The sequence below is a fragment of the Malus domestica genome, chromosome 15, assembly GCF_042453785.1.
Source record: "Malus domestica chromosome 15, GDT2T_hap1".
Taxonomy (NCBI): Eukaryota; Viridiplantae; Streptophyta; class Magnoliopsida; order Rosales; family Rosaceae; genus Malus; species Malus domestica.
The window spans coordinates 14,904,327-15,046,902 of record NC_091675.1 but is presented as its reverse complement, the minus strand read 5'-3'; the positions used below and the strand labels follow the sequence as shown (position 1 = coordinate 15,046,902).

The window sequence follows — 142,576 nt, the reverse complement described above, 5'->3', positions numbered from 1 at the left end:
TAAAATATTGTGCATTAATAGAACAAGAAACTACCTTGCCACGCGCTGTAGACGAGTTGCATATGTCAATAGCTAGTTCATGCTGTCTGCAAATTTTATTATAAATTTTTTGTTTTTGATGATAAATTAACAATTAACATTTTGCTTCCCGAACATTTTATTATTATAATATCCTATAATTTTAATGGTGGCTGCCATACTTATGACAGAATTTTTACAGTAGCATCTTTAGGATATATCGAAATCGGATTATATTTAGAGAGTTTGGAGTACAAAATGAGATTTTTGGAGTGCCAATAACAATTCCCATATTTAATTGGTAATAAAAGATATTGGAAATTTAGAAAAATGCTTTTATTTGGTCAAAGGAATGCAAAAAAAGTATATATTTTTTTTTAATTTTATTACAAACGATATTATATATTATGAAAATTGTTATTGTCATTCTAAAAATTTCATTTTAACTTCGCACAAGTGTATTTTTATTTCTAAATATAAAAAATTTGGTGTAAAAATAAAAATTTTAAAGTGTCATTAACAATTCTCTATATTGTTTTAAATTATATTACAAATATGAGATTAAAGTGAATTTAGAAGGCGATGAGTTAAAAACGAAGACTCTGTCCGTTAAACAATCCATCACTAGCATATCATTTCTTCTGATTTTGCAGGTCTTAAACTTAATTGGGTTCCACATTTGCATGTGGTTTCCAGTTCCATGATCATATTGTATATCAGCTTACGGTGCCCTAAAAGCCCCAGCTGTTAACATTTCTTTAAGCAACTTATTAAGAAAGGAAAAAGCATTATAAAATCTATTATATAGCACATTATGGAAGCTAGACCAAATCACATTTAAATTATAGATTCTAGAAATCTTTTTTGCAGCTTCATAGGGATTGTCTATTACTGATGAGGATTAAATGAAAAAATATTGGCTTCTCAAGCAGCTAACTAGCTGTACGTGTGGGTCGATCTTATATATTTAATTAATTAAAATTTACCTTAATCTTTTCCCTATATAAGATAATAGAGATCAATGTAAAATATGTATAGTGTTAAAAATTCTCAAATTTAAGTAGTTTCTCAAAAAGAATGGTAAAATATGGAGAATTGACTAATATATGGTGGGAAATTCGATTAGATATGTTTGTTTGTGAATGGCTAAGGAACCAAATCTAATTTGAGCTGTTCCACGCATGATCTGTGGGTCATATTTTATGAGTTGTTGTGTGGTGGAAAGTGAGAATGCTCCATTTTCTTAAACATACATGTGAACTCATGCAATTACCAAAAAAACCTCGTTTATTGAGGTTTTCTCAAATTAAACATTGAGCATGTCATGCTAAGTTGCTAACTGTAAGATAGAGATTTCATATTCAAATATCATGAACAGAGTTCGATATAATTTATAGGTGATGTTATTCACACATTTTTACTTTTCACATATACCCTGTTAATTCTTATTATGTTATTTATAAGTTAACTAAGTAAAAAAAAGTGTAGGAAATAAATGACATAAAACAAAAGTTCGTCAAATTATGAGTTAATAAAATAATACTAGCATATGGGCACACACAAAGTGTGTGAGAAAATTTTTTATTTTTGTTTTTGAAATGGAAGGAGAGAGGAAGAGAGTGATAGAGAATGTGGGAGTGGGAAGTTTTTTTTTCTTTGTTTTTTTTTAATTAGAGATATATTAGGATTACATGTAGGTGAGGCTTTGAAGAAAAAAAAAGCAAAATTTGGTTGTGTGAAATTACATTTCTGCCTCATATTTCTTATTCATGTTCTGTTTAATTAGAGGGTTAAACTGGTAATTTCATATAATTTTGGTTGACAATTAGTGTTTTATTAATTAGTAGAGATAAAACAAAACCTCAAAAGGTAAAGGTTATAAAACAAAAGGGAAAGGTTATATTTACTTAAGAGGTAAAAATGTTAATTTCTGTCACAACTGTCTCTTTATAATAGCGACAATTGTACAAAGTTGGCATTAGAAGGAGGCAAATTCCATTTTCTACAGTAATTGAAAACGTGAAATAAGTGTACCTATATAGTTTAAACACCAAAAAATTATTCTTAACTGTTTATAATGAAGTAAATAAAATCACTATATGGCATAAGACTTATATAGCCCTATTTAAGTACAGTGTTTCCTTAAACATCAGTCTTATGGCTTGTGTTCAAAGTATATATCTCGAAGTAATTTCTTAAAGTTAGAAAATTTCATGAAATACGTTACTAAAGATTTCAAAGTATAAGAGCATGAAGCTAAAAGTATGTAGTCGATACCAATACATTGTACACTAGATAAGTTTGGTATAAATTACCTCATTGCATACTCTTGTTAGTTTGAACTGAATTTATATTGTTGCAACATCATCCATAATTATATACTTGTACTACTACTGAAAGTCCTATGGGGCTAGTTGTATACATGGCTTATATTCGCCAAGAACTTTAGTAAAGTGCTTTTTTCAGCTTGTAAATTTTGAAGTATATTTTTCTTTTGGTATTTCTCTAACCTTTATAGGAATACAAAAAACAATTGTCGATTCCTAATAAACTTCCACACTTTTCAAAGTCAAATTCTACTCGAGTTCAATTTCTTGAAGACTGAAGTCACATTATTTCAAACTTGGCAAAGATGACTTGTCAAATGATCAAGACTTACTATCATCAATGGCGGAGCCAGAATTTCATATGCAGAGAGACCTTACACAACTATAGAAAAAGAAAAAACGAATAGTGGTTATAAAATTACTAATGCAAAACGTCATAAAATATCTACAAATTATTCAGTAGTCAAAATTAACATATGCATAGATAATTTTATCTACTTATAGTCATCATAATTATTCTCCACGAATTTTATATTTTGAAACCATTGTATAATGTCATCTATACTATTGAAGGAATTACTAAACACAGTAGAGAGAATTATTACAAAATTTGTAAACCCTAAATCTCAAGAGGTAAGATAGAGTAGAAACAAATATTTTATAGAGAATAATAGAGTTTTACAAACCTTATTGTTCTTTATTCAATAAATTTGAGATTTGGAATGGCTAAATACATGAAAGTCAAAAAGAATAGGGAGAATAGGTATGCCAGTGTTGAATTTTTAAATTAAAAGTAGATGATGGGTTTTAATTTAAAAGTTATTGATTTGTGATAATGATCATTTAAAATATTAACTTAAATTTGGGATGGATATGCTGGATGAAAAAAAAGAGATATCAATTGGATTTGTCTTAAGGGTTGAGAAGGGTTGCAAAGCAATAAAAATAGGTGTAATAGTACTAATCTTATTTTTTGAAGTCAGGGTAGGCCTAGGACTACTCAAGTTCTTATGTGCCTTTGTCAGTGACTATCATCATGGGAAGTTTTTGACAATATGTTGTAATGAACATATATATATATACACACACACATATATATAAGTGTGATGTGCTCTTTTTTCTTCGACTAGGTTTTTATCCCACTAAATTTTTCCTGACAACTTTTTGATGAGGCAAAATTATGCGCATCCAACATCTTATCAATGTTTTTTTGTGCTTGATTTTTTTCTCCTTCGCTTTGGTTTTGTCCCATTGGGTTTTCCAAATAAGATTTTATCGGGACAACTATCATTGATTGGTGAACATCCAATGAAGAGTTTTGTAAATAATATTTGTTATGTGGCTATTCACTTCCGGATCAATATGTAATATGTAATTAGTTAATTAAACCTTTTTATGTAAATCCTAAGCCTATAAGTAGGCGCTCTAATGAAAACGAAACGACACTTCAATTTCTCCTCACAATCTCTCGTATCTCTCAATTGTCTTACTTTTATACTTTATTTCTACTACATATTTGGTTTTGAAACAAAGAAGCGAATGATTAATTAAAACTGAAAGATAATGAAAAATTAAGAACACGTCTACCGTCAAATCCAATTAATACCTCATTCTTTCTTATGGTGTACATGCAACGATTTCAAACGTATCCATTTAATATAAATTATATTCGTTAACCGATTCTTGAAGCCACCTGTGCAAAATGCATTTCAAATTAGAAGCACATTATTATTATAAAATTATATAATAGCATTACTAAGTAGACTGCCTATAATCTACATTATATCATTCAACTGCATGAAAAAATTATAAAATCCATGTCGTGAATCATATGATTAATTAAAAACAATTATAAAGAAATGTGAAGATGGTGTGGTTTCCTTGGTGCCCTATTAATACCATGCCATGTGTATCGTTATCATAAGGCACTGACGTACCACAATTCTTACTTAACAATAATGTTAAACATATTTTAGTAAATTCACATATAGTATCACATATTTCCATTGACAATTTTACAGGAAATAAGTAGTTTTATTCATTATTCACAAAGAAAAACAAGAAACTTTGATTTTAAATTATGTAAAAAAACCCTATCGTGTCATTTGCGAATTGTGTATGTATAATGTACCTTATAAAATTATGGCTTGTTTTGAAATAGTTTTATATGAGGCATTTCATTCAAGCGCATTTTCTATGATTATGTTCATTGATGAATATCTAAGAGCTTGTTTGGATGTGCTTTTAAAATAACTAAAAGCGTTTTTAGAGAAAATGTTTTTGGGTTCTAAAAACACTTAAATGTTTTCTGCAAGAAGCACCAGTTATGTGCTTCTTGCAGGAAATACTTTAACTGCTTTTCCAGGATTTACTTTCATCTTTACTAAATATTGGTTCTAAAAACATTTTCACCAAAAACGTTTTCAATCATTTTAAAAGCACATCCAAACGAGCGCTAAGTTGTTTGATGCAAACAAAAATAATGCCCCTTTAGATTTGAGGTCTATTACAATCTCATACAACATCTTTAAAACATTTCACTTTCATACCTCACGTACTAGTTTATTTCAAAATAATACATCTGTTACATTTTCCATCCAATAATCCTTTAAGTGCTGACATGGCTGCCAAATATGTGCCACATGGAAAAAAAAATTAAAACCTTGAATCTTCTAAAAAAATAAAAAAACCTGAAAAACCCAGAACCCATCTTCTCACCCCCCCCCCCAACGACTCACCTCCCTCTCCCGCACCCCACCCACCCTCCCTCCCTTCTCTCTCCACAGCTGATGCCCAGAAGAACTCACACCCATAAAAATGGCGCCCTCCTCCTCACATCCCATAGAGCCGGCGGCTACCTCACTTCCATTGGCTCCCACCCCTCCATGTGTTCCCTCCATCCATCAGCAAAACCTCATCTTCCCCCTCCGTTCGTCCCCCCTCCCTTCACCACCAAAACCACATATGCACCCTAATTCCTTCACCCTTCATCTGTCCCCCTTGCCTTCACCACCAAAACCACATCCACACCCTCGAAACCCTCGAAATCACACCACCATGTCCTATCCTCTCTCCCTCTTATATCCTTCCTCTACTTTACCATCAGTCCACTGCACGGAAAGACACAAAAACATAGCAGCCCTCCGACAAGATTTCTTGGCTTTTCGATCTGGGTAAGTGTTGTTCTTCCTTCCATTGGACCTTAGCAATGATCTGTTGCTGCTCAAAACCCTGAATATATGTTTGGTAGTGTTTAGGTGCAGATATGCCTCGAGGGAGATTCCCCAGAAATTTTGGAAGTTTAGAACCGTGGTCGTTGGGCCACTTTGAAAGGATTTTTCCGGGCATGTCTGGTGGTGTATGGCCCTTGAAACTGTTATGGTCTTGTCCCCTACATTCCTAACTTCAAATTGACTTTTGAATCATCGAATTTGGTTGAGAATCAAGCTCGGAATGAGCTTTGAAAGTTGAAAGGACAATCTGCCAAAATATGGGAAGGGAGGCGAGTCGAGGGGGAGATGGTTCTGGATTTTTCAGTTTTTTTTTTTTTAGAAGATTCAGGCACTTAACAGATCAATGGATAAAAAATGTAACGGATGTATTATTTTGAAATAAAATAGTACGTGAGGTATGAAAGTGAAATGTTTTAAAAATATTGTATGGGGTTGTAATAGACCTCAAATCTGATGGGGTTGTAATAGACCTCAAATCTGAGGGACTACTATGTAATTTACCCATAGTTATGTGTTTTTTAAATTCAAAAACAATTTTGCTTATTTAATCAATATAAACAAAAGAAAAGCGGTTTTCAATTAGTTATGTGAAATCAATTCTAGAATTTGTCTGAAACACTCAGAAAGAAAGAAGGAAACGAACCTTAAATTGGCTATAACTTGCGGTGCCTTTAACCTAATTAGCTAGGGTTAGAAAACAACAACACCAAAAAAAGGCATAAGCAACTTTTTACAAGGTGAATAAAAGGATTTTAATAGTAGTAGGAAAAACGGGGAATATTTATGTTAACTGGAATTGATTTGATGAGTGATGGGGTTAGTATAGTAATAGAATAATAAGGAGAAGACAAAGACAAAGGGAAGTGGAGTGGAGAGAGATGCAGGGAATATATGATATCTACTGTAGATTTGTAGGCACATGCAAACTTACAGAGTAGATTACTCCATACGATTTGCAAAGCAAAAAGAAAAAAGAAAAGAAAAGAAAAGGAGAGGTGAACAATCTGGAGAACGCTGTGTTTGTTTTGTGTCTTTAGGGTGCGTTTGGTACGCAGACGGAACGGAACGGAACGGGACGGGACGGGACGGGACGGGACGGGACGGGACGGAACGGGACGGGACGGAACGGAACGAATGTGTAATTTTTGAAAAAGACATGGGGTATATTTGTCTTAAAATGGTAAAACATTGCGTTCCACAAACGTGGAACAAACCCGTTCCAGGGGGGAGGTGGAACGCAAAAACACTCAAAATCTGTCCCGTGGAACAGCCCGTTCCACCCATTTTTGACGCACCAAACGCGGGACGGAACGCCTCGTCCCGTTCCGTCCCGTCCCGTCCCACGTACCAAACGCACATGATTGAAAATTGAAAAGCCAACTCCACGAGAGATTTTATGTTTATTCGGAATAATAGGTCGACGACTGAATTGATATATTTCATTTTTGAAGTAAAAATATGTGTCAGTATTCTGAATGTATTGTAAAATCTCGCCAAATCCACCCTCCACAATTTCCATATCCTTTCAAATCTGCCTCAAATCCCATATTATATAGGATTTCCCAGAATTAAATATTATTCGAATACAGCACACGGGGAGTTGCACCAAACTTCACAACTGGTTAAGGTTATTAAGAGAAACTGATGACGGATTGATGGTCGGGTTGGTGTGCGTACGTGTGTATGTGTGGGATTGATAATTGTATACACATTCAACTCTGTCTCTACAGAAACTTTTGTTGGATCAGTTAAAAATTGAAAAGAATCATCAAAGATTTCTTGATAAAGGTTTGATCCGTATCACACTAGCTAGCTTTGCTACCACTCCTCCCCTCATGCCATATTTTTTTTTGTCAAAAAAAAAAAAATATATATATATATATATATATATCTTTTATAAATATTTTGTTGACCGTAAAAACGATCTTCAAAGCAAAATAACTTATGTATAATATATGAACTCACATTTTATTATCTGAAAAGAATAGATGATCTCATTAATAGAGTTCGGTTGCGGTCTTTTTTGGTTGGGTTCTAGAGCTACTTCTGGACCGTGTTTATCGCCTTTAGACTTGTTTACGTAAAACTATTAGATTGATTAAGTTGGCCTTTTTTTTTTTTTCAAATCTTTTTGGTTTGGAGACTTTCATATTTAGTTCAAGATACACTCTTTAAAAATTGTATATGTTTTTTACATTATAATAAAATTGCTATCATTTTTCTCCAAGAAAAAAAAAATGCAAAACTCTAATCGTATTTCCAGATCAATTAAAGATGAATAGGTCCAAGATATTGCATGTTGTTGGAAATTTTGATAGAAATTTCATTGTCTCACATTGATTACTACCAAAAAGTTCCCTCACTTTGTAATGCTTTGTTCCTTATAGAAAGTAATTGAAGTAATGGACCATAGAGAATAAAATTGGGCTCAACCTTGGGGTTAGACTTTAGGGTGTACTAATTAATTGATTAATTATCAAAAGATGGGCCTTGGGAGATGTCTCCCAACAAATACATTCCATTCTCATACATGTTGCGAACAAGCATAAACCTATTATATATACATCCATCTGCATGATATTTAGAATACAGAAACACAAAATTCTTCTTCTACAATCCACAAAATACAAAATTTCTTCATCTACAATCCCAAACATTCTTACTGAGAGAACCACAAAGAAATTCGCCAGAAGTCAAGTTTTTCCGGTGCTGGAATTCTGACTTAGATCGTTGAATCCTGGTGAAGCAAACGTCTGTAGAACTACAAGCACTAAGTAGGGACGAAATTTCTGTTTCAAGGACATTGTGGTACGCAAGCCTTGATCTTCAATTTGTCTGTTTAATATTACTTCATTTTGTTCATACTCTGTTAATTTATTTATTCACATTTATTATTTATTAGCATATATAAATTTATCATTAATTGTTGATATTTATCCAACACATGTATATGGATCGAAAACTACTCACATATAGGCCATTCTAACAACTTGTTTTATTGGTGGATTATGCAGGGTTGTGCATTTATATATAATGCTTTAATTTGCTGGTGACCCCATCCTTAAATTAAGCTGCATGATTGAGTAGTTAAAGAAAACCTTGCAGGTACCTAGATCTCTTATGTATGCTAGCAATAATTTAATTTGTAGCCAAATGGTGAGCTAATTGATTTATAAAATACCCCATGAATCAATGTTTAAGCCTGGGTGGGAGATTCTCTTATATCTTTATATGCAATACAAAAGTGCAAGAGGGTCTAAAGGATTTGTGTAATTAGGGTTAATTATGAATTTATAGGGCAAAAATGGAATATTGGAATATGGGGAGGATGCATTTTTGCTCATCATTTTTAAGTGGTGGTAATGCTCATCATCTTACTTAATTATTAATAAGTTTAAATTTTGAGATTTGTGTTTGTATACAAATCTTGAAATTTAAACTCATTCAACGATGATAAATAGAGTAGTGAGCATCATTATTGACTTATTATTATTTAGTGCGTTTAAATTTTGAGATTTATGTTTATCCACTATTCAAATCTTGAAATTTAAACTCATTCAACGATGATAAATAAGGTAGTAAACATTACCATCACTTGAAAGTTGTGAGAAAAATATTCACGACCTTGGAAGCTACAAAGAGAGCTCCGGAGTCCTGACCCACGTGGAATGCTAGAGAATTCAACACTTGGCCTCTCACCTCTATTTAGATCTGCAAGCTTGTAAGAAATTCTATTAAGGTCCTACTCATGACTTGGAAATGAAGCACAATATTAATGCAATTGTCCTCATTGTCTCCTCCTCAATCACAAAACCAACATACCCAGTGCTCTTATGATCTATCTTGGATATCATTTCTGATTTGTTTTCATTTAATATTACATCATTGTTATTCCCTAATCTTCAATACTTAAATTATAATAATGCACTCTACCATATGATCATTGTTTGGTGTGCTTTGATTGTGTTTATATTTAGTGGGGATTTCTCATTAATTTTAATTGGGATTAAAGATGTCCAAGTTAGAAACAATCAATCTATATATGTTCAAAACATGCAACAAATATTCTCCATATCAACGAAAAGTTATTGGGTGATAATGGAATACATTTATGAGAAAAGTATAGTACTATACTGCTATATACATGTTTGCAGTTAGCTAGTTACTAAGCCTAGCATTAAGCTTTCCTATGAAAACTCGAATATAAACCCGGTCCAACCTATTTAATCTTTCATGATTTGATTTTAAATGTGTTCAAGCTAAAACAAACTTATTCTCAAAAGATGCAATAGTATTTTCTCGTATTGCGAAAATTATTCTGTGATATTGAAATTACAAGAAGTTCTAGTACTATATATACTCACCTATATATGCCCACATTCACAATTAATTGGCTAACTAGCCTAGCAACAAATATTGAAGCTGAAACTCGAGTCTAAACCCGATCCAACCCAGTGATAAACAAGGACACTTGCACTATAGAAAAGCCTAAACCTCATAATATTGTTTCCATATATATATCTTTCCTTTCCACGTGTTGGAAACTTTGTTTAATTGGCATGTGACATTGAGCATATATTTTGTCCATAAAGTTTTTTGTTTAACAAATTCAGAACTACACTAGTGATGATGTCATCTTCATGTTTATAAAATAAAATATGTAAATCATCCATGCTCACATGTTTATTTATTCGCTATACTCTGGTGTTGATGAATCTATTGAATTTGCTTTTTTAACTCAACAATGCCTACTTGTTTTGTAAAGTTCATAACTTTATGTTTTGCTTGCATGCATGCATGTGGTCATATTGACATTTTATGCACGTTATACTCGTTGGCAGTATCCCCGGCCCACCATTAGAGATATGCTAGTCGGGAGTCTTGATCTAGTTGTTTATCATAGTGACTTTGTTTCTTTCTTTTGATTTTCTGAAAGTTAAAAAGGTTTATCATGATTCGGTTTCTTATTTTCATTAAACTTAGATTTGAATTTAGAATTTTCTCTAACATAATGCAGACTGAATGCTACACAATGACATGATTAGGTTTTAGACTTAACTGTGTTGATGTACAAAACCGAAGGTCTTAGAACAACGTAAATCCGACCGTGAATCTACAAGAAATGTAAATAACACAAGATGTATCGTGGTTCACCCCCAAGGTTTGTGCTACGTCCACACTGATTATGTATTTATCTGAGGGAGAGATGTTAACGTATACAGAAATCCTAATCTACAATGAATACTTGAACAAGAAAAGGAGAAGAAAGAAGAGTTCTAGAGAGAGAATGAATGTTTTAGAGAAAGAAACTTTTGTATTGATCTGAATTAAAGATTACAGTAATGCTATCTCATCTTATATAGATTGCAAGATTTACATCAGTAACTTCAGTAACTATATCAGTTAGTTATAACATTTCTAACCAACATAACCACCAATAGTCTATTAGTTAAGCTGATGTGGCATTGCCAGCTGTTGCTACTGTCAACATCCCCCCTCAATCTAAGCTTGGGGTCCCAAGCTTCAGATTGTAGCAATGTCTGATAAATGCAGGACTGTGAAGACCCTTTGTTAGAACATCGGCAGTTTGCTCATCAGTAGGAACATATGCCACAGCAAGATCGCCTTGTTGTACCCTCTCCCTTACAAAATGATAATCGGTATCCAAGTGTTTGATTCTGGAGTGGAACACTGGATTCGAACTTAATGCAATAGCTGACATGTTATCACAATTAATAACAGGTGGTTGAAGTAAAACACACTTCAAATCTCTCAAAATGTGTCTAACCCAAGCTAGATCAGCAGCTGTATGAGCAAGGGCTTTGTATTCAGCTTCTGTAGAACTTCTGGATACTGAAGTTTGTTTCTTTGATTGCCACGAAATAGGATTGTCTCCAAGAAAAACAATATATCCAGTTACTGATCTTCTGGTATTAAGATCTGCAGCCCAATCAGAATCAGAAAAAGCCGTGAGATTCATCTGTGACTGTGAAGAATAGACTATGCCATGTTGCATTGTACCATGAAGGTATCGAAGAATCCGTTTTACAGCACCAAAATGAACTTCAGTTGGTGAATGCATGTGTTGACAAACTGTATTCACAGCAAACGCAATATCCGGTCTAGTAAACGTAAGATACTGCAAGGAACCAACAATGCTTCTGTATGAACTCGGATCTGAAAGTAACTCTCCTTCTGTCATTATCATTTGATTGTGTGGTTTACATGGTGTATTAGCAGGCTTGCAAGAATCCATACCTGCCTTATGAAGTAAATCCTTTATGTATTTGGACTGATTTACAAAAATATCTCCATTTGGTTTATATTGAATCTGTAAACCAAGGAAATATGTCAGCTTCCCCAAATCCTTCAAGTCAAACACAGAGGAGAGTTCTTGAACTACGAGTTGTACTTTAGTCACACATGATCCAGTCAATATTATATCATCAACATAGAGCAATAGTATGATGATATCATTGTTATCAGTTTTAATAAACAAACTGGTATCAGATACTGATGCAGTAAACCCCATTGTCACCAAGTAGCTTGTAAATTTTGAATTCCAAGCCCTTGGGGCTTGTTTGAGTCCATATAGTGACTTAAGAAGTTTGCATACATAATCGGGATGACTTGAATCAACAAAACCTTGTGGCTGTTTCATATAAACTTCTTCTTGTAACTCACCATGCAGAAATGCATTCTTGACATCAAGTTGTTTCAATTCCCATTTATTCATTGCAGCCAAAGCAAGAATGAGTGTTACAGTTGTATGTCTCACAACTGGACTAAAAGTATCTGAATAATCTACACCATGCTCTTGAGAAAACCCTTGAGCAACTAGTCTTGCTTTATACCTTGATACAGTGCCATCAGGATTTCTTTTCACCTTATACACCCATTTGCTTCCTATTATTGATCTGTGATTTGGTGCAGGTACTAAAGTCCAAGTACCTTGAAGTCGAAGTGAATCATACTCCTCTTGCATTGCATGTTGCCAATGTGAAAAAGATGCTGCTTGTCTAAAGCATGTAGGTTCTAATGAATCTGCAATCTCTGAAATAAAGGAGAAACCTCCCACAAAAGGATCATCATTTGTTATCTGCAAAGTGTTTAACTCTGGAAATGTTGCAGTTAAAGCTGCATAATTTTTTCTTAGGATAGCACCAGACTTCAACCTTGTCACCATTGAATGTTCATTACCATTCTGTGCTTGAATATCACGTGAGACAATTGCTTGAGAAAGTGGTAACCTTGAATCTGGTGGACTTGAAACATGATGGTGAGAAGATGTAACCGGATTATCAGAAGGCGGACTGACTGCAGACTTTGAAGATGGAGATACTACCATATCAGAATTTACTGAAGCTACTAGATCTGAGCCTTGAACATGTGAAATGACTTCTATAGCTTGTGCAGATCCTCTATGTTGATGTACTGAAGATGGAGTAATCGTATCCCTTGGTAATTGAATCGCAATAGGCCTTGAATTCTGGAAAGATGAAGAACTAGACTGTGATATCTTTGACACTTGTATATTCTGATAAGGAAATATCTCTTCATCATGTACAACATGTCTAGAAAGAATTAATTTCCCTGAACCAATGTTATAACACACTACTCCCTTATATCCCATCATATATCCCAGAAATACACATTGAGTTGTTCTTGGTTCAAGTTTATTTGCATTATAAGGCCTCATGAATGGATACACTGCAGACCCAAAAATCTTCAGAGTTTGAACATCAGGTTCTTGTCCAACTAACACCTGATATGGTGATTTCATATGCAATATTCTACATGGCATTCTGTTTATTAGAAATGCAGCATGTGAACAGGCATGAAACCAAAATTGAGCTGGTAACTTTGCTTCTGTCATGAGTGTCACTGCAGTCTCAACCACATGTCTGTGTTTCCTCTCAGCAAGTCCATTTTGCTGAGGGGTATAAGGACACGAAATCATGTGTTTTATACCCTTTGTATCCAAAAAATCAACAAACATTCTACTTGTATACTCTCCACCTCCATCAGATTGTAAGCACTTAAGTGAAGCACTGAATTGAGTTTGTATAAAAGCACAGAACTTAACAAATACAGAAAACACTTCAGACTTGTTATTCATTGGAAAAATCCACAAAAATCGTGAATATTCATCTACAAAACTCACATAGTATCTATAACCCTGTACAGACACCTTTAGAGATGGCCCCCATACATCAGTATGAACTTTCTCAAACAAACATGTAGCAGTATTTTGTCTTACTGGAAATGACTGTCTTCTCATTTTACCACTCATACAAGAAGAACATATGGACTCACAACTATCTACTTTGACACTATTATTAAACTTCTGCAGCATTACAGCAAGCACCTCCTCTGATGGATGTCCTAACCGCTTATGCCACCTTGACACTTGAATCTTCTTTCCAACAAAACCAGCACAGTGCTCCAACTTTGCAGCAAAAAACTGCGCAAAGACATTGACTGGAATTGAAAACAGCTCCCCATCATCACTTGTCCCTGTGTACAGTATCTTCCTTGTTGTCTTGTCCTGTATGAAGAAGACAACATCATCACATATAAACCAACATCCATTATCTCTGCATAACTTCTTAACAGAAAGTAAATTCACAGTGATTTTAGGTACACAAAGCACATTTCTTAACATCAAAGATTGTTTAGAAAGAGGAATGCTTGTGGAACCAATATGTGTTACTTTCAATCCTGTACCATTCCCAATTGTAATAGTTCCATCACCAGTATAAGGAATAACATGATTAAGATGATGTAAATTTGCAGTCATGTGATGAGTTGCACCTGAATCCAATATCCAGTTTTCTTCAGCAGTAAAACCAACACCAGATCCTTCAGTTTGAGTGACATTTGCTTGTGCTGTCATAGCTGCAATCGATGGTGGTGGTGGAGGATTTCCCTGATATGCAAAGTTGTTCATGTGAAAACATTCAAGAGCTATGTGCCCCCGCTTTCCACATATCTGACAGATTACAGAACCAGAAGACTGTGAACCTCCACTCTCAGCTCTATAGTAGCAGTTTGGTGCAGTGTGTCCCCTTCTCGAACATATCTGACATTCAGGTGATACCGAGTACTTAGAGTTGGTATTCCCATTCCAATTAGACTTAGAATTGCCATGGCCAGCAGATGAATTAGTCGAGATGAACCCATTACTTGCAGATTCATATCCTGCAACACTCTTACCACTTCTAGAGTAGCCATTAGTCCCAGAGTAACCATTATTCCCATTTCTGTTATGAAACCCTGATGCAAACCTGGAATTGTGATTCCCACCTCCAAACTTTCTATTATTAAAATTTCCTCTCTGTGAAGACTGAAACCCTCTACCACCATTACCATTTCCAATTCCTAAAAAACCATTTCCTCCCTGAAAATTACTACCAGACTGATCATTAAAACCATTTCCTCTCTGAAAGTTGTTACCGAATATAGCATTGCTGAGACTACCCTGAGACCTCTGAGAATTAGAGCTCTCACCATGTTCATACCCTTGAAAGCCTTGTAGTCCTTCACCTTGAACAACCATAGCAGACATAGAACTAGATAAAGAATGCATTCTAGATTCAATACTACCTTCGGCTACAAGCAATTGTGCTCGAAAATCTTTGATAGACATAGGAGAATCTCTTGCCAATATAACTGTCTTAATCATCTCAAAGTCAGCAGGCAAACCAGAAAGAACAGCAATGATAAAATCATTATCAGTAACCTTTTCTCCTGCAGATACTAATTGATCCCTTATCCCTTTTAATCTCATTAAGAATTTATCAACCGAATCACCACCTTTCTGAGCAGTATGCAATTCAGTTTTAAGCTGATTCACACGAACCATTGAAACAGAGGCAAATCTTTCTTGCAAACATTTCCAAGCTTCATAAGATGTTTTACACCCAATTACATGTTCCATAGCATCATCCGAAAGAGTTGCAATTAACAAACTTAACAAAGCTAGATCCTTTTTCACCCAATCTTTATAAGCAGCATTAATTTCATTAGTAACCCCAGATGCTGTATCAATCACATACTTAGGCGGACATGGTGCTTCTCCAGTAAAGAAGTCAAACAAATCATACCCCCTCAACACCGATGAAAATTGATAACTCCATTTCACAAAATTATCATCTTGCAACTTTACTGTCAACATCCCTAACAAATTCTCAATTCTAACATTAGATTCAGCCATCTTCACACACGAAAGATTATCACAAATACAACCTAAGATTTCAAACAACAAGATATAGACCCACAGATACTCAAAAAAAAAATACAACTTTCTTCGGCAATAGGCCTTGAATGAAGAAAGAGAACAGAATCGCACAAGAACTACACTCCGGTAATCGGCCTTATGGAGTTTACACCGAGATAATGGCTTCGGCCTTATATCTCAAATCAAGATTGCAGAAAGATGGCATCGGCCTTTGTTTCTTTCACACAAAAAATCAACAAACCCAGAAGAAAAGACCTTGAGACATTTTCACAAACAGATAGAGTGCAGAAAACATATTGTACTTGCAAGAAAAACCAAGCCTCCGACTGAACGCACAACACTGACGAAACTACACGAAGTTACCAAGAATGATCTCCGGCAACAACTACCATGAGCGGAAGACGATAGCCACGAAGGAACGTACACGGCGATGATACCATGTTAACGTATACAGAAATCCTAATCTACAATGAATACTCGAACAAGAAAATGAGAAGAAAGAAGAGTTCTAGAGAGAGAATGAATGTTTTAGAGAAAGAAACTTTTGTATTGATCTGAATTAAAGATTACAGTAATGTTATCTCATCTTATATAGATTGCAAGATTTACATCAGTAACTTCAGTAACTATATCAGTTAGTTATAACATTTCTAACCAACATAACCACCAATAGTCTATTAGTTAAGCTGATGTGGCATTGCCAGCTGTTGCTACTGTCAACAAGAGAGAGCTCTGAGAGTGAGAGCTTTGAGAGGGGGTGAAGAGCCTTAGGAATTGGCCTCTGAAGGTGAGAATGAGGCCCTTTTATAGAATAATGACTGCTCACTTATTACATATTTGCCCCTTCCTTTATCACATAATTATATTTAAGTCCCCTGAGTATTTGTACGAGATCTAAATATGAGGCCCTAAATATGATATAAACAGTAATCTCCCAAGTCTTCAGTCAAGAGAGTCTTTTGGCTGGAGACTTGAAATTCAGTCCATGTGTGGGCCGAAGTAATTAGATGTTGTCTTGAATTGATGTTCGATATGAGACGGTGCTCAATCTGAAATGATGCTCAACTAGAAGTAGCACATGCTGCGAGGCTACTCGGCTCGTGGCTTATGTTGCCTTGGTTGGCTCGGCTTGTGGTGTTGAAGGTGAGGGAGTCCCTTTTATAGAATAAGGGCTCGCTCCTCAATACATGAATGATGGGTTAGAAGTGATGCTGGCGGCGAGGTGGTTGCTCAACTGGCGGCGAGGCGGTTGCTCAACTGGCGACGATGCTCTCTAATGAAGGTGAGGGAGTTCCTTTTATAAAATAAGGGCTCGCTCCTCAATACATAAGTGATGGGCTAAGTCCCCCAAGTATTTTTCATGAGTGCTCTCTAATGAAAGTAAGGGAGTCCCTTTTATAGAATAAGGGCTCGCTCTTCAGTACATAGATAATGGGCTAAGTCCCCCAAGTATTTTTCATGAGGCCCAGTTGAGGCCCAATATATGGTACATAATGTAGTCCCCCAAGTCTTCGGTCAATAGAGTCTGTTGGCTGGAGACTGCAAATTGAATCCATGTATGGGCCGAAGTGGCGGTTGTTCGGATGCAGTATTAGTATACCCTACACTGAAGCTTTGTAGGTGAAGCTTTGCAAGTGAAGCTTCGAAGCTAGATCTCTGTAAATGAAGCTTTCGAAGCTGGAGCTTTTGTAAATGAAGCTTTCGAAGCTAGAGCTCTGTAAATGAAGTTTTTGAAGCTAGAGCTCTGTAAATGAAGCTTTTGAAGCTGTTTGACATAAGTGATACTCATGAATGTTTATGTTGATTGACATGAGTGATGCTCATGGATGTTGTCATGAGTGATGCTCATGAATGTTGTCATGAGTGATGCTCATGAATATTAACATGAGTGATGCTCATGAATGTTGACATGAATGATAGTCATGAATGTTTATGTATGATTGTCATGAGTGATGCTGATGAATGTTTATGTATGAATGACATGAGTAATGCTCATGTATAATATGGAGTACTGGGCGTACTTTTGATCACCTGGTTGGTGGCATGAAGGAGAGTACGGGTTGTACATTTCATCACCTGGTTGGTGGCATGAATGGCTAGTTGCCAAATGATATTAGAGTACCGGTTGTACATTTCATCACCTGGTTGGTGGTAATAGCGGCAAGTTGCCGAATGATTTTGGAGTACTGGCCGTACTTTTGGTCACCTAGTTGGGCATATGGGCCTTCGCCCTCTACATGACATTGCAGCCCATTATTTTGGGCTTGCCGTTTTTTTTTTTTTACCCTCTGATGGGGTTTATACAGATGTCTCCGAAAGATAAGAAAAATAAATTACATCATACAAAAACAAAGGTTTCGACACAAAAGCTTCGACATTTGCAGATCGTTGGTGCATTGCTTTTGCTTTTGTTTTCTGCTTTGCTTTTTCTTTTGTTTTCTATTTTGCTTTTGCTTTTCCACCACTCTCTCTGTCTCTTTACCTGGCAAACAAAATGAATCGTTATAGAATTAATAATAGTAAGCTTTTCTTGATCTCCCTACTCCTTGCTTTTGCTTTCATTTTCTCTTTGCACTGCACCTCTTTGTCTCTGTCTCTGTCTCTGCTTTTGCTTTTTCTTTTGGCAGACTCATTGCATCTCTTAACTCATTTGCATCAATGAACCCACTTTTGTCCCGGTCGAACCTCTCAAATATTCCCCTCCAACATTTCCAAAGATGGAATCTCACTCGGTTTCCAACCTCTCTAATAAAGAGCTGATCCACTGCACCACCGTCTGAAATGGGTTGTTTTGAATTGGGTTCTGGGTCTTCTCCATTTTATGTGCTCTGCTCCTTCTTGCTCTGCAATAGTTACTTTTCCAGTCAATCTAAGCTTCCTTGGCAGTGTAGGGAAAGAAACCTGCAGTTCGTTCTTGCCTTATTTGTTGGATGGTCGAAGTTGAGTTTGCAGAGAAGTAAATCCGGGTGTAATTAGCAAAACAGAGAGGATTAGAAAGCAAAGCAAAGTGAAGAATGGAATCTCCATAATATTATCTACGATGTGTTTCTCTACACGAGAACCAAGGTGGTATCCAAGCCATGCTCTTCTCTCAGATCCAAATTGGCTGGCCACTCCAAAGATATTACTCCCCTGTCGTTCGTACGTATACACAGTCTCTGATACTCGAATTTCTTTCCACTAAACTTGTCGTTTCTCTTCCCAAATCAAATCGGATTATGCCACTACTCAGCCGCACGAAGTGCCTGTCCTCCTTCACCAGCTTCTCGTTTAAGTCTTCTAGCATTTCGCTGCATTGAAACAACACTGTCGGACAATGTAGCAGCACGAACCGATTAAACAGCGTCGGACTGGTGAACAGAACCCACTCCCCGATATCCGAGTCGAATTTTCGCTCGACCGAGTTCGGGTTCGGGTTCGAGTTCGAGTCCAGATTGTTGGAGAGGAAAAGGGCGGCGCGAGAGATGAATCCGAGAGCCGGAGCAATGACTTCGAAGGAATTAGGGGACGGGAATCGGGAAATGAATTCGTGGAATGGGATTCCGATTCCGAGTCGGCTTCTCCAGAGAACTCGCTAGCATGTGTACGGATTTTTTTTTCTTTCTTTCCCTCACTAGAAAATGGAAAACGAAGTGGGTTTTTGGGTAGTTGGAGAGTTAAGAGCTACCAATAACAGTGGGAATAGGAGTGGGAGTGTCTCTGAGTGTGGGTGTTGGGCTTCTGCAAACTCACGGCGAACAGTGTGAGATTTGATAAAAAAATGAAAGAGAACTGACATAGCTTTTCGTGTCGTTTCCCACTGACGGCACTAAATGTTGATGCACAAAATCGAAAGTCTTGGAACAACGTAAATCCGACTGTGAATCTGCAAGAAATGTAAATAACACAAGATGTATCATGGTTCACCCAAAGGTTTGGGCTACGTCCACACTGATTATGTATTTATCTGAGGGAGAGAGAGCTCTGAGAGTGAGAGCTTTGAGAGGGGGTGAGGAACCTTAGGAATTGGCCTCTGAGGGTGAGAATGAGGCCCTTTTATAGAATAAGGACTCCTCACTTATTACATATTTGCCCATTCCTTTATCACATAATTACATTTAAGTCTCCTGAGTATTTGTACGAGATCTAAATACGAGGCCCTAAATATGATATAAACAAACTGAAACTGCAAATATGCTAGAATTGACAATTTGTTAGCATATACCCTTAAGTTACAAAGAAAAAAGAGGTAAATAATTCTTCATTTGTAACGGATTAGACATGAATGAAACATAGCTTTTCTAATCCAATCATTTTGAGAGGGATTTAAATAGATAAATTTCCTCAACAAGTTATTCACTTCCTACCTTCATGATTTCTTCATTTTTTATCCTTCAACATACCTTTAATACAATGAATTATTCATTCCAATCACATACACCAAAGCAAATCATTTTTTCATATGCTAGAAAATTTACTTTTATCTTGTTGTCATAGATAATGCTATTTTAGTGTTCAACAAATTTCTCTCTTAGGATAGGATAAAAAAAAAAATGGACCAACTACCCTAGCATGGAGAGATTTTTCAGTGTGACTGACACACGAGGTGATACACCACGTGTCACTATATAAATGGTGGGATATGTGTGTTAAAAAGTTAATAACTTAAAAAATAAATTTTCTCACAGCTTACATAAAAACACATGGTATATCACTCATGTTTCCATCATAATAAAAAATTTCTCCCTAGCATGCATGTCTCAAGTTTTTTTTACCCAATTAGCCTTCGGCCCTATTGAGTCCATCCCATTACTGATTGAGTGAGTCACTGTACATCAAAGTTTTTTTTAAACACCCATCAATTTTATTTAACAGAAAAAGATTTTTATATTTATATATAAGTTTTTTTTATGAAGCCCATATATAAAACTACCACAAAGGACTTGGAGATTTCTCAAGAAAAACAATTATTTTTTTTAACATCCATAGGGTTTTGAAACAAACAACGTAGTAATCAAACGACTGATAAATTTGACTACTATTGAATTTCACTTTACCGTACTTATCCAAATTTTACTTTGTCGTGCTTCTCTAAAACTCTACTCAAATAACAGAATGGAAGAGCATAGTGATAACTATGATAATCCTGAAAACGAAAAAAAACAAGTTTTTTGCAACTTTTTATCCAATTCTTAAGTACATATTCTTTGTAATGGTGTTGGATTTGGAAACACCATATTTTACAACAAACTTGTTGGATTAATACACCAAATCCAGATGGTACATCCATATATTTTTTTTCCAAAATTGATTTTGAGTATCCTATCATTTCCAAATTTATTGTGATAGATCCCAGATTACATGGATTGAAGATCTAGTTTTTTTTAATGGTATTGTAGTTCTTAGTACTCTCATTGTTCCTCATATAGCATCCGGTTATAGTGCAAATTTTGCTTCATGAAATTAAAAAAAAAAAAACCATGTAATCACATGTAGAATAAAAAATTATGCTATCGGTGAAATTTTTCAAATTGAACAGAAAGCCTTAAAAAATAATACGAGGAAATGAGTGTCCAAAAAAAATAAAAAATGAGCAGCCGGAAAAAAAAATGCTTAAAAGGTAAAAGAAGAATATTTTTGAAAGTTTAGTGAATTATTTTCAGTCCAAAGAAAATGTGTGAAAGTAAATTGAATATTCAAAAAAACAAAAGCATCCAGAGACGACGAAACTGTACATAGAACCACTCTTATTGAGTTCGGTTCCGGTTTAACTGGCCCAACACAGCAGATTGAAAGCGGGCCGGCCAGAGCTTTGCCTCATCCTTGAGCAATGCAGACAGACACACTGCCACCACAGAAAGGATAAGGATTTAAAGCCCCCACCTTTTTCAGTATGCTCATTCGCCTGCAGTATAGATAAGCTTCACAGACTTGGAAGCTTCAGTTTGCTAAATTTTTTCTCAAAGGTACAAAATTTAGCTGCATTGACTAATTGGGTTGTTGAAATTCTCCTCCTTTCTGTGTTTCGATGAGTTTGCAGTATTGGGTTGTTGATTATTTTTGTGATTTTTTTGGTTTTGCTTTAGGATATTGTAATTTCTCTGTTTTTTCGTCAGTCTTTTGCTGGTTTTGTTCTGTTTGTAAATACTGGATTATTGTAATGTTTGCTTAGTGTTCTTATTTTACTTCAATGTGTCATTGAAATGGAAGGGAAAGTTTGGTTCTTATTTTTCAGTGAGAGTGTACAGTTGTTATGAATGGACTCTGCACACAGGATTGGGGTTGATTGTTTGTGTCTGTTCAGTGTTTCGGTTTGATATGCGTATAAATTAGGTTCGAAATCGGAATGTTAATTTTGTTGAATAATTGAATTTTTGGGGTGTTGGTGTCAGCTTCATTGGTAAGTAATAGGAATTTGGGTGGTGATATCTATGTTTTGTTTTCGTTGCTCGACCAAAAGTAATTAGGTAATCCACATTTGATAATTTTGATGGAAGTTATCAAGTTTTTATCTTTTAGCACTTGTAATGTGCTTTTGATGGATCTATATGTACTCTCGGTGGAACCATGAGAGGATGTATTCTCGTGTTAGCAATTGTATATCGCACTTTGGATGAATCTTTTCGTTTTGTTCATCATTTTGATATTCTGTGCAGGTGAGTAAGGAATGGAAGTCTTTTGTTAGCAGCAGACTCAACTTCTATTTTTCAAGTCAACATGACGCCTGTAATTCCGTATTCTATAAGCAATGTCTCGCATATTCCTGGAACTGCCTTTACTGCAAGAAAGAACAATTGTTTAACAAAATTCAGTTTTTCAAGGAATTCTGCAAAACATGCTCTATCCCCACGGAGTTTTCTTTTACCTTTTTCGACCTCTATCAAATCATTTGCATTGTACCACAGCAGATGCCCCGTATATCATAGATCTAGAATCCATGTATCTGCCACAGGAACTGATGTGGCAGTTGAGGAAGCAGACTCACCAGTTGCAGATGCAGCTTCTAGTGAAGCCAAATCCTCTGATGATAGTCCTGGCCCATCTCAAGATTCTCAACCAAAGCGTTCAAAACCTGTTAGGAAAAGTGAGATGCCACCTGTGAAGAATGAAGAGCTGGTTGTCGGTGCAACTTTTACGGGGAAAGTAAGATCAATCCAGCCATTTGGTGCTTTTATTGACTTTGGAGCTTTCACAGATGGCCTCATACATGTTTCACAATTGAGTGATAGTTACGTTAAGGATGTTGGAAGCATTGTTTCTGTTGGGCAAGAGGTGAAGGTGACATTAGTTGAAGCCAATCCAGAGACTGGGCGGATCTCTCTCACTATGCGTGAACGTGACAATGGCAGTAAGCTGCAGCAAAGGAAAGATGCTTCTGCTGGTAGTGATAGGGGTGGACCTGGTAGAAGGAGTGGCCCAAAGAAAGGCGAAGGGAAAAAAGAGGTGAGGAAAACTACAAAGTTTGAAAAAGGGCAGGACCTAGTGGGCACAGTAAAGAATTTTGCCAGGGCTGGTGCTTTTATATCTCTTCCTGAGGGAGAGGAAGGATTCCTGCCTACATCGGAGGAACCTGATGATGGATTTGCAAACGTCATGGGGGAGACCTCCTTGCAGCTTGGCCAAGAAATAAATGTCCGTGTCCTGCGTACTACAAGAGGACAAGTAACCTTGACAATGAAGAAAGAAGAAGATATTCTAAAGTCGGACTCACAGGTCAGTCAAGGAGTAATCCACACTGCAACAAACCCATTCCTTCTGGCTTTTCGCCAAAACAAGGATATTGCTTCATTTTTGGACGAAAGAGAGAAAATAGAAAAAGCAGCTAAAGCCATTGCAAGCAGTGAGTCCAGTATTCCTGAAGTGTTGGATGAACATACAACCAGTGACGAGGGAACTCTTGGTGTCCTTTCAGCGGTGGATGAAACAGTTGAAAATGGTGCTCCTTCAGAGGACCAGGAAAGCCCAGTTTCTAGTACAATTGAAACTCTAGAAACCACAGAACAACCCATTGAAAGAGAAGAGGTGAGTTCTGATATCTTGGCTCCTGAAGGGAGTACATTTACCATGGATGGAGTGGAAAATGCAATTGCTGGTTCGTCTAGTGAAATAGCTAATTACACGTCGACTTCAGAAGTTCCAACAGGCGAAGAGGTTATAGAGCCTCAAGCGGATGATACCATAGAAAAAGGTGAACTGCAACCACCTACTTCAGAGAGAGAAATTCCTTCTGCTGCACTAACTGAAGAACCAAAAGGTTCATAACTAGATTTTTTTCCCTTCAAGTGTAGTATTTACATTTCATTCAATTGAATTCAAAACTTTGCTCTAAGTCTGAGATAGTAAAGACAAACATAAGATGCCTATAATGTGCAAAATAATATGCTATTTTGTGATCCAATATGCTGAAACTTTGCATCGTTTAACAGTTAACGTTAAAACACTTATGCTATAGAGACATCAGACATGTTCTCTTTTTTAAAACAAAATTAAAATGTAAAATCACAGATGGAACATAAAGTGATAGAACTTCTGATCCGTCTGGAGAATTAGCTGATGATGACGTCCTTTTGACAGAAAGTGAGGCCACCAAAGTTGTAGAAGACCTAGCTGACAACATTACAGAGGAAGCTCAGATTCAAACATCTGCTGCTGAGAGTGAATTGCCTTCTATCTCACAAGTGGAAGGTGACAAAGTGGAAAGTGCCCCCAAGAAGAATGGCAGTGCTTCTGATTCAAATCGACAATCTGACAATCCTTCCCCGAAGGAAAGAGAAATTAAAGGTTATTTCATCTTGCTCATTTTAATCATAAATCTCTACATTAAACCAGGTAAACAAACAAATACTAATGACCTGAAAACTGATGGGATATGGTTCGTGGAATATCTGTACACGGTGACCTGAATACTTGTTGCTTTCAAGATGGAAATCAAACCATTGAAAACTATGAGGATCTGAACTAAATTCTAAGAAGAATGTGAGTATGATAGGGGAAATGAATGAATGGTTGTATTGATTTGCTGGGTTGAATTTATCTGCCTACCACACAAACGCACACACAAAACACTTGGGAAGTTTCATGCTACAAACAATTGTTGCAATGTGAAATTGCTGCTCCTTAAATATTTAGTGATCTTAAAAGGATTACACAGATTTTACTGTGCAACACCATGTTCCATCTGATGCTGAATAATGTTGCTAGTGGGCGAGTGAAGATGAATAAAATCCTCTTAAATATGTTGAAGGATTCTTTTAAGTGATTGATTGTCCGGTTCACATTGCAATAGCAATCTTCTATTACGAGATATATCTACCTCTAACGGCTTGTTTTTACATGTGGATTACAGCAATTATATCACCAGCCCTTGTAAAGCAGCTGCGTGAAGAAACAGGAGCTGGGATGATGGATTGCAAAAATGCTTTGTCAGAGACTGGCGGGGACATTGTTAAAGCTACGGAGTTCCTTAGAAAGAAAGGTTTAGCTAGTGCAGAAAAGAAAGCCAGCAGAGCCACTGCTGAAGGAAGAATAGGTTCATACATTCATGATAGCAGGATAGGTATCTTGCTAGAGGTAAACTGTGAGACAGATTTTGTTTCTCGGGGTGACATTTTCAAGGAGCTGGTTGATGATTTAGCCATGCAAGTGGCTGCATGCCCTCAAGTACAGTACCTTGCTACAGAAGATGTTCCTGAAGAGCTTGTGAACAAGGAAAGAGCGATTGAGATGCAGAAAGAAGATCTTTTGTCAAAGCCGGAGCAGATTAGGTCAAAGATTGTTGACGGGAGGATAAGGAAGAGGCTTGAGGAGCTGGCATTGCTTGAGCAGCCTTTCATCAAGAATGATAAGGTGGTGGTGAAGGACTTGGTCAAACAAACCATTTCAACTATTGGAGAAAACATAAAAGTGAAGAGGTTTGTCCGCTACAATCTTGGAGAGGGCTTGGAGAAGAAGAGTCAGGATTTTGCTGCTGAGGTGGCTGCCCAAACTGCAGCAAAACCAGTGCCCGCGGAAGTAAAAGAGCAGCCTGCTGCAGTGGAAGTCAAGGAAACTGTTGAGAAGTAAGCAACTGCCTTTCACATATCATGTCTTGCTTTTATATAAGATTCTATAATACTGGGTCATTAATATAATAGATTGGATTTTTATTATGTTTCTGTGATAAAAACAAGAGTTCCAACACTCAGTTTCTGTGATAACATACGTGCTTGTTGATGCCAATATGGATGTATATTTTGTGTACGTCACTGATGTAGATTCAACACCATATTGCAGGGCACCAACTGTAGCCGTCTCTGCCGCTTTGGTTAAACAACTACGTGATGAAACTGGAGCAGGGATGATGGACTGCAAGAAAGCTCTCTCCGAAACTGGAGGGGACCTTGAGAAGGCACAAGAGTACCTGCGGAAGAAGGGTCTTTCTTCTGCTGAAAAGAAATCCAGCAGGCTTGCTGCTGAAGGCAGGATTGGGTCCTACATTCATGACGCTCGCATTGGAGTTCTGATTGAAGTCAACTGCGAGACTGACTTTGTTGGTAGAAGTGAAAATTTCAAGGGGTTGGTTGATGATCTGGCAATGCAAGTCGTGGCCTGCCCTCAGGTGCAATATGTATCCATCGAAGACATTCCAGAGAGCATTGTAAACAAGGAAAAAGAGCTTGAGAGGCAGAGGGAGGACCTTCTGTCCAAACCCGAGAACATTAGGGAGAGAATTGTGGAGGGGAGGATCTCAAAGAGGCTTGGGGAGCTGGCTCTTTTAGAGCAACCTTTCATTAAAGATGATAGTCTTTTGGTGAAAGACCTAGTGAAGCAGACTGTTGCTGCTCTGGGTGAGAACATAAAAGTTCGCAGGTTTGTTCGGTTCACTCTTGGGGAGTCAGTTGAGACAGTTGAAGATGCAGGAGCTGAAGCATGAATAAAAGATAAAACTCGGAGTTAGCATGGAGCCGAAGAAAGGATAGAAAGGTCACGAAACTAATTTTACATGCAAGTTACATGATTCTTTTTTGTTCTGGTTTTAGTTTTACTATCTGCAGCTTAGGCTGATCAATCTGTTATTTGGTCGGACAAGAGGTGTACTTTTTTGTCATCTACATTGCAGAGAGAAGATGGAAATACAATTCTGTTGAGGCATTTTTGAAAAAATGCATGGAGCTTCTAGTGGTTCGTCAAGAACATTTACCGCCCGAGTTACCTCTCGAGTAACCTCCCGAGTCGCCTCCCGAGTTCTCGAGTTTGATTTTCCATTCTCAATAACGTTTGAAATCTAGAATTGATGTTCGCATAATACTTGTTGCTTCCGATCTTATCTTGTGGAGAATGAGATTTTGGATCTAATTATGTCATGGAAAATATAAATCTCATCGCCGGATTTCGACGTGCCATGAAACATGGAAGATTAAAATCCAATAAAATTTGAAGAAAACAAATCAAATTCCTACATCCACTTTTACATGTGTATTTGTTCACCTACCGTACACCCTGCATGATCTTTGGCCAGAAAAACATACACCACATGTGCTAGTTACTCTTGGGAACGAATCGCCACAAGTCACACGGCAATATCTACCTCCCTTTTCTCGTGAAATTTGTACAGCTGTGGTACATCGTTTCGAAGCTGACGAACAAAGACAACGATAAAATAAGCTTTAATATCATGTCAACAACAAAAGCATGCTCACTCATCTCATAAAACATAACTACGCAGTGTCTTTAACCACTGCGAAAAATCGAAATAAGCTTATTTTGACCCACCTCACATATAACTTCAGCACTGCTAGCATTGAAGCTCTGCAAGGCTGCCCTTTTCACGAGCTGCAATTGACCAAAAGGGAAGTGATCTCATCATGTGGTCACAGTAAAAAACCATCTAAACCAATGGTGAGGACCGGTGTTTAAGTGTAAATTGTTTCTGCTACAAATACACGCGTATATAGGCCGCTGCAGAGAAGGGTTCTCTTACCTCTCCATCCTAAGTTCTTAATGCTGCACTGAATAAATTACATATCCAACTGCAGGATTACCAGCAGAACAATATATTAGCCGATCAGCACCAATGCACAAAATGATTCAAGACAGCAAATTATCGGAGCTTTTTTCATCCATGAAATGCCTATTTCTATGAGAGACAAATGTACAATTACTAGCCAAAGCCATATTACGAATTTTACGGCTTAATTTTCATGTATTCCATATTCTGAATAAATAGCACATACAATCCTTGTTACAAAAGGAAACAAAGTAAAGGACACAATATCCTTCCTAAAACATGACTCTAATAATTACAAGATATTTACATTTTTTTTCTTCTAAATATTGACTTATTCCAATACTCCCCTTCAAGTTGGAGCATAGATATTACTCATGCCCAACTTGACAAGTGAATTACCAAATCTTCTACTACACACGGCATGGGTAAGGATATTTGCAAGTTGTTCTTCTGAGTTCACAAACGGTATTGACACAATCTTTTTCTCTAACTTTTCTTTGATAAAATGTCTATCAACCTCAACATGCTTAGTCATGTCATGCTGTAATGAATTCTCAGCTATTTCCCTAGCAGACTTATTATCACAATACAACTTCATTGCCTCCTTCTACTTAAAACCAAGACTCCAAAGTAAATTTCGTAGCCAAAGTATCTCACACACACCATGTGCCATACCCCTATACTCAGCTTCGGCAGAAGATCGTGATACCACATTCTGTTTCTTACTTCGCCACATAACCAAATTACCCCCAACAAAAGTAAAATACCCAGATGTAGATCGTCTATCAGTCGCATCACCTGCCGAATCAGCATCAGTAAATCCCTCAATCCTCATATGTCCATGACATTCATACAAAATTCATTTACCAAGGGCAGACTTCAAATATGCCAAGATTCTCATTACTGCTGCCATATGATCCACACTTGGTGACTGCATAAACTGACTAACCACACTTACAACATAGGCAATATCTGGACGAGTGTGAGAAAGATAAATCAGCCTCCCCACTAGTCTTTGATATCTACCTCTGTCAACCGGTTTTTGATCTGGATAAATCCCCAAATAATGTTTCTCCACGATAGGAGTGTCCACAGACTTACATCCCAGCATTCCTGTTTCCTTTAATAAATCCAGAACATAATTACGTTGAGACAAGAAAATACCTCTAGATGACCGAGCAACTTCCACACCAAGAAAATATTTCAAATCTCCCAAATTCTTCATCTCGAACTCGGCGGCAAGGTTTTGTTCTAGCTTCATCATCTCTTCCGAATTATCACCTATTATTATCATGTCATCCACATAAATAATTAAGGTTGTCACTTTACCACTTTCCCGTTTCACAAATAATGTATGATCCGAGTGACTTTGATAATACCCAATCCGCCTCATAACTTGGGTAAATATACCAAACCACGCATGAGGCGATTGTTTAAGTCCGTAGAGTGACTTTCGCAACCTACATACTCCGGTTTTCCCTCCGGCATTGTACCCTAGAGGAAAAACCATATATACCTCTTCTTCCAAGTGCCCATGAAGAAAAGCATTTTTCACATCAAACTGTTTTAGTGGCCAATTCAAATTTGCAGCTAAAGAAATCAGAACTCGTATTGTATTCATCTTCGCTATTGGAAGAAAAGTCTCCTGATAATCAACACCATAAGTTTGAGTATAGCCTTTTGCTACTAACCTTGCTTTATACCTGTCTACCGATCCGTCTGCCTTGTATTTGATCGTAAAGACCCATCTACACCCAACTGGTTTCTTCCCTTTAGGTAGCTCAGTTACCTCCCATGTATCATTCTTATGTAGTGCCATCATTTCCTCATCCATCGCAGTAGCCTATTTAGGATCCTTCAAGGCCTCCTCAACTCGGGTTGGTGCTTGGATTGCTTCCACATTATTTATCCAGGCTTGACGTTCTGGTGCAAGGTTTGAGCATGACACATAATTAGCTATTGGATACTTCACTTTTCCTTCAGGAGAAAATCTGTCAGGAGGAACACCACGATTTTGCCTTGGCGGCAACTTATATGTACTCATAACATTATATGGATTAGTTACATGAGCATCAGTAGTACTTACCTCAGGAATATTCAGAGAAGACATATTGGATGGCACTATTAAGCTTGAGAGAGAGGGGGTTGCGGGTTCGGTAGCTAATAGTTACTGGAGCGGTGAAACTGGTTCGGGAACTCCCTGCTGACACTCTGCATCTCACTTGGCAGCACATTGCCGAGAAGACTCAACTGGTTCAGTGCTACTTGGCTAAATGATACTCACATTCTCGGCAAGACATTGCCGAGATTTACTGTCTCCATTCTCAGCAGTGTCTTGCCGAGAGCTTTCACGGCTTTTTTTGTCAATAAATACTCCCCTTGAGCTACATATTTCCAACCACCCAAGATCACCACTCATATTCTCCCCCGGGTGATCGGAAGATAATGGAGTCGAAGCATAAAAGAACTCGGATTCGAAAAAAGGTAACATCTATAGTTACATACATATAACGAGTTTCAGGGTGGTAGCACTTATACCCTTTTTGTTGAGGAGCAAATCCCAGAAAAACACACCGGTGAGCACATGGATCGAGCTTACTACGATGAATCTTGTGAATATGAACATAGGCTACACACCCAAATACACGAGGAGAAAGAGTATTTCTAAAGAAACGTGATATTGCAGAATGGTTTTTCACTATATTACCGAAAGCTAGGGTTACAGTATATATATAGGAAACATACACAATCCCAATCCTAAACTAATACCTACAAGTAAGGAAGTCAAACCTTATCAGGTAAGTAAAAGATTAATTACAGATTTACAATATTCACTATACTAATCCGAGATATCTTCTTTAACATTCCCCCTCAAGTTGGAGTGTATGTTAATAACACCCAACTTGCTGAGCAATGTTTCAAACTGTGTAGAATTCAACGGTTTGGTGAAGATGTCTGCTGGTTGATCATTTGTTCGTATGTATGCCGTACGAATCAGTCCTTCTTGAATCTTCTCTCTCACCAAATGACAATCAATCTCGATGTGCTTTGTCCTTTCATGAAATACCGGGTTTGAAGCAATGTATATGGCTGCTTGGTTATCACAAAACAACATGGCTGGTTGTGAATGACTCACCTTTAAATCTCTTAAAATGTTCTTTAACCATGTGATCTCACAACATGTGGCTGCCATGGAACGGTACTCGGCTTCCGCACTGGAACAAGAGACAGTGGTTTGCTTCTTTGTTTTCCAGGATATCGGTGCTTGACCAAGTTGAATGTAATAACCTGTTATTGATCTTCTCGTGTCTTTGCATCTGGCCCAGTCAGCGTCACAGAATGCCCTTAACTGCAAGGATCCCTTGGATGGCAGCAATAAACCTTGTCCCGGTGAACTCTTAATGTATCTGAGAACTTTGTGTGCTGCCTCAAGGTGTGGTTGTCTAGGCTTGTCCATAAACTGGCTTAACATGTGCACAGCGTAAGCTAAGTCCGGCCTTGTTATGGTTAGGTAGATCAGCCTACCCACAAGTCTTCTATAGGATGAAGCATCAACAAGAAGTTCTCATTCCATCTGTGTAAGAGAAATATTTGATTCTACAGGAAACCGTGAAGGTTTAGCACCCAAAAATCCCGCATCATCTAATATATCCAATGCATATTTCCGTTGACATAAGGTGATGCCATTTGTAGATCGCGCAACCTCTAACCCCAAGAAATACTTAAGTTGTCCCAAATCCTTCAATTTGAATTGTTGTGAGAGGGACTGCTTCGTGGCTTCAATTTCTTGCAGGTTATTTCCTGCTAAAATGACATCATCAACATATACCAATAAAGCAATGAAGTTACCGTGCTGACTTCGGACGAACAATGAATAATCAGAACACGATTGATGAAATCCAGCCGCCTTGAGAGCAGTGGAAAGTTTAATGAACCATTGTCTTGAGGCTTGCTTTAAACCATATAAGGATTTGTGTAGCTTGCATACACGAGTCTCCCCCTTTCGTCCAAAGCCAGGAGGTAAGTTCATGTATACTTCCTCTTCGAGATCACCATGCAAGAAGGCGTTGTTGACATCGAGTTGATGTACATGCCACTGACGCACAGCAGCAACACTAAGGAGCACACGGACAGTGGTTAACTTGGCAACCGGAGCAAATGTTTCATGATAGTCAACCCCTTCGATTTGGCTATAGCCCTTGGCAACCAACCGAGCTTTGTAACGCTCGATGGTCCCATCAGGTTTAAGCTTAACCTTGTACACCCATTTGCAGCCAATCGGCTTTTTGTGAGGAGGAAGTGGAACAAGGAACCAAGTATGGTTGGCCTGAAGTGCAGCAAGTTCGTGGTGCATGGCATCACGCCATTGTGGATGTTGGACAGCCTGCATGAAAGTGGTAGGTTCTCGGATGGTGGTGACGTTAGTAACGAAATGCTTATGCATGGGAGAAAGGCGATGGTAAGATAGGTAATGAGACAAAGGGTGAGTAGTACCTGATACCTGAACCAGATTCGAGGAAGGAGCAGGTCGGGACGGGAGAAAGGCCTCAATATGGAAATCCTGCAAGAAAGATGAGGGTTTGGTAGGATGTGTGCCACGACGGGGTGGCGGTGGTGCAGCAGAGGGGGAGGGCGGAGGGGATGGTGATGGAGAGGGCGGAGGGGATGGTGATGGAGAAGGTAAGGAAGGTGAAGTAGGCTCAACAGGGAGAGCTATGTCAGGAGAGGATTCGGTAGGAGGTAGTATAGGGAATGGATCAAAGGATGGCGAGTAGGGTTCGATAGGGAGTAGAGGAGGATTGGGAATGGGAGTGGGAGCAGCAGAAGGATGGGATAATTTGTAGGGAAAGTGGTCTTCGAAAAAGATGACATCCCTTGACACAAAGACCTTGTTAAGTGTAAGATCAAACAAGCGGTAACCCTTCTGACCATAAGGGTACCCAACAAAAAGACACCGTCGTGCACGAGGATCAAATTTAGAGGGTTTTTGTGCATGGGTTGATGCAAAACATAAGCATCCAAAAACACGTAAATGCATGTAATGTGGTGCCTTGTGAAACAACTTGTGATATAGTGTTTGCCCTTGAAGGAGAGGTGTGGGTGTACGATTGATAAGATATGCCGAAGTGAGAATGGCATCCCCCCAAAATTGTTTAGGAAGATTGGCTTGAAAAATGAGGGCTCGAGCAACATTCAACAAGTGTCGGTGTTTGCGTTCAGCCACACCATTTTGTTGTGGTGTGTTGACACAACTGGTTTAGTGAATAATCCCTTTGAGTTTGTAAAATGTGGCAAGTTTGAATTCGGGACCGTTATCACTTCGAATCACCTTAACTGTTGTGTTGAATTGATTCTCAACCATGTGTATAAATTGAACAAGAAGATCTTGTGTGTCAGATTTTTGTTTCATCAAATAAACCCAGGTGCACCGTGTGTAATCATCAACAATGGTAAGAAAATATTTGGCACCTGAGAGGGAAGGAACTTGATAACCACCCCAAATGTCAATATGTATTAATTCAAAACATGAATGAGTAGATATAGAACTCAAGGGAAAAGACAATCTAGTTTGTTTAGCCAATGGGCAAATTAAACATTTATTGGAATCACACGACTTATGGTGCACAAAGGGAAGTAACGAGGACACTTTAGGTGATGGGTGCCCAAGGCGTTGGTGCCAAAAATGAGAGCTTATGATGGTGGTAGTGTTGCAGGATCCCTTCCTTGGTGGTTCGAGATGGTAGAGTCCCTCCCGTTCAATTCCCGTCCCAATCATCTTCCCCGAATGTAGGTCCTGTATGACATAAGATTGTTTGAGAAAAATGGTGATGTAAAGGGAATCGTAGGCTAACTTGCTAATAGATATTAGATTTAACCTAAACAATGGTACACATAAAACATTGTCAAGGATAAAGTTGGGAGAGAAAACCACTTGGCCGACATGGGTTACGGTAGCAAGGGAACCATTTGGTAATTCAACACTATGATTTTCAACACGTTTTGAGGATGTGAGAAACTCAGGACTGCATACGATGTGGTCGGTGGCGCCACTGTCCAAAATCCAAATGACTTGCTTTCCATTACGCATGAAAGAAAATGCTTTACCTGAGAGTTCTTCATGATTCGAGGAATTACCCACTTGATTAGCAAAGGAGGATTTGCTTTTGTTCAAAAGCTGAAGAATCTGCTTGCAATCCTCCGGAGAAAAAGGGAAGTTGGGCATTGCGTCCTTCTTGTCACGGGCCGTGACTTGGTTGCCCTTGAAAGTCCGATTTTGTTCAGTCTCAGCCGCTGTTTTTCTTTTGCGGCAAAAGTCAAAAGTGTGTCCTTTCCAACCACAAAATGTGCACTTGAGATGAGCACGACAATTCTTGGTGCTATGGTTGGTCTTGTTACATTTGGCGCATCGTTGACTACCATCTTCTGTCTCGTGTTCTCGACCAGCACCATTCACCGCAAACACAGCAGCTTCAGGTTGCACGATGCTGCCCTTTCCGTTTGACACTTCAACTTGCTTCTCATGGCGAAGAACAAGTGCATAAGCTTTGTTAACAGTGGGCAATGGATCCAGCAATAGGGTGTTGCTACGAACCGTAGCATATGAGTCACTTAAACCCATAAGGAATTTCATTGTTTTCTGAGTCTCAACATATGATGTTATCTCATGCCTTGCTTCACAATGGCATGTCGGGATTGAACATAAGGCATCACGTTCATCCCAAAAGCCTTTGAGTTTGGTGAAGTAAGAACTCACCGTCATGTTGCTTTGCACACAATTATGGATTTCGTTTTCTATGTGAAACAGTTGAACGATGTTCACATGAGAAAACCTTTCTTGCAGGTCAAGCCACATCTGCCGCGCGTCCTTGCAGTGTATGACACTTCCTGAGATTTCTTTTGACATGGAGCCGAGTAACCATGTTTTCACCAGATTATTACACCGGTTCCATTGCTGTAATTCTTCAACCTGCGCATCAGTTGGCTTCGTGATTGTTCCATCAACCAGCCCTAATTTGTTTTTAACCATCAAGGCCATGGTCATGGATTGCGCCCATGTGCCATAGTTGTCTTCTACGAGTGGCTGCGGTACAAGAATGGCGCCAGGCTGATCCGAGTGATGAAGGTAAAGTGGATGGTTAGGGTTTTCCCACTTCTGATGCAAAGTCATGCCTGAAGAGGTTGACTTTTCTGGTTTATCACCCATGGCTATGGTTGCTAGGGTTTAAATATCTGTCGAGGTTTTCCTAGATCGATCACTCTGGTACCATCTAAAGAAACGTGATATTGCAGAATGGTTTTTCACTATATTACCGAAAGCTAGGGTTACAGTATATATATAGGAAACATACACAATCCCAATCCTAAACTAATACCTACAAGTAAGGAAGTCAAACCTTATCAGGTAAGTAAAAGATTAATTACAGATTTACAATATTCACTATACTAATCCGAGATATCTTCTTTAACAGTATTAGTTAACACTACTGGAACAAACTCTGTCAATACTTGGAGAGGTGTACAAAAATCCATAACCCGAGATGGCATACGGTTAATCACATACATGGCATAGGTGACAGCTTCAGACCAGAACTGTTTAGGTACAGATGCACCAATGAGCAAGGCACAAGCAATTTTCAAGATATGATGGTTCTTTCTTTCAGCAACCCTATTTTGTTATGGGGTATGAGGACAAGTAGTCTCATGTAGAATTCCTTGATCCCGAAGGAAGCCGGACAACTCGGAATCAATATACTCACCTCCATTATCAGAGCGGAGAACCTTAATAACAGAGGAATATTGCGTTGCAACCATTTGAGAGAATGATCGAAACACCATACCCACATCACTTTTATTCTTCATCACATAAATCCAAGTCATACGAGTGCAATCATCAACGAAGGTAACAAACCATTTAATTCCAGACAAAGTACTAACAGGAGGAGGACCCCAAACATCAGAGTGCACAAGTTCAAAAAGAAACAATCTTTTATTCATACTAGGAGGAAACGAAATGTGATGACTCTTCGCGAGAATACATACCTCACAATGTAAGTCTGATTCTTTAATTTCATGAAATAAACTAGGCAACATACGCCTTAAATAACCAAACGAAGCATGTCCTAACCGACGATGCAATAACCAAACTTCCTGTAAATTATTGGTATGAGATGCTCGAACTGCATTAGCTCTGCAAGAAACAACGTCATCCACATAATATAACCCTTCTCTCTTAGTGCCACGCGCAATGATCTCCTTTGTCTGAATATCCTGAAGTAAGCAAAATGAAGGATATATTAATACAACACAATCCAATTGTTCAGTGACTTGAGGTACAAATAATAAGTGATGGGACAGTGATGGAACCAATAAACAATTATGTAAGGGAAGATATGGTGTAAGAGATAACTGTTCCTGCTCCAACAACAACAGTAGTAGAACCATTGGCAGCTACCACACACTTTCTATGAGGGTCTTTCATGGACTGAAACAAAGTTCTATCATACGTCATATGATCCGTAGCACCAGAATCTAAAATCCAACCTGTATTCATCATAGTAATAGTACACGAGAACTACTTGCAATAAAATAATCTCACGGCAATCACACCAATATCCAATTATTGCAGTAGACTCCACAAATAAAACTAGTAGATACTCAGCAAAAACAATATAATAACATACGGACAGTAGCAGCACGCCACTGAGAGCTTCTGTGATTGTTGATGAACGATAACTAGAAAAACAGAAAGCAGAGCACACGGCAACAAATATATAAAACTGGCAGCAGCATAGCTGCAATTCAGACAGCAGCCAATTCCATTTTTCCCCTTTTTTATTATCAACACTAGCAGCAAATCCTTTTGTCCCTTTTATTTCTCTTTTGATCAACACGGCACTATATATAATGCTAAATAGCACAATTAACCACGCTGCAATAAGCAGCAGAGCACGACTTTCCACGTTGCATAGATTTCACACGGTGCAACAAGGGGACAATTCACACATTGATTAAGGTAGCAAGGCACCGCAGCAATTACAGGCAACAATTGCTGATTGCAACAGCAGCAGAGCACGATACGATGATACCAATAGTTATCCTTCTCGGCACAGCACAATACACACACGGTGCAGCCTAACTTATTGTTGCAAGAACCCGGAAATATGTCGAGACCACGCACAGCACCCACGTGGCAGCAAGATCACACTGCTGCAAATCCACTATGCATGCCCTAACCGATTTCTGCAACAAGCAGTGCAGGAACAAGTCGACCGAACACAGCAGCAGAAGAAAATATTGTTTTACAGTTTCTAGGGTTACGGCAAACTTGGCTTTGATGCCAAATAGAATTTTACGGCTTAATTTTCATGTATTCCATATTCTGAATAAATAGCACATACAATCCTTGTTACAAAAGGAAACAAATTAAAAGACACAATATCCTTCCTAAAACATGACTCTAATAATTACAAGATATTTACATTCTTTATCTTCTAAATATTGACTTATTCCAATAATTACTGGATGAAAAGAATCGATTACATCTTCGAAGCAGAGCAAACCATAAAGAGCTATAAACAAGAGTACCGTAGAAATCAAGAAAGTAACAGTACCTCAAGATCCACGGCATTTTCCGCTGCTATTTCAAGTGATTGAGCATCAATGTCAATGCCAATCACCTGTCTGTTCAAAGCAAGAACACATTAACCCGACACCAAAACGAAGAAAGTATTCATTCGAGATTCACAAACTTGATCCGTAATAACCTTCAATTTCGACTAACAAAGTAAAAGGGTTATCGAATTTCCAACTAATACTCAAGTTAAAACCACACTGGGAAAGATGAAACTCACTCTGCACCCAAGAGTGCAGCTGCAACACCCAATGCACCACAGCCACAACCAAAATCAGTCACCACCCTCTCACTCACGTCCCCGAATGAATTCTCTGCCTAATCAATCGAAAACCCATGATTTTTAACGCGACCAAACAACCCCAAATTCAAGAATTTAGCAGAAAATCAATAGTTTTAAGCAAAAAGGCAGAGACTTTGAGAAGAACCACTGAGCTAGTTAATTAATGTTGACTATGATGATGGAATTCACTTCTTTCCTCATTTTTCATCTTTTGCTTAATTTTTTTTTATAATGAAATCTTGTTGGTTGAAATTTCTTTAATCCTTCTCATCCTTTTCTTGTTAAATCAGAAGCCAATGAAAGTCTTTCCAACTCACAAGCATTTGGGATTAATTAGCTTTTAACTTTTATTTTGTTTTAAGTTTTAAAGAAGTACAAATATTGTCACTTAGTACATGGGCTAATGACATTTTCTCTGCTTGTAAGTAAGCAATCTTAGATTCAATGTTCATGAATGACGAACATCGATACCAAATTAAACTAGTCATTGCATGGTTAAGCTCAACTGTTGCATCTCTTTTAACGTAGCTATATCGTTGTAAATAAAATAAAAAAAGAGTACAAATACACTTTAGGATTAATGTTGATGCATTTCAAGAGGTTTAAGTGCTAAAATGGTCTGTGTTTGGACCCATTAGCAATGATGCCATTCCGCCAAACGAAGATTTAAAATTATGCTTGGAAAACAGACTTGTATTGTATTAGACGATATTCTAAATTACTCTGATTCAAGCCATTACCCCAAAACCTTTTGATGCACTTCCCTCCCATCCGGCACCAAGTCTCCTAGCAACCACCATCTCAGTTTGTTAGGCCCGTTAACAAACTAATCATCACATACTTCCCATGAAACCACATTAATACTTTCGGTTTTTCCAACCAAAACTGATGAACACAGCTTCTCAGTTCAGTCACTTGGTCGTTATTTGCGAGACCAATCCACCCATGTTACACCACTCGTTCAATTTATAATAATATTCCGTGAAATATTTAAATACATCGTACATCTATATCATAATACATAAATTAATAACATCACTGGTCCTGGTTGGTATGGCGGTCACACTCAAACTTTCAGCTTTTTTCGCTACTCTTGCGATACAGGCTTCAAAGCAAAACCAAACTAGTATTCCAATACTGCAGTTAATTTCATTCCTTTATGTAGAGACATGGTCCTCACACTAACCGTTTTTCATACGTAATACAATTACTTCAACCAGCCAACTATCTGAAATTCAAGAGAGAGAGAGAGAGAGAGAGAGAGAGAGAGAGAGAGAGAGAGAGAGGGAAGAGAGAGAACTAGTTATACTAGACCAGTTTGCAGAACCTACTAGAATGTCATATTTTGTTACACTAAATATTCAATATTTAAGAAGCATAAGTTGACAAGAACAAAGTGCCCGATTTTGGAACCGTTCAGTGCTTTCACCTCAATCGTATCAAGCTCCCTCCAACCTCATTTGCTTAAGAGTTTGATCCATTTCTGGTTGATGAGATGACACTAATTACTATTTTTGCACTTCTGCATGGCCCTGGGGGCTGTAAGAAACCGAAACATAAGGATGTTTGTTAGGGATTTCATTTAGCAAACAAAATCCAAAATCTACATGCCATCATGAAATTTGTCGGTATTTCTGTCGTGCATGTATGTTTATATAAATATATTAAGAAATGAGGATCATACAATTGAGTCAAAATCAATGTAGAAAGATTAAAACCGATCTCCGTAGTGATAAACATGAAAAAAATGAATTAGATGGAAATATTAGATCAGTGAAGATACCTAGACCCATAGCCTCTGAACTCTTCATGATCCTCATCCTCTTACATGAGTCGGTAAACATTCTGCAAGAGCAATCCTCGATTCAGTGAACATTCTAACATGGAGAAACCTCCTTTGAAAAGCTATTTGAGTACTATTGTATCTACACATCCGAATATCTGTATTGGAAAATGAACAGGTAATTTACAAATTTTGTTGAAAAGTCCCCACTTACTCCCAGGGAACATCACCAACTAGCATCCAATCGCCATCCTTGTCTTCATAGGTGAGGACATATTCAGCACCATGTAGAAGATCCATCAATCGACTCTCGCTCAATCCATCTCTCGAAGCTCCATGTGAGCCACAATGACCTGACCAAGATTTAAGTAAAGAGGAAAAAATAAATCGGGATTGGTTTCTTTGGAATCCAAAAGAACATCCTTTGCAGAATTTGCTAAATTAGATAGGGATTTATTCTCCACCTAGTTGATTTACATATACCAACAGACATGGAAACACTCCACCCAACTCTTGACACTAATTTACAGTTCCGATATTCCAACTAAAGAAGGAACAAACAACTTTCTTGTTAAGGTAAACAGTCTTCCAATCGTTCTCGAATTCTGATCCAAGCTTCTTAAAGATGGTTTGAATCACATAAACTACTGCCAGACTGTGAAAACTTATGGCAGGTGAATAAGAACAGAGGATGAGTTACAAGGTAACTTACCGATTGTAAAGCAGCTGAACATCTTTTCCAGAGCTAGAGATAACTCCAGATAGCTACCGTAGGTTTTCAGATCAACTTTCCTCAGGTACGGTGCACCATCCATGCTGACCTTAACATATAGACACCCTGCTCCCATCTTGCCTTCAGCATCATCATCATTTTTCGAAGGAACGGAAGCCATTGAATTTTTCCGGAAAGAACGAATTGGTGGCCATCCTACAACCTGTGCCCTGTCACGCACATGACATTGGACAAGTTAAGAGTTTATGATGAACATCTTAAATAACTTCCTACCTATCCAATCTATGACTATATAATGTACATAATGTTACAATTTCGGGTCAACAAGTCCAGAAAGCAGTGAATTCAAAACAATGAAACCAGGCTAACAGATTACAGACTTGGCTTGCAGACGCGAAAAATCTTGCCGTTCTGGGACAAAATTTGAAACATGCATGCAACGAAATATTTGAAATTAACACAAAATCTTATGCCCTCCTTCCAAACAAGGAAATAAGTGAAATTTTATGCAATATGAGAAATGAAACAACCAATCTGCAAAATAAACAGCACGTAAAACCATATAATTCTTCAGTTTAACCTAAAGGGACAAAGAAAATCCCTCGTACTACTAATTAAAAAACTTAAAACCCATAAAAAAAAAATTAATACCACAATTCAGCAAACAAAATATTCATCTTTCTGGAGAATATTAAAGAAAGAAGAAAAGGGCAGAGAAAGAAAGCTAATTACTTTGCAGCAGGGGCAGTAGACCCAGCAGACCCTTGGGATTTCTTCTCATGCAATGGCTTTGGAGACTGTTGGACACCATCTTTCACAGTAGACCCAGCTAAACCAGTTGGTTGCTTGCTGGGTTCACTCCCAGCAGCAAGAGTTTTCCCAGCATGCACACCTCTAGGAGAAAGCAAGTTTCCACCTTTTCCCAACTCCACCTCAGATCCACCACTCCCAGAGAAAACCCACTTTCCAGAAGCTCCATCAATGGCGTCTGAGAATCCCCTCTTGGCCCCAGACACCAACCCCTTAACCCCACATGCTGAAAACCCAGCAGCTTTCTCCTCCACCCCACCACCGCCGCCGCCGCTGTCTCTCTGTGGGGACTGGGAGCCAGGCAAGCCCAGTCTCAGCTCAGTGGCTTTGAGGTTCAAAGCAGCAGACTTGTCAGAGGTTTCCATTGAAGGAGATAAGCCTATGTAATCATGCTCCAAAGAAATAGACATCAAAATATGTCAACCCAGAAAGCATTAAACGGATTTAGAACCAGAGAAATGAGAAAGTTGAGAGCTTTTATTTCAGAGTATATTGGTGTTTTGGAGAAGAAGATGAAGAAAAAGAGAAGCTTCTTTCTATATAAAATGCACTCTCTCTCGGTACTCAGTACTCAGCACTCAGCACTATGTAACAGAGAAAATGAATATATTAAAAAAATTATATAAAAGAAAATAAAAGGCAAGGAAAGTGTGGGAATTAAAACTTAAAATTGAATAGACAGCTTTTCTTTTTGGTCGATTTTAAAATAGACAACTTGAGAAATAAAAAGTGGAAACCTTTGGGTTTGGCATTAACAATAATAAACTATAATGGGTTAATTTCAAATGTTCCCCAAAAAAAATACGACTTTTATTACAAAAATTGATCACTTTAAATATTTACTTTACTTGCTCAAACTTCCTTCTATTACTTAAGTATTGTAAAACATAACAAACCAACCAACACAAGTCAATCGGTTGGTTATGAAAATTTTTATTTAATCGCCACAAAAATTGAAGAAACAAAAAAATTGTTTTTACTAGGGCGGGGTAAATGAACTTAAAATCCAAAAAAACACCAAAATGGGTTGATTTGGTTTTTTTTTTTTTTTTTTTTTTTGTTCAATCGGTTAATAAAATCGAATCAAACCGCAAAAATTGGTTTAGAATGCATTACAAACCGTGATTTAACCAAATTAAACCATATATAATAAAATATATAAATTAATATTAGGATTAAGTACCTAAAATTCTCTAACTTATTCTAAATTGGTCTCAACATTTTTAAACATTCTAAACAAATAAGCAACCTATTGTAAGTGTTACATCCGTTAAGTCCCAGTTAATTTGTCGTTAAACATACATATAGCGACAATGAGTCCCACTTATTTGCTTACCTGGATACTAAAATAGTATTAAAAATAACTTCAAAAAAGTCATGAAGATGAAAAAACAAATACACGAATAAAATGAAAAACAAAAATGAAGATGAGGAAATTTCTTAACAAAGAAGCGGGTTAAGAATTTAGATAAGGTGCCAATGAGCTTGTTTCTGCTAATGTGATTTCCTTATTCGCCAATTTTGGCTAATAAAGCTTTAAATTCTTCTTTATAGCTAGTAAAGATGGTGGTAGCTGCATCATGTCAATCCATAATATTTCAGCATCCTTCATAACCTTCTTCTTAATTTTGGCGGCTTGAGTTGTAGAGTGAAGTTTATGGTTGTGCGTTGGGTTTGGAGGTGAAAGCCTAAGTGGGGTGATGGTGACCATTACTTGGTGGAACCCATACTTCCATAATCTTATATTGATGTTGGAGACAAAGTAAGTCTTAGGTAATTTAATAGAAATTCAATTGGGATTTAACGGATATGATATTTTCAATAGTTGGGTACCTGTTGAAAAAGTTTAAAACGGTTGAGACTAATTTGGAATAACGCTAAAATATTGGAGGGTTTTAGGTACTTAATTCTTAATAATATTATATGTATATTATATATGTGAACACTAATATTATATATTTAACTGACTAATGATGTCTCTAGTTTTAATATGCATGCCCAGTTCAATACAATTCAAATCTCAAAGTGATTTGGGTTGATCGATTTCAAATTTTTATTGTACTCTCTTGTATTAGTTCAGTAAAATATCATCCATGAGTGATGATCCAATCCAAGCATAAGGCTTATTAAACACATGAACACCAATATCCATATTAAAACTCCAATTTGTCAACTGATCAGCCACATAATTCTTCTTCTTGTAGATGTGTTTCAACTCACTTCTCCTCAAAGAGAAATAATTTAACTATATGGTTTGTTCTTAGGAAACATATTCGTCAACTGCCCTAGCCTTTCGCTTGGTGCCGATGGCAACCCATTTTTTCTCATCCTTCCCTCATTCTCTTCTTCCTTTCCACTCTCTTCTCAGTTTTCTTATGAGTTTTTCTCAGTTGTACTTGAGTTTTGTCTCAAATTTTCCCTGAGTTTGTCTCAGATTTGGGCTTCATGCCCCTTCCTCAATTATCTGCCTTACGTTCTTTTGTTTCCCACCCTCCCTTCCTCATTATCCATCCCCACTCCATCCTTTGCTTTTTGGCTCCAAACCAAAAATGGATATCAAATCCACTTTCCTCCCTCACTTCCCTTCCCTTAACCGGTTTACCGAATTCCTCTCGAGGTCAAGTGCTCTACGACTTCGGTCAAAGTAAGGGTATTTTACATGCCCCTTTAGCCTCACCTTCTACCATATGTTACTTTGTTTGTATATATTTGCTGGGTTTAGTGAAGGGGACTTGATCCGGTGACTGTTTCTCGGTCTGGCATTTTTTATGACGAAATCTAGCTCTAGTGGCAACGATGGAGCTGCTTCTCTCTGAGGATTAAGATTAGGGTTTTATTTTCGGGTAATGTTAGGGACACCAAATTTCTAAACCAAATTTTGTAAACCAATGATGTGGATGTTGATGTTTGGATTATTACTTATGTATTGTTTAACGTGTTTATTTCCTATTGATGACATATTATTTAGTTTGCAAATTTGGCTTTAAAATTTGGTCTCACTAGCATAATCCTTTATTTTTTGTTTGTTTGTTTATTGGGCTAGGCTTTTGTAGTTTAGCTTTCTCCAAGTGTATTTTGGGTTATTTTGCCTTCCCTTGGGTTGGCTTGTAAAGTTTTCCTTCTTAATGAACATTACTTTTTCGACAAAAAAACAAAAAACATATGTTGTTTGTTAGAACAAAAAAACAACCACCAACTACAAGTGCTCATTTACTACAATGATAGAAAAGAGTTGAACTTTGTATGACAGCGTGAGTTCGAACCATATCGATGACTAATCTAATATTTAATCTAATAAAATTTATTGTTTGACCAAAAATAAAAAAATAAACAACAACCAACTTGAGATGAAAATAAAAATAAAAATATTTGAGGACCAAAGTGACACGAGCCCTAAATTTGTACGGACAAATTTATAAGAACTCAAATAACAAAAACTTTATGAACCTTTTACATATTTTTCGATTATTTAACCTAATTTTATATTATTCCCTCAATATTTATTTAAAAATATAAAAAAAACTTAGCAAAAAAAGGCAAAAAAGCTAGAAAAATTGGAATTCGCGCCGAGAACGTGTGGCTGGCAATAGGAAATTACGGAAAGGGACGGGACTGGAAAACACAGTCGGAATTTTCAAGGCGGATAGGGAAATCCCAGGCGGGGGTGGGGATGGGGATTGTTTTGGCGGATTCGGTGTTTGGATTGCGGGAAAGAAAGGGAAAAGTCGGGTGGGCAAGTGAGAGACTTTGTGAGAAAGCTGACATGGATGGAGATGCCCCTAAACGCCCAGTTGGAAAAAAAACGGAAAAAAACGGCAGTTTGAGGAATTGGGAAGAGAGTGTGGTTTGATGGGGAAGTGACTCTGTGTGATTTGTGTTTGTACGTGCCGGCAGCTAGCTGTCGTTTGGATGCTCGGAAATTTTGAAAACTTTCCCGGAAAATTTTGACGACAGAAACAAATTTGACTGAAAGGAAAGCACAATCATTTACCCGCAAAACAGCACAGAAATAAAAGAAAAAACAATAGATGTTTCTTCTGTCATAAGTTACTTTTTTTTTAAATGTTTTTAAATGATTGAAAATATTTTTGTTTTCGTAAGAAGTACTTAAAAAATTTTGAAACCCAAAATTACTTTATAAAAACGAGGTACTAATTTATGATCAAGAGAAATATTAGAAAAAAGTAAATAAAGCTAATTTGATTTCCTCTAAAGTGACGGTATTTTTTAACCTTTTTTTTTTAGAAATTAATGTCATCTTACAACAGGTTTAGTATTTCAATAGTCTGCGTGTGCAACTAAATTTACTTCTTATTTATTGCGACTTGTCATGAGCAGGGATGACGATTGAAAAAATAAAATGAAAAATGAAACAACAGAACATAAAAAGAGAGCAATGTACAAACTAATATATGCTTCTCTCTCTTCTCCATCTTTCCGCATTGTTTTTGCACAGTACCAAACAACCGTGAACCATTGAATCGGTAGCTGTGGCGCCATGGTTCCAATGGATGTCTGGATTTAAAAGTCATTTAAATGTAAAATTTAAAGGAAAACAATGGAAATTCAAGCCAAAATCCACCTCCCCTCCCTTCCCTTTCCCTTCCCTCTCCTCCCTTCCTCATCCGTTGATCCCCACTTCTCATCGCCCCCAACCATACCCACCAAATCCCGCGCCCCAATCACTTCAATTGCAGTTGCCAGTTTTTTTAAATTTAATTTTGAATTTTTAAACAATGCTGTTATTTTTACATGGTTGTGACGCTCATGTAAAAAAACAGTAAAATTTGTATTCATGTAATTACTAAATTGCCAATAATTTTTATTATTGTTCCGTTTTGATTAGAAGGTTAGAATGGTACTTTATGAAGTTTTGGTTGATAATCAGGCTTCTACAAATATATAGTTTAGATTAACTTATTTACAGAAATAATCTTGAGATTTAATTTGAGTTTCACTTAACACTCTGAAATTTAAACTTCATCACTTGACATTATAAACCTTAACTCGTGTTTCACTTTTCTCTTACCGCTAAACTAGTTAACAAATCATTAAAATGGTTTAGTTGGCATAAATAAAATTGAAAAGTGAAACATGATTGTTAAATTTGGAGAAATTTTTTTATTGTGACGGGAACACGAGTGGTACACCACGTGTTTTTATGTAAGTGGTGGGAAATTTTATTTTTTAAGTTATTAACTTTTTACCATACATATCTCATCATTTATATAGTGACATATGGTGTACTACCTCGTGTGCTGGTCACACTGAAAAATCTCTCTTAAATTTGTAGCATATCACACTTATATGGCACACTTTTCAACAACAATTATCCTATTTGTGACACACCCGACCCTAATATCCTCCAAACACCAGGATAGTCCGAATGTGACGAAGCCATACTAATATGCATGCGAACCAATGAATATAAAAATGACTTATAAATTTAAATATAATTAATATACAAATGAGGAACGTGTTCAGAGCATACAACTAATCTAGAATATTAAAAAGAAATAATATAAAATTGAATGAACAAAGGAATGGGTCCTACACCGAGAGGACTCGAATATGCCGATGCGGGAGTGTCTTGACGTCGGAATTATACGCTTCGATTCTAAGTCTTGAGGGGGCGCAAAACAAACATAAGTGGACAAAGTTGATATATAAGTAATACTGAAACAGTTATTCATCAACGTACTAACCTCCAAAGTTTATGAAAACTCATATAGCATAATAAGTAATAGGTTTTCCGAAAACCCTAGCATGCTATAAAACTTCATAAAACATATATCATATATAGTGTGCTTAGTAGTGATATCATCTCATGCCCAAAGGCATATAGAACTCTTTCGACCGAAGCCATACAAATATCTTTCGCCCGTAGGCACTACAACCCCCGACCGAAGCCAATATAAGTATCATCGCCCGTAGGCAGAACAATGACCACTAGATAAGCACAAAAATCCTTGAACATAATATTTCCAAACATAAATACATATATCTCAACGGAGCTCAGTAGCTCAAACATTATATCTTAAAACATCTTCATAGTATATAGTCATCAATCATGTATACTACAAAGAACGTAAAGAATCGATAAAGTATGGTATTCCAAAATATTATCAATAAAGCATGATATCTCATAAAATGTAAATCTAATTTACTCATAAACGTTTCATAAAACGTAACCATTAAATCATGTTTTTCGTGTATGCATTTATAATAGTAAAATATGCATTTTAGAAGAGGTCCACTCACAGATACTTCGCCATCGAAGAGCCATGCAAATAAAAGAGGATGGAAACGCCATACACAATTGCACCTAAGCACAAAAAGGTACCAATTAATAAAACTATACTAAAATGGTTAAATTTCAAGAAACGGACGTCATAAACGGATTTAGGACATCGAAAAACATAAGGATGGACCTTAAGTACCTCCACGTGCCTTCACACGCTGCCACGAGGTGGCGGCCCTAGCGTCTACGCACTGTTACGTGCCATTTTGGGTCATTCTGGGTTGGTTCCACATGGGTTGGGCCAAGGGTTTAATGAGTCTGGGATGCAAGGTTGAGCTTAAGCCTAGGTTTGGGTTTGGGTTTAGATAGGGCCGGAGGCCTTAGGTTTGAGCTTTATGGCTATTAGACTTGGGTTGGGTTTAGTGGGCCGAAAGCTCGAGTTTAGTGGGCCGAAGGCTCGAGTTTGCATGGCCCAAAGGCCTGAGTTATAATTAGGTTTCTGGGTTTGGGTCAGAACAACCTGGTTTTCAGGCCAGATTCGTGAAGGAGGAAGTCGGAGCTTCCCGAGCTCCGTTCAACTCCGATGCTCCATCCTAGCATGCGATTTACCCACCAAAATGAAGACCACCAAAACTAGATTAGGATTTTACCATTTTCAAGTCCAGCCGTGGCCGGGAAATGGCTCAAGGCCGTCGGACTTGCCGTAGTGGGCTGGGTAGCCTTTGTGCTTCCCAGAGAATGAGGGAGGGAGAAGGTTGACATTGGTGATGGGTGATGGTGGTGGTGTTGTCGTCGTTGTCACCGTGTGGGTGGGTGTGTAGCTTGGGGAGAGGGATAGGAGGTTGGTGCGAGAAAGAGAGAAAGAAAGTGAACTCGGGGGAGAGAAGAGAGAAGAAGAGAAAGTGAAAGAAAAAGATGAGAGGGGTCCACGTGACGGCCAAGAGGAAGGGAGGGTCGGGGGACCAAAAAGGAAGGTGGGCCCCTTTCGGCTCACCAATTAAGGCCCAAAAATAATCCCCAAATATATATTTCACTCGTGAAATGTCCAAAATCCGTAAATTTAATCGGGACGGGTTGTTACAATTTGTACCGCGATAACAGTTATAAAGGAATTATTAGTAGATTTTGACGGTAGGGGTAAAGTGTGACACGAATTGACTTTTTGAATGTTAAATTGCAGAATTTGAGTTTTAAGATATTCAATGAGACTCGAGTTGATTATTATAAGAATTTAGGTGAAATGATGCACTCATTGCAAACTTGATTATAATTTTGAAATATATTCATTTTCTTAAAAAAGTTGAAAACAGACGAGTACAAAATATAGCAGTACTCGGTATGAGAAATGCTAAGGAGATTTTCTCAAAGTGAAGACTCTCCATGGATTTTGTACCACCTCATGTTTTTTGCATAACGTCCTAAAATGTTGTTGTCACGATAATTAACGATAAACTCTGAGATGGTAAATAATTCATGAAAAATATTTGAGAAAGTCTTCTTAGTATTTCTCGTACCAAAAACTCCCTATTTTGTTCTCATATATTTCGACTTTTTCTTTTCTTCTAGAAAATGAATATTTTAAAATTCCAAATTTGACCTATCTCGTCAATCAAATTCATAAATAGAGGCTAAAGGAGTGGACGGTACTAAAGTTTGCACGGTTACAAAGAAGACCGGTTGGTGGGGGACAAACGGCGTTACGCTTGTGGTTGTGGTGTGGATGCCACATTGCCACTACACACTAAAAAGCAACCGGCAACCCATTCGCAACAAGTCCAGCTCAACTTTTTATCATTATTTTTTTAATATTTACCAAAATACAAAATTTACATTTCTTCATTATTTTTCTGGTAAATATAAAAATTAATTTTGGGTCAAGGTAATTTTGTTTTTTACTTTATATCTACCCTTTGGATGCATGGAATTTCACTAATCAAAACACCAAAAACTTGTCAACGGCGAGGATCAACGCAGTATTTGTAACATTGAAACATATTGAACAAAACTATAAAAATTTAGTAATCAACTCATTATTCAGAAAATTCGAACTTAAAATATTTCACTTACAAGTAGATAGAAATATCAATATACCATAAAACTAACTGGCATGACATGATAAATGTTATATTAAAAAATCTCCATGATTCATATTTTGTTTTGATATAACAATATATTTAACTAGAAGATTAAAAATTTGGGTTGGGCACCACATTGCACAAAGGTATAATAATTTAGTATTAAACTCATAATTCAAATAATTTAAATATAAAATATTTCACTTACAAATAAATAGAAATATCAATGTATTGTAAAGTTAACCAGCATGTCACGTCATAATCAATATTGGGGCAGAGAATATGCTTCCATATTGTTCATGATAAAATCTCTTTTAGTAACACTTTGAGAAATGAAGTTTTGTGTTGTGGGGTCACCAAATAATGGAGCATAACAGTAATTTAATTGTGTTCTAATCCAAACTTATCCAAAGGTTCAAAAGCAGATTTTCTTCAACTTCATCCCAAGCTTTGGAATTTTGTCAACAATTAGGATAATTCTACTTTTTTATATACTGTATGTCACATCCTGATCCGGGTCCTTACCATATTTCATGTTCAACTCTGCCGTAGCACGATATTGTCTGCTTTGGGTTCCGATCACGCCCTCACGGTTTTGTTTCTAGGAACTCATATGAGAACTTTCCAGTGGGTCTTTCATGAAATGATATTGTCTGCTTTGGAATCCGACCATGCCCTCACGGTTTTGTTTCTGGGAACTCACACGAGAACTTCTCAGTGGGTCACCCATCATGGGATTGCTCTAGTATGAACTCGCTTAACTTCGGAGTTCCTACGGAATCCAAAGCCAGTGAGCTTCCAAAAAGTATCGTGCTAGGTAGAGATGAGAATATATATATATATATATATATATGTATATATAAGGCTTACATGATGCACTCTCCTGGACGATGTGGAATGTTACACTGTATATGGTCTTGATAATGATGTATTATTATTTTTTAAAATTTATTATTACAAAAGAGAAGGGGGAGAGTTTGAAACTTTTAAATTAATTTAGGGAAGTAAAAAATTTTCGAACTCAAGACACATACCCAACAATCTAACATCATATCCACTAAGATATTGAACAACATGCCTGATAATGATATATCATTCTAAACCACTTACTAATGAAGAATTAAGCACCATAATGCAAACTCGAATTTCTTCTTCACCTATTCCTTGAGATAAAATCTTTTCAAAATTTCTGCTTTATTCTAAAGGGTAGTGTTATTTACATTTTCTTGGCCTATTCAAAATTTCAGCTTTATTCTTCACCTATTTTTAACAATTTTTTTTTTCAAAAGGGTAGTGTCATTTGCACTTTCATTTTTATTTCTCATCACATCTCTCTAATTTTCAGTTGTTGAATTAAATGAATTAAAAAAAATCAATAACCAAAATTAACAAGGGTGTACTTGTGGAAGGTAAAAAATTCTTTTTCAAATAATGAACATGTTGAAAAGAAATCTCCAAAGAGGGCCCACAAATGCTACGTGGGCCTCAAGAACCAAACTTGTTGCCTCTTGTTGGTGGGCCTCCAAGGAGGCAGCAGTAGTGTGGTGTTACAGGTCAGTGTTGGAACAAGGAGAGTGGTTTCCAAGCAGCCAAAGCAACCTACACTTCCTTAGTTTCAATCACAATGCCTTTAAACTTTACTTCACATCTGTATACGGCTTGCAACTTACGTGATTAAGAGCGTTTATTCGTCCACTGAACGATTCGTGTTAGAATCCTCTCTTCTTTTAAAATCGCTTGTGTGAAAAACTTACCTCACATCCCTGACTGTGCTTTTCTTATGGTGTTTGGCCAAGCTCAACTGGTGATATACTCCATATTTTTGGTGGTGGGTCCCCAATGCCCTGCACTTTTGTTACAGTAATCTCACGAGTTAACAACGTGATAAGATAAAGCTAGGTCCTCCACCAATATGAGGGATTCTAATCTTTTTGCGTGTCTTTGTCATCACATTTTTGAATCCTCTTAGTGCCATGGTCAGTCAATCTAAATCTTATGCAGCAACAATAACTCAATATGCATGCACTTAAAACGCTACAATGACGGTACCTTAAATCAATAACATATTATCATGCATGAAGATTAAGGCAACAACAATAACCCCATACACAAGAAGAATTTCCATGCACTTAGAGTCTACGATGGATAACTTGAGTTTCAATAACACATTGTCATGCATGAACGCTAAAACATATAACAATGTGTAATTAGATTATAATACCGCCATCGTAAAATCTCAAAGTTTAGGACCTTAGATAAGTTTCTCTCGCAATGCACAGATCGATTAGTTGCTTAACGCAAACAAGGCCTTAAACAGATGGCTCTCGAACATCCCAAATGGTTGTCATAATCAGAGCAAAGACTTTCTGGTAAGGGTTAGGAGACAGCATGAATCTTCAAAATAGAACCATCCTGACCCCATTCTGTATTTGATTAAACATGAAAAGGAATAAATAGCCTTTTTCTTTAAGTCCCAAATGGCAAATCCATCATAGCCATATATGAATTATAGCACATATTGCACATCAGACACACTTGATAAGAGAGGCCAATGGAGCCCACCACATGGAGAGGAATTAGATAGAAAACCCTAGTACTAATGAGGCATCATTGCAGATCCATAACCAGAAAAAGCTGAATGTAATCTTGTATTGTTCTGGATGAGCACTAGAAAAGTAACAACATATCACCTTTGGCATTACCTTAGAATTAAGTCTCGAATGTGAATTATAATGTTTTATGTCTTTCAACTCAATCTCAAGTCACACTAATTCGTTTTACTTTATGAGAAATGGACGTGTCAGTTAATTTTGATTATTATAATTAATTCAGGTACGTGTGTAGATCCTAACACTGGTCTTAATCTTTTTTGTGTTACTCCCAACTCCCAAGTTTTATTTTTGGTTGCATATATAACACTATCAATTGTATGTTTATGAGATTTGTGAAAGAACCCTAATTTGCAAGAGAGATTCAAGTGTAAACACCGTATGTGCATAAAGATTCTTGTATGCAACCAAAGATCCCCAGACCTACAAAAAAATTGATCATTTTGTAGAGAAAGAGTTACAAGTAGATTACAAACCATTATAAGTTCCTAACCGTCAGAAATCGTTTAATTAACACTCGGTGAAACGAAAGCCTCCCAGATTACACCAGAATTTGCTAGCAATGTGATTGACTGAACGGTAAAATCACACTGACACAAGCCACATGACTTACCTGCAGCAAAAACCAACTAAGCCAAAGCGAAAGAAACGTGTTCGCCAAAAAAAAAAAAAAAAACCGAAAGAAACGTTTCTGTTAGTACCCAAATCCTGCATTATTTGTTTGAACTGGTTTTCTCATATAATCATACTACGTAACTGAAGCAAGGTAGGGTTTATGCATGGGAAGAATAACTTACATGTCACAGGAAAGAGAGAAAATAACACACCTGTGACACGTAAATTTCTCTTGCCGAGCCGAGACCTAAAGTTATAGGCTGTTCAGTCCTATGCTCGATTTTTACCTTTTTACTGCAAGTCTTGCAAGCTTTAATGAAGACTACGATTCCAGCTTTGATATTCTAGAACAGTTAATAGGTAGTGACTTGCATGTTGCATCCTTCAAAAGGCCTGCAGGTAGTGTTGTACTAGCACTACTTGAATCCACAGCAATTAATGGGTCCCAATAAATATATCACAAAATTATTGGAGTCCAGGAGGGGCAGAGGCCCTGAATCTCTACCAGCTAAATAATTCAAAGTTATAATCGGTGGTTTGTCAATGTCAGAATTGCCATCCTACATCAAAATCACTTGGCAACTCAACAAGGTAAAAAGGAAGTGGGTGGTAATCTAAATCTCACACAACATTTTTGTTTTTGTTTGATAGCTAGGTTCAGAACCCTAGCCCTTAAGGGTTCATCTCAAAGGTCTCGGTGCAACTTAAGAAGATATTCACGTAATATTTGTAAAGTATGTGACGTACAACGATTGGCTAAATATTCACCAATCGAGTGGGGATGTGTGGCTTGATGACTAAAGATTGTATGTGGCATGTCCGTATGTGAAGTCACCGTTGTCCTTCGGAATAAAACTATGAGAGGACATGTACGATAACTTTTCCTAAAATTGGGAGCCCTAGTAGCGTTTGCCCAGCAGAATTTGGCAAAATCTTTTGAGTGAAACAAGTGCATGTGGGTGTGACATTGAGAGCCACCAAAATTCCACAGTCGAATCATTTTTTGCCAGGATTCAGCATAAGTGTGTATGCGTACTATTTAACTTTTGAGCAGCTATTTCACCTCAAGATGGCAGCTTTTGCATGTGCTTGGCATGAAAAAAAAAACATGGTGGGTTTTGACTTTGAGCCGACATACCTAAAAGCAAATGTCAACTAGATGTGTGGTCAACAAAAACTGATTCTACCAAAATGCTCCGATATGACTGACTACAGTGCTTACAAGTAAGAAATTCTTAAGGATCATAACCTGTTCGACAGAGTGTAAAATTTTATGGCATGTTTACTTACCAAGAATGAATAATACGATGGAAAAGAATCGGATCAACTACTCCCTAGTAAATGTGCCAGTAAATGGATTACTGATCTTTAGGACGAGACCCACAAATTCAAATTACTTATGTGCCAGTAAATGTGAACAAATCGAGGACTAAAATTATTCTTTTTCTTCTCATACCCATTTCCGATAAGTAAACATTACAGGAACTATTGAAATATCGAGATTCATTTCCATGGTTTACAAAGAAGCTACATTCATTTCCAGCCAGCAAGAGTTTAATGGCTAAAGTACAGGAATACCATAAATGTATTTCAGTGAAAGAATAAATGATCTCGCTATAAATCCTAAAAAACAAAGGGAAAAAGAAAAAACAGAAACCCCGAAGAGAGTATTTAATCTGTTGCTACTTTCTGAAGCTCCTCCAACGTGGCTAGTTTTTCCCTCGGCTTGTTTCTTAAATTCCCGAGCCGTCTTTCTTCCGAGTCTTATCTTTTCCCAATCACGAAATGATATAACTCTGACATTCCGATCGTCCAGCAGTTGGAGGAGACCCTCCCTGCCTGAGTTAGATGAGGATGTCAATCTTCCTAGCTTAATGTCTTCAGATATGCTTGCAACCTGCAATAGTGCCGTTCAGATCAGTGACGTGACCAACGTAATTAACTATTATCTATGACAATTATCGGCTTTGAGATGCTTCATGAGTTGCTAATGATGGGCATGAACAAACCTTAGTGCCTGTCATCTAAAGCAATACAAAAGACAACTTACAGTTTCTTCTGCACAGTACAGGTTTGTAGCAATTATCCCGGTTGGTCCTCTCTTCAACCATCCACATACATATAAACCCTTCTCAAGCAGGGTTGGATCTCCAGATGTATCACTTAGAACACGCCCTCTAACATTTGGAACCACACCTGCAAAGAAGGCCGTCAGATCAGACCATCATTATCATCCTTGATCCTTTTCCTACATATAGGGGTGATCCTGTGAGCTATTCTCATGTGGTCGGTTTAGAACCACTCCTGGTACGAAGCTTATTTAGTAAATCCGATAAACTGGAAAATTTTAGCTAAAATTCAGTACTTTAATGGAAGAGGTGAATGAGGCCCTCTAAAGAATCAACAAACCAAAATTCCAATTCCATATGAAGTTTGTATTAGAACATCAGATAGAATAATCTTCCTCATATTTGTATAATATCAACTTTGCAAAAACATAGAATTTTGAAGGAAACCCAAAATTCAGATAGAATAATATGCTTACTTCCTATAACAACATCTACGTACCTTTCCGATGATCAAAGGGTAAGCCATCAACTGGCACTGATTTGTAACCAATGCTCTTTAGCACAAACCTGGAACAAGAAAGTATATTGCCAACGTTGTTAGTACCTCACTTTTTCTCTCTCCACACCCACCCTTTTTAACTTTTTTTTTTTTTAATTTCACATTCAACTGCATGCACATTGCAGGAATATGCCTCTAGTAATAAAATTAATCAAGGATGAATTTCAGAAAAAATACCCGCATCCAAGCTCTTCAAACTGCCCAGTGCCTGCAGCCGTTTGTTCTCCTGGGCTAATACCTAGAAATTGAAATTTAGTGATTTAGTAGTTATCACTAGCGTTATTACAGCTTTCATAATACCATCATCAGTCCTGATGTGTTTACATGTGATATGGCCTGACCTCATAGCAAAATGCATGAAAATTTTAACTACACATGTCTATGCGGAGTAAATTACCTATGAGTTTTGTCTTCTCAAGTCGGACACCAGAAACATGGTCCCTTCTCTCATCAGACTCTAGAAACTTATTTGGTTTCCGAAAGAAAACAAAGTGCAGTTCACGTGCATCTGAGCTGCGGTGTGATGGTCTAGTCATGGAGAGCAACTCATAAACCCTTTTCCGAATTCGATTATTCTTCATCTCTTCCTTACCAAATCATAGCAACAAGTCATAGAAACAATGGAAACAAAATTACTATCAGTAAGGGAATTAATATACCGCCAATAGCAGCGTAGAATACTTCAAATTAATAACTATAACTGTAGCTCCGGGAGAGAGATACCTCATCTGCTGCAGTTGGGAGAAGATCAGTTTCCTTTTTGTGAACATGCAGATCTTTGATACCTGAAGAACAAAGACATCAATTTTTTTTTAATTCTGCATATAAAAAGTTCTGCAGACATGAACACCAGTAATATTTGTTACATGAGGGGAAGATGAAACAATTACACCAACGACTTTGACAAAATATACAAATGAAATCTGTTTGCAGATATTATTTCAAAAGGCCTACATGCTTCACTTGAACTAAAATGAGTCTCACTCTCATGTTAAGACTCACCAAGAATTTCACGAAGCTCCTTAGCAGTGCAAGCTGCTTGGACCGGTCCCCGCCTTCCAACCAAATATACTTTCCTGACATGACACTAATATCAATGAACATGAAATCCAGATAAATCAACAATTTTATGTAACTGGTTACTCTCAGGATATGAGATATCAAACCTTATAGAGCTATCTTCAAGAGCTGCCAAAGCATGGCTTGCAATATCAGTTGTGGCCAATTCTGTTGTTGGCCGTAAAAGAATACGTGCAGCATCAAGGGCAACATTTCCCTGAAATCAAAAGGAGCTGGGTTTGCAAGGGATAAAAACTGTTATGTAATAAAAGGCTATATGTTTTGACATGTCCCTCAAGAGTAAAAATGTTTACACTTTCTGAATATCCGAACCTGCATATACTACTAAACTCACCTATGGTTTATTCTTATTACCCAAACTATACTCAATTCCCTCCATGTCACTGTTCACTTAATTAATTATCCTAACTTCAAATAAATAAATTATTGGCCCGACCTTTCAAGGATGGTACCATGAGGTGACAAACCAATGTTATTTAGCACCACCCCTATTGCCTGGCAACTAGTCATATAGTTCCCACCTGTATTGAATGCAGCAATAAGCAATCTGGATTAAGCTGCAGCAATTTATATGTGTAGTGACAAGGATAGCAAAGTACATATATTAACCAACCTCATGTCAGTAACTCAAGAGAAGGATAATCATATTTATGAACTTGTTTCCTAAAGTCTGAAGTACTTTTAAAAAATACTTCCGTTTTCTATACACATTTCAATTGTTCATTAAATTGCAGGTTTTCTAAAAGTCCAACGCACGATACACATATTATACACGCACAAACGTACTTTATGCATTTAATACATGTTATTTTCACACATTTTTCAATAATACATGTAAATTCACGTATTCTATATGTCTTTTTAACATATTGTTGAAGAAATAGAAATAAATAAATATTTGAAGTAAAATATTAAAATTTAAAAAAGGGCCAAACTTGGGCCTCTGGTGTGACAAGAGGCTTCACCAATTGGAACCCTCATAATTAATCCTTAGCACTGGACCAAAATTTTTTATTTGTATAAACATTGTCATCCTACTGATCACAGAGCACCATAATACTAAAGATACAAAACCAAAACAAGAAAAACATACTTCTCCTGGGATACCAAGAACTCTATCACTCTCAGCTCCATAGGCAAGCACAACCTGCGTATTGCATAGTGTTCATCACAAACAAATAGCCATAACAGTAACAACATTTAGTATTATTAATACGTATTGAATAGGAACTCACCACATCATACAACTCACGTAGCTCTGGGAGAGTTACAGAGGATCCAAGGGTGACGTTCCAAAGAACAAGCAGTGTTCATGTTGCGCAACTCGCGTAAACTGGTTCACCACAATCTGTTGCGAGTTTTCTGGTAAACTAAGCTCAAATAAGAGATTTATTTCCCGCCACACCAAGACTTTAACAAAATAAACAAACAAAATCCATACAATACTCCTTATTCGCGACAATTTATATCGATTATCAACAATGCATCAGTTCAAAAACTTCAAATTCTCCCGAACTATTTCAATTAAATTTCTCAAAATATAAAGAAACTGATATTAACAATAAAGTGGTCACCTTTGTTTCGGGATGATCAGGCGCGACGCCGGAGCGGACTAATCCGAAAGGCATTGGCAACCGATCAATGATATCCACCTCTGCTTCCTGGTGCGCCTTCGGCATCTAATTCAGCTCAATTCAAACCAAACCAAACCAAATTAAATTCCAAAACTTTATTAAACTTAATCGAAAACAAAATCTTGATTTCTTTCAGTTCAATCAGTTATCAAACAGTTCAACGCAAGCAAAAGCACAAATACAAAAAAGTGATTACCTTTTCAGCAGTGTAGAAGCCAGCAGGTCCGCTTCCGACTACGCAGACGCGAAGAGGCTGAGAAGCGACGGTCGAGAAGGTTCTGTAAAGCCATGTCCGAGCTTGAAAATTCGCCATTTTTTGGTTGGCATATGAATTTGATCGAGGCAGTGACGGTGTGAGTGTGGCTGAGGAAGTCGGGATGTTCGACTTTCGACCTACGGGTTCTTCTTCTTCTACCTTTTCGGGTTTGCGGGTGAATCTCCAGGGTCGGAGTTGGAGCCCCAGCCCATGGATCGATGGTTTTGGACCGAGTCGGATATCTGGATTTGATATTTAGACTTTGGGCTTTGAAAGCCCATAGTTCACTGGCCTTATTCATTTGCAGAAATGATGTGTGATATAAGAGTAGTGTGTTCAAATCCAGTCCAATCTTTATTCTTTGCCGAGTTCAATCTAATAATAATTTGGTTAATTTTCTATTACTCCAAATATAGTCCTTCACGAAATTCGAATTCATGACCTCTTAAGCAATGTAAAGACTAAGCATTGTTAATTCTATAATTGACATGTTTGAACCCAATGACGAGGCCAACTTTCGAAGGACGGTTCCTCAACACGAGGAACGTCACTCAACACGGTCTATTGATAAGTTAAACTCTATTAAAGTATTTCTCCTTCTATACTAGGGATGTACATGCACAAAGAATGGAAGATGAGATTAATGAGAGAGGAGGAGCTGCTGAATCAAATGATCATGTGCATTATTTTCCACAACTCCAATATAGTAGTCTATAAAATTTGAACTAAAAATATCTTCCAACAAAAAAAGAAGCTTAATGCTATCAAACCAAATGATCATAGACGTGGGTTAATAAATTTCTATGCAAATATCTAATTTTGATTTTGTACGCATTCAAATATGTGAATTTTAAAATTACAAATGATCATAATTTTTTTATCTCTTTAAACCTATGCCAAATTATTGCCAACTCTCAACCACAAACTCATGAGTCAACTTCAGAACTATCAAGTTTTCAAGATCAAGCTAAGAATAGGAAGAAAATCTTTCTCACAATAAAAGTCCATATAGAAGATTCTTAAGGAAAAAAAATTAAAAAGTGTTGAATGTTTTACTTTTGATTACGCAAGTAACAAAGATTTTCTTTCTAAATGAGCATGTTGTGCGACTTACGTTAATTTATTTTTTCATTCAAGCAATGCACTAATCCAGCACCATTTACGGAGGAAGAATTTAAATTCAACAATAATGAAGAAGACAACTGTTATGTTAGACTTAACCGACGTTCAAGTTGAATGAACCCTTTAACAAACAAATAATTAAGATGTCTTTTCCATCAATATTAAAATTTTCACAGTTATTAGTGCTTCAAGTACTAATGATGCATGCAATACATTTTACCACCGAAAATCCATAATTACGTGCTGACCCCATCACCTATCCAAAATAGTAAACCCATGGCACGTTGACCTGAGTCAACGCAAGTCAGGCGAGCATGCTACTTCTTTGTTTTCATCCTCGGTAGAAAAATGGTGCATAAGATGTCATGGTTGACGTGTTCGTGACGTCATAATAAGAATTGTAAAAAGTATTAAAAAAATTGGGGAGCTTGCGGGACCCAGGATGATGATGGGACAGTAAAACAAACGCTGGAAAAATAAGGGGAGAAGTCGGCATCCAGGGGCAGAGGCAGTTTTAGCTTTATGTGAGAAGGGGGGCAAACGGCTGGTAGTGGGCCTTTTCCTGGGACCACCTCAATGGGGACAATATGGTCCAATAACTTTAAGTCCCTTTCACGCAGAAAAAGGCCAATGAGAAAGAATTCCGTTCGAACAGAACTTCTTCACCCTAGCGCGTACGGTTGGGCCCACAACCGCCTTACTAACTCTTTTTAGCTCATCCAACAACAATAAAGTTTTATTCCATTAGATGGAGTCTGCTGTTGACTCCTAAAACTCCACCACGCTAGTTATGTGTCAATTTTTCCATAGCTCAAAGTGCACTATGTTATTTTTTTTTATGGTCTATTTCTAAGTCTTTTTAGATTTTCCTCTACCATTTCGCTTTGAGTCTCTGTCTTGTATTCGCATATTTTACTTCGAGCATCTGAAAGTCTTCGGTTCACGTGTCCAAATCACATTAGTCGATTTTCTCTTATCTTATCTTTAATTGTAACTACTTCTACTTTATCTCGGATATCATTGTTTTTAATCTTGTCATTTCTCGAGTATCCACATATCCAACTGAAGCATTAATTTTTAAAAATATTTCTCTACAATAATTTGTATAATCCTTAGTTTAAAAATCAACAATTAAAATTTTCATTTAGGTATTTGCCATCTCTATATTATATAAAATTTACTTAAATCTACTCAGTCCACTTAAGCTTCTGTCTATGTTCTACCTAGCCCCCAAGGCGCTAGGTCCTAACCCGTTGCCCAAGTAGTGCCTAATGTCTTTTTAGAACCTTAGTGATAATAAGAATTCAATTTTGTTTAATCCCATTGTTTCTACTATTTACTACATTTTTGCACACTCATGATTTACAAGAAATTTTTTTCCCAGAACACGGAGTATAACACCACATGTTATTATATAATTAAGTGGATGAAAATTTTATTTTCAAGTGGCACCCCATTTATATAATAAAATATGGAGTGTGCTATACACACACCCTATTTTACTTCTCACACACCTTTGATAATTTTGTCCGTTGATCTTCTTCAATTCATCCGATCCGAAGGCCGAAAATTAAAAAGATGTGTAAAAAGTAAAATGAAGTGCGTAGATATCACATCTCTAAAATATAGTCTACTACTCCCTATTCTGGGCACACTAAACAATCTCACATAATTTACATGTAAGGCGCCATGTGGGCCGTCTCCCCATCTCAATTGAGGTTCGTTTTCTTCTGGTGTGGATGGGAACTATGAGCATAAAAGCTTTGGTTTCTGGCTGTCAGGCACGTGATCTAGCATGTGAATTATTTCCATTCACCAAATTTATTTTCTTTTCTTATTTTATAATTTTGTCGTGGTTAAATTTTGGGCATACTTGCCAAAGAAAGCCCGTGTATTAATTTTGATCTTTATTTGTTTCTATAATTGTTAGGACATTTTGGTGTATGGAAATATAATATGTGAATTATATATTTGGAGTGGCTAAAACAGTACTCATTTAAACCAAATTTGCAAATCAAATAATGTATCACTAATAGAAAATAAGTACGTTAATCAACATTTGAGTAATAATTCAATCAACAAAAAACACATCATTTCGTTTACAAAATTTGGTTTAAAAATTTAGTCTCTCTTATGACAACCTGTCCCTAGTTCTACGACTTTATGAATTTTTAAAATGTGAATTTATGAAAATGTCCTAGAGGCGAGGTATTGTTCGCTTTGGACCCCAACCATGCCCTCACGATTTTGTTTTTGGGAACTCACGGGTAACTTCCCAGTGGGTCACCCATCATGTGAGTGCTCTGGCCACCTTCTCGCTTAACTTCGGAGTTCTAATAAAACTCGAAGCCAGTGAGCTCCCAAAAGGCCTCGTGCTAGGTAGGAATAGGAATATACATTTAAGGATCACTCCCCTGAGCGATGTGGGATGTTACAATCCACCCCCCTTAGGGGCTCGACGTCTTCGTCGGCACACTTCCGGCCAAGGATTGGCTCTGATACCATTTTGTCACATCTCGGCCCAGGCCTCCACCACATCCCGGGCTCGACTCCACCGTAGCAAGATATTATCCGTTTTGGGCCTCGATCACGCCCTCACAATTTTGTTTCTAGGAACTCACGAGTAATTTCCCAATGAGTCACCCATCATGGAAATGCTCTGGTCACCTTCTCGCTTAACTTCGAAGTTCCGACAGAACCCGAAGTCAGTGAGCTCCCAAAAGGCCTCGTACTAGGTAGAGATAGGAATATACATTTAAGGATTACTTCCCTGGGCGATGTGGGATGTTACACAACGATACGAACGCGTAGGCGCAAGCGGAATTAAAATCAGATATACGGTTAAAGTTTGATGAAGCTATTAATCTGAAAGTATTTTTGAAGAAATCACTATTTTAATTATATTGTACTATTTTATACTACTAAATTGTTATGCCACATGTGTGTGGCTGAGATGGGAAAATAAAGGAATCGGGGAAGATGAGAAACATTATAGAAGAGATTGGGCAGAGCTGCGCAATCGGAGGAGAAAAGAGGGAGATAAGGAACGAATCAGGAGAATATGGAGGAGAGTCTGATCAATCAGGAAGGAGAACATGAGGGAAATGAGAGAAGAAGAAGATGAGGGAACCCAAACTGGGTCTCCCTTGACCCGTGTGACCAGACCCAGCGGGAGCCTTGGGAATTGATGGTTTCCCGGCCAAATTCCGAAAAATTAAGCCAAGCCACCACCTGGAAACGATCTCATGACCTCCGCTCTTCCATTTTCATCCATTAACTAGTGGATTTTAGGCCTAGAGTTCATGAATTTGCACTAGTGGGTTCGTTGGTATCACAGCTGCAATCTGCCCATTTTCGAAGAATTTTCAGTCAACCACCACCCCTAATAGACTTCCCACAACCCCAGTAACAAGGCCCAAGCATTGGACGATGAGACGGAGCTTTAGATTCGACGAATTGAGGCACACTCAATTCTAGGGTTCTGCCAAGTTCGTGGCGATTTGAATCTTTTCCCGGCCAAATTGGACTTGGCCACATGTATAAAACTTGCTATACTCGTTGAGATCTTTAATTCTGTAAATTTTGAGAATTTTTTGAAATAATTGAATTTTCTAGCGAGGATGGGCGGCCGGCCGAGACCCCACCTGCACTTCCTAGACTAATTTGGTTACTCTAATTTCATATGTGACGTTCAATTGACGAAATCTTGTCGGTAAGGCTATAGTTTTGATAGAGACCCCCACTTGGATATTAAATAAATCGACGATCTGACCGTTGGTTCGTCAACAAAATTTAATATGTTATAATACGTAATATTTGAGGATATTAGAAACTTACGGATCGAGAATCCGAAGAACGGATCTTCCCGACTTGGATTTGTAAGTTCGTAAAATAAAACGTTGACCGCCATTTGATTTGTGATTGGCGGAGATCCGACCATCGGATCGTGTTAAGATTTTAGTATGTAGTTTTAGAAGCATAATTTGGATCTTTGGAAGTTATGGATCGGAAATCCAAGGTGCGGATCTTCTGGATCTAGTTTCGTAGGGTTGTGGACCCTACTGTCGACCTTTGACCAATGGTTGACTTTTGGTCAATGGGTTTCAAATCATTCTAGAACGTCCTTGGGAATGTGTTTTATGTAAGTTACGTGTTCTATCGATAAGAATTCTAAGACGTGATTTGATAATTGTTCTAGGCGACGATCGTTCGTGACACCTCGATATTCGTGTTAGGGAGTTGTAGCACGAATTTCAAGTAAGTGTGTCCTTTCCTTTTTATAGTGTGTATATATATGATTGATAGTTTCCAATTATGCAATTGAAAAGGAATTTCTTACGTACACCTGGATTAGACTAAAGTTTATAAAAATTAGCTAAATGATGGAATTTATGAAACATGCTACATCCTACGGGATGCACATGTGTGCTTATAATCTTTGATACCATAATTATATCTACGGCTATGAATGTTATTATGTTGATTAGAATTATCGCATCATTATGGCATGCTTATATTCATGTAGTCTGCTCATCATTGTTGTACCCCGATGTTAGTGCTCACCCTAGGCTAGTGCCAGTTCTTCATGTGTATGTTCACCTCCCGCACCGTACACTCGCCTTGGATCCAAGTAGGTGTTAGTCTTGTCGTACAGGTCGCATTAGGCGACTCTGACTCATAGGTGACCACGATTATCGTCAGTTTTCACGTGATCGTAGCACTAGAGCGTATATTATGATTACACCTAATCCTGTCGTACAGGTCCCATTAGGTGACTCTGACTCATGTGCTAGCATAGATTGATGAGCAATAGGTCAATCGTACAGGTCGCATTAGGCGACTCCGACTGGTGTGCTAGCATAGGTTGTTGAGCACCTAATTTTACTTATATTACTATTAAGATTTTGTGATTTTGTCATGCCTTATTTACGTTTTGCAGGCTACGGTAAGTATTTTCATACTATACGTAATATGTATATTTTGGAAATTATACATATTTTATGGCGAGGGGTTATAACATTTTCAAAGGTTTTTATTAAAACTTTATTTTCAGGCCCACTCACCCCTGTTTTTCGCCCTTCCAGGTTTTATTAGCTGAGTTTTCATATCGACGAGGATTCTTGGCAAATCTTGGGGTAGATCCTTACCTTTGATGATATAATTTCTCATCTTATTTTACTGTACTGTACTTATGCTTTGTCATCACGTGTGAAATGAGTTCATTCTCGCTTACAACGCACTTTTATATTTAGACATTTTTAGGTTTAAATTTATTCACATTTTCCACATCACTACACTTTATAGCTTTGTCACATTCTAGGTGTCGGCCATTACAGCTCGAATCCGAGTCTTAGTGGACATTCCGGGTAGAGGTGTGTCATCTCTAGCATTACTCTTTTTTAAATTAGATATGTTATGATGAAATGTGGGTGATGTTTGAAAAATAAAGAAAATTTTGATTTGTGGAAAATTACATTATTGCCTATAACTTTATATAGAATATCAAATTATTTTTTCATCTGCTTTTAATTGTCAAAGCGGGTTAGACTATGACAGTAACGACACCTAAAAATTATGTGTAATCTCTTTGCTTAACTTTATTTGAAGATGACTACAAGTTTATACAGTAGTGATTAGGATTAGGGTAACTTAACACATTTTAAAATCTCTCATTTGACTTTTCTTCTCTTTTAGCGCATTCGTTTTGACATACATGCCAGGAAAAAAGCAAAAGCTAGCCTTGAAATAATTACCTCTAAAATAATTGATAAATTGTGGTACGCATACAAAGTATTTTATAGGCAGGAGTGGGGCAAAAAACTGGAAAGTAGGAATTATTCAATATTTAGATTGTAAGAAGACAAATTATTTTATGTAATATTAAATTCTGTAAAGCATATGAAGATTATTGGGATCAGTATTATATATAGCTGTGTCTAAGTGGGAATCTGATTTTTTATATCCTAACTGAGAATGATTGAAACATTTGTTTATGTCTACTGAGATACGGTCTTTTACTTGTCTTCCAAGATTATACCTTTCTAATATTTTACTAGAATTAATTTGTTACTTTACTTTTTTGTTTGTTGGAAAATTTATCACTTTACTTAAATAATACATTTAGCTACTATTAAAGTTGCATCAGTCGTACTTTATGCTACTGCAGAATATTTTTGGTGTCTCTACCAAAAAATAAATGAAGAATGTTTGGGTGTTTTAGTAAGAAGAGAGTAAAATTGGCGAATCCAATCCAATAAAATTCTTTACTTTGTAAGAGTCGTTAGAACATCTATCATTCATTTTGCAAACTTAGTAGGAAGAATTTCTGACAAATTTAGTAGAGTCGAATGGAAATAGATCATGAGAGAATGGTGAATATTTAGGAAGGATTGATTGATTGATCTACATAATATATAAAACAAAAAACCATATATATATATATGTATGTATATGTATATGTAGGAACCTTTAAGGGGGGGGGAGGGATTCCCTTTTTTTTTTTGAAAAATGGAGATATTTTCTTAACGATTAGATTTGGCTTTAATAAAATTCTGTGGTCTGTGATTTAATCTCAACCACAAAATTTCATTAAAACCAAATCTAATAGTCAAGATGATGTCCTTATTATTATTTTTTAAATGGGGATCTCTTTTCTTAAAGGGCATGTGTATATGTATATGTTAGAACGATGACAAATGGGAAATGCTTCGACATGCGTGCACGCAAAACCAGAAAAATGTAATTGAGCCCGGAAACATCATTTTCTCCTACTCGATGTAGCCATGTAGAGGTTATATAAACTTATAACACAATGCCCGCACCTGAGGTTAAAGTTGAAATGATCAGTGTCTACATAATTAGAAAAATTGAATATACAGACATAAAGAAAAACAAATTATGTTAAGGTACTTGATAAGAGAGAGCAACATCAATCGATAAAAAAAAAGAAAAACATGATAACAATTTCTGTATATATTGATATTTTTACACTATGGGGGTTATGAAAAAAAATGAATAAACAAGGGTCTTATGGCTGAAATTGGGGGTGACTCATATATAGTAGTATTGAAGAAAGTTGAGGTTTTACAATAAAATTAATTAGCAAATAGCAATGATGGAGAATGACCCGAGCACATGTAGTGTCATCTCGTTTAATAATGTGAGATTTATACTTTGAACAAATGCCCATTGCCGATTATTACAAGACCATTATAAGATGATGTGATATTTTTCTTGTAGTGTCTTTGCGGTAGTTTTTTAGTTTGCAATGTTTAGCCATCGTGAGTTTTTATATCTCATGTGTTGGTTGGATGTGAGTTCCGTTGCTAAAGAATTATATTTATATTTATGATGGGTGAGTAATTGAAGAGTTGTGAGGTTTCTTTTGGAATGTGTGGTATCTTGTTTCTATGTACTCCAGGTGATTAATTTCCCATGTGGTTTTTCACAAGTGAGGTTTGTTATGAGGGTCATGTTGGCATGCATTTGTAAGTTTTTTATTGTTCTTAATGAAGTTTCATTTAATCTGAAAAAAATAGGGTCTTACAGTTGACGCGATTAGGAGCATTTGCAACCAATAGTCCTGTATATTTGACTCCCGTTTTCTGCCATGTCACTTGTATAACTATAAGAGCGAGTGCAACAAAAGTCCGGTGTACTTGACTTCTCTACAACCAATGTCGCTTGTATACAGGGCCGTTTTTGAGTTTTGGGTGGCCCAAGGTGAGAAATTAAAATGATGTTTTTTTGTTTACACATTATTTTTACAAGAAAATAAACATATGCCTCATTTCTTTCGACACATTATTTTTAAAAGAAAAATAAACATATCTCCCTTTTCTTTATAACTCATTATTTTCACAAGAAAAATAAACATATGTTCCTTTTCTAGGCTTAAAACATAATAGTTTGACTAAAATAAATATATAAGACTATATTCATTGAAAATTTTGTTTTCTAGCATTTCTAGAGGTAAAATCATCAATCACACATCATTCTCAATGCACAAGATTGTCAATCTATTTAATCTTTCTTGTGTTTGAAAGTAGTTTGTCAACAACTTAAATCGACATCTCTTTTGTAGCTTCTTACCAATGGCAAGAACTAAAACTAGGGTAACGAACTTAAAAGACACTTGAAGGGAGATTGAGAAGGAGAGAATGAAAATGGAAAGAAAAATTGAGAATGTTGTTTGCACTCTAGGTTTGAAAAAGAGATAGGCGCAAAGTTATAATTAATCATTCTCTTAAAATTATCCTATTAATATATAGTTCGTTTGTGCCTTTACACTGTATTGGTGTTGGATCCTTAATTAGATAAAAAAAAACAATATTGAGATTTAAAAACTTACTTTTGTATAACCTCATATTAAATATTTACGTTTTTTGTGTTTTTGTATATGTGTACTAATAAAAATTTAAAAATTTGGAACCGTATTTGTATTTGATGCTGAGCGTTAAGCAGTCGACCTTCTTGCCCTTAATAAAAAATGGCCCATCTAAAAAGAATAAAAATAAAACCGGCATCCCATTTTCCTTTTAATTGCCACCTGAGTCTAAGCCAAGTGTAACATCTTAGTTTTGAATTTTGAACGTCTTTTTATTAACCATGAAAGTGAACTTTTATACCTAGCTATCGGTACCACAGTAAAAGTACGGGGGAGCAGTTAACCTTGTATACCTTCCACTTTCAAAAAAAAAAAAAAAAACCATGCATACCTAGCAAAAGTGAAAGTTATTTTCTATATATATATATATATTGTGGAAGGCTAGTGGAATTCCGAATTCATATAGAACACCACAACAGAAGAGATATTTCTTTTTAAAACATAAAAGTTTTATTGTTTCTATGTGTTTGTCTTCGTTGTCATAGATGGGGGATTTGCGTAGCATTACCTTTTGGTTAAAGTTGGTATTTAAAATAAAATGAAATTAATTAAACCAGGATTATTAGGATTATAATTTACCCTTAGAGCGCTTATTATATAAGATAAACTATACATCTAGGGATCCCAACTAGGAATAAATTAAGGGAATATAAAGCATGTGATGAGGAATCCAATGATGAAGCATGATCAAGATGAAACAAAAGAACACATCCTTTTATGGAGTTAATATTCGACTTCGAGGAAACGACATGCCAAGTATCAAAATTGTCTACTTCATTAATCAGTTGTTAATTTGAGTTATGAAATTAATTAATCTGCATTATGATATAGAAAAACATGCAGCAATGGGAAAAAAGATTGTCCTATTACTAATATGAAGGCTGAACATTTGAAGTTACAAAAGAATCCCACAAGTAAGTGAAATTTGAAGTCCTAATGTTTTGCGAAAAGATCAACTAAATAATATGGTAAATATACTAATGTTATGTTTCGTTAACAATCACTCTTTTTTGTATGACATGTGCAGGGCGGAGCTAAAACTAACGTTTATTGTTTGGGGGGGGGGGAGGGGGGCACAACTAAGCAATGACGGATGTAGGTCATCATGGAATTCCAAAATGAGCGTGAGCAATGCCAATTTTTTTTTTTTCTCAATTTTAAGTGAGGTATTTTGTCGAGCACTTGGCCAACTCAAACTCATTGTATGCTTAACATATATCTCCACCCATTGTGTCATTAAAAATGATATCTTTAGAGTCTATATTGTTATAATGAACAAAAAGATAATTATACAGGCATAGGGTTGAGAGGTTGAATTTATTACACATACAAGATGAGGGAATTCTTCTTCATGAGCTGCTAGAATTAGCTCTACAACTAAACATTTTTATGTTATATATCCGCTCTTGGTGGTTTTGAATAAGGAGGAGATTATAGAGTTGTTGGTGGTGGTGAGTTGATTAGTAATCGTAGTAGTCTGATTTGACGTTGTATTGAGCGACAGAAGGAGGCTGCAACTTAAGCGCAACCCTGTTTTTTGCTAAGACCACCATTTTTTCAAGCCAACAACTTGAGGGGGTACGTGCCCCCTCAGACCCTTAATGAGATTCGTCATTGTCCATGTGTAGCCATGTTATTGAAGAATAAGCAATTCACATATACACATTAACGATTGACGATATTCAATATGATGTGCAACTAACGAAAACTATCAAACTTGTAGATAAAGTATGATATTACAACAAATTTGAGCCACAAGTTCACATATCTTAGCTAGCCCTCAATATGCCAAGACCTTCAACCTTTTGGTTTGAAGAATAATCAAACTGTAGTACTAATATTTAGTGTTAGAGAGAGAGAGAAGAATATGAAGGAGGGAGGGTGAGGACAAAGGAGAAGTGTTTGTTCTTTGTTTGTTTTATCGTTGGACGACACTGGAGAGAGCCAAAGACTAAAAATAAACAGTGAAAAAGTGGGTGTGCTGGAAAAGACATGGCGCCCCCGACAAAGATTTTGGCAGTACGGACCATACATGCCCATTCTTATGGTACCGTTTGTTACGTGGGACGGGATGAAACAAAGTGAGACGAGGCGTTCCATTCCACGTTTGGTGCGCTTCAAACGGGTGGAACGCGCTGTTCCACATGACGAGTTTTGGGTGAATTTTTGCTCCACCTCACCCCTCTGGAACGACTCGTTCCACATCTGTGGAACACAAAATTATAACCTCTATGTCTCTTTCTTCTTCCTCCTTGTTTCCATCCGAGAACATCTTTACTTCCTTTTCGTTTCGTCTCGTCCTGTCTCGTCCCGTCTGCATACCAAACGATACCATGCCCTAATGTGCCCAAAACATGTTCTTCCTCAGGCAAGCTCGAGATTTAAGGGCGGTTTGTTCATTTGTTTGTTTGTTGCATTAAAATGCGGTTTAAGGGAATATATGTCGGGGAATAAAATCATTAATTATACGAGGAGAATAATTTTAATATTTTTTTTTAATGTGATGCTGGTTCTAATTTGATTTAGTTATTGGAGGGTTCATGGATTTTGCAAGCAAGTGGTACTCGTCGGTTTGGGGTTTTTGATGTTGGGTTGGGCGCTTCCAATTTCCAAACCATAGAGATATTCAACCATCACATAATGGTTCAGTAGACGGGGACAAATTTCATGCTCATATTTTATACTATACGTCTTGAGTTTGATTCCTAACACTAGTGATCACACGATGGTGACCCGAGAGAGACTAAAATGTCTATATATGCGAGTCTTCCCCAAATGATCGATGAAGATAGATGATCTGCCACAATTGTTACGAGTGTCTACAACCATATGACTCTGCTTCTTGCTGGCCCTCGAAAGAGTAGACTACCGTGATGAAGCCACCATCTTGTCACATTCTTAAGGAAAAAAAAACCATAGAGATTCTATTTCAATGTTGTAAGAAGTATGAACTAGTTCTTTACGTTTTATTAGGGAATATAGTCTATGGTATTTGATATTTTATGGGTAATGTTAGGAGATCAAATTTTAAAACCAAATTTGTAAACTAAATGATGTGTTACCAATAAAACATAAGCACGTTAATTGACACTTAATTAATAATTCAATCATCTACAAGCACATTATTTCGTTTGCAATTTTAATTTCAAAAATTGATCTCCCTAACATTACCCATATTTTATTTTTGTTAGACACCACAAGGTCAAAAAAATGTACCTTATGTTTGTGGACCACCATATTGCCAATTATATTTATGTCTTTTACTTAATTGAATCCATTTGTACATGGTAAGTCCTTTTTATTGGATAAATGTATACAAAGTACTCTTGTGTAGCCACATATACATGCAATTATTCTAGGAAATTGCAATAATGATAATTCTAGGAAATTGCAATTATTCTCTTGGAAGACCTGAGATTAGGGATCTCCAAACCCTAGATATTGACCTCTCGAAAAGTGTACAACTGTGCGAATGCCGGTCGTCTCCATACTCTCACGGGTCATCATCCTCACATTTACTACATTTTTTATTACCTGTTTAATTAGTGTTAATTAGACAGTTTGGATTACAGCAATCCTACAAACAGATATGATAGGGTTGCGTCGACGCATACATCATCTACTATAGTCTCTGTGGGTGACAATAATTATAGTAATGCCAATGTTAAAATTTTGATCATCCCCACCATCAATTTCGTAATCCCATTCTTTGTTATTATTATAATTGCAAATCAGAGACAAATTCGTTTTGAAAAGTCTTTTGGTGGGAGCGAGATTCATTTCGAGGAGATGACTTATAACATTGTTATACCCTAGATTTTCAATTTTATTTGCTAGATTTTACTAAAACATATACCATATATATTACCAAAAAATAAAAAACTATATCCGGATGTTAATCTATGGAGTTAGGTGGCCTGTATACTTTAGAGTGTCAATCACAACTTGTTTCATCCATGTTCATCAACTTTCTTTTCACTTTTCAGATTTTCATTTCATTAGATTAACCCTATGAATTCACATTGCCGATTTACCGACCAGTAGAGTTGGCAATTGAAATTGACATCTAGATAAAAGTTCGAACATAGGGAAGAAGTTGTAATATATACATATTCCTTGATTCATGGTTGTCTTAAATATGTAGCCTCTCTTAAGTTGGTTAAAAAACTATAAGTAACTTGTAGCTCAGTTGGTTAAGAGCATTTGCTTTGCATTCGAAGTTTTGTGTTCGATTCTCTATTTTCTTAGTTTAAATGAATTTAATGTAGATTCTCTTATCGTTTGTCAAAACAAAAAAATCCGTAACAATAATGCCGTGGACTGAAATGGAATTTGCAGTGATTCGTAAATACCGTATCCATCATTAACCTAAAAAGTGTTTGCAGGACACACAATTCATCGCTATGTATAAACACAAAATGAACAAGAAGGGAATTCAAACCATGCATGCCAATCACAAAACTTCTTGCAGCGACTCAGGGCAAGGTAGGCTATATATCTCTCAATAATTCCTACACTGACAACTGACTCATCATGCAATGAATTAATACTCAGCATTGTTTCTTATCATTTAATTAGCAGATCAGGGATATTATTTAATTATTTGAACCCTCCAGTACAATTATTAAAGTCCTTTCGTTTTGAATTTTTTATACAACGATATAAGATGAGAGAATAAATTGGCATTAAACTTCAAAATTTATGAGATTTAGATCTAAAATTTTTCATTGAAGAGCAATGCCAAAGATATATTTATGGGGATAAAAGGGGAATTCCCTCTTACTTGTGAAACTCATTTCATCGTCCAATGAGATAATTACGTGTAAAAGGAGAGGCCTCTTTGACAAATTTGCCTCTCCAATCCCGCAAAAAAAAGAAACGCAGGATCTCTCCTGCATTCAATTAAGCGGGCAATGCCCCGGACCACAATCCAAAAATGGAATTCACCTGTGTTGGACTTTCATATCAAACACGCTCAAACCAAATATATATGGCCGAGAGCCTCATAATCAATTGACAGAAACAAATTTCATTAATCATGACTTGATCATAGGTTATAACTCACAAGGATTCAGAGACCCGAGACTCAATGGATCATAATTATATTAATTACCGCATCTCTGCAAATCAAACGGCTAATGAATTAATGGACAAATCATACTTCAACCAATGAATGCATGCCATGCACATACACTTGTACGAGTTGTCATCGTGCTCAAGCTTAAATTATTTATGATGTTATGTTGTTAAATTAATAATCTTAGCCATTATATATGAATGAATTGTTGTTTGAAGCCCTGAAGGTTCGTGTGACTTAATTGATATATTTTTTTTGTCAAAATAACCCGCTCAGTCTAAATTTAATATAAGAGAATGCTTGTTTCATCGTTCATTTAATTAAATAACTAACATTTGCCTACATACTTTGTATGTATGAACATTTTTTTCAGAATATGAGAAGGAGAGGGGGGGGAGAGAGAGAGAACATGGGGGAGTCTGAGATTTTTGTATTTGTTTTTTTGTATTTATTATTTTTTATATTGAAGGTATTTTAACATCATTTGTAGGTGAGACTTCAATAAAAAAAATTTGAATATGTGAAATTACATTATTACCTTTTTTTTTTGTGATAGAAAACTAAGTAGTATTTTCACCATCTTTTGGTTGATAAAGAGGATTTTATTAATTAATAGAGATATGCAAATTCTATGTATGTTTATTTTATTTTATAATTTCTTAATAAATTCTTATTATCTTAAAGAAAAAAACATACCGTATTACAATTTACAATACACATGGATAACAATCACCCAGAGTAGTAAATATACATGTATAAACCTTGGCAGATGGGTTGATGGGACGGAGAGAAATATATTGTGTACTCAGAGTCACGCTAGTGAGATCCAATTTTTTTGTTTACTTAATTAATAGGAATTGCTACTACCTTTTCTGTCCCACTTTGAGATAAAGCAAAAGGAGGGAAAAAGTAAAGAAGGAAAAGAAAAACATAAAAAAAAGCGGAAGAAAGAAAAAAGCAGATCATTGTAATAAAGAAAAGGACCCAGCTTGCAAGAGAAATGAGAGAGGAAACAACAAAGACAAAGGCTCTCAAAACTCCATGATTATTCAAATTCTTTTAAAAGCAGGACCTGGGTTTTCCTCCTCCCTCTTGCTAGTAGACAATACCACTACTGCTTAATCCAGTGGAGGCAGACCTCTCAAAGTTTCTACAAAGACTTGTTTTGGGAGCTTCAGAAAAAGACCCAAAAAGCTAAGGGAGCTGAAAACCCTAACTGGTTGATTGGAAGCTAGCTCAGTTGATTAGCTCTCATTCAGAATCAGAAGATAACAAGAGGCATGAATAGAGGTGGTTGCCAGAGCTCACCGGTGCAACAAATGATTGCCGGAAACCCTAACTGGTGGAGTATCAACAGCATGAGGCCACCAAGTACCCAACCATCTATGAATATTTCTCCTTTTTTTCAGCCTACTCCTCCTCCTCTTCCTCCTAATTTTTTAATCCCACAATTTGCACCCAGCAACAACAACACTTCCCCTTCTTCAACAACTTCTTCTTCAGGACTTGCTATTCCTTCTTGGCATATTGAGAATAACAACCAGGAGCTTCCAGAGTCTTGGAGCCACCTCCTCTTGTAATGATATTTTCTTAATTAGTACTCTTTTTTCTCTACAACAAAATACATATCTGCTTAGCCTGCTTTGCATGCATGGACTCAAATTTGATATTTTGTTGTGGGTGCTGTTAAAAAAGTCATTCTGCAGTACTCTTCTGTAAAAAAAATTCTCTTATTTTTTGTTGAATTTGGAATATAAAATGACATTTTTGAAGAGTGAATAACGGCTTGCTTGTTATATATAGATCATCAATTACTTATTAATTTTGATATTTTGTTATAGATAGATGACTGACTAATGGGTGCGTGGTTGTGAATTATCAGGGGTGGAATTGTAGGTGAAGATGAGAAAGGGGCAATCATGAGACAATTTCATCAAGCTGCTAAGAAATTGGAAAATTGGGATGAGCAAATATTAAATAGCACTCAAGCTCCAAATGCTCCTGTTGTGGACGTGAAGCAAGAAAACTCAGGAAATAGCAACGGCTTTGTGTACGGACATCATCACGGGAATGATCACATCCGAGGTTTTAATCCATCAGCTGCAGCTTTGTCTTCTTTGTCTCAGATTATGCAATCAACTGCTGCCTCTGCAGCCTCATCTCCTAAGTCATCGTGTGTGACGAGTTTCAGCAACAACAATATTTTGGATTTTTCTAGCAAGTCGGACGTGAGGCATCCACCACCACATCGGTCCTCTGATCAGGTAATAATTAACACTTTTTATATACAAGGTAATTAACCCTTAAGAGAGAGAGAGTCCATGACAAATTCATTTTCAATACGAAAATTATATATTATTGTTTTTCTAGAGTTTCCAAAATTATTCATTCCTTTTTGCTTTCAGATAAATTTAACCAGTTATTGTTAATACATGCTTTGAATGCGATGAGCTTAATTTTAATCTCAATATATGAAGATTAATATGCCATCAAATGAATTATAATTTATTTATTATGTGGTGCTTTTCTCTTTTTCAGTTTTTATTTCTTTTATTTTTTACATTTCTCATTCAAGTTGTTTGTTAAGTCCTTAATTTGGAAATGAAATGAATCAGCTTCCCTTTTTTTTACTCAAATAGTCATAAACTGGTTTATTTAGTATTAATTAAAGGGTTAATTGGTAAAGAACTTAATACGGGGTGATCAGTAAAAATTACTAAAGAGTTTAAGTAATATTAATTAATTGTACTCCTTTTCTTTGACAGAAAATTATACTCCGTTTTCATTTCTTTCTCTTCTTTGTTCTCTGTTTCTTTTGTGAAGTGTAACAGCACTGGAAATGGTGGGGCACTTAAGAGAGCAAGGGTTCAACCTTCTTCAACCCCAACTACCTTCAAGGTAACGCTTACAACTGAACTAATTACTCTCTCTCTCTCTCTCTCTCTCTCTCTCACACACACACACACACACACAAAAGACAGGCACAAACACACACACATACACATCTGTAGGTAGAAGTATATAGTTGTCTTTCTCGAATGTCCATTTCTGATCAATCATGATGATTCTTTATCTCGTGTTTTAACTACAAGAGACCTCCACCTCTTATTTATGATAACTTACGTCTACATTCAGGTGAGGAAGGAGAAATTAGGTGACAGAATTACAGCCCTTCATCAGCTAGTTTCCCCATTTGGGAAGGTACGCCATGGCTCTTCCCCCTCAATCGTCTAGCCTCTATCTTATGAAGCGAACAAGCCAAAAAAATTGTTTAACTTGGTGGTTGAAAATGAAATAATATATAGCACATCACTCATGGAATTCTTAATCAATAAACTTATAAAGTGTGAACTTTTTTTCATCAATTTTCGTACTAAAAGCTTCACTAATATTTACAGGTTGATATTTATTGACATTTAAAAAATATCATCGTGCTATACACAATTTTTTATTTATTTTTTGCTCTTTTATAAATTTATATTGCGTGATAATCTTTTTAAAATGTCCACAACAACTCCCTTATTTATATACACTACTTTTGTATTTGTTTTTGGTTGAAAACCCTAGCTAATATATTACTACTATACAATGGAGGGCTTTCTTTTTTACCTTTAAGCATTAAAAAAGACATGCAAGTAAGTATGAGTATGACTTTGGAGGGTTGTGGTGTGGCTTTGTATCTCTTTTGCAGACTGACACAGCCTCTGTTTTGTTAGAAGCTATTGGGTACATCAGATTCCTTCAGAGTCAAATTGAGGTAATATTTCTCTCTTTCTCTCTTCTTTTCATCAAAGCAAGACACAGGTCTTGAGTTGGTACTTGCAATTGGCCGTGATGGCACACAATCACACCGCTAAAGTTCTATTCTCTTCAGTTGTTCCTTTCAATTACTCTCTCTCTCTCTCTCTCTCTCTCCCCATAGTTTTTGAAGTGCTAAAAATACGATTCGTTTCATGCTTTTCTTTTCCCCCTTGGATGCAGGCCCTCAGTTCACCTTACTTGGGCAGTGGATCAGGAAGCATGAGGCAGCAGCCACAGTCTGCTGTAAGTAATTTTAAAAACAGGAAACAAAACTTACATTAACCTACTTTTTTTTCTCTCTTCGCAAAGCAACATCTCCATCCCCTTCCTGTATCTTCTTGCACTTGCAAGACTGTATACATATTAATAATTCATTAGTTATATCTTAGCCCCGTAATTGATTGATAATGGTGAATTAACTAAAAGTTTCTTGTTAATTAGGTTCATGGGGAGAGGAATTGTATGTTCCCTGAAGATCCTGGTCAGGTATATACACATGCTAGCTTTTTTAGTGGACCCATATTTACATCTTGAACTTAGTTTTGGAAAACCGCTAGACAACTGTATATGTATGTATGTATTGTTGGAGAGATTATATCTCGTCACCAGTTCATGTAAGAGTTTATTGGAAGAGTGATTCACTTTTTAAACTCGTGACAAATGTTTATTGAACAAGTAATGTATTAAATGGTGCATTGGTTGCAAGAAAATTTCTTCCTTAGTGTGTGGTATGTTTTAAGCAACTAAAGATAAATTACTTTTTGAAAAGCATATACAAAGCCATGCTCATCTTTAAAGCTTTCAATCTTTATAGATTAAGATAAAAAGAGAGAGGAATACATTATCTTGTGACATTATCTTTTAATCATATGTTCGGGTCAAACTAATTAATTAGTCCATGCTAATTAAGTTGCTAATGCTTTGTTCTGATTACAGCTGCTCAATGACAATTGCATGAAACGGAAAGAAGCTTCTGAGCAGGTATATATTCCAATATTCCATGCATGCTTTGATAACAAGATAGTTAATCCTTTAAGTTCTTCAAATATATCTTTCAAAGTAATGTTTAATACTTAATTTCTATAAAATTAAGCTGCTCGATTAAATTGGGTTTCTGGTTACACATTGTTAGGATCCTCATGAAGAGCCAAAAAAGGACCTGAGGAGTAGGGGCTTGTGTTTGGTTCCAGTTTCATGCACCCTCCAAGTTGGGAGCGATAACGGAGCTGACTATTGGGCTCCGGCGCTCGGCTGTGGAGGTTTTCAGTAAAATGACATTTTGGTGGCACACAGTACTACTACTACATCTCTAATTAAGCTAGTGACCGATCGAGCTTCATGGAAATTAATGATATAACATCACGAGCAGTCACTCTGCTAAATTCAAAAGGCTGATTGCTCATGATGCTATACAATATTTATTTAATCTGTGCGTTTATATACATACGCATGCTTGTGTGCGTTAATTTGGCGGGACTACGATGTCCTTAAACTCCCTAATTTTAAGTTTAATGTATCTATCTTTTCTTTTGCTTAATTCTACTGCTTGCTTCTATACCGCTGTATATATTCATGTATGTCCAGTACTGATTAGTAGTACTAGCCATTTTAAAGTTGCTTAGAAAGCAGCATTTTGATTGAATCTTATTGATCATACTTTTAACTATATATATTAATTGTCTTGTCACTGACATAAGATTATAAGAAATATATACGTGCTATAAAATAAGTGAATTGGTAATACTACACGCATAATCACAAAAATTGCTATACTTCTAAGCTCATATTGTAGACATGTAAATTTGGTGAAATTAATTTTCACCAACAAATTAAATTTCAACTTGCCAGTTCTTAGGTGGCATGCACCATGGGTCCTACTAAATTGGACACATGGCTTGCGACTCATCTAATGGATGAGTTATCAAGATGGACATGTGTCAGCATCTAAAACCTTCGTCAAACAAATTAAATCAAGTACAAAAGGGGACAAATTAACTCGAATTTGATCAAATTATATCATTTAGGGTTTAATTTTCCAAATTTAAGATTTTAATTTAATTAAGAGTTAAATTTAATAATTAGCTCAAGTTAAATCCAATCACAAAATCAATCCCACAACTCACGAGATTTAGTGACAAGCCCCGATCCCAATGTTCGGGGCACAACGGGATGGCCACGTGCTGGCCAACACCTGAGGGTGATGCAAGTCATTTAATGAATGCATATGTCGAGAACATATGAAACATGAATATAAATTTCACACTAACTACACAAAGAAATTTTTATATACAAACCTTACCCAAAATAATATAATAATATTCAGCTATCAATAAAATGATAGTGATAATGCATGACATGTTCAAAGCATACATCTAATTCAGAATACAAGCGGAATGTGTAACAGAAAGTGCTATTACAAGTGATGTCAAAAGCAGAAAGGATGACACGATATTACTGGTAGGGGAATGCTTCGTAGCTCGGATCGTATGCCTCATTCCTATGTCCTGAGGGGACGCAAAACAAACATGAGTGGACTAAGTTGATATATAAGTAGTACAAACATAGTTATTCCACAACGTACTAGCACCCAAAGTTTAGGAAAACTAATAGCATAATATGTGATAGGTTTTCCGAAAACCCTAGCATGTCATAAAACCTTTCAATAAAAAAAATATTGTATATAATGTGCTAAATAGTGGTATCATATATACTCGCCTGAAGGCAGGACATTCGCCCGTGTGCAAGACATATGCTCGTAGAAAGAACATACGCCCGCAGGCAGAACAGTGACACTAGATAAGCACAAAACATTGAATATAATATCTTTCCAACATAAGTATATATATCTCAATGGAGCTCAGTAGCTCAAACATCATATCTCAAAACATCTTCATAGTATATAGTCATCCATCATATATACTACAAAGAACATGAAATTGATAAAGCATGGTATTCCAAAATATTCTCAGTAAAGCATGATATCTCATAAAAAGTAAAATCTAATTTACTAATAAAACGTAACCTTTAAATCATACTTTTCATGTATGCATTTCTAATAGCAAAATTATGCATTTTGGAAGGGGTCCACTCACAGATACTTTGTCATTGAAGAGCCGTGCGGGATAGGAAGGACGAAAACACCGCTAATAAACGCACCTAAGCACATAAAGGATCCAATTAATAAAACTATACTAAAACGATTGGATTTGGGAAAACGGAACACGAATTTGGAATCAGGACGTCGAAATTAGTCTAGGAGGATTCTCGGTCGAAACCTGAAAAAGTCAACCCAAAGTCAACGTTGACGATCAACGGTCAAAGTCAATGGGTCTGGGTCATGGGTTTGGGTTTGGGTTTAGGCTTAGTGGGTTTGGGCTTGGGCAATTGGGCTGGGTAATTGGGTCACAATTATAGGCTTGGGCTTGGTAGCCTGGCCCAAAAGGTCTGGGTTGGGCCGGCTACAAGATTGGATCTTGGATTTGGCTTTCAGGCTAATTAGGTCGGGTTGACGGTGTCAGGCCAAGGTTTGGCCGGTTTCTGGGCACAACTTCAAATGCTAATAACTTTTTCGATACTCAACCAAATCGAGTGATTTAAAAATCAAAGTTGTAATACTTAAAAATATAAAGAGAATAATACCTTGAACGATGGCTAACTTGTTGTGGATTGGTCAAAAAATGCCTCGAAAGCGCTAGAAATTGGGTAAATTTAAACGTTCATAACTTCTTCAATGCTCAACAAAATCAACTGATTCAAAAACAAAAATCATACTTCTCAACGAGACGAAGAGAATTGTACCTTTCTCGACAGCTAACTCGTTGTCGTTTGGTCATAAAATGGTCTGAAAGGTCGTGGCCCAACAATCTGGAAGGAAGTTCGAGGTGAGCTTGGGTGTTCTAGGCTCGTGAGTACGAGATGAAGCTTGTGGTGCTCTTGGTTTAGGTGGTGGTGGGAGTGTTATGTGTGTGAGTTCCAGAGAAGAGAAGGAGAGTTGTAGAGAAAGGGCTCGGGGAGAGGGAAGAGATAGAGAGAGAGAAAGTGACGGGAGAGGGAGAGAGAGAAAGAGTTGTATTATAATGCAAATGAATAGGAAATATCCCAAAAAGGAAAGGGAGAATCCAGGTAGGGTGAGGGGATAAGGGGACAAAATTTCCATATGGGTCCCCCTTGGTTTGTAGTTTAAGAACGTACAAGACAAAACACATGATATCTGAAAACTGAAAACGTTCGATGTTCGAACGTAGAATCTTAGTTATAAATCCGAATCTGAATCTGTTCACGCCTACACGTTCATGGTGATAAATACGATAAGAATAATTTAATAAAATTAAAACTACGCGTTTCGATGAGACGGTCAAACAAAGTCAACTCAATGGTAAAAAGGTAATTTCATAAGTCTGACCATATGAAAATTACACTTAAATTGGGACGGGGTTTCACATTTAGAATGAGGGCTCTAAACTAAGACTCAATAATTCTTATAAATACGAGGCTCATTCTCAAGAAAGAGGACTTTAGAGAGAAACGAAGCCAGCATAAGACTTTGGAGAAACCGAAAAGCTCTCTAGCCAAAGAAAACACCAAACACACAAACACTTTTGTGTTCTTCATCATGCTTGTGAAGAATTAACTAGCGCAACAACCACGTGCTGATTCATCTACCATCAAAGTTGAAGATCACCCACCACATGAAACTTCTCGTGGTTCCATTTCATTCAAGATCAAGTGTTCATCACCCTTGTAAAAGAATAACTACACAGAGATTGTAACCCTAAATTCATTAATACAAAATAAGTATTTTTGTACATGTGTTCTTATTTCTTTCGTTGCAGAAAATTTCGTGTTTACAAATTTGACATGCCCGGTGGGATAATCTCTTCTAATCTCTTTCTCCAAGGGATTTAACTCCAATCTAAGCAATGTCGTTGAAGAAGGCTCTAGTTGCACCCGTGAAAGCATGCAAGAACATGATTGCTTTCACCACAAGGCGCGATTATGTTAGCATCATCTCTCGAAACAAGACGAACGTATGCATCTCAACCTGACACATCGCAAAAACAGTGTTTCCGATCAAATCCCATAAAGTTCGCTGCAAGAATCAATCATCCATCAAATTTGTCACTCAAAGTAAGTTGAAGGCTTATGCCCAATATACTGCTGCCATGGCATATCAGCTCATGTCACACGGGGTCCAAACAAGACAATAATTTATGTTGTTTCACTGGGGACAAAGAAGCTGGTCTCTTGAAGCAATGAGAGGTGCTCTCCATGATTGAGATATTCAATAGAACAATCATCCTTGCATGCTTATGGGTCCATGCTTGGATAGTCACCAAAAGAAGAAGACTGCAACGATGCCTCGAAGTCCTCTGACTCATCTAGTTTCATGGTAATGCAGGTGATGGTGGTGGGAGTCACTTTTGTTGATGAACAAGTAGCCAAATGGCCTAAGCGAGCGAGAAGCTGACGAAGACCATTAAAGAGAAAGACATACAGATCAAGTCGCTCATGAGCAAGCTAAATGAAAGACAATGGTGGTGAGTCAAGCAGCGGTTCACCTCATCTAAGTAAAGAGGCCCGTCAAGAATTCACCTCTGACTAGGAAGGAGAAATCAAAATGTTGTTCTGTTTCAGTGGTATCTTTGTTAGTCCAACAAACTCTATGACATGATCTCAACACCATTAAAGCACAATATCGAAGTCCTTCCCAAAATTCACTCATGTACTCCAAGTCGTACACGAAAAGGTTTAATAACTTCGAATGCTGACGGGATATCAGCCTCTCAAATTCTTGCAGTTCAATGGAAAAGGCAACTCTAAGCAACATATTGCCTACCTTATTGAGATTTGCAACCATCATCAAAACATTGCTGGCGCCACCACCTATCATCACCATTAGCATTGTTGCCTTGCCACTTCCAACCACAATCATCACCGTCACTGCCATCGCTACTACCACAATTACTTGTCATCGTCATTACTACTGCCACATCCACCATTAGCGTTACCATCACCATCACTCACCATCATCACTGTTGCTGCTACCACAATCCACTATTACCATCACCATCGTCGCCACCATGGTCACCACCATCACTGTCATTGTTGTCGTCATCACCCACCATCGTCATCCACTTCACTAAGCCACCACCGCCACCCACCATCATCATCGCCAATATTGTTGCCTCCAGTAGTACATTTCCTAACTATTCATGTCACAGTTTATATTAATGACTCAATATACACATTAAATTTTGTATTTGAAATTCCTCATTCTTTTAGGTAAGCCAAACAAGAGAATTCACAAAATTTTGAAAAATAAATTTCCATTATTTAAGATTTCATTATTTTGAAATTTCTTAGAAATTTTAAATTTTCTAATGCAAAAATAGGGTAAAGTTAACAACAAAAATTAGAGGTTCATTGCCTTTTGTACTTTCTCTAATTTTTCCTAACGGGGGTTACTCTTATATCCACCTATTTGAGATGGGATTTGGATCCATTAATAAGGGCCAGTGGGACTACTTAAGCCTGATTAGTTAAGATTGAGACAAACTTTGGCATCTCGAAATTAGCCATGGGCTGCCAATCACCTTATCTACTCACTACTACAAAATACTCTTTACGCGACGAAATAAGTTTGTTGTGCAAAGTACAATTTCGTTGCACAAAACCTTGTGCGACGAAATTTTGGTCTCGCATGGTTCGTCTCGCAAAGCTCGTGGCGATAGGGTTTGCGCGATGAAAATTAATCATCGTCACACAAAGCTACTTTGTGCGACGAATTAGTTTGTCGAGCAAAGCATCATTGCGCAACGAAGATAACGTCACGCAAAGCTTTGCGCGATGAAATATTTTAAATTTTGTTTAATTAAAATAAATTAATTTAATATTTTGCGCGATGAAATATTTTGTCGCACAACGTTTTTGACTTTTTGTTTTATTATTTCTCATATATTAATTGTTTATGCACTGAAATATTTGGTAGCACAAGATTTTTCAAATTTTTACTTTTTTAATTTAATTTAATTGTATGATTTTATTTTTTTTAAATTACTTTAATTTAAATTGACATATTCAAAATAAAATTACATATGAAAAATAGTGATCAAATTATCCAATATATATATATATATATAATATTCAAAATGTACACATAAATTAACAAAGTACAATAATAAAATCCTAATACAAGTCTATTGTGGTGGTAGTGGCGGGAGATATGTTTCGATAGCGTCCTAATCTTCAACTTTAGCCATCAAAGTCTCGACGATTCCATACAGAAAAAATATATATGGTCAAATAACAAAAAAATAACAAAAAATTGGTATAATCTCCCCTAAAATTGGTATACCCTAAATCCGACCCCAAACTCCACTCCTCATCCTATACTCGACCCCAAACCCTGCACCAAACTCAAAACTAACTCCAAAAACACATACTAATGAAAAAAATTAAAATTTGGGGAGAATATACCTTTTGGCAAGATTGAGAGTGAGTGAGAATGAGAGGGAGGAGTAAGTGTGAGAGAATTAAAGGAGATAATGAGAGAGAGATGAGAGAGTGAGTGAGAATGAGAGATAGTGAAGAGAGAGAAGAGAGATTAAGTGAGAGGAGTGAGTTTGAGAGAGAGGGTCAAATTTGGGGAGAGGGAAAGAGAGAGGAGAGGTAAGAGTAGAGAAAAACATTGAGAAAATTGTGGAGGAGTTATTTTGGTTTTAAAAACGGTATCACTTTGCGCGACGAAGTATACGAGTTTTTGCTCGACGAAATATTGGTCGTGCAAAGTCTTAAAAAAAATTCCCGTGTCCCATTTTTTTGCCCACTCAAATTTTTAGAGTTTGGTGCGACGAAGTGTTGGTCGCGCAAAGTTTTGCGTGACGAAAAATTGGTCACGCAACCCCTAAAATTTGGCGCGACGACTAAATTTTTTTTTTAATTCCCACGGCCCATTTTTGGTGCCCGCTCAAATTTTTAGAGTTTTGCGTGACAAAGTGTTGGTCGCGCAAAGTTTTGCGCGACCACTTGAATAAATTTTTTTTAAAAAAATTCTTGCGTCCCATTTTTGGTGGCCGCCCAAATTCTTATAGTTTGGTCTCATAAAGTTTTGCGTGACGAAAAATTGGTCGCGCAAAGTCTTAAAAAAAAAATTTTAATCCCGCGTCCCATTTTTGGCTTTTGTCCAAATTTAAGGATTTTGTGCGACTAATTATTGGTTCGTCGCGCAAAATTTATACAAATAATTTTTGTAAATAATAAAAAAGAAAATAATAAAATTTACTGAAAATGTGACTTTACTCCTTTCATATTCAATTTTTTTACATAAAACCCACAATAATATATTTTTCTAACAAAAACCCGATCCGCACTACAATAATAAATTTAAAGCTACTTAATAAATATATATATCATTCAATTTTTTAAGTGTTATACATACAAAATAAATAAATTTAAAGCTACTTAGTATATATATACACACACCATTCAACGATCCAACCGTCAAACTTGTTTGTATATACTTTGAGATCATATACGCCAAAAATTGCAAAAAAAAATATATTCAAAGATCAAGTAACGGTTATTTTAACTCCGATTTTGATGATTTTTTACAGCTACATTCCTTAATCCTATATGAATACAATGATTGAATTCGATTTTCAATTTAAAATATTTACACTAGTGCAGGTTATACATAATGAAAGTATAAATAAACTGTAAGTGTTAGTGAATCTATTATTTAGATGGGATACGCATTCTACGAAACTGGTTTCAACGATCAACCGTCAAACTTGTTTATATATATTTCGAGATCGCATACGCCAAAAATCACAAAAACCAAACATTCAAAGATCAAGTTACGGGACAAAACCTTTCGATGGTTATAGACGAAAAATTACGATTTAACGGCTATTTTAACTCCGATTTTGATATTTTTTACAGCTACACTCCTTGATCCTATATGAATACAGTGACTAAATTCGATCTTCAATTTAAAATATTTCCACTATACTTAATGAAAATATAAATAAACTCTTTAAGTGTTAGTGAATCTATTGTTTTGATGAGATATGCATTCTACGAAACTAGTTGCAACGATCCAACCATCTTGTTTGTATATACTTCGAGATCATATACACCAAAAATCACAAAAAACAAACATTCAGAGATCAAGTAACGGGACAAAACTTTTCGACAGTTATAAACGAAAAATCACGATTTAACGGTTATTTTAACTCCAATTTTGATGATTTTTTACAGTTACACTGCTTGACCCTATATGAATACAATGACTAAATTCGATCTTCAATTTAAAATATTTACACTACTCGATACCACAAAATCTTATGTTGTACTTAATGAAAATATAAATAAACTCTTTAAGTGTTAGTGAATATATTGTTTTGATAAGATATGCATTCTACGAAACTAGTTTCAACAATCCAACCATTAAACTTGTTTGTATATGTGATGACCCATCCCAAATTTTCCTATGTAATTTCTCCCCGAGTATGTGTTTTGACGACTATGCCTTACTGGCAAGTGACGTGGACTTATTCTTATCGCTTTCCATTTTATTTCTCGCTATCGCATTTAAATTGTACATGCTAGTACGAGTAGACGTAGATTTTAAAGTTTAAAAATATCTACTTCGGATAGATTTCGATTTCCTTTTACTGTAGGAAATATAGAAATCTATCCCTTGGATTCCTTTTAAACCCATCCCGTGCACTCTCTGTATCACTCAACTTTCAGCTATTCCATCCCATCTTTTCTGTATGTTTTGTCCCCCCTCTATCAGAAAAAGCAAAGAAAATTTGAAAACTTCTCTTTTCTTTCTCTCTATCCCGTGAACTTTCTCTCCCTCTGCAACTCCATGAGCAAGCTCCAAAACTCATAGATCGAACAAACAAACTACATCATCATGCTCATCTCAGCCCCATGATCACGACCATACCCCTGGTTCGCGTGTTGACCGAGTTTTGAACGTCCAACTCGGAAGGTCCGACTCGGCGAGTTCGATACTATGGTTTTCAAGCCATGCATGGCTAAGGTAAGCCTTAAGAAACCCTTAGAACCTTCATTTCACTTCTATGGGTTGTTATTGATCCTTTGTTTGTGTTTTGAACGTGTGGTTTTACCCAGAAACTCGAGAAGAAGGAGAACCCGAAGTTTTTCGTACAAGAACCGTGGCCATTTAGTCATTTTCAAACCATTTTTCTGGTCAACCTCGACCACAACTGGACTTCTTCTAGGTACAAACTTGTTCTCTACATTCCTAACTTCAAAATGGCTTTTGAATCACTGAGTTTGGTTAAGTAACGAGTTAGAAATCAACTCTGGAAGTTGGGAAGAAAATTTTAGTTTTCTGGAAAATTTCAGCCGTGGTCGTTTGGCCACTTTCAGACCAAATTTCTGAACAACACGGACTATATTCGAACTTTCTGTAAATTTGGATCGGTAGATCACATTCCTAGCTTTAATTTGGCTTTTGTAGAAGTGAATTTGGTTGAGAATCGAGCTCGTTATGGGCTCTGGAAGTTGACCCAAAAATCTGCAAAACTGCAGATTTTCGCGAAGAAGGCGAGTACAGTGTACTCGCGGGGGCGCGTGGGCGCGCGTGGACCGCCACTTTGGGCTGCGCGTGGGGGCGCGTCCACCTTCGGCTGGTGCGTGGTTGGTACGTACGCGTTCGTGTTGTCGAGTAGATCGATTTCATATATTTATACCCTAGGTTTGAGCAAACTATGGGCGTTTTATTTAGGTTTCCGTTATGTGCCTTAATTAATGTTATTTAGTTATTTCACATATAGGAGAAACTTATTCCGAGGATTTTCGAGGCCAAGCTAGGCTCGGGGGCTACGACCCAGCGACGTACTTGTGAGTGGGCAATTGTTTTATACCTATATATATTTATAGTTTCCATAAATGTGTATTTACTTCATTTTTACGCCTATATTGCCTAGTATCATTATTGTGATATAAATTGCGATAAATGCTGCTATATGGTTGTAATATTACTGTCATGGCATTCATACATACTTGTGTACATGCTCATCTTGCTGCGCCCGGTGTTAGTACTCGCCCCAGGGCCAGGGCCAGTCTTTCACGTGTATGTTCACATCCGCACCGTTCGCTCACCTTGGATCCAAGTTTAGGTGCCAGTCTTGTCGGGTAGATTGCATTAGGCAATCCGACTTGTATGTGATGTGCTTTTGCACCAGTTTCACGTGATCGTAGTATTAGAGCATATTGATTACACCCAGTCATGTTCGTGTCAAAACCCATCTGTTCGAATTTGTGTGTCAGCTTAGATGGATGAGCACTTAGTTATATTGATTATCACATGATTATTATTGTGGCATATGATACATCATTTACTTGGCATATTTCTGGTTATATGGCTGATATATTGGATTTTCATACTTACGTAGTATGTATTGAGGAAACTATACTTGTTTTACGGCGAGGGGTTAGTATATTCAAAGATAAAGGTTTTCTTATAAGCATTGTTTTACTGACCCACTCAACTTTGTTTTTCACCCCTCCAGGACCTAGATAGCTGTACTCTCTGTGGCACTCGAGGAATCACAGCAGTTCTGACATTTCCTTTTGTTTAGACGTATGAACTTATCACTACTATGTAATAAGTGTACTTTGGTTGCCTTGACTACTCTTTCGTAGTCTCACTGTCTATTACGCTCTGAATAATTGCAGTGGGTTCAACCCACAAATTGCGCACTCTTTCACTGTTTGGTCCTAATTAGTTTTAATTTTATTCACTTTTTGCATCACTTACCCTTATGGTTACGTCACCTCACGGTGACGGCCAGCATGCTTCGACCTTTCTAGGTCGGGGTGTGTTAGTATATACTTCGAGATCATATACACCAAAAATCACAAAAAACAAACATTCAAATATCAAGTAACGGGACAAAACTTTTCGACAGTTATAAACGAAAAATTAGGATTTTGATGATTTTTTACAGCTACACTCCTTGACCCTATATGAATACAATGAACTAATTCGATTGTCAATTTAAAATATATTTTTCGAACAAAAATTCGATATGAACTACAATAATATATTTTTCTAACAAAAACCCGATCCGAACTACAATAATAAATTTAAAGCTAGTTAATAAATATATATACCGTTCAATTTCTTAAGTGTTATGCGTACAAAATAAAAAAATGAAAATAAATTGGTTTAGGAGACGAAATATTTGAATTATGTTGCGCAAAGATTTTAAAAACTAATTTTTTTTATTTTTGTAAAGACTTTGCTCGACGATGTTTTTTCGTTACGCAAAATTTCATCGCACAAAATTTCATTACGCAAAGTAATTTTGTGCGACGATGAATTTTTCGTCACGCAAGATTTTGCGTGACGAACTTTAAAGTTTTGTCGGTCAAAGTGACTTTGCACGACGATGTATGTTTCGTCGCGCAAGAGGTTCTTTTTACTAGTGACTCTTCTGAATCGATGCCCATATTTTGTGGTGTCTTTTAGTTTAAGCCGACTTTCGACATTGACAAGTTCTCCAAGTTAAAAAATAAATAAAAAATAAAAAAGGGTCATCATTTGACTCCACCTTAGTCACGTAATGAAACGTAACGTAACGGAAAGTCCTCCCTCCACGTGTTTTTTTGACCATTGGGAAGAGGGGGAAGAAAATAGAAGGAAAGAGAGTTCTTCAATCAAAGAATTTGAATAGTCTTCAACATTTTGATTTATTTTGTTTCCAATTATTCAATTAATTAATCATGTCACTATGACTAAACTTAATCTCAACTGGTCTTAGCTACTTTTCTTCGTTTTCTGAATAGATCATTTTTTATTTTAGATAGAAGTGTTTATACATTTAGCGCTTTACTATAATAGTAGAAAGCAATAATGCATATTCACTTTGGTACAAGTTTGATTCTTATCGATTATCCTCATTCCTAACATTTAATTATCTAACCCACTTACGTTATCATTTGTAAAAAAAGAAAGGGTGTTCATTTTACGATATAACTCCTATTATATTTCAAGTGTTATTAAATTAAGGGGTTTTGTTAACTTTAATCATTCTAGAAGAATGAAATTTTAAATAAACCTGTTGTTAGATTACATAATGATTATAGTCCCTTTATGTGTTCTTAATTCAAAATAATTAATATGCATTTTATTTAATGTCTCCCATTAAATATTTAAATTTATTAAAATACAAATTTTAATTTATTTTTTGAATAAAAAAAAGTTTTATTTTATTTTTTATTTTATTTAACATTCTTCAAAATTGAAAGACTCAATTAATGTATCTAAACATATGTATTGAAATGTATTATATTGAACTAATGTATTTAAATGTTAGTACCGAAATGTATGTACTGAAATATATGCACCAAAATGTATTATATTAAATTAATGTACCTAAATGTGTGTACCAAAATGTATGCACTGAAATATATTCTATTGAATTTATGTACCTAAATGTTTGTATCGAAATGTATGTACCGAAATGTGCGTACCTAAATGTATGCAGTGAAATGTATTATAATGAATTTAATGTACCTAAATGAAGAAAACAAAGTACATCGAAATATATTATATAACAAAAATTAGTTTATCTAAATGTTTACAACAAAATATACTACGATAAATGAAATGAAAATTAATACATTAAAATTAGGAAGAAAAAAAGAAATAATTAAAAAATGCAAATGTAATTAATAAATGAGGTTATTAATGTATTAAGGGACTAAAATTATATTTTAATCTTACTCATGATTTTAATCTAAAAGTCATATTTGCCAATTATTAGAATGAAATTTTCTATTAACAACAAAAATTCATATTGAAATGTGAAAGTAAGATAACAGCTAGCCATTCAAACGGGATTTGAAAAGTCGGATCCTAAAACTATGTTAATCCATCTAGCTGAATGTATGGATAAGTTTAATCTACCAATCAGCTCGAATCTATGGATGATGCCATAATACATGCCGCATTAAGCACCTTGTAAGTAGTTGAGAACATTGGTTCTATCCTATTTGTATGTGTTTATCTATTTCATTATGTCAATTTCAAGGGGATAGTCTAGTGAAAAGTGAAAAAAAATGGTTTGGAATCTCTAACTCAAAGTTCGAATTCCCTTGGATGTATTTTCTTAGGCTACCGACTCTGTTTTTACATGCATATTGTATGACACGAGGCATGTTGTCATTTCATATGGTACCGAAATTGTATGGTGGAATATTTTCTATATTCAAAACAATCTCCCTCAACACATTATAATTGAAAAAAATTGTCGTATCATAATTTCTCATCAATATGGGATAGACACATAACATCTATTATCACCATGTTATATTAGTATATCACTATCACGTGCAAAAAAGAGAACACTTGATTGTATACATATATCATGTGCCACCCAAGAATCGCTCCATGTACCTTGGTGCATAGCGTGGTGTGAGTTGTTTGAATAGTAATCAAACCAATCAAATTCTAATTTACACACGTTTATTTAGGTTGAATCAAATTATAATACGTTTTGTGTGTTGACTTCGCACATCCATCAATGAACCATAAGATTCCTAGTGTTGACCTTTTTATGCGTAGACAAAATAATACAAAGAATATTCATTCTTAATATTTTTCTTAAGTTAATAGTTTTCACATTTCTTGATTCAAACCACCTCCCATGCTTTCTTGAACAGTTTATAAATGTACCATTCTCCACTGCAAGTCTGCAAAGGGTCATCAAGTTTTGTGGATTAATTATTAGACCGGTTTAGATGGAGGGAAGGAGGGAGATGGAGAGCCGTTTGCGGATGGAGTTGATGGTTTTTCTTGTGTTGGTTTTGGGGTTTAGCAGTAGATCCTATGGTGCAGTTTCTCACAGTACCATGAACAAGATTTATAGAATAAACAAAGAAGGTCCATATTTGGGCATTGTAGTACCAAATTTCTTTGAGATGAACCCTCTTCTTCAATCTACAAGCTTTGTGGCTGATCAGAAGCTACCGTATTTGGATTTTGCTGGTAAGCATAAAATTACACACACACGCACACACACACACATATGTATATATATATATATATATATTCATTAAGTTTTATATAAGTACATGGGTGTTTTTTGAGTGCTATGTACATATATTTCCTAAAAGAAACTGATTTCTCACACTATTTTCTTATTCTGCACCTTTGTTGAATTTTTGTCCTTTAATTTTATTTATTTATTTATTCAATCAAAATGACCAAAATAAACAAGAGTGTATATGGAGAAAAATGAGTATGCGGAAATCAGTATCATTTGCTAAAATGTTTATCGTTATAGCTCATGGTATATATAAGTTTTGTTGTTGTTGCTTTTCTTGCCTTTACACGTTCTATTCTGAAATTTATAAATACATAGAATATTGTAATTGAAAGAAAATTAACTTTGGACCAAATTCTACATACTCAATTTGACAGGAAGAAGGTTTCGAATCGGACGATTGGAAGACAAAAAGGTTATAATTGTTATGACTGGATTGAGCATGGTATGTTTAATTATGCAGATGACCATCTGTTTTACTTTAATTAATTTCTTTGGTCAGTGCATATCATAGATAATGTATTTAATAAATGATGTAGAAATTGGGTTTGGCTTCAATACTACGAGTGTATTATATCTGTTAGATTCAACTTTCACAATTATTAAATCTTTTAGTGTAAATCTTAACCATTTACTTCCCGTATCATTCAATATTATTGAAGTATTTTCTGTGGAAACCTGCTGCAAAAAAATTGATGTAGCAACCTGTGAAAAGCTCAATGCAGGCATCTCAACTCAATTACTACAAACCCTATTCATGGTGAAAGGTGTTGTACACTATGGAATTGCTGGAAATGCAGATCCCCAACTCCAAATTGGAGATGTCACCATCCCTCAATTTTGGGCTCATACAGGCCTTTGGAATTGGCAGGTATAAAACACTCATTTTCTTTAGAAAATTGGCTTTTGTTTGGTAATCCCAGTTAATTGAATATCCAATTAATGGAAAAATTGGTAGCTAGCTCTTTAGTAAATATGACCAACTTTAATATCTTCTTTTGTCATTTGAATGCATGCAGAGGTTTGGAGATGGGCCTAATGATGAATTGTCCTTAGAATCATTTGGAGACTACACAAGAGAAGTTGGTTATATAAAATTTTCAGATTTTAGTAACAAAACCAAAGTTGGAACTTCTGTTCCCAATCTCCTGAACAGTGCATGGTATCAGCCAGAAGAGACCTTCCCAGTCCATGGCACTCCGGAAGTTAGGCAACATGCCTTTTGGGTTCCAGTCAACCACAAATATTTTTCACTTACCAAGAAACTAGAGGTAATTGGCATCATCTATATGGAATCCTAAACTAATTACAGAAAATATGAAATTAAGGTTTTTGGCCCAAACTATGATTTTGTTCCATGCAGTTTTAGAGAAATTCCACTTTAGTTTCTCTCTAGGTTCAGTTGTCTCAAATTTTTTTCAACAAAATTAGCATTTTATTAAAGGCATGTCTGCGGTGTTTCTACACCCCAAACACGTCCAGTTTATGTCACTCGCAAGCTAATTATGTCCGAAGAAAATAGACAGAATTAAGCTATTGTTGTTGAATGACATCAGTCACTAAAATACAGAGGTTAAATCACAAAAATTAAAACTACAGCTATCAGATTGGAATTTAACTAAAACTACAAGAACTAAAATCATGATTTGGGCTTTTTCGTTTTGTGTTTTAGTAACTTGTCAGTTATATTTTCAACACAGGGTTTGAAGTTGGGGAGCTGTGTCAATACAACTTGTCTTCCAAGAACACCCAAAGTGGTGGCAGTCCAAAGGGGGATTAGTGCAAATGTGTTTGTTGACAATAGTGCATACAGAGAATTCTTGAATTCCAAATTCAATGCCACCCCAATAGACATGGAAAGTGCTGCAGTGGCTCTTGTATGTCACCAGCAGAACACACCGTTTATCGTAATTAGAGCTCTCTCTGATTTGGCTGGTGGAGGATCCTCTCTCTCCAATGAAGCCAACACCTTTGCGTCATTGGCAGCTCAAAATGCAGTTGATGTTGTACTCAGATTCGTTGCCTTGTTGTCTTCATAGTTTCACCATAAAACGACACACTTCCATTGATCGGTGGACTGTAATTTGGAATAATTGAGGTTTATATATATATGTGTGTGTGAATTTCTTATGCGTAGTGAAAACGAAGCTCAGTTTTTGGTTTTTTTTTTTTGTTTGTTATTGGAGCCTAGACAACTTTGGATTTCATGGTAACATAGTGCTCGTGAACCAATGAATGTCTGTCTTTTACGGAAGTTTATAAGAATGCTTAAAGGAATACAGTTGGCTCCTTATGGAACAAGTCATTATTTCTTACAAACAAATCATCGTTTCAGAAGTCATTTTCTGACAAACAAATGAATATTCAATAGGTGTACAGACAATTTTTTTGTATTTTAAGTTATGTATGTCATGCATTAGAATATGATATAGAGATAAAAGTAACTCCCTATAAGATAAATGTAAAAAGTTAAACCGTGTTTCGTTCTTAATTAAACTGCAGTCTGCAGAAGGTTTCGCCGCACTTTGAATCCCACATGTCACAAATTGTTTATTCCACTGACAAATGGAAGAAGAACAAGAAGATTAATTAAGTACTTTAGATATATGGCCATCCAGTTTACCCTTTCACATGAAATGGAAATAGTGCTATAAACAGTGCAAGCCGGCTCGGGCGGCATATTTCTATTTATACATGGGACCCTCCGTGACTGTCCCAAAATTTCATCCAAAAACCGGCTAATTTGCCGCGGCCTTTCACCACCGTTGAAAACGCCATGTCAAATGACCAATCTCCTCCTTCCACGTAGCTGTCTCAGCCGTCCAAAGCCGCTTCCCGCCAGTAAAATAAAAACAGTTATTTTCCGTCAAAACAGCTAAAGCCCAAACCAAAAGCCTCCCCAAAACCTCCTCCTAATCTAAAACACTAACACTACCATGAATGTGAATAACTTATGACCACCGCCACCATGACCTCCGCCTCATCCTCCCAAATCCTCGGCCACACTGCCACCTTCATCTCCAAAACCCTATCCCAAGCCGAGCTCCGCCGCCACCTCTTCTCCACTCTCCGCCGTAAACTCTCTCCCTCCGCCTCCCAAGCCGCCCTCAAACCCTTAAACCTGGCCGCGGAAACCCTGGAAAACGCAATCTCCACCACCAGCCCCGCCATTTGTGCCTCCTCCCTCACCCTCTCCGAAAAGCTCCTCCGGTCAACCCCCAAAAACCTCTTCTCCTCCCTCCTCCTCTCCCTCATCTACGGTCTCTCCAGACGCCCCATTGACGCTGCTCTCAGCCTCCTAGACATCTTCCACACCGACCCTTCATTCGCCCGAACGGAACTCGCCCCCGTACTATTTGAAGAGCTCTTTCTAGTCCACCTCCTCCCTGTCGTCCATTGGTACAACGAACAAAGATCACAAATATTACCAACTTTGTCCCCGAACATTAGCTATGAAAATGACGACTGTTCTATATCCGACATGTCCGTCGTGTTTTCGTGCTCGAAATCGTTGTCTAAGATGAGTGGGGGGCAGACTTCGGAGCTAAAGGAGTTGGAATCTAATTACGAGAAAGTTCTTGATGAAAATTGTAGGGTTTTTAGTAATTATTTTAAACAAGTTCTGGAAAATAAAGATGCGAGTAGACGGATTGATCTGCCCGCAGTGATTTTGAAGAGAGTTGAAGGACTTAATGAAGTCAAGAATGGAGATGATGATGATGAACAAGGGATCAAAACGGAGGAACCCGGATTCGAAAACGGACGGTATAATGTAATGAATTATTTTCTTCCTTTCCAACTTTAATTATACGTCATTAGTATTTCATTTATTCGAGTGATATTCAATCTGAAATAAATGACATAAGAGGGGATTTGAAGTAAATATAAAAATAGTAGCATACTGTTTTAACTAATTTAATTACCCTCGGGTCGGATCTTCATTATTTGCTAATTTTTATTTGTTATTATTATTGATATTTTATTTTATGTTGACTAATTTTCAAACATGATTTCTTCTAGGTCTTGCCTTTTGCTAATTAAAATGTTAAAACAAGTATGTTTTTATCTTGGCAGATTATTTTGACTTTGTCAAACCAACGAAATGAGAGGTAGTCTGGGGTCTGCCAGCTGTTGGCACATGGTTGGATAGAATTGACAATTGGCAAACTTACATGATACTAATACAAAATGAAGAAAATTACAAAAGATTTGGCTTATTGCAAAAACGTCATTATCCAAACCCTAATGATTATCATTAGGTATCTAATTTGTTGTGAGATTCCATTCACCAAACCCCAACGTGTTTTTTTATCATGCATCAATCAAGCTAATTCAAATTATGTCGATTGAGCAAATGAGAACATAGCTATACTAATTATAGCATATGTGATCTTCTGATGAACTTAAATTTAAATTCCTCTTCCGCAGTTTGAATTGGTTCAAAGTATAATATATATATATATATATATATTTATATGGTCCTAAAACTTTGAAATAAAGCAAGTGTAACCAAAAGAAATGATATACAATTGCAAATGACTATCATCACCTAAAGCCTTCATTATAGTAATTCCTACCTAGCTAGTATCTTAAAGAAATATATATACATCACAAACCCTAATATTAATTGGATTATTTAGAACATTTTACAAGAATGCTAGGTATTGCATGAATATTATTAGTCACATAACAACAAACAAACCAATTGGGATAATCATAATTAGGACTAAACAAGTCTTTGGACGTACTAAACAGTCCGCAGATTTTTCTGAAACATGACATTTGGAGTCAACTTCTAATTTCTCTGTTTGGTTTTAAACCTCCGCAGCCAATATGGGCTGAAGCAGAAAGACCAGTTGAAGTACTCAGCAGCAGAAGAAAACCAAAGTCTCCACCTTTTTATCCTCAACGAGTTTCAATCAGCAATATCCTCAAAACCCAGGAACAGGAACCTTCCTGGAACTCGAAATCTTCGCCCAATGTGAATTCTTCAGATTCTGAGTCAGAGTCTTCCCTGGAGGATATTTCGGTAAACTCTTCTTCTTCCTTGGGTTACGGAGCAGAAATTGAGGAGGTAACAATATTTCCGATGTTTACAACAACACAGAACATAAACTCTGGTCTGATATTACTATGTTTGTTTTTGTGTTTAATTTTTATGTGTTTTGTTTTTTATGTGTTGGCTTTTTGTCGAGTTTTTATAGGAAAACAACAGAGAAATGGAATTGTTTGAGGCTACAGAGAGCCAAATAAAGAAGCTAAAGCAACCCATTTCTGCAGAATCCAGCCGGTATGTACCCATCAAACCTGTTTGGATTTCGAGCATATCTATTTGCAACTTGAAAGTATTGAAAAATCATCAGACATTAGCATCACATTGTCGATTTCGTGTAAAATTTGGGATTTCTTGTTGTTTGTTAGTTCTCCAGACCAGCTGATCATGGCAGATTATGATAACAATTCTGTTGGGGGAAAAGTACATACACCTCCCAAGGATTTTGTGTGTCCCATTACTAGCACTTTGTTTGATGATCCTGTGACACTCGAGACGGGGCAGACGTATGAGCGAAAAGCGATCCAGGAGTGGATCGAAAGAGGGAACTCTACGTGCCCAATTACGCGCCAGAACTTGCAGAGCACTCAACTGCCTAAGACCAACTATGTGCTCAAAAGGCTTATTGCAAGCTGGCAAGAACAGAATCCTAGCGCAGTGTTGAGCCAATCGGAGAGTACAAGCCCATTGATTGAGCCTGTTGTGAAGGCCATAATGCCTTCAACTTCTCCTGACAGTGTTATAACCCAAGGCGGGTTTGATGGCGCAGTTGGTGAGTTAAGACTTGCAATTACCAACCTTTGTATGTCAGAAATTCTCAAGGAGTCTGAAATGGCTGTTCTTCGAATTGAGCGGTTCTGGCAGGAGGCAAATGTGGAATGGGATATTCAGAATTTGCTCACGAAACCTCCAGTGATCAATGGTTTTGTGGAGGTTCTTTTCAATTCTGTTGATCCCAGGGTTCTGTTAGCTGCAGTTTTTCTCCTGTCTGAGCTAGGGTCAAGAGACAATGCTGTGATCCAGACGCTAACGCGCGTTGATTCTGATGTTGAATGCATTGTGGCGCTTTTTAAAAAGGGGTTGATGGAGGCTGTGGTGTTGATATATCTGTTGAGGCATTCGATCCTGAACCTAATTGAGATGGGCATTGTGGAGTCTCTCTTACTGGTTATCAAAAGGAAAGACGATGATTTGCTTAACATGTGTCTAAAGCCGAGAACAGCTGCAGTGGTTTTACTCGGGCTGATTCTTGGTGGCAGTGAAGAGGGTATTGCCTCTTCGATTGTTAACACAGTGGTTTCTGAAAAAACGCTTGAAACAATTATTAGAAGTTTGGAATCTGAATCGACCGAAGAGAGGGTTGCAGCAGTTAGGATCTTGTTGAGATGTATGCAGCAGGATGGAAAGTGCAGGAACACAATAGCTGATAAAGCCGAGCTGGCTCCTGTTTTGGATAGCTTTGTCGGCGCAAGTGATGGCGAAAAGTTTGAGATAGTTCACTTTTTCTCCGAGTTAGTTAAATTAAACAGGTATATACATCTCAATTCTCAAGTTCGCTTGTGTTGTATCCAATTTTTCGATGATTGTACAACTTGAGCTAGTGTGACAAATTTAAATCTTCGTGTTAGACAGAAGGACATTTAATGAACAAATCCTGCATCTCATAAAGGATGAAGGCTCTGTCAGCACAATGCACGCCCTTCTTATTTATCTGCAGACTGCCCCTCAAGATCAGTGTCCTATTGTGGCCGGTCTACTACTTCAACTCGATCTTCTGGTTTGAAACTCTCTCTAATCGTTCATCTATTTTAGATCTTCGTGAAATATTTAATTGATTCAATCAAATTGTACGATTGTTAATGGCATGAAGTAGTCATGTTGCATTTAACTACAAACATTGATGAATCAGTTGTACTAGATAGTCAGTTAATGATTACTGGGTTTGTCTTGTAGGCAGAGCCGAGAAAGATGAGCATATACCGCGAAGAGGCAATAGACACGCTCATCTCATGTCTCAGAAATGCGGACTTCCCTACTGCCCAAATTGCTGCTGCTGAGACAATTATGTCGCTGCAAGGGAGGTTCACCACATCCGGAAGGCCTCTCACCAGGGCTATCCTTCTCAAGCGTGCTGGCCTTGACAAAAGTTACAAAAGTCACGTACGAATGGATCAACTTAGCAATTTTTCTGGAGATGACGAAACTCTTGTGAGATTTGCACTGCATTACTTGGCTTTAATATTTCCTTATTTTCGTTTGCTTCGTTTTGGCTACTCCATCCATTTCCTTATCAGTTTCCTTTTCTGGTTGACAACAAAAGGAGGAAGAGAAGGCGGCTGATAATTGGGAAAGAAAAATGGCATTTGTTTTAGCAAGCCATGAGTTTGGTCTACTTTTTGAGGCTTTAGCAGAAGGCTTGAAGAGCAGATATGCGGAATTATGTTCAGCGTGCTTTGTGATAGCCACATGGCTCGTGCACATGCTCAATGTTCTTCCAGACACAGGAATACGTGGAGCAGCCCGCGTCTGCTTGCTCAAACGTTACATGTCGATATTCAAGTCTGCCAAGGACACCGATGACAAAGCCCTCTCTATGCTTGCGTTGAGCAGCTTCATCCAAGATCCTGGTAAGAACGGGTCATCCTTGGATTTCAGTTCATAGGCATTTTTTACTATAATAACTTTAAATCTTGGACAAATTACGTATTCTTGACGTTGTGAATTTCAGAGGGGATGCAAGAGGTAACTTCTTCCATAAAGGATATCTTAAAAGGCCTGAGAGAGCTTAAGAGATCGACTCCCTTGGCATTTCAAATGCTAAAACTATTTTCTGAGGGGCAAGACTCTAGTGCAGTAAGTTCGTCGCAATCTTGTATACTGTACCTTGTTCCAGGAAGAAGGGAGGTCATGACAGAATTTTATGTTCATGTTTGACAACAGGAACTGTGGGATCATAAAGAATTAGTTCAAGTAGATTGCAGCGAGAATGGAGAGGTTCTTTCAGTCATTTGCTTCAAGGACAAAATATTTTCGGGCCACTCAGATGGAACTATAAAGGTAACTAAATTCTTGGTCTCACACACATTCTTATATATGGTGTCATATTTTTCAAAACAATGTTTATCCCATGTGAATTTCTTTTGATGGCAATCTACTTTCAAATTTCGAAGGTATGGACGGGTAAAGGTAGCGTTCTTCATCTAATCCAAGAAACTCGAGAACACACAAAGGCAGTTACTAGCCTGGCAATTTTGCAATCGGGGGAAGTTTTATACAGTGGCTCGCTTGATAGAACTACAAGGGTATGGTCTATTAGCAATGAAGCAATGTACTGTGTACAAGTACACGATATGAAGGATCAAGTTCATAGTTTAGCCGTCACGAATAGCCTCGCTTGCTTCATTCCACAAAGTACCGGTATCAAGGTACTTAAAGAGATGGTCATAATTGATTCATCATTTTACTTCCTTTTTCTTTTAATTTAACCAACAAAGCAAGAGTAGCATGACCTTGTAACTAACGTGTGCTACTCGGTACCAGGTTCATTCGTGGAATGGAGGAACCAAATTGTTAAATTCAAGTAAACATGTGAGGTGCTTCGCTCTAGTACATGGAAAATTATATTGTGGATGCAATGACAATGGTATTCAGGTACGATTTTTCTGTAGTTATAGTAGTTTAAATCTAGCTATGATTATTTCTCTCACCGTACTGATAACGAAACTTGTGAAACTTCCAGGAGATTGATTTGGCCACGGGAACACTCAGTACCATTCAAAATGGCACTCGGAAACTACTCACGAAATCAAACCCTATCCACGCCATTCAAGTTCACAGTGGACTTATCTATACAGCCAGTTCTTCCGCGGATGGGGCAGCTGTTAAGGTACCCTCAGAACATAATTACCACGCCCGGTTTCTTGAAGAAACTCTCAAGAAAATAACAACAAAATAAAGAAAGAATTTCCATAAAACCCATTTGTTTCCATGCGACTGAACTGTTCGATTTGTATTTCCATGTGAAGATATGGAATGCTGCAAACTTCAACCTGGTTGGATCACTTCCGACCACATTGGAAGTGCGGGCGATTGCCATAAGCTCGGAACTGATTTATTTGGGAGGTAAAGGAGGAAGTGTGGAAATATGGGATAGGAATAAGCAGAACAGAATAGACACCCTACAAACTGGTACCAATTGCAAGGTCCTTTGCTTGGCTCTTGATGCCAATGAGGACGTTTTGGTCACTGGAACTTCTGATGGCCGAATTCGGGTAAATAATCCTTTCCTCCTTATTTAGTCTCCAAGCAGAAATCCTATTGCACGTATACACACATATGCATGTCTACATACTTGTTCACGTGCATGCATATATATACGTATATCGTTTTTTATGTGATCGAACCTTGAACACTTGTATACGTACACAGTAAGTTTATAATTACTGAGAGAGAATTCAAAATTTGCGAGGTTCTACATTGAAAACTAACAGTAAAAACCTCTCTGCTGGTTTGCAGGCATGGGGACTCAGCTAAGAACAGAAGCGGGGTAAAAATTTGGATGGAAGCTGGACGAGCAGCTGAAGATATATAAATATATATACATATAGATTATTATTATTTTTAAATTAAATTCTTTGCAATATTTCATGTTTGTTGGAGAGCATTGTTGGAAATAAAGACATGAGAAGATGTATACCGCTGAATTGTAATGCGTTTTGTTCATGTACATAAAACTGACTTCACACGAGGGAATAAAAATATTTCAGAATTACTGGGAATTGCATATTTTATTTTTTAGAGTTGTTATCCCTATGCTTGCTTGAATCAAATATGAAACTTCATATGCGTTTAACGATAACATATTTACAAAGCTACTTCTCTACGATGGGCCTCAATTCAATATTGTCGTCATCACAATTTGGTTTCAAACACACTAAAAACATATATTGTCTTTTATCCTTGTGTGAGTCAAATGTAGAAAAGAGAGTAAATGCTGCTAAACCAACAGGTCATAAGAAGAATTGCCTAAACCTGATTTGATATCTGAACTCGCATGGTCACTCCACACGCTCTCATTTTTATCTTTTGATTTGTTTAATCGAATTGCTAAATTGAGAGAAAGAAAAACTGTAAAAAGATGTTCCCAAAAACAATAATTTTCCTTATGGGCATTTTGATATAGGCGCCTCGTTTTTTAATTTTTTAGACTAAACATACACTCCTTTTGAAAATTTGATCAAACATTTTCCTAAACTTTTGGTTATTAATTTCAGTTCCTATTATCTCTATTATCCCTATATTTATGCATTTATTATCCATCTCCTGGGCATTTCGTTTTCTTTTTTTTTTTTTTTCCTATTATCCCTATATTTATGCATTTATTATCCATCTCTATGCATTTTTTTTATTGTTTGTTATAATATTTACTTTTTTTTTGTGTGAATATAGTAGAATATTTATAAAAAAAAAATTGTCAAATTTTATTATTTAGAAGACCCAACACATAGTAAAGATTTGTTTGATAATATAGCTACGTCTAGTTACCTATAATATGGACACATTTAGTTTTATAGTGGATTTGATTTTTTGTATTTCTTGGTACATTTGGAATGTAAATGTACCAAAACAGTTATCTAATAGAGACATTTGGTTTTGTGGTATATTTGAGATTTTTTGTTCATTTGGTCTTTTGTTACAATGGGAATCTAAACATACCAACATGATTACTTGACAATGGGCACATTTGGTTTTATGGTACATTTGAAATTTTGGTACATTTGGTTTCTCTGTATATTTGAAATCTAAACGTACCAAAAAGGTTACATAACAATGGGTACATTTGGTTTTATGGTACATTCGAATTTTTGGTACATTTGGTTTCTCGATACATTTGAAATCTAAACGTACCAAAAGTCGATACTTTTGTTCTCAAATGTACCATAAGTTTTAAGTATATTTTTTATATATCTATACATGAAAAAAAATATATATTGAAGACTTTTTATTGATACAATTTTAATAGAAAGAGTATTTTCTTTAAATAATAATAATAAGGAAATGAGGAATTAGTTAATTAATTTTTTATTTTATTTTATTAAAAAAATGTCATTTAATGCGCAGAAGGAGATTGAGGAAATTAAATTCCTATATTATAGACAATTAGTTGCTAAGCTACCTTATACCTCTATATAAATGCATTTAAATTAATGACATGGAAATTAAATAAATAGAAAATTATTGAGGTGGCAATTGATTGAAGCACCTTAATCAAATCTTTAAAAGGGCTGAATGTTTAATCTAACAACTATAGAAAATATGTAGGGCCTTCTAATTTTCCCTTTTCCTTAATAGTCCGAGATTAATTAGTAGTCTGAAAAATAAAAGTGAAAATTAACTGTAAAAATTCAGACGTGAAAATGGCACAAGACAATCTTAAACCTGGTATCAACCGGCAGCAAAGAGCTAGTCGGTTTGTTCGTTTGACACGTAAGTGATGAAGTTCCTCATGCACCAAAACAGAGGAACAAAAAAAATACAATCATAACTGATCAAATTGTCAATGTCCTTGATTCTAATTTTTCATAAAACCCTTATTAAATTTTCCATTTTAAGTTTGCTTCCCATTTCTTTCGGTGCATAAAAACATTGCAAACAATCTTCTTTCGATCAAATCAAACAATTCATTTTCTTGCCTTTTTGGTTCTTCCAATCTCAAACCAACTCTTAAAACCTTTTTATCTTCTCTTTTATATCAAAGATTACGACTTCTAAATCTGTCTCTGATCTCCATACCAAAGATTATACCTTCCAATTATAGTACGAAGATTGTAATCAAAACTTAATTATGTTCTCGTTTTCAATTTTTCGATTTCGATTTCGATTTAGCTTGATACCCAAGAAATGGCTTCAAATCCAGACTCCAGTGACCCCTCAAGGGTCACTTCATCCTTCTTGTCATTTTGAGAATATGTCTTTTCATATGTTATATCAAATTTGTTCGCATTTGTACGATAATATTGGTTGCATAAAACATAATCTAATATCATATGTACGTAAAGAGTCAGGAGATTGAAGACATTTGGGCTTAAAGGCGCATGTCATTTCATTCCTTGCCTCAAGTTTTTTAATTTATTCACACCTGTCTTGAATTTGTTTGATTTTTTCAGTAAATTTAAAAATCAGCATTTGATACTCTTATTTTGTTGTTCATCTTTTCATTCTCTTTCCCTGATAAAATTTCAATTATACCATAGTAGAAAATAGTTAATCTTAGCTTTAGTATTATATTATATGATTTTGGAATGATAACCCAATTAGGCTATAAATATCGAATTTATGATATTTCTAAATTAATTTGTAAGATCTACTTATTAAACTTTTTTTTTTTTGGTTGACCCTCTTATTGGAAATTCTGGCTACGCCCTATATAATATTGTCCTAGTTTTCTTATCCTCCACTTTCAAACCAAGCTTTTCTTTCTATTAGCTTTGAGTTTACAACTTGTAATCCTCTGTTTCTTTTCACTCTGTTTTTGCTCTATTTTTCTCTGCTAATGGCGCCTCCTAATCTTCCTGTTAATATGATCAACGATGTTTCTCTGCCTGACATCATAGAAGAATATTTCGACTTGTCGGATGGAAAACTTAGTGTTAGAGGTGTTCCACTGCCTGATGAAGTTCCAAACAATGTCACTTTCAGTCCCTTTAATTCAATCTGCCAGCCTTGTGACGATGTTCCACTTCCCCTGCTCAACCGTGTCGGTGCCTTATCACACAAGGGAGGGTTCCTGGGGTTCAAAGCGGATGTGCCTTCAGATAGGTTGAAGAATTCCTTGGGAAGATCCAGTGACAGGGATTTTCTCAGCATTTTTCGGTTCAAGACATGGTGGTCTACCATGTGGGTTGGAAACTCCGGTTCGAATTTGCAGAAGGAAACACAATGGGTGCTTTTTGACGTCCCTGAGATAAAATCATATTTGATCATCATACCGATTATTGATGGATCTTTTAGGTCTGCTCTTCAACCCGGTAATGATGGACATGTCGTGATCTGTGCCGAAAGTGGGTCTACGCAAATGAAAGCGTCGAATTTCGATGCTATTGCTTATGTTCATGCTTCTAACAATCCTTACAACTTGATGAAAGAGGCCTTTAGTGCTATTAGGGTCACTTTAATACCTTCAAGCTGTTGGAAGAGAAATCAGTTCCGAATCTGGTTGAAAAATTCGATTGGTGCACTTGGGATGCCTTCTACTTAACGGTTGAACCTGCTGGAATCTGGCACGGTATAAATGAGTTCACTGAAGCCGGTGTGTCTCCTCGCTTTCTCATCGTTGATGATGGCTGGCAAAGCATTAGTTTTGATGAAAATGAAGACCCGAATGAGGACGCGAAAAATCTAGTCCTTTGTGGAAGTTAGATGCTTGCTAGGCTTCAAAGGTTTGACGAGTGCAAGAAATTCAAGAACTACATATGCGGTTCCATGTTAAGTCCAAACGCGCTTTCATTCGATCCTAAAAGGCCAAAGATGTTGATAGCCAAAGCAATAGAAATTGAGCAAGTTTAGAAGACCCGCAACTAGGTCGTTCGGTCTGGGGTCACTGACCTATCTGTCTTCGAAACAAAAATTCAAAAGTTGCAGCAAGAGTTGAGTGAGTTACTTGGTGGACAAGAAACTTATGCTAGTACTGGAAGCTGCCGGGGATGTACTTGCAGGGTTGGAAGCTATGGACTGAAGGCTTTCACAAGTGACTTGAGAAGCAAGTTTAAGGGTTTGGATAATATATATGTGTGGCATGCTCTTTGTGGGGCCTGGTGTGGTGTTAAGCCTGGTGCAACCTATCTCAATGCTAAGATCACTCCCTGCGTTCTCCTTCCTGGACTTGACGGAACTATGAATGATCTCGCGGTGGATAAAGTGCTTGAAGGGGGAATGGGGCTTGTTCATCTCGATTATGCTTCTCTTTTATATGACTCAATGCATTCGTACCTCTCTGAAGTTGGCGTCACAGGAGTCAAAGTGGATGTTATTCATGTAAGTTTAGTACCCTGAAATTTTAGATAATATTGCTACTCTACATTTGCTCATTTTGATAGTAGTATGAATTGTGCAACGCGCGCGTGCTTAATTTTATTTACAATGATTTTTTGTAGATTCTTGAATATGTGTCTGAGGAACATGGAGGTCGCGTAGAGCTTACGAAGGCTTATTACAAGGGGCTGAGTGATTCTCTTGCGAAGAACTTCAATGGGAGTGGACTTATTTCTAGCATGCAGCAATGCAACGACTTCTTCTTCCTCGGGACAAAGCAAATTTCCATGGGAAGAGCTGGTTAGGAAGTCTAAACAAATCGATCTATTCTTAATGAGATTGCGAACATAAATCAACCTTTTCGTACTGCATTCTTGTGTTGCAGGTGATGATTTTTGGTTCCAGGACCCGAGTGGAGATCTGATGGGAGTTTACTGGCTGCAAGGTGTTCATATGATCCACTGCTCCTACAACAGCATGTGGATGAGGCAGATGATCGTGCCAGATTGGGATATGTTCCAATCAGACCAACTTTGTGCCAAATATCATGCTGGGTCTAGGGCTTTTTGTGGAGGTCCGGTGTATTTAAGCGACTTCGTTGGTAGTCATGATTTTGATCTTATCAAGAAGCTTGTTCATCCAGATGGAACCGTTCCCAATTGCCTGCATTGTGCCCTTCCAACCAGAGACTGCCTCTTCAAAAACCCTTTGTTTGACGGCAAAACTGCTCTCAAAATTTGGAACTTCAACAAGGTATAAAATGCATAATTTCTCTAGATTTGTCGATAATGTATGAATACTATGTCAGTACGTTTTGTTGGCTACAATGCTATGACACAATATCAATGGCATATCAACAGTCGGTTCTTTAGGTGCACTAGTATATAATGTGCAACTCAATGTTAGTTAAGTAGGTTAATCTTTGCTTTCTAGTTTGTTTCGATTCAATCTTTAAAGCGTGCTCACTTTTCTACTTATTTGCAGTTTGGTGGTGTGATTGGAGGATTCAACTGCCAAGGAGCAGGTTGGGACCCCAAGGAGCAAAGGATCAAAGGCTTTCCAGATTGCTACAAGCCAATCCTTTGTTCAGTGCATGTTTCTGATATTGAATGGGACCAAAACTTAGAACTAGCTCATATAGGAAAGGCTGAAGAGTACATTGTCCATCTCAACCAGGATGATGAACTTCGCGTTTTGACTCCAAAATCTGCTGCTATTCAAATCACTATCCAGCCGTCTTCCTTTGAGATTTTCACCATTGTGCCTGTCCAAACCCTCAGCCCGGGCAACAAATTTGCTCTAGTGGGACTTACAAACATGTTCAACAGTGGAGGAAGCATCCAGGAATTGGAGTACACAATTGAGGGGGGAGTTAGTGCAAAGGTGAAGGTCAAAGGAGGAGGCTGTTTCTTGGCCTACTCGAGTGGGTGTCCAAAGAAATGTTGTCTGAATGGTGGAGAGGTGGCTTTTGAGTGGTCTGATGAGGGCAAACTGAAGCTCAATCTTCCTTGGTTTGAAGAAGCTGCTGGCATTTCTGAGTTAGTTTTTATGTTTTGACCTAATTGGTTAAACTTTGCATAAGTAAGGCTTAAAAATTAGCACTACTATTAAGTTCAAGCCTTTTCAGTTTACAATATTTCCTTCTTTTAACCCACTTTTTTGGGAATTTTGGGCACTCTGCATCTATATTTTCTTGACTAAATGTAAGTTTCTACAAATATATGTAATAAAATGCTAGCTTTTCTAATCCTCTGCACTTTATATTTATCTCTTTTACATGTGTTTTCCTTTGAGTAGAAAACATTGACTGTTTTAGTGTTGCCACACTTCACAAAATTCCAAGGTCCATGGTGCCTTTTTAGCTTATGTATGATGATGGATAAGCTTATGAGTTTCTGCACGCTTTTGTATCATATACACAATGTATGAGTACGACTATGAATTTAACGCGCATAATAAATAACTGTTTTAATTTTTCTTCTTTTGGGTGATTATAACATCTTGAGGTACTTCTAAAATTGTTAACTATAACAATGTAGTGCATTAAAGTGATTAATTGCATGATGGATGACTGATTCATTGTCACTTCATATTAAGGTTAAATTAAGCACGCCCTAAACTCTCAGGTTAATAAGGTATTCCATGCCGCTAACATGCGGTAGCAAGTAATAAAAAATCATTAACAATGACTAATTTTACTTTGAATTTTCTGTTCATAGAAAGAAGCCCTATGCACATAAGGGTTCTTTTTAAAGTAAAAGTGGAGAGGAGTGCTTATAATGCCACTAATTCTTTTATCACCGAACTCAATGTAGCAGCTGACTGAAAATAAAGGTGAAAAAAAACCGTAGGCTTTAAAGTCCAAGCCACCAGTAGTTGCTTGGAAAAATGAGTTAGAATTAAGATATATCTAATGATTTAGATAAAGTTAAATACTATAGTCATAATTCTTAAACGTTAATTAGTATGTATTGTTTTCACACTTATACACACTCTCACACTCTATTATATATATATATATATAATTTGCTTTAGCTATCAACTAGCTAGATAACGACGTTAATCAATAGTCATCGGCTACATGTTTACTAAGATCATCTCCAGTTGAATGATCAATAATCATTTTTTAAAGGAACACATGGATAGTCATGCAAAATATACCCATCAAATTAACATCCAACAACTACCTTGTTTACATCTCTGCATATATTTAAAATATAAAAAAAAAAAAACCTATGAAAAGACACATTTCTTTTAAAATCATGATCGATATTAATCTTATAAATGATTTCTAGTTATTGATGCTAGTCACTTTTTATCTTTAGCCAGCAACAGCATTTGTAGTTTTGTTAAGAGTAGTCGGATTCGCAGGCATTTTGCTGACAAATAAAAGTTGACCGTTAATCGTTACATTGTCTTGAAAAATAGTTCATTTGTTCTTTGAATTAATAACTTCGAACACATCAACATGATTTCTAATTGCGAACAAAGAAAGATCAGATCAAGAATTTTTTTCTCCTGCTGCTCACAAATAGTGCTTTTTGGTGATGATAAACACTATGCGGCAATTTTGTAGACTTGGCAAAAATTTAAAACAAATGAAGATTATTTAAGGCCAACTATTTGCATTGTGCAATCCAAACTCAAAGATTCTGTGGCAGAAACAAATGATGAGCGATAAGAAGTTTTTTAGGGGTTTTTAAATTGTGATAGTGATCATATATAATGGAAGCTGTGTTGTTGTCTCCATTCATGCAGTGAGCGACCAAAGCTTTTAAATCTCTCTCTCTCTCCATTTCCCTTCAACTACTTGATCATCATATACCAAAACAATGGGTGCAAAGATGAAGGTGGTCGCTTCAGACCAAACCAAGACCATCACCAAACAGATCACAGGCATGAAGGGTGGCCTTAGAACCATGCCTTTTATCATCTGTATGCTCTCTTTTACGATCAGGATCTCTGTGCATGATGTTTGTTTTTTATTCGACAAATAAAAACAGATATATGTTCCAGAACCGGACTACTTATGTGACATCCCTAGTTTGTGGTATAATTTTATTTTGAGGATCAAATTAAGGTTTATGTGAATGTTTTTCATGTGCAGCAAATGAGTCATTCGAAAAGGTTGCAAGCTTTGGTCTTCAGGCTAATATGATCTTGTACTTGGTATTTGAATATCACTTCGACGCCGCTACCGGATCTAGCATCTTGTTCTTGTGGTCAGCCTTGTCAAATTTTACGCCTATTATCGGAGCTTTTCTCGCCGATTCTCTCTGGGGTCGGTTTCATGTGATTTCTATGGGAATAATCGTTAGCCTATTTGTAAGCAAATTAAAGTTTGCCCTAATTCTCCATATCATGTTAAGTTGTCACCTAAGTTACGTGCACAAAAAAATTAATCATATTTTTCGTTGCAGGGAATGATTGTGTTATGGCTAACAGCAATACTTCCACAAACAAGGCCACATGATTGCGACCCGTACAAAGAAAAATGTGTTCCGGCAAACACAGCTCAAGTCACGCTTCTCTTCGCCTCATTCGGCCTCATGTCGATCGGAGCCGGTGGCATCAAACCATGTTCCTTGGCCTTTGGTACCGATCAACTGGACAATCCAGACAACCCAAATAACGAAAGGCGCTTGCAGAGCTTCTTCAATTGGTATTATGCTTCAGTTGGAGTCTCAGTCATGCTTGCAGTGACAGTCATTGTTTATATTCAGGATCAAATTGGATGGGTTGTAGGGTTTGGAGTCCCTGTAGGGCTCATGTTCTTGTCCACTGTTTTCTTCTTCTTGGGATCTTCCCTTTATGTCAAAGTTCCTCCGAACAAGAACTTGTCTGCTGGATTTCTTCAAGTGTTTGTAGCTGCTTGGAAAAACAAAAACTTGGCGTTGCCACCAAAGAATTTTGATGCATGGTATAGTCCCAAAGGTTCCAAGTTTGTGGCTCCGACGGATAAACTAGGGTAAAGGGAAAACATTATCTTGTTAATATAATATGCATGTACTTAACTATATATGTCACTAATCTATCATATTTTATTCCCTAATAGGCATAAAACAAAAACTCTAAAAAGAACAACGTATTTAACGAGTACGTATATATATCTTCGTATATATGAATCATCACATATCTACCACCGGTTTTATATAATCATGAGCCTACTATATCAATTTTAGCTCGAGCCTGTAACACTGGTTTTACCCTTAACTTGCTCCCCTTCACACCTAGATAACTCACCTCACATTAACATATTTAATGAGAGAGATAGACTCGTAGTTATATATAGAACCAGTTACACTTAAAATTTTCTCTTCACATGCAAACCATGCATATGACAATTGGTTTTGACTTGATGTATGTATTGATAATTTATATATATGCATATGTATTGGCTCATTTTAGGTACCTAAATAAAGCTTGCATCATAAGAAGTCCTGAAAAGGACATAGGCCCTGATGGTTTGGCCAAAGATCCATGGAGTTTATGCACTGTCAGGCAAGTAGAGGAGCTGAAAGCCTTGATCCGAGTCCTGCCCATTTGGTCTAGCAGCATTATAATCTCAGTTATAATCAGCCAACACGCGTTTCCCGTGCTCCAAGCAAAGTCCATGGAGAGGCATTTGTTTGGCAATATCAAAATTCCAGCAGCCTCATTTTCCGTGTTTGCAATCCTCACTCTCACAATATGGGTGGCCATCTACGACCGTATTATAGTCCCCTTGATATCAAAGTACACGAAAAGGCCACGCGGGCTTAGCTTCAAGCAACGAATAGGGGGTGGACTAGCAATCTCCTGTTTGGCAATGGCAGTGGCTGCAGAGGTTGAGAGGCACAGAAGACAAACAGCAATCCGAGAGGGTTTTTCGAACAAACCGGAGGGTGTAGTCGGCATGTCTGCCAAGTGGATAATCCCACAGCACTGCCTCATTGGACTTGCTGAGGCTCTCAATGCAATAGGGCAACTGGAGTTTTACTACTCTCAGTTCCCAAAGAGCATGTCCAGCATTGCAGTGGCTCTTTTGACGCTAGGGTTTGGAGTTGGGAGCTTGGTGGGGAGTTTGCTTGTTACTATTATCGCTGATGCCACTAGAAAAGGAGGTGTGAGCTGGGTTTCAAGTAACCTAAACAAGGCTCACTATGATTATTATTATTGGATCGTTGCTGGGTTGAGTGTGGTAAATGTCTTTTACTTTTTACTGTGTAGTTGGGCATATGGGCACTGTGAGGATAAAAAGATTTGGGATGAGGGAAAAGGGGAGGCAGAGGAGGAACTGTCCAAGTCCGGGGAGTATGCAGTTATGTTCTCCGCATAAATTAGGTCCCCGATGTTTTTAATTTCTGGGATTGTGTGCACATTAGGGTTTGCATAAGCATAAAACCTAAAATTTATAAATATGTCTATACATCCAGTGCTTAGTGTGATTTGTGAGGACATGATATCTACATATTGTTCGTGTATTATTAGAATATTGCAATTAAATTTGTTCGAATTTACGAGCGGATATCGGATTTTTCGCTTGCACGATCTCAATTTCTTTTATTTTTTATTTTGTTATACAAGCGATATGTTATATTAAATTTATTTTTTTTAATTTAATATCTCATTTATTTTATAACTTTGTAACGTTTAATGATTAAAATCTCTGTTTTCAAGATCATTCATTAAAAATATGAACCCAGATCTTTTCCGGATTGAAAGAAACTGAGCCCAAAAATCAAATGATCTGGACCATTGAAATTTGATCCAATAACTACAATTATTATAACTTTTAGAAAGCCTCATATTTATAGCCGTTTGATCAAATTTTAACGGTCTGGACAATTTGATCCTGAGGCTTAGATTTTTTGAGTCCAAGAGGGATCCAGGTTCTAAAAATATCAACCCTACAAAAAGTCAACAAATTAGAAATTATTTTAATGATTTAATTAACATTGTCATATCAACGGGAAAATCTTTATCATTGTTTTGGATAACAATTAGATGATTAAATAATTTATGATTTATGTGTTTTTGCATTTATGATCTTCAAGGTAATATAAAAATTGGACAATTTTAATCAACATGTAATATTGCACTAGAAAATTTTGCATGGAATGAATATTCACCGCCATGTGATGTTCTAGAATTTGATTCAATATTTCAATATAAAGTAAAAAAATAATTACATATGATATTATTGGTTCGTTTGTAAGTGCATTTAAAATGATTGAAATGGCTTTTAAAATGACTCAAAGTACTTTTTGTGAGAACTACTTCATGTGTTTTTTCATTAATCATTTGAATTTTTACTAAAGATTGGTTTAAAAAATATTTTCACAAAAAACGCATTCAACCATTTTAAAAGCAGTTCCAAACGAGCCTATGTTATTACTTATTAGAGCAATGCATCATCTAAACCAATGAACTATGTAAGAGCTTGTTTGATAAGTGCTTTTAAATGATTAAAAGAGTTTTTAGAGAAAATATTTTGAGCTCTAAAAACACTAATTATATGCTTATTAAGTGATTTTTCATTATTAACTTACATTTTTACAAGAATTAATTCCAAAACATTTTCTTTCAGAACATTTAAATGAACTTACTAAACGAACCTTAAGTCATTCTTAACTAACCTCACACCAACAACAACAACAACAACAACAAAGCCTTTTCCCACTAAGTGGGGTCGGCTATATGAATCCTAGAATACCATTGCGCTCGGTTTTGTGTCATGTCCTCCGTTAGATCCAAGTACTCTAAGTCTTTTCTTAGGGTCTCTTCCAAAGTTTTCCTAGGTCTTCCTCTACCCCTTCGGCCCCGAACCTCTGTTCCGTAGTCACATCTTCGAACCGGAGCGTCAGTAGGCCTTCTTTGCACATGTCCAAACCACCGTAACTGATTTTCTCTCATCTTTCCTTCAACTTCGGCTACTCCTACTTTACCTCGGATATCCTTATTCACAATCTTCTCCTTTCTCGTGTGCCCACATCCCATGAAGCATCCCACGAAGCATCCTTATCTCCGCTACACCCATTTTGTGTACGTGTTGATGCTTCACCGCCCAACATTCTGTGCCATACAACATCGCTGGCCTTATTGCCGTCCTATAAAATTTTCTCTTGAGCTTCAGTGACCTACGACGATCACACAACACGCCGGATGCACTCTTACACTTCATCCATCCAGCTTGTATTCTATGGTTGAGATCTCCATCTAATTCTCCGTTCTCTTGCAAGATAGATCCTAGGTAGCGAAAACGGTCACTTTTTGTGATCGTCGCTAGATTGCTCCGATCATTAGTGTGGATAAGTATATAAATGGATAGAGATAGGAAAGCAAACACCAGATGTACGTGGTTCACCCATATTGGCTACGTCCATGAAATAGAGGAGTTCTTATTAATTGTGAAGGGTTTACACAAGTACATAGGTTCAAGCTCTCTTTTAATGAGTACAAGTGAATGATTTAGTACAAATGACATTAGGAAATATTGTGGGAGAATGATCTCGTAATCACGAAACTTCTAAGTTCCGGAGTGTGGTATCGTCTTGACTTGCCTTATCTGTCTCGTAGGTAGATGTGGCATCTTCTCTGGAAGTACTCTTCCTCCATCCAGGGGTGGTATCTTTAACTGGTGAAGATGCACAAGGTAATGTATCAATTTCACTTGAAGCTTACTTGTAGTTTCAGGCTTGGTCAAGCGCGATACAAACCATGTAGTAGGAGTCCTCCAAGTCGCCGAGCTAGGGGATCTGCTGAAAGAGGTGACAGACAAGGTAAGCAATCAGAGCTCCAAGCAATCAGTCCCAGATCAGAACTTTGATTTCGAGTTCCGGCTGATTGTTCACATTCTCCCTATCTTGCAGGCAGCATGAAGGATAAAGAGAAGAAAAATGAGAAGAGATGATATGGGATACTTTTGCTTTTGAAGAAGTAAAGAAAAATGAGAAGAGATGATATGGGATACTCACACCAAAAATGTAAAAAGAAAAAGAAAACAAATTAAAGACCGGACCCGAAAATATTTATCAAATCCAGTTGAAAAAACCCCTCAAGTCCACCACACTGTCCCTACTCCCTATTAGTCCTTGTATAGAAGGCTCTGCATAGCGATTCCTGTACACCAAACTGCACACCCCATCGTTCATTCTCCACCGTCCGATCAACGCATTCAATCATCGTAACCGCTGATCAAAAGCAATGGCTCCGATTGCAGTTGGCGATGTTATTCCAGACGGCACTCTCGCCTACTTCGACGAGGCAGACAAGGTCCAATCCGTCAACATCCACTCCCTCGCCGCCGGCAAAAAAATATCCTCTTCGGCTCCCCGGTGCCTTCACCCTCACTTGCAGGTAAAGCTCGAGTCTTTCGGTTTCCGATTTTATTGGATATAGAATTTTGTGCTAAACCTTACCCACTGTTTGGTTCCCGGGAAAATGGTAGGAAAATGTATAACAAATGAGCCCCGCGTTGGTAAGGTTGCTTGCTTCGGTGTGAATTTGTTACTTGTGAAGTGGACGGTCTAGATTGGTGACTGGTTTGAATCGGACGGTTGTAGAAATTTGGATTCTTTTCCGATGATTATTAGTTATTTTTCTGAGAAATGGAGGTTGTGTTTTTTAGGTGTGGTTGTACAGTTTGAAGCATGTTCCTGGATTCATTGAGAAAACAGAGGAACTTAAATCAAAGGGCGTTGAGAAAATTCTCTGCCTTAGCGGTATTACTTCTCACTTAACTGTATTTTCTGTTAATTCAGTTTACTTGCAGCAATTATGGTATCGCATATAGTAAATGTCGATATGTTTGTCGCGAGTTTCATGCGGGATATAATAATTTGAGGTTAATGCTGAGTTTAGTGATTCCCTTAAGGTCATAGAACCTACATTGAGTAACGCAAATGCTTCCTGTGTATGCTGTTGCAGCTTGTAATGACTAGTTAAGTGTTCCTAGATATTGGTAGATGGTCCTCTGTTGGGATCAAGCGTCGATTGCATTTCTTCTCGATTGAGTCAAGAATCTACTGCAGACTTGCGGTTTGTTTTTTCTTATTTCATCCACATTGGACACTAACACACCTTCATAGTAGTTGGTCTCGCAATCACTCTCCCGTTGTCGCTATGCATTGCTGGTTTATTGCTGTTACTCGATGGGGTGTTGTCACAGAGGCTACTAATGAGCTCACGAATGATAGCTTTGTATGTCTATCAACCGCTCATGAGAATGTGATGCGAATTTGTTTACCGAACTCTTTTATTTTTGTGGTGTACTCAAGGCTTTGATTCGTGTTTGCAGTGAATGATCCCTTTGTGATGAAGGCTTGGGCGAAAACATACCCCGAGAACAAAGATGTTCTTTTCCTTGCTGATGGCTCAGCAAAATACACCCATGATCTCGGCCTTGAGCTAGACCTTCCAGAGAAAGGGCTGGGAACTCGTTCTAAGAGGTTTGCTCTCTTGATCGAAGACCTCAAGGTGAAGGCTACAAATATCGAGAGTGGGGGCGAATTTACCATCTCCAGCGCCGATGACATCCTCAAGGCTCTTTGAATATTTACATTCCTTCACCCCAAGCTTGCTGCCCCATGTATCTGAGATTTGTGCCTCCCTTTCTTCAAATTCTCACTTTTGTCAAAATTCCTAATTTAATTCTCACATCTCAACGTAAGGAGTTATTTTGTGATATACGAGGGAGACTATTGAAATGTTAATAAATGACATTTTGTGATACCGGGACCTAGAGCTCTTTTGTGGAAAATAGATCTAGAAATTGAACGAGACATTAAAAACAATTTTCAAGTTTTAGGCCTTAAAAACTTGTTTGGTAGGATTATTTTCAAAAACTGAATTCAAGATTAACTTAAAAATACAGTTTATTTTCTAAAAAAAAAAAGAGTAAGTTTTTAGAGTTTTTAAACTTAAACTCACTTTTTTCTTTTATCTCCCTCCTCCCCTCTCACTTTAAATCTCTCTTTTATTCTCTCTTTCACGCATCTCTTTCTTTTTTTTACCTTTTTCATCTCATCTCCAATCTGCTCTCTTCATTCTCTCGGTTCTTTTTCTCGCTTTTCTTCCTCACTATCTCCTCCAATCTTCTCAATTCTTTTTTTTCCTTGAATTATCTTTTATTTTCTCTCATCCTCTATCCTCTTTCTCTCTCAGACCTCCTCTTTTTTGATCTTTTTGTCCAGTTTAAGTTGTAAGATTTAAAATTTTTAAATCGCAAACCAAACAAGTTTTTGAGTCTTAAAGAAAATTGTTTTCAAGAAAAATTCTTAAGAAATGTTTTGAGAAATTATAAAAAAATTTAAATATGATACCAAACAAGCCTTAACATATCGACCCATTGAGGAGGTTCAACATATCTTTGAAGAGGATTTATATGAAATAGAGACGTCAAAGTGACAACATCTCAAGCATTTCATAGCAATGTAACGTCTCAAATTTTGACATTTACGTTTTTTTATGAGTCTCTTTCTCATGTTATAGGTGTTCAATCCCTAAACAACATGTTTAAGTATGTTTACATACTTAGAATTTGAGTTATTCTAATCTTTAACTTTTTCTGTGTTTATTAACACATTGGATATAAATGACTCTAGTTCATTTGTGTTATTTACACACAACATGAAATGTACATATTATTAAATACTTGAAAAACAAAAGATTAGATTGACTATAACAACAGTTGATTTTCGCCTTTACACATGACTTGTCTCATTTTAAGTAAATAACACATGCTTTTAAGTATCGAAGTAAACCTCCCTCTAGTTTTTCGTCATTACATATGACTTGTCTCATTTAAAGTAAATAAACAAGCTTTTAAGTATAGAAGTAAACCTCCCTCTAGCTTTTTCAACAGTACACAAAAACACAAGGTCAAAGTTCGTCTTTACACATGACTTGTCTCATTTTAAGTAAATAACACATGCTTTTAAGTATCGAAGTAAACCTCCCTCTAGCTTTTCGTCATTACATATGACTTGTCTCATTTTAAGTAAATAACAAGTTTTTAAGTATAGAAGTAAACCTCCCTCTAGCTTTTTCAACAATACACAAAAACACAAGGTCAAAGGTCTTAAATTTTAGGTAGGCGGCTTTGGGTACACTCCAACAACACCGATACTGTTCTCATTTGGCTGCCTGCTCAATCTGTCAGGCGTGAGGTTTTAATACAAAATGCTTCAGTGTTAGTTAGAGTGAGGTAATTTTATATAAAGAGCTTGTTCTCAGGCCTTTTGGCCAATATGGGACAGAGAAATTCTAACAAAAGGGGAGGAAACCTATCTTATTTCAACAATATTAACAAGAATTTTTCTAGTGTCAACCAAAGCATAATATACACAAAACCATTGTCGTTAGATTATTGATCTCATTCTTCCATTGCTCCAACACACTTAATAGAGCACCGTAGAATTTTTGCATTAACAAATGGCCCAAATGAACATTATGAACTTGCTGATTTTTGGAGTTTGGGTGATTGTTCCAACCATGATTGGGTGAACCTGGTCCCCTTGGCCCTGCCACTTCTCTTAACTCTGTAACAACAATTCAACTTTTAAAATGCCATCAAACTGTCTAAATAAAGCTTAAAAAACATTTTAATCCAAAAAAATGGCATATCTATATTGCAATGCATGCATTTGTTTCACCTAAGAAGCCACAGTCACTTGGCATCTTGTCAATTAATCATTCAAACTGCTTACATTTTGTTTACCAATTGAAAGACAAATAATCTTAGAAAAATGCACTTTCTTATTTAGTAATGTCAAACGAGCTCTTAAGTGTTGATGGACAATGGCCAGCAATCATGGATGTGGGTCCATATTTTTGGTACAGTTCCAGGTGTTGCATGTGTATCAACAGAGATAATAGCATTTAGCGACGATGATTATGGATAGATGCATGCACTAGCGACGATGATTAGGGATTGATGCATGCACTGCCAATTTCTTATCATTGTTTTTTTTGATAAATTCTACTGCTACAGCTGACAGTCTATATTCTAACACAGCCTAATGTGTGAATAATTCGAACTTGCATACATAAAAAGTATACTGTTAAAACCAACTTGATTTTTAATAAAAAAACATTACAAATTCGGCCGAAGTTAAAATTATCTCAATATAAATTAAAAGAGTATTTTGACAGCTAAGAATATACAGTAAATAAAATATATAAAACGCCCTTCAACTGTTGTTCTGTTTTTACGTGACAAACATAATGCAAAATTGACACAACCTTGTTGTCTGTTTCTGTTGGTTCTGCCTTCATCATAGTATTACTTCTCAAATACTACGAAGTTCGGGTTTTTACAAATCTTACCAGAAGCGGTCAAAAGGCGAGGGACTCCATGTTTTGAAAAATTTGGTAAAAACCAGACCTGGCTATTCAAAGATGAATATGATTTCTTACTTTAAATTGTTTCAGTTCATAGAACTTGATGTTTATGATCAAAACCGTTAATATTATAAATCATTATATAAAGATTACCTCTATAAAAAATCAATTAAAACTAAGATCGTTTAGTCATCGAACTGTATAAAAACAGCTGAACGGAATTGGTAAAAGAATTCCGAACCATCTATGTATTTGATTATTTGCTATAATAGATTGACTAAACGATATTAGTTTTAATTCATTTTTTGTAAAAATGATATTTACAGAATGATTCATAATATGAACGGTTCTGATCATAAACATAAAACTCTGTAATTTAAACACGAAGAGTTTTGAATTGGAATTCCTATCCAACTTTAAGTTGCCAACCGTTGTCCGGGAAAAAAAGAAAAAAAAAGCCTAAGAAACTAGTTCAGGCATGATTCTGGCAGTTCATTGTTTATTGTTACGTTGAATAATAAATTTTCGCTCGAAAACTTTTTGGCAGCTCGAAAAAAGTTTTGAAAGTAACGTGATTAAGGCATTTTATTGTTATTCTTTTCGAGACATCCTTTAGTTTGAAAGTATATTTGGAAGTTAGGCAGCTAAGTTGACATCAATAAAACTTGAACTTTGGGCAGTTGATGTATCAAAATACTTTAACCACTAAAGTTCTATTGAAAGACAGTAGAAAACCATGTCAAGCAAGAATTAAACACAAAACTAAACCTTTTTTAATCTTTTGAAAATACTAAATACTTTTCAGTATCTAAAAGCAAGGGGGGCCACCTTATTTGGGTAAGAACTATTGTCCAATATATATACACACATAGAAGCGGAGTCATGAATGGATTAGAATGGTCTCAGATCGATATTTTTTTCACATAGAAAAACTGGAATTATCCCTCTGATTTCCAATAATTGTAAATATGTGATGACAAAGAAGGTTTTGACTATTCACATATTCGTAAAAATCAACATCATTGATTCATCGTCACCAAATAAACAAATATTAGAATCTGACCAAAAATATAGAGTAACAATTTAAGTAGTGACTGAGATGATGATTAGATGATGAACGAGATGATGGCTAAAAGATGGATTTGCGAGCGTGTTGCAAATTATTGCATCGGTTTTTAACATTTGTGAGAAGTTCCTCTTAACCCGAAATTCTGACTCTACCACTAATATATATATAAATTATATATAGGTAAGAACTAATGCAGATGTTGTAACAAAATTGGATTTTACAGTTTTACTGTTCAATTTCGTTTATTTGCCATGAATGTGACGGCAAGTTGGAAACCAGCAAAAAAGATGAAAGAGGAGGGTCCCATTTTTCTGTACATTCAAAAAATATTTCTGTTGGGTTTGAAATTTGCTTCGAGGGACTCAAAAGTAGTGGAGCTATATACCCTTTGACCACAAACAAAACCGTCTCGCCTCTCTCTCTCTCTCTCTTAAATTTTAAATCTTTCTTCCCGAAATTAGAAAAAGGACTTGGCTTCTATATCATCTCACACCTCAACAAAAAGCCAGACACTGTTCTCAGCTCTCTTTCTTCTACTTCTTCAACTGCTTCTTCTGTTCAGCTTTTTGTTTAAGCTGAACTTTCTGAAGCTCATTTCACATATATACATATATATTCCTAGAAGTGCTTTTGGCTTAAGTGCTTGATTACCAAGTGGCTAGTGTTTATTTCAAGTTGGGGGGTTGAGAGAATGAGTGCTTCAAAGTTCATTAAATGTGTCACAGTTGGAGATGGAGCAGTTGGGAAGACCTGTATGCTTATTTGTTACACCAGCAACAAGTTTCCTACCGTGAGTCCTTAAAAACTCATCTCAAAAATACTTTTTCTTTCCTTGCATTTATTTTTTGGATATTTTTATCAGATTTTTGCCATGAATTTTCTTTTACATTTATACTGAAGATGTGCTGCACAAATCAAGCTAAAAACTAAAAAGTAAGATAAAAATTACATAAATTTATCAATTAATATAATCTTTTTTTTGTGTGTGGCAGGATTATATACCCACAGTTTTTGACAATTTTAGTGCAAATGTGGCTGTAGATGGGAATATAGTCAACTTGGGGCTGTGGGACACTGCAGGTAAAGGGTTTTCCTTGTACTGAGCGTCATTTTATTACAGTTTTACTGCTGCTGATTTCTGGGATTCAAAGTTTGGAGATTGGAGGGTGTTGGTTTTTTTTTTTTTTTTTTTTTTTTTTTTTTTGAGTTTTTACAATTTACCCTTTTTTGTATTTTGTTTTCAAAGGCCAGGAGGATTACAGCAGGTTGAGGCCACTGAGTTATAGAGGTGCAGACATATTTGTGTTAGCTTTCTCTTTAATTAGCAGGGCAAGCTTTGAGAATGTTCTTAAGAAGGTACTAATTCCATGGCTAATTATTGGTTTTGTTTAATTATAAGACTTGGATTTGGTGTTTCACTGACTAAGATGCATACAATTCTGATATATTTTCACAGTGGATGCCGGAACTTCGTAGGTTTGCTCCCAATGTTCCAATTGTTCTTGTTGGTACAAAGCTAGGTAAGGCATCAACTTGTCGATTTTGTTTCTCCGATAATTTTTTAGGGTGTCTTTTAGGAGTAAATTTTGTCAGCATTTTGCTTATATGTATATCATCTGTATGTTTAAGATCTTCGCGAGGACATGGGGTATCTAGCCGATCATATGGGATACAACATCATAACTTCTGCTCAGGTAATGGTTTCCGTTTGTTTCAGTTCCTCAAGGTTATTGCTTCCGTAAAGCATTTGGGTTTATGTGGAAGTGTCTAATTATGCTTAGTATGCAGGGAGAGGAGCTGAGAAAACAAATAGGTGCTGCAGCTTATATCGAGTGCAGCTCGAAGACCCAGCAGGTAGCCAACTTAGAAGAACTTAAAATTCCGGGGATATTTCTTGTCTAATGTTATCAAAGTCAAATTTTTTTTTGATCAAGCGTGATAAATTAGTATAATGTTCTTGCTTGATAAAGATTGCTGATTGATGAACTCTGCTTGATTTTGATTAGAATGTCAAAGCTGTTTTCGATACTGCCATTAAGGTTGTTCTTCAACCTCCGAGAAGGAAGGATATGGCTAAGAAGAAAAGGCACCGGAGATCTGCTTGCTCAATTGCGTAAGTACTGCTTTCGTTATGTGGTGTTTTATGTTACCCCAATAGTTTCTATTCAACCTCAAGGGATAATAACTTGATGAGGTTTAGCAGTTTGCGCAATGACAATAATTTCATAAACCTAATCACAAGAACTTACTTGCTTTTGCGTTTCGATAGAGATAAGTACCCGGTGGTTAGAAACATAAGTCATTGCCTACCCTTGCTCAGGCTTGAGTCTAGGATCTCGAACTCCGCCTTCTGCTTAAGGATTGATATGTCACTAGATCAACCTGTCATTGGCAAAGTGAAGTGCATGTAAAACGAGAAAATGATCCAAACACCTAACAGGACAAAAATGGTTAGAATATGTGTCTTTCAATTCGTTAAATATTTGCTACTGTGGTCCAAGGAGCTGATATGGCGAACTAATTAGGGATGAATGTAACTGTGTTGTCATATCCAGATATAGCCAAATAATTCCTCAATTATAATTTGAAACGAAAGCGAAAACTTTATGATTGAGCTGGCTCTGTTAATAGGTTCTTCACTAGTTGACAAATTTTAAACGTACACTGTTGTTGCATTGCGATAATCCTTATAATCGTTAACATGGAACATCGAAAGTGACTAGGCATGGTCCGGTTGGTCTTATGGTAATCGTTTTCTTGATCTATCAGTTCAATTTTACCGAGATTCATGTACTAAATCTCTGCAAATAACATATCCTAAAACACATTGTTCTTACTGATACAGGAGCATTGTCTGTGGAGGCTGTGATGTTTAGGATGACGCCGGAGGAATGCTAACCACCCGCCGTGTGGAACATAACGTTGTCTTTCACAGTTTCACTTGGGGGTTTACTGGCTTAATCCTAACATGCCGTATATTCTTATGTGTGTATTGTGTTTTCTTCAAGCATCGTTAAATCAAACCGAAACATGTTCGTTTTTATTTTGCCAGCTGAATGAATTTAGTGGGAAGTGGAGGGAATTGTTCATTCTCTCCTGCATTGTTACTAAGAAAATCTTTTGTCTATGGTTTTCTTCTGAACCCTCTTTTTAAGTTAGAATCTCATTTTTAAATCCTCTTTTTAAGTTGCTCTGATTCACCTGCTAAATTTCACTAAATGGCACACATCTAGCCGTTTAATTCAGCAACGTATGCTATACATTGACCGCTCTCAAGAGTTCTCGTCCCGAAAGACCCTAACAAATGAGAACAGAGAGAATTAGACGGATCAATGATGGCTGTCAGGTGGAGAAATTATGAATGCAGTGGCCCTCTGATGATTTTGCAGATACAATGCAGGTGAGAGACCTGCATCAATCTGCTTCCTATCCACAGGATTTTAGCTTTTGCATTCATGGCTTCACCTGCAGTGAGAGACACGAGGACCAAGGGTGGCCATTTCTGTTTGGGAATTTTTATTTAGATCAATTTATCTTCTTTCTACATTCAACTTATTATTTTTTATTTTAAAATTCTAAATGTGCCTAATAATTCTCTTTCTACATCAAACAAGAACAAAAGGAAAATAATAATAATTTAGCAATATGCAACTCCAGCTATCCTATCTCTTCAAACCTCAACCACCTAGTTTCTAACCTCTCCAACTCCCCACCGCCACCTCCCTTACCACGTACAACAATTTGGAAATTAGAACATTATTCCCAACAATCCCCGATTAAAAAATCCAAAAGAAACATGTCAATATTTTTTTTTCTTTTTTTGGAAAAATTAATGGTATTATTAACATATGGTCGAACACAATTAGATTCAACACGTTGACAATTTCGGTTTAATTCGGATATGTTAGAAAAATTGCATGGAAGAGAGAGCTATTGTGTGGCCGGCGAAAGGTCAGGAAGGGGACATTGATGGCTAAGATCTTTGGGGGTTTCATTGTGGGTGATAAGAATATGGCGGTGGGGGGTTGGGGAGGGGTAGAAATTGGCGGTGGTTAGGGTTTGGAGTAATGGCATGGCCCTGGATTTCTAGTGTTGGAATTTTATATTTTATATTTTTGTTCTTTTTCATTATGGGTGTAGAAAGAAAATTGTTGGGCAGATTTGAAATTTCAAGATTAAAAACTATAAGTTGGGTATAAAAAGAGAATAAATGGGTCTAAATAAAATTTCCCTTTCGGTTTCCCAAGTTTTACAAAATCGGTCATGAAATCTATTTTTTTGAAATTTTTGCTATGCTATAAGCTTCTTACGCATCTTATGTGACTCAGTAAACTGTAAGACCGCTTTCAAATAGCTTATAACATTTTTTACAACATTCCGCAAAAAGATTTTGCAAAAATTAAGAAGCTATAATTTTTTTTCTCACAAAAACTGCGAATAACTTACGATTTTTTATCGGTTTTGCTTGCGTGCACATGTAAATATTGGCTGTAATTAGGCTTGGCAATTCCTGACACGATCCAATAACCCGACACGACACGACACGAAATTAACAGATGTTCGGGTTGACACGATAACAAATTGGGGCGTTATCGGGTAATCCAATAAGCACATGTTAAGATAACGGGTTGGTTCGGGTATACACGTGGGTAACACGATACAAGATAAGCAAAATATTAATTTTATAATTTTATAACCCTAAAAAAATACTATAATAATTATATATATTGATTTAACAATTTTATACCCCTAAAAACTATAATAATTATATATATATATATATATATTTTGGTAAACTTCTCAATTTGAATGGTTTTTAATGTTTGATTTTTCTATACTTAATTTATGTAGAAGAGAGTTCTGACGTGGAAAACCTTACTGAAAACATCATCAACATAACTCTTGAAGACAATAGATTAAGCTAAAGTTCCAATACAATTTTCTCATGACGATCGATGAAAATTGAGGATTTTGTAAAAGGAATAACATGCAAGCTTTGAGTTTCATTGGCAAGGTTTAAACTTTTGAGAAAGGCTTCACAACCTTGAAAACAAAAACTCTTTCATTTTGCATATCCTTGCACATTTAATATTTTGTAATATACTAGTAGTGTATGAATGTTTTTTATTAGGTTCTTATTTTCGAGTGTAGATGTAATACTTAAACGAAAAATGTGTTTTAATGTTTTGAAGTAATATTTATGTGGCAACGTGTGGTATGTGCAAATTTAAGAAATTTTTTTTCTTTTTCTTAACGGGTCGGGTCACTTTACCCATTGAGTAAAGTGACCCGACCTGTTAAGGACCCGTTAAAATAACGGATGTGATAAACACGACTTGTTAAGATAACAATTATTATACTAAAATAACATGAGCACGACATACACTATCCGTTTGCAAGGCCTAGCTGTAATAAAAAAAGGAAATAAAAGTTAACGCTCTTTGTTTACGTGCTCACGTGAGGACCTCTAAGTAGGAAGGGGAAGAAAATAAACTTGGCACGTGTTCGCTCGCGCATCTCTTCCTCTTCTTCTCTTCTCTCCGTCACTGTATCTCTCTTGCGCGATTGTCATGGACTCTCCACCAGCGAAGAGCTGGAGCATCCACAGCCGACCCGAAATCATCGCAAAGTACAAGATCCTGGAGCGGGTCGGATCCGGAGCCTACTCCGATGTGTACCGAGCCATCCGGCTCTCCGACAACCTCACCGTCGCGCTCAAGGAGGTTCACGACTACCAGTCGGCGTTCCGAGAAATCGAGGCCCTCCAGGCCCTCCACAGCTGCCCCAACGTCGTCGTTTTGTACGAGTACTTTTGGCGCGAGGACGAGGACGCCGTGCTGGTCCTGGAGTTCTTGACGACCGACCTCGCCACTGTCATCAGAAGCGCCAAGAAACGAGAGGGCGGGATTGGGTGCGGCGAGGTCAAGCGGTGGATGCTGCAAATCCTATCGGGGGTCGACGCCTGTCATCGGAGTATGGTCGTCCACCGCGATTTGAAGCCCTGTAATTTGTTGATTGGGGAAGATGGAGTTCTGAAGCTGGCTGATTTTGGTCAGGTAATTTCAAATTTTTTGGTTGAATTTTGTTTATTTCAGCAGAAGTTTGGGAAATTTTGGGTTAAAAATTAGAAATTAGATATGCAGTGGATTAGATTGTGTAGGAGATGCTTTGGATTATCAGATTATAATGTGTAATTGTTAATTATTATATATTTTGATTGAAAGATTGAACTTTTACTATAATTTTAACAGGGTTGAAGAGGAGTGGATCAAATGTTTTTGATGGAGTTTAACTGACCTTGGATTATAAGATTATTTGATGAATGAAATGAATACACAGAGTTTGACTTGCTTGGATGTTTGTATCGAAAATTTTTGCGTTAGAACAATTACAGAGCGAGCGAGCGAGCATTAGTTGAATGTTAATTTTAGGGAAGCCTGTCACTTTTATCTTTTGTAATTTAAGAAATGTTTGGTGTCAATTGTTCAACATGCCACTGGCTGCAGAAGACTTGCATCTTTTATTTGTATTGAGAAAATTCATATTGCCAACTTTGCAACCGAAAAAAAGTTTGCATTTCCTATTCGGACCATCGTCTATTTAATATGTCTACAACATTGAACTCTTTGTGTTATGTGTCTTGATCTTTAGGCTAGGATACTCTTGGAGCCTGGATATGTTCCTGATGATGAAAACCCACAACTGTATGAACAAAGCGCTCCTAGTCAGAGTGCCTTTCAGCCACCTGAAGTGATTCCCGAAACAGATGAGTCATGTGAAGAAGGGTACAGAGCTCAAGAACAGGGAACTATGAGCAAAGAGGAATATTTTCGAGTGTTAGATGAGGTCAAGGCGAAAGGTTTGGATAAAGATACAAACGTTCCTGATGGAGATACATCTTGTCTAGCAACATGTACAGCTAGTGACGTAGACGATGATCTTTTCAGGGGTTCGTATTCTTATGAGGCAGAGGGTGGAGATGATAGAAATGGAGCCCTGACATCCTGTGTTGGGACTCGATGGTTCAGAGCGCCGGAACTGCTCTACGGATCCATAGACTATGGTTTAGAGATAGATCTATGGTCGTTGGGTTGCATTTTTGCTGAGCTTTTGACGCTGGAGCCACTTTTTCCTGGAACTGCTGATATTGATCAGCTCGGCAGAATCATCAGTGTTCTGGGCAACTTAACTGAGGAGGTGTGGCCTGGGTGTCTTAAACTTCCTGATTACAGGATAATATCATTCAATAAAGTGGAAAATCCAGTCGGCATAGAGGCCTGCCTGAGCAACCGTTCCCCTGCTGAAGTCTCTCTAGTGAAGAAACTCATTTGTTTCGACCCAGCTAAGAGAGCTACGGCTATGGAGCTGCTGCAGGAGAAGTATTTCAACGAAGAGCCTCTTCCAGTTCCTCTATCCGAGCTTCACGTCCCTCAAACCAAAGATATGGGTTCCGATTCTCCTGGTGACTGGCCTGATTACGAAGATATGGGTTCCGACTCTGATTTTGACGACTTTCGCCATGTAAATACTACCTCAACTGGCTCTCACATTCGGTCCTTTTGAGTTCAAGGGGTACGGTGATATCGATTGTTATGTTATTTATTGCGTAAAATCTTTTGGGGGATCAAATTTTTAAGGTACATGCATATCTAGCGATTTCAGCCATGTTGGAGTGGTTCTAAAAGGGACCAGGGATTTTACCACAGAATTTTGTATCTTTTCATTCTTATTAGGATGATTATTAATGTTACTTATGAGCATAAACAGCATTACTTGGGATTTGTTGTGGATTACTGTTTCTGACCCTTGGATTTAAACCAAAGGCTCAGATTTTATGAAATAAATCCACAGTTTTACCTCAAGGTGAAGAATTCCTTGTATGCTCCCTTTTAATCTCAAGGTTGTGAAAATGTGAAGAACTCTCTTATCAAGACGTTAAGAAACCCTGCAATAATTTATAAGGAGTTAGGCCACTCTCCTGACGCTAATTGATTTTGATGAAACCTTAACTTTCTTTTTAAGTGTGGAAAGGACGAGCCAGACAGGCACGCTACCCAACATGTTTACTTGGCGAGAATAGAAATTGAAATCATTTTGATTCTTAATTCATCGCATTTACCACAACATAGGTTAAAATCATTTTGATTCCCGACTTCCCCTGCATTAACCCCCTTGTTGGTCTCATTTCCAATCATTTTTTCGGTCCTCGATTTATGACTTTCCCCGTTCCAAGCAAACTCGACAATGTTCTCAAGAATTAGGACATGCCCACAGAGGTTGCCCTAGAAAAAGGAAGATAGTGCCTACTAGAAAACAAAATTCTGACTATAAGAACGGGAAAACAGTAAGAAAATATAACCATTACTTTTCCTTTCTTCCTGTTAAGTAAAAGAACTATCTTCTCGACAGTAAAGTTCGCAAAACTAGTTCCGAAAAGGTTTATTGTTCCATTCAACAAATAAACAAAAGTACAAGTTCATATAGGAGAAACAAAATAATGGAACAAAAACTTAAGATCCATAGCCAGCTTACCGCACTGGCTGCTGATTGTAGTGATTCTTCTCTTTTTTCTTCGAGGCAGCTAGCCTAGCGTTCCTGGCAGCAGCTTCACTTGCAGCAGCTCGAGCGGCTGCATCCATTTCTTTGCTTGACTTCTTCTTCTTCATGGACGCCACTTTCTTTAGCCGCTCTTTAACATCACCAGTAGATGCATCTTCTCCCTTATCCGTCCCAGTGTTTTCATCTGCTGCTGCACTTCCACCATTTGTGCCATCGGGCTGGTCTTGGGATTCTTTTGGCTCCTTCGATGACTTGTCCTTCTTTTTCTTCTTTTTAGCACTTTTGCTCTCGCCAGTGGCATTCTCCTTCTTGTCCACATCGCCATTTTGATTCTCTACTTTCTTCTCTTGGGTAACACCTGCATGCAAAGGTAGGGCCAAATAAGGCTCATGTAAGAAATAACAAAAATTGAATTGATCAAATATGACAGGAAGCTGCAAAAGTAGAAGGATCATGATTCCATGAAAGAGATCAAATTTGATGAAACCCCTAATAAAGGAATTTTAGAGAGAGACCAAAAGTTAGTTTTACTCCATGAAAACTTGAGCACATTTAGCGTAAGTATTTAAGCTTCTGGTGATACTCATTTTGCATTGATGCTATGTAAACAATCATAAGACAGATAAGCAGTTACAAAACGATAACTGGCATGCAGAAACTTGTTCATATAAACTATATTACCACTGGAATCATCTTGGCCACTAGTCTCGGTGTTGGTAGGGTATCCTAGCTCAGCAAGAACTGCTTCAAGTTCTTCAAGCCCCTTCTTCTTCAGTTCCTTCTTAGAAAGCTGCCTTTCTGTATCCTTGGGGGCTGGAGAAGGTTCAGGGAGCTTCTTAACTGGCTCAGTTTCCAATGGGGCTTCAAGTTCATTTTCATGTTCCTCATCAACATCATCAACTTCATCACCACCATCCTCCTCACTTTCACTTTCCTGGAAATCGGGCTAAATATAAGAATTCCACAATATAACCAGAGGAATAGTACCGACTCATGATTTTGGAGATTGAAAAGGAAAACAAATGACATCTTCGTTGTAAGAAAGATGAAGTTGACTTTCAAAGAAGACAATAATTGTTACAGCTGAATAGAGAAGCATAAGTACCCTTAAATACACACACACACACAATATAAAAACACGTTTTAGATGTTGTTCAGACATAAAAGAAATACTTTTCAATTATCAGCAAAAGTTTTGGCAATATGCATTTCAAATACCGATCTACTTCACACCTAAGGTTTATACATTTGATAGCAAGGATGCATAGTAGGCATGAAATGGCATTGTCGTTCATTTTTTCAAAGACCAAAGACTGATTGTCCAAAATCCACCAAACACAAACAGATCAGGGCCTTTCGAATCAGTCACCTGGTCGGTTCCGTCCACCAAAAACAAATCAGTAATCAAGACCAAGTTTTTTTTGGAAACCTGGGATATACACTGTGTTTCCACAATGAAACTGCCTAAGCTCCTTACAAGGCAATGACTTAGTCTCGTAATTATGTTTTGATTACAGAAAACCAATTCATTCTCTAACGTATGCACCAAAAAATACCATGATGAAAACAACAGAAGAAACAAATTTTATAGGGTCCACACTAAAGAACGAGAACCATGTCAATGAAACACATATCCACGTGTGGATATGGTTTTTGTCTCGTGACAGCAACAGGAAGAAAACTATCAGTTGGTCAGCCACACCCAATACAACATAGCAATTTCTGGGCGTTTAAAGGACACAGATCATGGATAATCCATGGTTACTGACAAATGGGATACAGCAACTTCCTAACGGAACAATAAATTCAACTCCACACGTGAAGGTGGCCAAAAGACAAATCAACTTTCTCTGCGAAAGCCACAACAAACCATGTCATAACATCAAAGATGCGGTGACTTATCGTCTGCGGGCAAAGTAGAGTACATTTTAACCGTTACATAAAATGCAGTAACGATCGGGATTCAAAAGATCTCATTCTCTATAAAACGTGGGGTGACTTAACACATGTAGCCACACAGAGTTGATTTTCAGCCTTTACATAGAAAGCAGTAACGACTGGACCTTAAAAGATTTGCATTCTCTATAAAAGATACGGTGAACTAACACGTGGAGGAGAAACGTAGTAGATTTTAACCCTTTACAGAGAATGCAGTAACTACTACTGTTAAACGATCTGCATCCACTACCGTTAAAATAAATGATTGACAGAACGATCCAAATTAGACAAGAACATTCAATAAATTCCGTAACTCCTGCCAAATTTTATCATATAAAACCCTTCACTAATCATCATCTCATTCAATCCAAAAGTAGATAAGAACTACCAAATCTAATTGCTTGAACGAAAGTTGGTGATATCACAAGCAAAACCACAGGGTACCTATCAGTTATTTCCTCATCAATTAATACAAACAAACAAAATATCACCTCCTTTTACAGTTTTTACGGCATCATGAGCGGAATCCGATCATATTTGAAGACAGCAAGAGATTTATCCACACTAATCCACATTTCTACACACAGGCATACACATATGCAATAAATTTTCCAAATTTAGCACTATCCAAAAACAAGATCACGAAAAACAAAAACAAAAACAAAAAGCTCAAAGAAGATACCAATTCGCCGGCCTCCGCATGCTCAGCCTCCAGCTCGCTCTCCTTCGCCGCCTTCGAATCCTCACCGGCCCAACCCATTTCCGGCGGAGCTGTAGTTGCATAGTAGTCGTCATCGTCCTCGTCATCGACATCGGCCCACGACTTCGCGATAAGGGGCGCCGGCGCCCAAAAGACCTCCTTCTCCGCCTCCCCAGAATCCTGAGCTGCGCCGCCGCCTTTCGAGCTTTTGGACGAGCTCTTGTCCCCCTTCTTCTTCTTCTTCAAGCTCCCAAGAGCCGCAAAAACATTGGTGCTGTTCAGGACCACCGACTCGTCTTTCCTGCTCGCGCCTCCCGCCATCTCTCACCCCCTCCGCAAAGTCCAGAAGGCAGAGTTATCCGCGTCGCCAAACGGCGGGCTTTATGTGAATTACGGTTTTGGTCACGGAGCTCAGGCGGGATGTGTAGGGCAAAATCGGAAATGATGGAGGGAAATGGATTTAGGGTTTTGAGAGGGATTTTGGATTCGCAGATTGGTGCTTTGAGGTTGGTGAGGATCTGAGAGAGGGAAGAGCACGAAACGGCGCGTTTCGGTGAGCTCGGCTGATGAGTGAAAGAGTCGGAGGATTTTCAACCCGAACGGGCAGAGGGCGTGTGAATCTGTGAGGGGTTTTATATACGAATCTCGTACTGGGGTGTGAGTGAATCCTAGCCGTTGGATGGGCTTACGTTGGAGATTTTGATGTGCGGTGGAGATGGATGGTCGGCATGGGGCCGATTGGCTTGGATTTTTGCAAGGGTTTTTTTCGTGTGGGTGGGTGAGGGAGCGGTCAGAATAAGAGAGGCATCTGGCTTCCATGCATATGATTTGGACCCACTTTTCTCATCGGGCTGTTCAATCGTATCCAGCGAGCCCGCACCGTTTTCGGCGATCATGGCGGCGAGGGCATGTCGCCCTGGGAAGCTCTTCCGGCGGTCGCCGTAGCCGTTGTCCGGCTGGTCATAGTAACAGATTTTTAACGGTTATATAATTGCAACTTAAAAATAAGTTTATATTGAAACGTTTTAACATTGATATATGAAGTTGTAATTGCACGTAAATTTGATGGGATAAAATGTAATTTAACCCATAATTTCATAAGCTTGAATTGATTAAGGTGAGCTCAAATAATGAAGTTAGGGGATAAATCACGTGTACTTACTTGATATGTGAGACTCTCAAATGACATATCTCAATTTCTTTGTTGATAGAGCTCACAAGTTCGTCGCAAAAAATTCGTGTTGGGTGAGATGCTCACATAACAATATTACTCAATTAGAATGTAGAGAGTAAATTCGTTCATCCAACAAACTTATTTTGTGAACTTTTACTCAAGAAAAACAACCATGCGAATGAATGCTTTGCAAAATAGCGATTACCACATCAAGCAGTTGTGACAAATTGGGAATACAATTAGAAAATATGGAGACTAACATAGAGACCAAAATAAATTAAAATTATGGAATCAAGAGGAAGAAGAAGCAAGAGGAGTGGGGTTGTCGAACGTCGTCCCAACATGTTGAATAACAAAGCCGTAGATCTTCCTCTTCAGCCCATCAACCTTCTCATTCAGCTCATTCCTTCTCGAGACGACTCCATCCAGCCACTCATTCACTCGCTTCAACTGCGATAGAACAGCTGCAATGGAGCCACAGTCGATAGGCAATTTACCGCCATTTGCAGCGCACTCTCCAAACACTCGGAAACCGGCATCCAGAGCCTTCTCGACAAACTGCAGAAACCACATTTGCATCTCGGATTGCAGACTTACTGCAAGCTCGACTGTCTCCTTCATTCCATGACCCTTCATCCATGTTCCAACGCCAGCAGTGGACTGCGGTGATGAAGGGGAAATCTTGAGATGGGATTTGGCAGGTGTGTATCGTCGTTTTGACAGACTTTTCTGCAAAGCCGATGGAGTTTCATTGTCTTGGGCGGCAAGGAGAGAGACAACGCTGAGATCAGTAGCTAAGGCAGCTTCGACCCAAAGTGAAACAGGTTTCGATTGCTCAGTGGGAATTTGATCATTGTAACATGTATCTGAATTGCGATTACTAGCAATTGATTCAGTAAGTGTGGTCGATTTAACAACTTCATCATAGATCGAAAAGAAGCGGTCAATGGCGGGTAGAGGGCTCCCAACCTTGGATGTAGAAGCGAGTTCTGCAAACATGCTGCGACAGAAAAAGGATAGTGGAATTCAACGACAGCGGCAGAACAAGTCCTTAAACAAATTTAAGGCCACAAGAACAGAATGATAGAACTACCTTAATTTCCTCACTAGAGACTCAGTAGCAATGGCCTCCTCCAGAGCTTCAGCTGCGGCTGCAGAAGCTAGAACTTTCCTCTGCAAAGCTTCCTGCAATTCGATTCGGTTTAGAACTTAGTCCATATTGATCAAACTATTTGGGTAATGCAATTTGCATCGAAAATAAAGCTCGCCCAAGTTGGCATCTAATGGCAAAGACTATACCTTTCCAAGCCTTGCAAGGTCTGAAGAGACTGCATCAAGTGAGACACTTCCATCAGTCCATTTTTTTTCATGAACAGTGATGCCCGGAGCTGCTGCACAGCTGGGTCTCTCTTGGACCACCAAATCTTTCAGTGATCCTGATTTCGTTTTCTCATTGCTGGAAGAATCATCACCGCCGTTCGGAATTCCACCTTTCGCATCGCTTAATCGTCGCGCAAGGGCAGCCTGCGAAGACAGAATTCAGAATACAGAATCAGAATATGCAGAGCAGTAAGTAATTCAAATTTTTTAATCCAGACACACAGAGGGAAAAACTACCTGAGTCCTTATAAATGACTGCAAATCTGGTTTGTTCTTCGCCGCAGGCTTCTCTTTCTGCGCCACCGCCGGCGACTCATCCCAGCCCTTTCGATTACCCTTTCCAGACCCAATGAGGGCTTCCGAAACCTTCGAAATCCCTGCGACTATACCTGCCATCTTCTTCTTGGCAGCAGAGTCCTTCACTCCTCCGGACAACCGCCTCCCGGGAGAAAGCGAAGCCCTCCGGGCATTCGGCGAAGGCTGCCTCCGCTGCCCAACCGGGGACGGCTGTCGGTACCTTGACGGCACTATAATCGCCGCCTCTTTCGACGCCTTCCTATCCTCTTCCTTCGCCACAATTAAGCTTGGAACCACGCATTTCGAGGGGGCTGGAGATCCCGATCTCTTTCCTTTTCCTGCCAGCGATGGATCTCTCTCGGCCGATGCAGGGTTCTTCTTCCCGACAGAAACAGACCTCTTTGCACCTGCCGGAGACGAAAACCTGGAAGCCGGCCGATCTGAGATCTTCTTAGCCTCATCCGAAATTGAATTTGAATTCAAATTCCCTCCCGTATTGACATTGTCTCGAGGAGCAAGAGGCTGCCTTGATGGTCGTGCCTTCTCAATCTTGGCTTCTTTGTTGTCATTCCTCACAACCTGCTCCTGCTGCTTATTGGACAGGTAAATCGCCATGAAATCGGCGGACTGGTCAGAATCCGACACGGGCTGGATCACGAACTCGCGCTTTGAGGTAGAGACTCTGGCCACAAGGGGCTCTGGGGTACCAAGAAAGGGGTGGCGGCCTGCAATGGGGCGGATACCGAGGACGCGTGGGACGGGGGAGTCAAAATTGAAGCGGTCGACGTAGGCGAACTGGCCGAGCTGGAGGCGGTTTGTGAGGATGAGGTCGGTGTCGTGATCGGAGAGGGAGACGTAGGTGGAGTTGAGGGAGTCGGAGAGCTGGACGTAGAAGCCCTGGTTGGACGAGAGGTCAGAGCCGGCGAGGGCAGGGACTATGCCGATGACTTGGAGGAGGGCAGAGCGGTGGTCGCCGGTGACTTTGGTGGCGGAGTTCATTGACTGGAGGAGTTTCAGGAGGATTCCTGGAGTGAGCGACGCCATTGTTGTGCGTCTAAGAGAGACGGAGAGAGAAGGTGGAGGGTTGAATCTGTGGAGAAGTAGTAGTCTCTACTCGGTATTTGCAAAGGAAAAGGGTGGGCCCGGAGATTATTTGGCCGTTACGAAATTTCAAATTCAAATTCCCGCTAACCGTTTGTTTATTAGAACTATAATTGTTTGAATTTCGGAGCTTGTGCTGCGTTACCGTAACGTTATCCCCTATCTAATTCTGGAAAGAAACATACCTACATTCTCGGTAAGCTACCGTGACATCCTGAGCCAATAGCACATCGTAATGTGAAAAATTAAGACACACAGCACAATATCATTGGTCCCGGATGATACAGTGGCGCACCAAGTGCCATTACTAAGTCCTTTCCTAGTGCCTGGGCAACCGAATCACGGGTATTCTGAAGTCCAAGGTTTCATAAGTGCATAGATTTCTTGATGTGGGATAAGATTACCATGCACTACAAATCGCTCGAGCTCCCTAATTCAGAGACTGCATTTCCACGGCCAACAAGCAAGTGCTGCAATGTTTATGTCCTTCTGCAACAAAAACTGCATACAAGATTCATCCCCAGCAGCGTCGCACATCCGCTTTAAGGTGTGGAAAAATCTTCCCAACAAAAACTGTATACAATGGATGTCTTAAACAAGTGACCATTACGACTAGCATGTGAGAAGTATGACGTGATTGCTAACAGCTAAGTTTCTAAAGAACTCATTCCCGTTCGTTATCGTGACCGTCGTCAAAACTAGATTGTATAACAGTTCCCATATCTAGAATACAATCAAATCCAAGAAATATTGTCAAAATTACTTTACACTTTCCGTCGCAATTCATATGTACTATATGCCAATTTTTGAACATCAAATGATAGAAAATACAAGATGAATACCGGATGTCTATAAAAGAAAGCATAGCTCTGTTACTTTGCTTCGTATATATTTTTTTTATTATCCTTATGCCGCAAAAAATACGAAAAATATAAGAAATAGAATAAGTACAAAGAATATCTTCATCATTAGCCATCGGTTGGATGATATACTGTTAAGGTACCTGGCCAGCTGCCCTTGCGCTCCTTCCACGTTGGACAGCGTCTCGTCCATGCTCTCGTCAATCCTGACAACCACACGAGTGAGCAAGGATAAGCCCCATGCATTGGTATTTTAAGCATTTAAACAAACATTTATTCTACAAGTTTGTGTTTTCTTTCAGTTAAGACTTCTGAATGCACACATGTACTTTCTAGCATGACCGCCAAACAACAAACCTGATTGCAAGCTCTCCTTGCTGCGAAACCATGGTTGCCAATTGGGTAAATATGTTACCCAGCTCGTGAATAGTTGACTCCACGTTCTGAAGAGCCTCAGAGCGGCTATGCATATAGGTGTCTTGTTGTTCTACTACCTGTTGCTGCTGCTGCTGCAATAATGGTCGAGATTCCTTATCTGTTTGCTTCCTGAAAAAAAATACATACCAATGCCGATGACATGTCAAACTGAAAACATGGATCTATGATATACATTTCACTACATCCACATGTAGCATTAGGAAGATGGTGACATATGGGAACCCGAAAACAGAAGATCCAAATATATATTGGAGGTCGAGGCACCTGATAAGAACTTGCCTTAAGAATGTAACAAATATGCTTACAATACCTACTTCCGTAAAACATAGTGATGCCTGATGGGAAATTTACCTAGGAAATAACTGTGACGAAGATGCAGAATCATTGGCCCATGGAGGAGGAGCTGTCGATGCATTAGCAGCTGATCTGGCAGCCACAGGACGTTGACGAACAAATGGATTTGTTGACTCTTTCGAAGTGGTTGAAGAAAATAACTGCCTCCTATTTTCATGAACCTTTAAATTCTGCCACACAGATAACAAACAAGGAACTTAGATTGCAGTCAAACGGAAAAACTGACGAGGCTTATGTGCAGTGCAAGACATACAGTATACCTCTGTCCGCATGGTCAGAACTTCCTTAAACTCCTTCGTAGCACTCATCAACCGGTTCTTCAGGTTATCTACAACGGTGGTTGAATGAGTCGTGGTGTCACTCGAGATGTTCCCACTTTCGTTCTGGGAATTGCAGTGCAGCTGCAGCTCTATCAGTGCTGAATTAAGTCCAGTAATGTCTTGTTTTATAGCTGCTGTCAGCTCTTGGATCTCCAGAGCGGGATCATCAAACACCGATGTCCTTTTCGCCACTGGCGAATACCAAAGCAAATATTTCAGCGCAGATCGCTCCAAATATCAGCATGGATTTCAACTTAAGTAAACTAATCACAAAGCAATACTTCATTAAACATCAGTGTTTAGAAACAAGATACCCCTTTTGGACCGGAGAGACGCTAAACAAACAATAAAGTGCACTAAATCGTGGTTTATATACGGGTTATTGTTTGTTTAGCATCACCAGGTTCTATTTTCGATTAAAAGTTTGAAAGGGTTTTGTTTGTCCATATTGTATAGGCAGGTACAGCCTTGAATTACCAGCTTATTCATATTCTAATTCCATCACAAACTTTTGCTTAGCGTCCTGATCCTCTCTAAGCATAATTAACACACTAATTAAGCATATTGATCCCAATTTACACATCCATTAGCATAATTAACACACTAATCAGGCATATATAATTGGGATTATACAAAAAAAGCATTGATTTGGGAAAGAGCATCTTGACATACATTGTGCGAGCTTTCCAAGCTTCTGGGAAGTGTGGTGAATCCCGAGCCCAATCTTGGAAGCCCTTTTGTTGAACTCCGATTGAACCGACGCCGCAGATCGAGGTCCGTCGAGCTTCCCACCACTGCTGCCGCTGCTCGACGGCCCATTGAAAGATGGCGCGAACGACTTACGAAGCCTATCCGTGACGCTCTGAAACTCATGCGTTCGATCTCGGAACGACGATTGGCCGGATTTCCCTTGCATTTCTTTACTTTTATCGCTAATTTTGCAAGAAATTTACAATTACAAAGAAAAAATTGTAGAAATGGAGATTATATGTATGAATGTATAATTTATGGAATTAATGGAGGCTGAAGAATCGAAGAAGGAAATGGGGGTCATTGGTGGTGAAATTTTCGGTTTATGATTCGAGTTCGGTGGCAGGGAAGGAAATGGGTCAGAAACGTAAATAGAGGTTCAGCTATGGGCTGAATATCAACCAAGGTTGCTAATTAGGAAAAAAGTTAAATCTAATCTTCTTATTTAGGTACAAAACTAGTCATAATTCCGTATCAAATATATCATTTATAAGAGTCGAATTTTTAGATACCAGTAAAAATAAATATAAGTGGACCGTAGTACTAGTTGCTTTGTAATTTAGATTAAATTACACAGATATCGTCATTTCAAACAAAAATCGTTTTATATTGAGAGTTTACCTTCAATATTGAGAGGGTAATCAAGTTGTTGATGCCCTAACTTCTTTTGTCGTGGCTGGTGGTGCTTATTATTGGTGATCCACTATTCCAAATTTTGCGGTTGCCGCCAATGCTTGTGCCCTTGAGTTTTGTCCTATTTTTCGTCCCCCAGCTTGTATTCTTTTATTTTCACTTTTCTTTATTTAATAAACTCGGATATAGGTGATAGGGAGGAGGTTATTATGTTAGGGAGTTAGCCCTTTTTAATCGCTTTGAGAGGAAATGAAGTAGTCTACATGTAGTTGACGGCTAATGTAGAGTCTTGGTTCTTTCTTTTCGCATTGTGCAGGCTAAGAGAGCAAGGTTTTTACTATTGTAGTCCAACGGTTAAACCTTATGTGTAGCTCGACTCGCCTAATCCATTATCATTCTTTCAAAAAAAAAAAAAAACAGGCACGATACTAGAGGAGAGGAAATCTGAATAGAGTACCTCAAATGCAAAGATGCTACTAATCACGTTTGACTTACAGTTATCCGAATACAAAGTTAAACGCTCTTCATCACTTAAACCTTAAGCTCTTTGCAAATTTATCTTAAAGTCTTGTACATGATTAAAACGGAAGTGAAAATTCTCCTCATTAAAACGGAAATGAAGATTTTTCTTATTGCAAGAAATTTTTCTGTATGACCGTCACAATAAAAGTATTCATAAATGCAAACTCCAAAGTCATAGAAATAATTCACATTTAAACTTATGAGTCCACTACATTATAAAGATTGTAGAATCAATGTAAGAAAATAAGAGAAAAGAAAAGTTCTATACTTTGAAACCATGGCTTCCTAAAAGCTTTTATGTCATAGCACAATCATCAAAAACAACAGAAACCCTCCAACAATTTTCATCACAAAATGCAAAACTCCCCTGCTATGCAACAACACTGATGGAGCAGCATACGAAATCATCACTGGAAACTCGCAGTCCCCAACGGAAGGATCCTCATCGGTCACCACAGCGAGACCCGAAAAATTGCACGTCCAGCTCTTCTGGCTGTTCACCTGGTAGTACATGTTGAATGCATAAGAAGCATTCCCTTGGAGGCTGAGATTGTTGCAAGAACTTCCATATCCCAAGGAAGTGCAATCTGAGAGTGTGCAAGCATAATCCATGCTTTTTGCCAAATTATCCAAATACTTAACTTTTGGGTCCAAAATACACCAACTCCTCAGCATATATTCCACATCTTCTACAGTTTCCAGGGCCTTGTTTTGCATAGTGCCTGACAAATCCAAATTATATTTCGGCTTCCCATCATACTCGAATATCCCCCAGTGCCTCTCAAAGTTCCCGGGGGCAATGCTTTTCATGTTTTCGTCAATGAGGCTGAAGAGGTATACATCAAGTTTGCCTTTCCTTGCTGGGGTTCCGTCTCCACTCAGGGCATGCTGAATCATTCCCTGATTGAACCTCTTTGCGTTGCCGATATTCGCGTTTATGTCACCATCAGTTGGCCAGCCCACCTCTCCAACTATGATCTTCATTTCGAGGAAACCAGCTTTGGTGAGAGACCAAAGTAGGGTGTCAAAGTTTGCATCAAACACATTGGTGTACAGCAGGTTACCATCTTTAATGGGCTTGCTTGTTCCATCGAAAAATGCAAAACCGAAAGGAAAATAGGTATTGCCATAGAGGCTGAGAAAAGGATAGATATTGACTGTGAATGGTGCCTCATTGGTGTTCAAGTACTGGAGGATCTCGATTATGGAGTCTCGAATTTCAGGCCGGAAGTCTCCGGTAGATGGAACAGGGTCTGAATCAGGGGAGAAGTAGATGTCGGCGTTGAAGGGGACGGTGGCTTTGACTTGTGACCCAAGTCCTGCATTGTTTAGGGCTTCTTGTATGTTCTTGAGAGCCGGTAACGTGGTTTGGAGATAGGTACCATTGTATGTTTTGAGAAAGGGCTCATTTCCAACTGCAACATACCTGAAAAAACCAAATTCCACAACAATCATGGAGACATTTTCAGAAACAAGTAACAGTCACCGTAACAAATAAAACAGACACGTGAGTTAGGTCAGTTGGCTAGGGCAATGTGCCCGCCCCCTTGCCCCTGAGCTCCATTCCTTTCCATCTTTTGGGCAATTATTCTGCAAAAGAATAAAACTGCAAAGAGTATTCCTTCACAAGGTCCTAGAATCAACTCAACCCGAGTCTCGGGTTATATAAGCACCTGGGTAGAACTTGCCCTTAAAAATCGACTCACACAGTAAAAGGATTGACTCATTCAGACATGTTACAAACAAGTAGCAGTCACAGTAAACAGTTAAAAAACAGAATAAAAGAAAGCAATCAAAGGGAAACAATAACTGCTTCAGAATCATGGGGCAAAAGCATGAAAAACATTGAAAAAAATGAAGAAATTAACTTGATATTCACTCCGCCAAAGTAGCAGTAACTTGTGACATTGGCATCCACCCATGTATCTGCAGCCACCGGATCCTGGCTCATCTCCTGCAACATAAAATTGGGAACAGCCAGCATCACCTCAATTTTAGTCCCTATGAGAGCGGATAATATCCTTCCGTCCGCTTCGAACAATTTCAGCTTGTCGAATCCGTTGTCCTCCAGCATCCGGACAACTTTCTTTGGCGGGAGCTGGTGCGTTGCCATTGTTCCCCAGTTCACTCCAAAGGTCGCACCTTTTTCGACCATTGTCACAAAAACAAGAAGGATTAGTACTAATGCCAAGAGATGCACTCTTTCTTGTGACATTTTTCGGTTTCTTTTGGTAAAGAATTAAAGGGGTTGTCTTAGAATCTTAGTCTTTGTTGAAGGGAGCAAGAATCGAGAAAGATTTCGAGGCCTCCAATGATTTGGGAGATGCAGGGAAGAGAGAGAGGGAGGAAGAAGGGAATTCCTTTGGTTCTCTCTTCCTGAATATATAGAGTGAAAAGTTGCAATCTTTCTCTCACTATCTCTCACTCTCTCTCTCTAGAGTTTCAGTGTTAGAACTTTCATGGGGGAGGTGAGAGAAAAGCAGAAAAAAAATGTAAGATTCGTTGCTTAATTCAGTTATTTAGTTATGGTGGCCAGCCCATGCTATTTGTTTAGCGTTAGTTTATTAAATATAAATACTAAACCCATGCTAATTTGGCCAGTCCACAAAGAAAAAGAGTAAAATGCATTGCCTATTGGTTTAGGGAAAAAACTTTGGCAGAGTTATCCAAAACACGTCATTTGTTAAGTAACTCTTACAAAATTATGAAATTCCTTGTATTTTAGTTCCACTCGACCCAATGTTGGTCCGCTCAATATGAGAGTTGCATTGGTTAGATAGCCCCAGTCTAGAAAGAAAGAGTAAAATGCGTTGCCTATTGGTTTAAGAGAAAAACTTGTGCAAAAGGCATCTAGAACACGTTATCCGTGAGGTTAGCTCTCGTGATAGAAGTATGAAACACCCGATATTTTGATTCCACCTGACTCGGTATAGTAATTCACTTAATGTGAGAACTGTCCTAATCAGACAACTCTATCGAAGTTTCTCGACTAGTTTAGTAGCTTTTGAGAAAATGCATGGGAACATGAAGACTTATCCAGACCAAGGGAGCAAAGATGGTGAGACCATGAGAAGAAAGCCATTGACTGCCCTTTTAGAAGAAAACTTAAAGAGAGTACTCCAAAACGCCAACTTTCCAGCCAAAACCTACGTGTTAATTTCACCATCAATTTGCAGGCTCCATCTTTTCTGTTGCTTTTTCCAACAAAGTTTGACACTTTATCGTCACTAAAAGTGTTTTGCTACGCAAGTTGTGCTATATAGTATATAGCGCAATTCCAAGGGAGAAGGAAGGAGAATGCTAAATTCACACATGGAACTACCAATTCCTATATGCCTCTGGCGTCCCAAGTGCCACACATTGGATTTATTCAGATTTTGTTGCCTCCCTGTCCCTACAGTTTGAGAAGCAGTGGTATGGAAAATCTTCTATCGTCCAGTGCATTTTAAGGATTTTTTACCGTTTAGGATCTGACAGCAGAAACCTTCGGTATTCCATAAAGTAGAAACTTACATGAAAGTTGAGTGTTTTTGTCACGCGTGATGGTACAACACACTAACTATGAAGTAAAAGTACTCCCACCACAGTACAGATAGTATGAAAATTTACTGGACGGTGGTAAATTGGAATATTATAAATTTGTTACATTTCTTAGAAGCTAGTTCATATCTGGCACCGTCTCTACACGAAAGGTTACAAGTGATTCAACAGACAGCAGTGGATCGTATAGAGTGCAGGGTTTTCACCTTCTTGGCCGTTAGACTGTTCTCGGTGTGCTTGTTTCTGTATTAGCCGGGTGAACAAAAGCAAACCAGCAACAACAAGCCGAGTTTGCGTATTCTTCCCCCTACCAGATGAGCTTACTATCCAGCAGCAAAACGGGTAACACTTAGTGAAGTATTAAACAAGGCATCCTTCTGGCAGCCTAAAGCTTAAGCCA

At 37.3% G+C, this 142,576-nt stretch overlaps 12 protein-coding genes, 1 long non-coding RNA gene and 3 pseudogenes across 15 annotated transcripts; 10 read left to right on the top strand and 6 right to left on the bottom strand.

Annotated features, from left to right (window-relative positions):
- Nucleotides 1-21,497: 21,497 nt before the first annotated feature.
- On the top strand, nt 21,498-27,240 carry LOC114821509 (polyprotein of EF-Ts, chloroplastic-like). 2 transcript variants are annotated; one of them, XM_070814639.1, is made up of 5 exons: nt 21,498-21,763; nt 22,454-23,985; nt 24,372-24,578; nt 25,144-25,855; nt 26,070-27,240. In XM_070814639.1, the coding sequence occupies exons 2-5, from the start codon at nt 22,515-22,517 to the stop codon at nt 26,707-26,709; spliced, it is 3,030 nt and encodes a 1,009-aa protein (XP_070670740.1). In that variant the 5' UTR covers nt 21,498-21,763; nt 22,454-22,514; the 3' UTR covers nt 26,710-27,240. The 2 variants fall into 2 exon arrangements, with proteins under 2 accessions (XP_070670740.1, XP_028949712.2); XM_029093879.2 differs by having other exon boundaries at nt 22,454-24,051.
- Nucleotides 27,241-38,821: 11,581 nt separating this feature from the next.
- On the bottom strand, nt 38,822-41,800 carry LOC114819098 (auxin-responsive protein IAA21). The gene is made up of 5 exons (XM_029094590.2): nt 40,946-41,800; nt 40,193-40,422; nt 39,695-39,833; nt 39,481-39,542; nt 38,822-39,236 (listed from the first exon to the last, which is right to left on the bottom strand). Exons 1-5 carry the CDS (start codon nt 41,431-41,433, stop codon nt 39,199-39,201), a joined length of 957 nt encoding a protein of 318 aa, XP_028950423.2. The 5' UTR covers nt 41,434-41,800; the 3' UTR covers nt 38,822-39,198.
- A 12,249-nt stretch (nt 41,801-54,049) lies between these two features.
- LOC103424971 (NADPH:adrenodoxin oxidoreductase, mitochondrial-like) lies at nt 54,050-58,297 on the bottom strand (annotated as a pseudogene).
- Nucleotides 58,298-73,625: 15,328 nt separating this feature from the next.
- Nucleotides 73,626-78,084, top strand: LOC103431514 (transcription factor bHLH68-like). Its single transcript, XM_008369677.4, has 9 exons — nt 73,626-74,322; nt 74,629-75,010; nt 75,570-75,644; nt 75,882-75,947; nt 76,438-76,503; nt 76,728-76,790; nt 76,989-77,033; nt 77,484-77,528; nt 77,680-78,084. The coding sequence occupies exons 1-9, from the start codon at nt 74,027-74,029 to the stop codon at nt 77,815-77,817; spliced, it is 1,176 nt and encodes a 391-aa protein (XP_008367899.3). The 5' UTR covers nt 73,626-74,026; the 3' UTR covers nt 77,818-78,084.
- An 8,085-nt stretch (nt 78,085-86,169) lies between these two features.
- On the top strand, nt 86,170-88,286 carry LOC108172194 (uncharacterized). Its single transcript, XR_011576523.1, has 5 exons — nt 86,170-86,598; nt 86,691-86,800; nt 87,114-87,225; nt 87,359-87,425; nt 88,097-88,286. It is a non-coding gene; the product is annotated as an uncharacterized lncRNA (long non-coding RNA).
- A 2,920-nt stretch (nt 88,287-91,206) lies between these two features.
- On the top strand, nt 91,207-93,768 carry LOC103415803 (bark storage protein A). Its single transcript, XM_008354085.4, has 5 exons — nt 91,207-91,578; nt 92,014-92,081; nt 92,352-92,507; nt 92,656-92,907; nt 93,337-93,768. Exons 1-5 carry the CDS (start codon nt 91,332-91,334, stop codon nt 93,673-93,675), a joined length of 1,062 nt encoding a protein of 353 aa, XP_008352307.4. The 5' UTR covers nt 91,207-91,331; the 3' UTR covers nt 93,676-93,768.
- Nucleotides 93,769-94,507: 739 nt separating this feature from the next.
- LOC103415822 (putative E3 ubiquitin-protein ligase LIN-1) lies at nt 94,508-101,467 on the top strand. The gene is made up of 14 exons (XM_017326932.3): nt 94,508-95,408; nt 96,465-96,710; nt 96,841-96,926; nt 97,058-98,218; nt 98,322-98,466; nt 98,643-98,897; nt 99,010-99,316; nt 99,418-99,542; nt 99,630-99,746; nt 99,860-100,114; nt 100,230-100,340; nt 100,429-100,575; nt 100,715-100,960; nt 101,205-101,467. Exons 1-14 carry the CDS (start codon nt 94,590-94,592, stop codon nt 101,220-101,222), a joined length of 4,038 nt encoding a protein of 1,345 aa, XP_017182421.3. The 5' UTR covers nt 94,508-94,589; the 3' UTR covers nt 101,223-101,467.
- Nucleotides 101,468-103,105: 1,638 nt separating this feature from the next.
- Nucleotides 103,106-107,276, top strand: LOC103415789 (stachyose synthase-like; annotated as a pseudogene).
- Nucleotides 107,277-109,051: 1,775 nt separating this feature from the next.
- Nucleotides 109,052-111,537, top strand: LOC103415823 (protein NRT1/ PTR FAMILY 1.1-like). Its single transcript, XM_029093375.2, has 4 exons — nt 109,052-109,154; nt 109,327-109,544; nt 109,640-110,187; nt 110,628-111,537. The coding sequence occupies exons 1-4, from the start codon at nt 109,052-109,054 to the stop codon at nt 111,535-111,537; spliced, it is 1,779 nt and encodes a 592-aa protein (XP_028949208.2).
- Nucleotides 111,538-114,273: 2,736 nt separating this feature from the next.
- LOC108171167 (peroxiredoxin-2-like) lies at nt 114,274-115,929 on the top strand (annotated as a pseudogene).
- A 4,054-nt stretch (nt 115,930-119,983) lies between these two features.
- LOC114819183 (rac-like GTP-binding protein ARAC7) lies at nt 119,984-122,726 on the top strand. Its single transcript, XM_029095093.2, has 8 exons — nt 119,984-120,400; nt 120,603-120,690; nt 120,857-120,966; nt 121,067-121,130; nt 121,240-121,304; nt 121,399-121,464; nt 121,617-121,723; nt 122,456-122,726. The coding sequence occupies exons 1-8, from the start codon at nt 120,302-120,304 to the stop codon at nt 122,484-122,486; spliced, it is 630 nt and encodes a 209-aa protein (XP_028950926.1). The 5' UTR covers nt 119,984-120,301; the 3' UTR covers nt 122,487-122,726.
- Nucleotides 122,727-125,093: 2,367 nt separating this feature from the next.
- Nucleotides 125,094-127,472, top strand: LOC103426632 (cyclin-dependent kinase F-1-like). Its single transcript, XM_008364713.4, has 2 exons — nt 125,094-125,666; nt 126,262-127,472. The coding sequence occupies exons 1-2, from the start codon at nt 125,181-125,183 to the stop codon at nt 127,171-127,173; spliced, it is 1,398 nt and encodes a 465-aa protein (XP_008362935.3). The 5' UTR covers nt 125,094-125,180; the 3' UTR covers nt 127,174-127,472.
- A 565-nt stretch (nt 127,473-128,037) lies between these two features.
- LOC103426633 (uncharacterized) lies at nt 128,038-131,574 on the bottom strand. Of its 2 annotated transcripts, none has more exons than XM_008364714.4 (3): nt 130,790-131,574; nt 128,851-129,103; nt 128,038-128,527 (listed from the first exon to the last, which is right to left on the bottom strand). In XM_008364714.4, exons 1-3 carry the CDS (start codon nt 131,126-131,128, stop codon nt 128,139-128,141), a joined length of 981 nt encoding a protein of 326 aa, XP_008362936.3. In that variant the 5' UTR covers nt 131,129-131,574; the 3' UTR covers nt 128,038-128,138. The 2 variants fall into 2 exon arrangements, with proteins under 2 accessions (XP_008362936.3, XP_028950558.2); XM_029094725.2 differs by having other exon boundaries at nt 128,854-129,103; nt 130,790-131,416.
- Nucleotides 131,575-132,156: 582 nt separating this feature from the next.
- On the bottom strand, nt 132,157-135,495 carry LOC103417171 (uncharacterized). The gene is made up of 4 exons (XM_029094248.2): nt 133,599-135,495; nt 133,281-133,505; nt 133,075-133,166; nt 132,157-132,981 (listed from the first exon to the last, which is right to left on the bottom strand). The coding sequence occupies exons 1-4, from the start codon at nt 134,700-134,702 to the stop codon at nt 132,273-132,275; spliced, it is 2,130 nt and encodes a 709-aa protein (XP_028950081.2). The 5' UTR covers nt 134,703-135,495; the 3' UTR covers nt 132,157-132,272.
- Nucleotides 135,496-135,498: 3 nt separating this feature from the next.
- LOC114821568 (syntaxin-32-like) lies at nt 135,499-137,883 on the bottom strand. Its single transcript, XM_070814268.1, has 5 exons — nt 137,404-137,883; nt 136,672-136,922; nt 136,409-136,581; nt 135,977-136,165; nt 135,499-135,825 (listed from the first exon to the last, which is right to left on the bottom strand). The coding sequence occupies exons 1-5, from the start codon at nt 137,645-137,647 to the stop codon at nt 135,666-135,668; spliced, it is 1,017 nt and encodes a 338-aa protein (XP_070670369.1). The 5' UTR covers nt 137,648-137,883; the 3' UTR covers nt 135,499-135,665.
- A 1,053-nt stretch (nt 137,884-138,936) lies between these two features.
- On the bottom strand, nt 138,937-140,791 carry LOC103431523 (glucan endo-1,3-beta-glucosidase 8-like). The gene is made up of 2 exons (XM_070812720.1): nt 140,505-140,791; nt 138,937-140,062 (listed from the first exon to the last, which is right to left on the bottom strand). Exons 1-2 carry the CDS (start codon nt 140,789-140,791, stop codon nt 138,937-138,939), a joined length of 1,413 nt encoding a protein of 470 aa, XP_070668821.1.
- Nucleotides 140,792-142,576: the final 1,785 nt, after the last annotated feature.

Bases quoted from the DNA above. Each gene is read 5' to 3' on its own strand.
- LOC114821509 (XM_029093879.2), top strand. From the start codon at position 22,515: ATGACGCCTGTAATTCCGTATTCTATAAGCAATGTCTCGCATATTCCT. The intron at 24,579-25,143 runs GTTATTTCATCT...TGTGGATTACAG, and splicing joins GAAGGAAAGAGAAATTAAAG to CAATTATATCACCAGCCCTT. The intron at 25,856-26,069 runs GTAAGCAACTGC...ACCATATTGCAG, and splicing joins GTCAAGGAAACTGTTGAGAA to GGCACCAACTGTAGCCGTCT.
- LOC114819098 (XM_029094590.2), bottom strand. From the start codon at position 41,433: ATGTCTATTTCTTTGGAGCATGATTACATAGGCTTATCTCCTTCAATG. The intron at 40,423-40,945 runs GTAATTAGCTTT...TGTGCGTGACAG, and splicing joins TCTACTGCCCCTGCTGCAAA to GGCACAGGTTGTAGGATGGC. The intron at 39,834-40,192 runs GTAAGTTACCTT...AATCTTGGTCAG, and splicing joins GTTCAGCTGCTTTACAATCG to GTCATTGTGGCTCACATGGA.
- LOC103431514 (XM_008369677.4), top strand. From the start codon at position 74,027: ATGAATAGAGGTGGTTGCCAGAGCTCACCGGTGCAACAAATGATTGCC. The intron at 75,011-75,569 runs GTAATAATTAAC...TCTTTTGTGAAG, and splicing joins CACATCGGTCCTCTGATCAG to TGTAACAGCACTGGAAATGG. The intron at 76,791-76,988 runs GTAAGTAATTTT...CTTGTTAATTAG, and splicing joins GGCAGCAGCCACAGTCTGCT to GTTCATGGGGAGAGGAATTG.
- LOC103415803 (XM_008354085.4), top strand. From the start codon at position 91,332: ATGGAGGGAAGGAGGGAGATGGAGAGCCGTTTGCGGATGGAGTTGATG. The intron at 92,082-92,351 runs GTATGTTTAATT...ACCTGTGAAAAG, and splicing joins TTATGACTGGATTGAGCATG to CTCAATGCAGGCATCTCAAC. The intron at 92,508-92,655 runs GTATAAAACACT...GAATGCATGCAG, and splicing joins CAGGCCTTTGGAATTGGCAG to AGGTTTGGAGATGGGCCTAA.
- LOC103415822 (XM_017326932.3), top strand. From the start codon at position 94,590: ATGACCACCGCCACCATGACCTCCGCCTCATCCTCCCAAATCCTCGGC. The intron at 99,543-99,629 runs GTAAGTTCGTCG...GTTTGACAACAG, and splicing joins AGGGGCAAGACTCTAGTGCA to GAACTGTGGGATCATAAAGA. The intron at 100,341-100,428 runs GTACGATTTTTC...TGAAACTTCCAG, and splicing joins GCAATGACAATGGTATTCAG to GAGATTGATTTGGCCACGGG.
- LOC103415823 (XM_029093375.2), top strand. From the start codon at position 109,052: ATGGGTGCAAAGATGAAGGTGGTCGCTTCAGACCAAACCAAGACCATC. The intron at 109,155-109,326 runs GTATGCTCTCTT...TTTCATGTGCAG, and splicing joins AACCATGCCTTTTATCATCT to CAAATGAGTCATTCGAAAAG. The intron at 109,545-109,639 runs GTAAGCAAATTA...TTTTCGTTGCAG, and splicing joins GAATAATCGTTAGCCTATTT to GGAATGATTGTGTTATGGCT.
- LOC114819183 (XM_029095093.2), top strand. From the start codon at position 120,302: ATGAGTGCTTCAAAGTTCATTAAATGTGTCACAGTTGGAGATGGAGCA. The intron at 121,465-121,616 runs GTAGCCAACTTA...GATTTTGATTAG, and splicing joins GCAGCTCGAAGACCCAGCAG to AATGTCAAAGCTGTTTTCGA. The intron at 121,724-122,455 runs GTAAGTACTGCT...TTACTGATACAG, and splicing joins AGATCTGCTTGCTCAATTGC to GAGCATTGTCTGTGGAGGCT.
- LOC103426632 (XM_008364713.4), top strand. From the start codon at position 125,181: ATGGACTCTCCACCAGCGAAGAGCTGGAGCATCCACAGCCGACCCGAA. The intron at 125,667-126,261 runs GTAATTTCAAAT...CTTGATCTTTAG, and splicing joins AGCTGGCTGATTTTGGTCAG to GCTAGGATACTCTTGGAGCC.
- LOC103426633 (XM_008364714.4), bottom strand. From the start codon at position 131,128: ATGGCGGGAGGCGCGAGCAGGAAAGACGAGTCGGTGGTCCTGAACAGC. The intron at 129,104-130,789 runs GTATCTTCTTTG...CCCGATTTCCAG, and splicing joins ATGCGGAGGCCGGCGAATTG to GAAAGTGAAAGTGAGGAGGA. The intron at 128,528-128,850 runs GTAATATAGTTT...CTTTGCATGCAG, and splicing joins TGGCCAAGATGATTCCAGTG to GTGTTACCCAAGAGAAGAAA.
- LOC103417171 (XM_029094248.2), bottom strand. From the start codon at position 134,702: ATGGCGTCGCTCACTCCAGGAATCCTCCTGAAACTCCTCCAGTCAATG. The intron at 133,506-133,598 runs GTAGTTTTTCCC...CTGTCTTCGCAG, and splicing joins AGTCATTTATAAGGACTCAG to GCTGCCCTTGCGCGACGATT. The intron at 133,167-133,280 runs GTATAGTCTTTG...ATCGAATTGCAG, and splicing joins ACCTTGCAAGGCTTGGAAAG to GAAGCTTTGCAGAGGAAAGT.
- LOC114821568 (XM_070814268.1), bottom strand. From the start codon at position 137,647: ATGCAAGGGAAATCCGGCCAATCGTCGTTCCGAGATCGAACGCATGAG. The intron at 136,923-137,403 runs GTATGTCAAGAT...GGTATTCGCCAG, and splicing joins GCTTGGAAAGCTCGCACAAT to TGGCGAAAAGGACATCGGTG. The intron at 136,582-136,671 runs GTATACTGTATG...TCTGTGTGGCAG, and splicing joins TTCTGACCATGCGGACAGAG to AATTTAAAGGTTCATGAAAA.
- LOC103431523 (XM_070812720.1), bottom strand. From the start codon at position 140,791: ATGGTCGAAAAAGGTGCGACCTTTGGAGTGAACTGGGGAACAATGGCA. The intron at 140,063-140,504 runs GTTAATTTCTTC...TGGTTTTTTCAG, and splicing joins TTTGGCGGAGTGAATATCAA to GTATGTTGCAGTTGGAAATG.